The sequence below is a fragment of the Leptodactylus fuscus genome, chromosome 7, assembly GCF_031893055.1.
Source record: "Leptodactylus fuscus isolate aLepFus1 chromosome 7, aLepFus1.hap2, whole genome shotgun sequence".
In the NCBI taxonomy this organism is placed as follows: Eukaryota; Metazoa; Chordata; class Amphibia; order Anura; family Leptodactylidae; genus Leptodactylus; species Leptodactylus fuscus.
Window position 1 is genome coordinate 127,649,480 of NC_134271.1, and position 121,896 is coordinate 127,771,375.

Consider the following 121,896-nt stretch of genomic DNA (forward strand, 5'->3'; position numbering starts at 1 on the left):
CTCTTTGGTATCATTAATAAAGTATCCGATCCCACCCCACCCCTGGTCAAAAATATTAGATTATTTTTTCTTACAGCCTGGGCTTAAATTTGGGCAAAAACAACTGAAAATACAGAATTGCAATTTAATTTGGTGATTCCAGAATCAAATGTATGGATACAGTGTTGATAATCTAAGTCCATGGATTAGTGCAAGCTACAGAGATCATCTACCAGTCATTCAGATTCCATGTCATGTTTTCTGGTATAAATGTCCTTTGGTTTTTTTTGTGTTGTTTTTTTGTAATTTTTTTTGTTTTTTTGATTTTGTTTTAAAGTGTTAAATTTTTTTTTTTTCCACTAGCAAAAAATTCAACAGCCGGACATCCGATAAACAAAAGTGTATCTAGATTGTATACACATAAGGCAAATGGCAAATATATTGAGCAATCGGGTAGCAGTTTCATAGACTAGGACTTGGGAATTTTTAAAAAAAATTTTATTTTATTTTAGGGATAAATTAGTAAACTATTGGAACGCTACCTTGAAATTGTGGCTCTAATTTACTATGGAAATAGGCATAAGTATTAGCTGTCACCCAAATGCTGTTCAGTGAGGGTCTGCCGGGGTTGGACATGGACTGTAGGTGCCGATGGCACGTAGGCCAGAATAGTGTGTATGGTCCCATTCCCTACAATGGGTTTGTGTGCTTTCCAAGTTTAGTCCGTGCAGACTCAGACTGCACACGGGTGCGAAAAATGTGTTTGTAAAAGCCCTATAAGAAGAGGGCTTCTATAAAGAATCCTTCTGTATAACAACCAAAGGCAGATAAACCCTTCACAATGGATCTGTCATCACAATAGGCTGCCCTACTTACGGGTTTGCTGAAATATCAAAATATTATACAAAGTGGCACCCTAAAAACCATTATGTAAGACACAATACAGTGGACCCATAGTCATTAGCTATAAGGTGAACGGACCTGTCATAATAATCTGTTTTGTAGCAAACTAATAGGACTCATCGGAAGGACAGTAAGAGTCCTGACTACTTTGTACACACAGCATGATGGATAGCTCTCCCCTGCCCCCTGTATTATTGCGTCTACCTAAAAGACTGTCAATCACTGTGAGTAACCAGGACTCTCACTGTCATCCCTAGGAGTCCTGTCGTGGCTTTTTATTTGGACATCCTGCTCCACGTCATATATCCATATCTCTAGAATAGGACATCAATTCCTAATGTAATTAAATAACGTACTGACCGTTTCATTGTAAAGTTATGTGCTCCCCTGCAGAGCACGGATCACCTCTCAACTACTCTAATGATCAATGTAGACCTATGAGATTCAGCTCGTGTCTAATGGACTTGCCTTGAGTTTAATCTCCCGTTTATACAGGAAACTACGCAACTGAGCAGCAGGGAAAAAGTCAGTGCTCCAGATGGAAGCACATAACTTCACAATAAAACTGTCATTAAGACTCATTTTCAAATGGTGGGGATAATATTTAGGGCTGTGAAGTCAGAATCAGAGTTGATTTTGGAAAAAAAAAATAAAATCAATTATATTATACAATTAACCTTGTATAATTAATTAGATGCATAGCATACTGTATATACTTCATAGGAACTCAATTACTGCCTGTTATATGCTCCCCGCTGATCACCTCTCAACTACTCAAATGATCAATGTAGATCTATGAGAGTCAAATCAAGGGTTTAATAGACTTGTCTTGAGTTTAATCTCTAATTTTATAGGAAACACTGTGTTCATCTGAGCAGCAGGGGTCAGTGCTCAAGATGGAAGCACATAACTTCACAATAACTGTCATTAAGACTCATTTTCAAATGGTGGGGATAATATTTAGGGCTGTAAAGTCAGAATCAGAGTTGGTTTGGGAAAAAAAAAAATCAATTATATTATACAATTATTAAACTTGTATAATTAATTAGATGCATAGCATACTGTATATACTTCATAGGAACTCAATTACTGCCTTTTTTTTGTTATGTGCTCTCCTCCAGAGCGCTGGTCACCTCTCAACTACTCAAATGATCAATGTAGATCTATGAGAGTCAAATCAAGGGTCTAATAGACTTGTCTTGAGTTTAATCTCTAATTTTATAGGACACACTGTGTGCATCTGAGCAGCAGGGGTCAGTGCTCCAGATGGAAGCACATAACTTCACAATAAAACTGTCATTAAGACTCATTTTCAAATGCTGGGGATAGTATTTAGGGCTGTGGAGTCAGAATCAGAGTTGGTTTGAGGAAAAAAAAAAAAAAAATTAATTGTACAATTATTAATCTTTGTATAATTAATTAGATGCATAGCTTACTGTATATATACTTCAAAGGAATTCAATCACTGCCTTTTTTTGAGTTAGAGGAGCTTTACTACTTTTGTCTGACCTTGGCTGTCAGTCATATGGAGGAGTCGGAGTCTGTGCTTTGGCCTACTCACTCCACAGCCCCGGAGTGGTTCTTTAAGCAGAATACCTGCCGTGCGGTGTGCTTTCATACAGTCTATTGTATGTTGCAGCTCCTTTCACAGCAAGTGGGTAGGAATGCTGCTGTGCTAAAAACTACCGAAGGGATATCAGTCCCTTGTTTTTGGTGGGGGTCTCCAAGAATCAGAATGTTCTAGATTATCTTAGATGCCCCCAGCATATTGTGATGACAGACCTGCTTTATATAACTCTGCTGACGAGAACGTGACTGATCTATACGGTCTCTGACAAAGTATACAAGCCTCATCTTATATACCTGATCAGGTAAGAAATATCAAGTGATTGGACCCTCTAAGAGAATATAATGTAAGTTAATTACCCGCGGACACAATCTGGGGGGGGAAGGGGGCCCAACTTAAAAATGTATCACCGCTATACAGTCTCTGCAAGAAACTATTGTGTCTGGATTCAATTTTCTTTCTACTTCATCTCTTTCTCAACGCTCGACGAGAACTTCATTGGAAAATAAACTGGATAGAAAAAGCAGATATGTGGAATATCTACCGAAAACCTGAAACGACGGGCAGTTCTGATCACTTCATCGCTGGGCTACACAATAAGTTAATGGAAGAGGACGAGGTACTCTCTACAAAAAAAATAAAACGGGAAAAACAAAACCGGCCTGAACTTCCAGAAGTACTATGTGTGGGTATGAAAGGGACCTGTGTGACATTTTAAGGCATTCGAACCAATCGCGGTCCAATCATGCACTAACACATCCCTACACAACCTTACAACCATGGTTCCGGACCTGATGTACTGGCTTATGCTTCCCCAATATATATATATAATATATATATATACTTTATTATATTTATATATATATTTATATGTTATATTTTTTCTCATTTTCTTATTTTTTTTTTTTTCTTTTTAATTACTGCTCATCTCTATTGAAGTGCTGTGCTTTCGTCTGCTGAGTACTGTAAGCAGTGTCTGTTCCTGAATCCAGAGCCAAGAGGCTACTACAAGAAGTTCCCAACTCTCCTCTCTTCTTGGGGGGATGTGGCTGGGAAGATGTCTGAAGCAGTCTTAGGCTGCAAAGGCCTTGACACCGACTTTTCACGTGGATGTCTCCTTCAGAAACTTGTACTACTGAGGGTTCTTTAGGATTCGGCCATGTCTGAAATCGTACACGTGCCGGCACAAGAATACTAGTTCTGGGTCGGTGCTGTCTGGAACCCTGCGATGTATAGGGGTGCAATACTCTTCTGAGGGAGGGACGATCAAGGCTTTCCTATTTGGACAGCCCTCCTTCCGACGCTTTACCAAGGCACAGAATCTGTAAAAAAAGGAGCATCAAAAACAGTCATATACACCGGCAGTGCATACTATATACAGTATATAACAAGATATTTTATAGACAAATAAACATATATGGTAAAATCACAACAAACCATAATAACAATAGTGTAGTGAAAGAGAAGCAAAAACAGTGGCAGAATTGCTAGGATCGGAGGAAGGGGTGTACTGTATTACCCCCATCCAACCCAAGCAAGAGAATTTGTAAAAATGTAATAAATGACATGTACCCAAAAAATAGCAAAATTTAAACCCATCCTTTAAAAAACAAACCCTCATAAAATAATGGAAAAAAAATAAAAATAATAAATAATGAAAATATAATAAAAATAATAAATAATGAAAATATAATAAAAATAATAAATAATTAAAATATAATAAATAATTAAAATATAATAATAATAATAATAATAATAATAATAATTAAAATATTATTAAAAAAATTCCTTACTGTATGAGGGCTTGTTTTTTTAGGGATGGGTTGAAATTTTTATTTGTACTTGGAATTTAGCTACACAAAAATATTTCTGTGTGTAAAAGTACTAAAACACAAAGGATACTTGTGGCGTCCCTAATTCCTGTCTCGCAACTGCATTGAATCGAGAGTAAGCTGTCCGTGTTGGTGGCTCTCTCCATATACTTCTGTTGGAACCTACCAGAATAACTAAACCTCTGTTATTCCATGGCACACTCTATAGATATGCCATTAATATTCCAGATGGTTATACCCCTTTAATCTTCCTTTACTAGCAGGTTCCATGTGTCAGTGCGTGAGTTAGTGCTAGAGCATAATTTTTAATCTATCAAAATTGTCAATTTATTAAAATTTCATAGATTGTTTTGTTTCAACAGTTTTATTTCAAAATCTCATAGCAACACATGAATATCTATACGGTACAACACTGCCACCTACCTGCAGTACTCTGCAAATGTCAAGACATAGCACTTTTCCTCAATGCATGCAATACTGTTCTCGTCTTGATGACGGGATGCAAATATCTCATTCTGGAAGGAGTTGTAAAGGTATTAATATTGTAGCATGCACAAAAGACATTTGTAAGTGACATATGAAAAGAGCAAAAAAGTGTATTTATACCTCCAACTAGTTGTCAAAAGCCCCTATATCATCAGTATCAGCATATCTGCTAATATACAGGCTCATGGACATGCAGATATTGTTAAAGCGCTTAGTTCTCTCTGATTCTGGAACAGTTGGAATTGTTTTACTCTAGCCCCCTTCATTCCTGAGCAATCAATGCTGTTAGTTTCAGCACCCAATATGCTAATTAGGCTCTCTACTGTCAGGTGGGTGGTCTTTGATTCTGTTCCAACCTAGGAATGTCTGACAGTAGGGAGCCAAATTAGCATATTGGCATTTTGAAAAAAGCAGCCCATTCATTTCTATGGGGAGTGCACATATGCCGGCTCCCATAGAAAGCAATGGGATCTGTTTTAACACCGCTGATTCGGAACATTTACACGTGTGAAGGGACCCTAACAGCATTGATTTCCCAGGAATGGTGGGCACTAGAGAGAAAATTCGAACTGCTCAAGAACGAATGGAGCTTCAACTATTGCATGAAGTACAGAATTTGACTTGGTGAAAGTTCCTCTCTCTAAGGGTAAGTTCACACAGCAGAAAGTGAAGAGGAATTTGAATTCCTTCTCAAATTCTTTTCCACTTTCCATCCCTCCGGATTCCTACCCTATCTTTTGCTCTCTGATTAGGCTTACATATCTTCTTACCATTGAATATAATAGGAAGATTCAGGATGGAATTTGGTGCCGATTTTAAGGCCTCAAAATCGCCTTCAAATGACGCTGTGTGAACATACCATACTGTTACTAGTTTTTCACGGATCAGATTCTTGAGTCTGCTTTCATGGATCCAATTCACTCATTGAGATGAATGGGTTTGTGAAAACAACAGATCCTACATGGATCTATTAAAGGGATCCTATCATTGGATACCTTTTTTTTTTCTCGATCACATGTAGGAATAGCCTTAAGAAAGGCTATTCTTTTCCTATCTTTAGATGTCTTCTCCACTCCACAGTTTGCTAGAAATCCCGGTTTTCTTCAGTATGCAAATGAGTTCTCTCGCAGCACTGGGGGCGGTCCCCAGCACTCAAACAGCACTGGGGGCATCCCCAATGCTGCGAGAGAACTCTCCAGAGACGCCTCCATCTTCTTCTGGAACGCCCTCTCCCTGCGTCTTCTTCCGTCCTGGGTTTCAATCTTCTAGGCCTCGGGCAGAGCCGACTGCGCATGCCCGGGCCACAAGAAAATGGCCGCTTACGTCAGCTTACTTTGTAAATGGCCACAAGAAAATGGCGGCTTACACCAGCTTACAGTGTAAGCGGCCATTTTCATGTGGCCCTGGCATGCGCAGTCGGCATGGAAAGTTCTCTCGCAGCATTGGGGACCGCCCCCAGTGCTGCGAGAAAACTCATTTGCATACTGAAGAAAACCTGCACTTCTACTGAGAGAAGACATCTAAAAGGTAGGAGAAGAATAGCCTTTCTTAAGGCTATTCCTACGTGTGATCAAGAAAAAAAAGGGTATCCAATGATAGGATCCCCTTAAATGCATGTGAATAGAGTCTATGTACAAATGCCATATTGGCAACTGTTATGGAGTGAAATAGTTGCCAAACTGTACATTTCCATTCTTTACTGACCTGGTGCATACTGGGATTTCGTCCTCCCTGAGTGTGCTCTGGCCGGTAGTACCAGAAGAGACTCATCATCAGCTCACCTAGAAGAAATGAAGGGACATACTCATTGCACTACAGTAATAGTCAAGGCAATGACCTACAATCCCTACAGTCACTACCACAAATGTAAAGAAAATACAATAAAGTACCAGTTTTGGGCTCCTCCCAGAGAGCAGATATTTTGGCCACATATGGCATGGACTTTTTCCTGGGACCAGATTTAAGAAGGACAGTATCTCGGACTCGGATGATCTCTCCATTCCTCTCCACAGCTTGGTAACTTCTTCGGAGAGCAGGCTCAGGTTCATTCTGTGGGAAGAAATATAGCGCTCAGAAAAACGTGGTCAAACTTACTCATGTATTTTATCCTTAGCCCATGGAGGACATGACCGGTTTTATCCTTTTTTACTTCACATCCAGCAAGAGTCATAACTTTCTATGCTTTTGCTAAAATAACATAAGTCTGTAGGACTTGTTTTTTGCAGGGCAAGTTTTATTTTTGAATGACACCATTTAGTGTTCCATACAATGTCTTGGGAGACTGTATGGGAATAAAAAATGCAATTCCACTGCTGTTTTGGGATTAATATTTTTTTAATGTAGATTGTGAGCCCCATATAGGGATCACAATGTAATTTTGTTTTTTTCTCCTATCAGCATGTCTTTGTAGAATGGGAGGAAATCCATGCAAACACGGAGAGAACATACAAACTCCTTGCAGATGTTGTTCCTGGCACGATTCGAACCCTGGACTCCAGCGCTGCAAGGTTGCAGTGCTAACCACTGAGCCACCGTATTGCCCCCGGGATTCATTTTTTACATGGCTGTGCAGTCAGTAGGCCAAATCACCGACTCCAACTCCAGTAACTTTCCAAAGCCTGATGCCTGCTCTGACTCCTTCATAAATGGCTGACAGCCATGGCATACTGTATAATATAACTAATCGCTCAGACTCCACCCCAAATCGGTCTCAACTCTGACTCCACAGCCCTGCCTGTAATGTCTCATTCCCCCTGTAGAGGTGCTGCAGAGAAATTAAATACCTGGTTTCCTTGCAGATCGTAGCTGATCACTGGTGGTCCCAACAGCAGAACCTCCATTATCAGATACAGCATCGGAATGGAAAAGATGGAGCACACTTACCACAACATAAACTGCCTTCTCGCAGGCTGTTCCCAGAGGCATCCAGCCATTTGTAGCTCTTCTTCTACTGATTCTTTGTTGCTTGGGGTGACTGTGACCTTTGCTTGTTTTGCTGTCTGCTGCGTGGACACACCCCGACGTGTTTCGAACTCCTGACTTCGAGCCACTTGGAGGTTTCGAGCTCTGCGGGCATTCACGTGCAGTTTTCAGCATGGCCATTGTCTGAGGTTCTGAGTTGGGTGTCTGTAGGTAGGGGACAGGCTCAGCAGCAGGTGGGACACTTGGAACTGGGCATCCTGAGAGTGGGTGAGCAGGAGACACGGGGTGACCTGCCGTGGGGATTGTTAAACTCAGCTGGTCAAGTGATTTGTATCCATCTGAGAAGAGAGAAAGGAAATAGCAGCATTTAATAGCAAACGACATGTCTGGATGTAATACTAATATGGGGAGGACTGAAGGCATGATCTAAAGGGGCTGTAGGCCTTTTTATGACTCCTTTTCCACCCTTGTGCATACAGCAGAATACAATGGCCACTCATATTAAAACGACAGTACAGTTTGGCAGTGTCTGTCAGCCTCTATCCATAGACAATAGAGATGAGCGAACAGTATTCGACGAATAGTTTTGAATACCTCTGCTCCCATAAGAATGCATGTAAGTGGCCGAACACCAACGGGTTAAGCGCTGGCCGGCGGCACCGGCCGCTAACACGCATTCCTATGGGAGCGAAGTATTCAAATCTACTATTTGCTCAACACTAATAGACAATACACGCATGCTCAGCCAAGTCAACTGGAGGATGCAGGAGTAGCTGTTAGACTAACGCCATTCAAGAGGTTTGGGTACCTTAATATGCTAGTCGACAGACCAAGAGCCTGACAAGAAGCCTCATCACATTTAAGGGTTAATTATTGTGTGGACCGGTATTTGCCCACCTTGAAGTCCCTTTCAATGCAGAGTAGAAGTGTTGAGAGTGCTGTACATTGCACATGAATGTCAGCTGAAGTCACTGATCACCATAAATGTATAAAGGGGAGGGGGGTCCTGGATTTCACCCAATGGCAGGTGTCGGGGGTAAGAAAGATCAGGTTCCTTTTGTTCTCATGGGAGATAAACCATTGCAGTGTTTTCTCCTCTTTGCATTCAGAATGCACATGCACACTTGGCCAAAATGAACAGAGAAGTTGCCAGAAATAGTCGTTTCCCCATCTTCGCAAGGGAAAGGGAGAACTTTCAGATTAGTGGGGTCTGAAAGTCAAGAAAACTGGAGAAAGGAAGGGTTCAGTCCTCTGTTCGCGGGCGCACTGCGCCATTCATTTCAATGGGAGTGGCAGATATAATAGTGCTTTATTTCATGTAGTGGTAATGCTGGACAATAACGTGACGATAAAATGGAAGACCAGAGAGCGGAGTCTCTAGCACCGCCTCACTGAATGGAAGCCATCTTATAGGGGAGATTTATTTTGCCATGGGCTCCAGTTATCAGGTGTACAAAAAGTAAGAATTTTTGCACAAAATTTTGTGACCTCTTACTCTTTCACGCTACCCTTGCCACATTGCTGAACGAGAACACCGTGGGGGACATGACGATTTTATTTATGAGGAGGTGCCGGTCTACATAAATCTCCCCCATAAGCTAGATATCTGGCATAGAGAAGTAATGCAGCAATGAATGGTGTATAAGTGATGGAGGGCGGCTGGACTTGTCCCACTCCATATAACCTCAATGCCTGGGCTGTACCACAAGGAATACTATATGGTTGCCATATCAATACCCTGGCTGAAGCTGCGCCCATTACTAGGCCTCACGTCAGTGATATAAGCTGTCCCAGGTTACCTACATCCAGTCCTGGTCACCAGAAATTCAGAAAATAGATGAGCTTCACAGACTGAGTTACTCACGGTTTTCTATTCATTTACAGCCGCCATTTAAAAAAAAAAAAACTGACAGCGGGAAGTGCAGCCATATTGGTTTTCACCTATGAATGGGCTTTTATAAACTTACTACTAGCTGGTATTATTCCTCTTACAGTGTAGCACCTCACACAATGGTAGTTTTATCATCACTTCCTAAGGGTAAGTTGTCACAGCGTTTTTCGGTCAGGATTTTGAGGCCATATTTGCCTCAAAACCCTGACCAAAAAGACAGCTCCCATTGAAATCAATAGGAGCTGCTCAGGAGTATTTTCCGGGAGCCGGAAAAGAAGCGAGGTGCTCATTCTCCAGGCTGTTTCGCCTCGCGATTCGGCCTGAAGACACACCCTCCTCCGGACTAGGCCCATTCATTGGGCCTAATCCGGAGCGGAGTGCGCGGCTGGATGCCGAAGCAGTGCACTGGCTTTCAGTCGTGGCTACCCGGTTTTTGGACCGCCAGCTCAGGTTCCGGTCCAGAAAACCCCATCTGATCTTACCTTCAATGTCAAAAGTGACAACCAAAGAGCGTGCACCATAGGTCATAAGGGTAGGTAATAAAGGTTTGATGGGGGTCTTCCTAGTGACACAGGGGCCTGTGTCTTACATGGTCATGCATGGGCACTGCTACCACATTCATCTCTACGGGGCTGACACAGGACTCCTAATCTTGTGATCGGTGGGGGTCCCACCATAACACGCTTATCACTTATCCAGACAAAGTTGCATGAAGGTGGACAAGGCCGTCAGCAGCATGCCAAGTCACTTGCAAGGTGGTCTACTTTCATGGAAATTACTGTATATAGGGGGGTACAAAAGATGTAATACATGTTGAATTTCTATTTATAGAAAGTGTTATGTGTCTAATTTTCTGCTCAGGTCACACTTTTAGCCATAAATATTCATTTTTATGCATTTCTTATGAAAAATTATAATATGACGTAAAATGGCATGGAGGTGTTTATTAGAGGTATTCTGACAATGTGTCAAGATTTCCGGAAATATACATGTACGTCTATGGGGATTTAATATGATATTTTTTTTTATTTTACAATTCCAAGATTTACTTGTACATGCCATAAAAGCGAAAATTGTTCTGGCTACCAGAGGTGCAAAATGTCAAAAAAAAAAAAAAGAAAAAAAGAAAAAAAAAAAGAAAAGAAATTCCCGGGTAACAAAAAAGTTAAAACGCACACAAAAATATAAAAAATAAAAATTCACTGAGATGGCTCTCTGAAATTGCTAGGGCCTTCAGAGGGATAAGGGGCTAGGCATTCTTGACACTAAGAAGTTAATAGCATCGCCCCTTCCAATCCAGTTTTTGCACCAATTATTTTGGAGTAATATAATAAATATAACGGAAAAATAATACTGGGAGAAAAAAATGGGGAAAAAAAGGTGCCCTGACCCATCCCTTTACGCCAGGCAGAACAGAAAGTCATAGGCAGCATCTTACACTCTGTCAGTACTGAGAACACAAGGATGCTCGGCCAGTGCAAGAGTGCAGGTGCACGGACAAGTCAGGAGGAATAGCTATGGGATAAACAAGGCTCTGAAATATATGTTAAGGATTAAAGATGAGCGAGTAATACTCGTACTCGATCGAGTACCACTCGCTGTTCGAATGGAAAAGTTCGATGCAGAACCAGCATTGATTGGCCGAATGCTATACAGTCGGCCAATCAACGCTGGTTCTTCTCCTACCTTTAGAAGTCTTCTCCGTGCAGCTTCCTCGCGGCGTCTTCCGGCTCTACATTCACTCTGCCAGGCATCGGGCCTGGGCAGAGCTGACTGCGCATGTCTGCTTGTAGTGCGGGCATGCGCAGTCGGCTCTGCCCAGGCCCGATGCCTGGCAGAATGAATTCAGAGCCGGAAGACGCTGCGGGGACGCTGCAAGGAGAAGACTTCTTGGAGGATCCAACCCGACCCTCACTCGTGGACTTGGTAAGTATAATTTGATCGAACGTTGCCTACCCCTGAAACGAGCATTTTCCCCCCATAGACTATAATAGGGTTCGATATTCGATTTGAGTAGTCGAATATTGAGGAGCTACTCAAAACGAATATCGAATCTCGAACATTTTACTGTTCGCTCATCTCTATTAAGGATGTCTTTTTGTAGAATGGGAGGAAATCCACGCAAACACGGGGAGAACTTACAAACTCCTTGCAGATGTCCTTGGCAGGATTCAAACCCAGGACTCCAGCGCTGCAAGGCTGCACTGCTAACCACTTAGCCACCATGTTGCTCCCACGTTGCTTTCTTTTTTTGCATTTTTTTTTTTTTTAGCCAAAGCCAAGAATGGCTACAAAAGGAATGGGAAACATACAGGAGGTTCTTATACTTCTACCTCCTACTCAATCCACTTCTGGCTTTGGCTCAAATAAATGCAACAAAAACAGCTGCATTTCCGCAACGTGGAGCCTCAACCTAAAGGAGATTTCTGGGAGTTACTTACTGGTTATCTATCCTTAGTATAGGTTACTGCGAGGTCCAACAGTTGGGAAAAGATCGCAGTGTTCGAGTGAGCGCTGACGCCTCTTTACTGTTTTCCAAGTACAACGCCATCCACTTCATCGGGGCTGTGCTTGGTATTGCAGCTTCATTCATTTGAATGGGACTGAGCTGCAAACTGGTCTGTGACGTCATGCGATTAATACATGTGACGTCACTGACTTGTGAAGGGGAAGCCGGGGTATTGTGGGGTTGTGAATGTCAAAACTCTACTTATCAGAATCTGAAGACCCATCCTAAGGATAGGTCATCAATATATAACTCCCAGAAAACCCCTTTAAGATACAATATGCATTGATCTAAAAATGTTAGGAAATATCAATAATATATACCACTATTTTCGATACGCTCTGATCTCCAGAGCCCTGGCAATCGTGAGACTGAGGTCCCATTGGTTTATTCTTTGTGCAACGGCGCCCATGGTCATAACACACAACCACATTCAAGATTTCTCTTGATCAAATACAATATATAGATCTCTGCTTTTTCACGTGAACACGTTAGAAATGGAACTTACCTGTTGTTAAAGGCTTCTTATATGGATAAGTATTAGGTCCCATGTGTGTGCTGCCAACCCTGCCAAGTGGCAGCCGTATCAGTCCACAAAGACTATCTGTGTTTGTGCCAGTGTCTTCTCCGTAGGCATAGCGAGACGTGCACCAAGGAAGATGCTCACACAACGCGCTAGGATGTAAAGAGCCCTGCGACACTAAGAGTTCCTCACAGTGCACTGGCTGTGAAAACACTTCATCTTTCGGATAGACGGAGTAATCCGAATACCCATTACACGGTAATCCACTTTGGCCATAAGAAATGTAGCTTCCATCCAGAGTCGTCAGGTTCGCGGAGTCACAGTCACAGATACAATCCGAGTGGCTTCCTGGAACGGGCAAATGATGAAGCTGTTGTACTGGAAATGAAGGCTGTTGGAAGTCTTGCTTGGGAGTGGGAGACTTTTCACCTGGTCTTCCATACTCTGGCTTCATAGAAGCCTGCCCTCCCATTAACAAAGGCAGTCTGTGGTACAAAGGTTGGGAGCCATTGTGTCTCTTGGAAGACTGTTCCACGTGAACGCCCTCCACTTTCCCCAAAGACTTTGTTGGCTCTTGACGTTCCGGCTGTAGAAATCCAACGTCGGACCCTCCATGCCAGCCACGGTAGTCTTCGGTTTTCTGAAGAAGGAAGTCTTTTTTAGGTTTTATGCAGTTCTTTTTGTGTGATTTTGTTACCTTCAGTTTGGATTTCGAGCAAGTGTTGACGGAACGTCCGCTGTCGCTGTTGGACTTGCTCCTTTGTCTCAAAGCATGACCTTTTTCGTTGGTGAGCTTCAGAAACGCGACAGCGTTCAAGCTTGCCAGCCTCTTTGGAGCAGGAGGATAAGACACTTCATTAGCTTCCCTCTTGACGTTGTCGTCAAACACGTCGTCTGAAGTTGACCTATGTTGGGCTAGACATCTCTGCTTGCTCTTTTTGCTGGCCGGGTGGCTACCCAACTTTTTTAAAGAAGTCCAGTCCACTATTGATTTGCGGCTTTCGCCAGCTTTGCTTAAATCTTTAAGTTTTCTGGAAGAACAACCGTCATCCCTTTCGAAGAGTAAATTATTTACCGCTTCGGCATTGAGAGAAGCTAGTCTTCGCTTTCGGGGTTCCGGTAACTCCTTCATAGACCCGTCTCCGGTAGAAGCCTCTGGAAAAAGTTGTCCTTTTGAACGCACTCTTCTAGGTTCGGAAGGAAGCCCAGTATGAACTTTTAGAGTCCCAAATTCATCTACCCAACAAGAGATATTAGACGATTTCCTGCCCTGACCCTCGATAAGGCGGGACCCAGTGACGTCTTCCAGCCGAGTCAGAACAACGGTACACATCTTCTCGTTCATATTTGGTGAGAGGTGTCCGCGCATTTGGTAGGATTTCCTTATGTCCTGGTTTACTGTTCCTCGATTTTGAGCCCGTCCATGACAAGTTAAGTCTTTGAAAAAAATCTGACCTGTGTAGCTCGCTTGGGTAGTATCCATTATCAAGTCTGCCGCATGACACTTTGGTGGACAGAAACACAGTTATGGTTACTTGTTCAGCGGAGAAGATGATGATCCTCTTCAAGCATGGTCATCATTTTGAGTACCTGCGAAGACAAGAAACTGATAAGTACATGCCTCTAGAAAATACACGGAAATGATCAAAAAATTTCCAAAAAAACCAGCCAAATTCAACTGGAAATTTACTAAGCACTAAAAACCCCGGGAGGGATTCTCAATATCTACTACCTTGCTCATCCAGTACCAGACCACAAAGAGTTAAAGATATTTTCCTTTCTATGTATATTATATTTCACCCACTGTTCACTAATCCAGAAAATCAGATTACCCAGGACTGTTTTTTCTCAAAAAAAAAAAAAAATATATAATAATCATCATCATCATCATCATCATCATCATCATCATCATCATCTCAACCCTTAAAGGGGTTTCCCTGGCTAAAAATATTGGAGGACCTATCTTAAGAACAGGTCATCAATATCAGATTGGTAGGGGAGTCGGGTGTTGAACCCTCACCAATAAAATGTTTTTAGCAGCTGATATACAGAGAATGAAGCAGGAAGCAGACAGCGCTGTTCTTTGTGTAGTGGCCAGACAAGGGTATTGCACATCAAATCCCATTTACTTGAATGGGAGCTAAGTGGCAGTGCCTCAGTTCAGCCAATACATGGAGAACAGTGCTGTCTGCTTCTTGCTCCATTCTCTGTGTATCAGCTGCTGAGAACAGCTGATCAGTGGGGTTGTCAAGTGTCAGGCGCCCCACTGATGTTATAAGGATAACCTATCCTTTGGATAGATCATCCATAATTTTACCCTGAAAAACCTTTTTAAGGCTAAGCCCCCACGTTGCTGAAACACAGCTTTTTTTGTTGCGGTTTTTTGAGCCAAAGCCAGGAGTGGATTGAGCAGAAGGTAGAAGTATAAGAGCTTCCTATATATCCCCCATTCCTTTTGTAGCCACTTGGTTTTGGCTCAAAAAAACGCAACAAAACATGCAACAAAAAAAGCTGCGTTTCCGCAAGATGGGGCCTCAGCCTAAGGCCCCACCTTGCGGAAACGCAGCTTTTTTGTTGCGGTTTTTTGAGCCAAAGCCAAGAGTGGTTACAAATAGAATTGGAATTATATAGAAAGTTGTTATACTTCTCCCTTCTGCTCAATCCACTTCTGGCTTTGGCCCAAAAAAATGCAACAAAAAAGCTGCATTTTCACAAAGTGGGGGCCCAGCCTTAGGCTAAGACCCCAAGCTTTTTTTTGTTGCTTTTGTTGCAGATTTAGTTGCGTTTTTTTAAGCCAAAGCCAAGAATGGCTATAAAAGGAAAGGGAAATATATAGGAAGTTCTTAGACTTCTACCTTCTTCTCAATCCACTCCTGGCTTTGGCTCAGAAAACGCAACAAAAAAGCTGCGTTTACGCTACGTGGGGCCTTCGCCTAAAGAGTTTCTCCAAGATTATGATATTGATAATCTTTTCTTCGGGTAGGTCATCAACATCAGACTTGTAGGAATCTGAAAGCCGGCAACCCCATCACTCAGCAATATGAAGAGGCCATGCCACCACATGAGCATGGTGACCTCTTCATGGTATACGAAGCACACTGTACTGAAAAGCCAAGTCGCTCGTAAACGTGACATCACTGGTCTGAGAAGAGGAAATGGCGCTTACCCAAGTGCAGTGTTGATGGCGCGAAGATTGGCTGATAAGTGGTGGTGCTGAGTATCCAGATAACCTATCCTATCATATTCCTCCCAAAACCCCTTTGAAGACTCAAGTAAATAAAGGAATCTAAGTAAATTAATAATCCATATAACATAATAAACCTGATGATATCGCAGCACGTTTGCCTTGCTAGGTATATCAGGGCGCAGGGACATGTGGGCTCTAGCAGCTGTAATTCGCTACCAACAATGACTCAGTTCTACGATTTCTCCCGTCCTCTCCCCCTCCCCTCCTAGGTTGTGACTTCCCTGGAAATCCGCTGTGACTAATGAGAACCCTTCTGTACATACCCAGCTGGATTCATAGCCCCACATCTGTCTGCCAGTGCCTGTCCTGCCATTGCGTGCCCTTATTCTAGGAACTGGTGTATCTCTAGAGTGCACGCTGTAATTCTCTAATACCCGGAACGTCCTGCCTGTATACAGCCCCATGAATAAGACTTCTTCATAGTGACCTGGAGTATGTAACATTTATACAGTAGTAAATGCTGACATGGATCAACGAAAGCAAAAAATGTAATGGGAGGAATTCAGCCGAGCCGGAATTTGGAGATTTATTAGAATTAAAGGGGTTGTCCAGGATTAGAAAAACATGTCTGCTTTCTTCCAAACATGGTAGATTGGGACTCGGCCGCACCGAAGCCAAGTTGTAATATCAGACACGACCAAGAGACAGGCGAGGTGCTGTTTTGGAAGAAAGCAGCCATGTTTTTCAACTCTATTAAATCCCCTTCCGTTTCAGTGTTGATGCCAGAGGGTAAAGGTATGTTTGTGGATATCTGAAGCAGAAATCTTAGGCGGATTTATTTCCATAGACATCTGTTTAACCCAGGCAGGATTACCGTCTATTCACTTACTGAAGATTTGCCAACCAGATCTGCTGGAAGTTTGTTCCAGGTCTCAACTACTCTTTCAGTGATGAAATGTTGCCTGATATTGCTTCTGATCTCCCCCCAATTTCAGATTGTGCCCCTTGTTCTTCCCTACTGAACCCCATTTACACCCTTAACATATATAAAGGTTCCGATCGTGTCCCTCCTTTCCTTAAGGAGGTGTACCATGCATCGGAAGAAGCCTGTCCTTGGATTTGATCCATGTGAAATGTGACATATGTGAATGGGCCCTAAGGCTTCAACTATTTCCTTCCCATCTGTCAATTTTCTGTTGCTTTATACTGCAGCTCTGCTTGCTCACAATGACTGCTAGATGTAACCACTAGCGGACTTGAATGGAAGATCCAGTGACAGTAAATACTTTACAGATTTAGCACTGTAACTATATACATTACTATACTGACCTGATATTATCCTATCCTACTAATATTATATGGATGTTTGTTCCTCAATCACGCAAAAACGGCTGGACAGATTTGGATATGATTTGACACAGATAGATTGTAACCTCGATTAACACATAGGCTACTTTTTATCCCGGTAAATGACATGGCTTCACGACTGTTATGAATTTATGTTCACATACTATATTACACTGCTCTTGCAGCAGCTTATCTCAGCTAGGACTGTTATCTTGCTGTGTAAACACACAGATAACCCTGAGTCCATTGTGTACAAGCATCTGCATATTATCTGATCTGCTCCAGGCAGTGCTGACACACTGGATGGGAAAACACCTTTATTACAAATTGGCAGTTTGCTACTTTTAAACATGGCGGGAAAAAGAAAATCTATTTTGTTGCAAAATTCTAAAACAACCAGAGCTATGAAGGTAGCCAGAAGTCACAGAGTTCTGCTCAAGCGGAGCTGAGGGGGATCATCGGCGCCAACAACACGCTCATTATATGGCGTCCCAGCGAGCTGCTGAGATGCCAGAACAATTACGGGCACAGCCCGAGGAACGAGTTCAGCAGCAGGACAGCTTCTGAAACGTTGTGAACTTACCCCAATGGGGGCTGATACTTTATCTCCAGTTACAGCAGGAAACCTGCCCCCTAGTACTTCCAGTTCTTTGGTACCCTATAATCACATGACCATTACAATGGCGGCGGTCACTGAGCACTGTGTATATAGCAATTGGAAATGCAGGAATGGTCTCTGTCACTGACAGCCAACTCCCGACTTCTCCAATCTTGTGCAGCTACTAACTCTGCAAGGATGTACCTGCGTGTCCTTACAGGGTTATATGTCAATATGTATTCAGTCATCAATCTGTGTACAAAAAGAGAAACATGTCCCGCACATCCCAACCTTATACATTGATCTTGTGCTTCTCAGCAAAATTTTACAATACCGAACATGAGGTTCTTAGTATACATATTGATCAATGTGCATAAGCCCACTAGCCACTTCACGGCGACCTCTTTATAGTGGGTTCCTACTCTACTGGGCGCGGCGCTGCACAGCGACCACCACAAGTGCAACACAGCGCCCACAGGGCGAGTGATCCAGTGGTCCGGCAACACCCCTGCCACCAGACCAAGCCCCCAGGCTCTGGGCCGCGCCGCCCCACGGGCACAGTGCCACAGGAGCAGCAGACACCATGCAGCACCGCAACACCTGAACACTTCAAAAAGCGGACGGGTGGGGATGCTGGCTGTCACACCCCTACTGATCTGATACCAATGACCTATCATAACAATAGCTCATCAATATTACAATCCCCCTAAAAAAAAAACCTTTAATTAACGCTACAACTTTTTGTGCATGGTTGCTGTCTGGTTATAGTCATTTTTGGATTTCTGGACTGTTCCTCATCTCCGTGTGCTGCTGGCGTCCACTTCTCAGTGAAATCCTATAAAGACGCCTGCTAGGGATTTTCTCCAGTACGACATACAGTGTAGTAGCACCAGGGCTACTGTCTATATATAGTATACTGCTAGAGGTTTCGCTCTGAGCACAGTTGTGGGTTTTGTTAAAGAAGGTGTTCTAGGACTCTAGAAGTTTTACATGTAATTCGCAGCAGGGGAAAAAAAACAGCAAAATTCTGACAGGTGTAAAGAGAATTAAGAAGAGGGTCTGACAGGGGGGCTTCCTGACGAAACATGATTGGGGAGGGGTAGGATTTCCAATTCTGTATAAGGAAAGAGTCATACAGTAATATATCCTATAAATGAACAGAACCCGCGCGAGTGGTGCTGGAAGGTTACAAATGGCGGTGCGTGTCCTAATGATGTCTGCAGAGGACGCATTAGATGTAATGATGTGCGGCTCACAGTCAGGACCTGATAGTCCGCATGAAATATTTCAGGACATAAGACGTTGCCTTATCAGCATTTATTAGCCCTGTAGAGAACGCAGCCTGGGACGAACACTAGTCAAGGCTCATACGACCTGCTGGATATAATGGGTCTCATGTCTCACCTGACAGGCGTCACCTTTATAGAAGAGCATGCATAAAATTATATCCATCTAACTAAAATATACCGTAATAAGCATACAGTGCCCCATATATACCTACGCACATCAGCCTTAAAGGGAGTTTGCCATGAACATAACTAGGTTTAGATTTGTAGACCATTAAAAAAGTAAAACATTTTTGCAATAATTAAAAATTTTGTAGTCTTAAAGATTTCCCCTAACCATCTTAGTGGCGACAGCGCTTGTCTTGATCAATTGTCAATGGATACGACCATGAATGTAGGAACTTGTCAGATACCCAGCCATGATCTCCTTATTGTAGCCGGGTTATTTTCTCATACATGTAGTGTCCCTATCTGATAATCTGTCCACAACAAGGGTAAGTTCACAAAGGGATTTTTGGTCAGGATTTTGAGGTTGTATCCTGATCGCGACATCCGCCTGAAGACATTCCCTCCTCCCGACTAGGCTCATTCATTTGGGTCTAATCCGAAGCAACATTTTTTTCTAATTACGACATCGGAATAGCCTTAAGAAAGGCTATTCGTCTCTTACCTTTAGACGTGGTCTCCGTGGCACCGTTCCTTAGAAATACTGGTTTTAACCAATATGCAAATGAGTTTTCTTGCAGCAATGGGGGCGGGCCCCAGCGCTCAAACGGCGATGGGGGCGTCCCCACTGCTGCCAGAGACCTTTCTTCAGCAACGCCTTCATCTTCAACAGCAACCGCGTCTTCTTCCGGCTGGGGTCACACTCCGCTCTTGCGTGCATGCGCAGTACGCTCCTGTAGTTCTCCGTAGAACAACAGAAATTACAGGAGCGTACTGCGTACTGAGCGGAGTGGGACCCCAGCCAGAAGAAGACGGCGTCGTTGAAGAGAGGTCTCTGGCAGCAGTGGGGACGCCCCCATTGCCGTTTGAGCGCTGGGGCCCGCCCCCATTGCGGCAAGAGAACTCATTTGCATACCGGTTAAAACCGGTATTTCTAAGGAACGGCGCTGCAGAGACCACGTCTAAAGGTAAGAGACGAATAGCCTTTCTAAAGGCTATTCCGACGTCTAACACACACAAAAAAAAAAAACAATTTAGTGGTAGAATCCCTTTAATATCCGAGGGAGATTTTTCTTACTTAGTTCCTGTCCTGACATTGGGATTTCTAGGTTGGTTTTGAGATGAGAAGCAGCACCCTATGGCGGTATTACATGTATGGGGACGGTCAGGCTTCATCATTGTAATACACATAATACTATTGTGGTGCTAAGTGTCGGTTCTGATCCCATGACCTGGTGTCAGAACTAGCCTGGAAGATGGACATTCGACATATAAAGAACCTGCGCAGGAACCAATCCCTGGAAAGCCCCTGTAAGATTAAATTCCCCGTCTAATAAAATTTATATCGCCCTTGTCTCACCAAAACAGCTTTGACCTGAATTTGCAGCCATTTCAACCCCTTGAACTCTTCGTCATGTTCCTTAAACCGTTCCAGAACAATTCTTGTGAGAGCGTATTATTCTTCTAAGAGAGGTCACTGCCATTAGGGGGCACCGTTGCCATTAGGTATGTGCTACATGAGCCAAGAACGGGAGATCCTCACCCCCTCTGCACCCGCAGGTTATTTCATAGGAATCTATACGATGTGGAGTCCCTTTACCTGTCCTTGTGTAGGAATGTGACTTGGAGGAACTAAGATTACCCCTGGGAATTTTTGCTTTTGTCACTTCCTTGTTCCTTTAAAAAAAAAACACTAACAAAAAGGAAACTGAAAATATTGTACCAATAATAGATGCATGGGGCGTTCACACTTGCGCCCGTGTCTGTCCTATTCCCAGCGGAAACTGCATAGGGGACGGCTTCCTTGTGGTCATTTGAATGAAGTCATAAAGCAAACCTCTGGTGTCCGTATGCAGCCGCTCCGTGGGGCAACCATTTTTTTGGGGGGGTTTTGCACAGACACAATTCCTGACATGTCCGACTTTGTGTTTGGCCCCCCAAAAAAATGGTTTCCCCACAGAGAAACTACATACGGACACCAGAGGTTTGCTTTAAAAACCCATTCAAATGACCGCGGGGAAGCCGTCCCCTATGCAGGTTCCCAGGGGAATAGGATGGAGACCCGGCGGACGGACATGGGTGCAAGAGTGAATGCCCCCTTAGCGTACAAGGGCGCCACTTAGGGCACACCACTGTTCCACAAAGCCACTGCCCCACTTCATTAACTTGTATTGCCAAGTATGGGACAATGATCGCAGAATGAAGCCCCATGGAGGCAGTTAAAAAATTTTTTTAAAAAAAATAAATAAATCAAATTACACCCTAAGGGCTCGTTCATACGGGGCAAGAGGGGGCAGATTATGGAGCTGAATCCACGTCATAATCCACCCCATCACAATAGAGGACTATGTAGACCACTAGCGCTCATTTTTACGGAAAAAACAATCAACATGCCCTTTCTTCAAGCAGCAGTGTCCGCCTCGTGACAGCACCCTCCGGACTAGGCCCATGAGAGCCGCGAAGGGATGCCGTGCACTGCACCGTCATCCCGTTGCGGCAGCCACGACGGAATAGGACATGCGGAATCCCTGTGTGAACTAGGCGTAGATCACAAATAAAAATAGTCAAAAAACCAAACAAATTAGTATTCTTGCGTCCGCAAATGCACAAACTGCAAAAATATTAAAATGTTTATCCCATACGGCGAACACCATGACGGTAAAGGAGATCAGAATAGCCGAATTGGTATAAATAAAAGCTATATCTTGTGTTGCGAAAAAAAAAGTTCTGTCCAAGTTTTGGCTTTTCAGAACCGTATTAAAACATAATAAAAACTAAACCGAGCCAAAGAATTGAAGGAACATCTTTTTTAGCACAGTGAGGGCCGTACAAATGAATTGCTAAAATTGCTCTTTATACATGGACGGTTATAATAATAGTATTACTGCAAAGGTCGTACCCTGTGACCCCTCTGAATGTGCAGGTCGTTCTTCAATATCCAACAATTCACTAGGTATTCAAAAGATGTAATACTAAGTTAAAGGGACGTTCTATTGGGGGTTTTTTTTTATTTTTTTTATTGTCCCCGTCCATATAAATTGAGAAATGACGCCACTTTGTAACAGGTCAGAATTAAAAATTTCCTACCACTTTGTTTCTACAAGGCCTAGACAGACCTATGTGTCTCCATGGTAATAGACAACAAGCCATCTTTGTGTAGTCTGATCTGCAGTTATATTCTTCTCTGTCTATCATTTACTGCTTTCTAACCTACTAAATGTAAGTCAACATAAGGCAGGAGACAAAAGGAAGGAATTATGGCCGAATGGTTACTTTGTTTGTTGTCCGTTGCCATGTTGTCTGTTACTGCATCTGCATAGGAGAAGAACATACAATAGGAATTTCTAATGAGTAATAACTATTGTACTGTTACTTCATATATTTTCCATTTTAGAGCATTACTGTGTGTATTATCCCTGTACTGTGACATCACTGTGTGTATTATCCCTGTACTGTGACATCACTGTGTGTATTATCCCTGTACTGTGACATCACTGTGTGTATTATCTCTGTACTGTGACATCACTGTGTGCATTATCTCTGTACTGTGACATCACTGTGTGCATTATCCCTGTACTGTGACATCACTGTGTGTATTATCCCTGTACTGTGACATCACTGTGTGTATTATCTCTATACTGTGACATCACTGTGTGTATTATCTCTGTACTGTGACATCACTGTGTGTATTATCCCTGTACTGTGACATCACTGTGTGTATTATCCCTGTACTGTGACATCACTGTGTGTATTATCCCTGTACTGTGACATCACTGTGTGTATTATCCCTGTACTGTGACATCACTGTGTGTATTATCCCTGTACTGTGACATCACTGTGTGTATTATCCCTGTACTGTGACATCACTGTGTGTATTATCCCTGTACTGTGACATCACTGTGTATATTATCTCTATACTGTGACATCACTGTGTGTATTATCCCTGTACTGTGACATCACTGTGTATTATCCCTGTACTGTGACATCACTGTGTGTATTATCCCTGTACTGTGACATCACTGTGTATTATCCCTGTACTGTGACATCACTGTGTGTATTATCCCTGTACTGTGACATCACTGTGTGTATTATCCCTGTACTGTGACATCACTGTGTGTATTATCCTGTACTGTGACATCACTGTGTGTATTATCCTGTACTGTGACATCACTGTGTGTATTATCCCTGTACTGTGACATCACTGTGTGTATTATCCTGTACTGTGACATCACTGTGTGTATTATCCCTGTACTGTGACATCACTGTGTGTATTATCCCTGTACTGTGACATCACTGTGTGTATTATCCTGTACTGTGACATCACTGTGTGTATTATCCTGTACTGTGACATCACTGTGTGTATTATCCCTGTACTGTGACATCACTGTGTGTATTATCTCTGTACTGTGACATCACTGTGTGTATTATCTCTGTACTGTGACATCACTGTGTGTATTATCCCTGTACTGTGACATCACTGTGTGTATTATCCCTGTACTGTGACATCACTGTGTGTATTATGCCTGTACTGTGACATCACTGTGTGTATTATCCCTGTACTGTGACATCACTGTGTGTATTATCTCAGTACTGTGACATCACTGTGTGTATTATCCCTGTACTGTGACATCACTGTGTGTATTATCCCTGTACTGTGACATCACTGTGTGTATTATGCCTGTACTGTGACATCACTGTGTGTATTATCCCTGTACTGTGACATCACTGTGTGTATTATCCCTGTACTGTGACATCTCTGTGTGTATTATTCCTATTCTGTCACTTCAGTATGCCTATTATCCCTGCAATGTAGGAAACCTGATGGACCCTATCATAGTCTATGGGTAACCACTGTTTTAGAGGACCACTAGTGTGAACATAGCCTGTATTACAGTGTGCGTTACCTCTCTACATAGCCATATACTATACCATAGCCACACGATTACTTGTTACTACCCTGGTCTGACGCCACTCAATGCTTTAGGTGCACAGATAGCGCCACAATGATCCATCCAGTTGTGATCTTGCCGCATGCAGCTGTCACTCTCATCATTTTGCAAAAATGGAAAACTGTTTTAGTCTCTTCCACCCCAGTGATAAATCTGGGCCGAGCGGCCGGCAGACGTCTATGGCTCTCCAGGAGTTGAGTGCTCTGCAAATATTCTCATAAAAACAACAGTGACCTCCTGGCCTTTTGCAGGTTTTCTGTACAAACAAGATCAGAGCGTCTTGCCTGGACGGGACGTAAGCATCTATCATTTTCACAGGAGATATGAGGTCAGCGTGTCACCCGTGAGGAATAATGTGGAGCGGACTGATCCTGACTCAGTGGCGGTGTCTAGACCCAGTTAGACAAGTTCCATGACATGTTATTGTATGGTAACCAGAATCCAACCTGTAATTATATGGGCCTCTAAGCCACCCCGGCTAACACCTACCTGACTCCTTCAAAGCCCGTAGGATCAGGCTTGCCTATATTTAGATATAATGTTGCATAGATTTTCCTGATTTTGTAGGTTCTCCGTTCCTTTGTGTCCTGCCACATACGCTGCAGCTTTTCCTTATATTGGATTGTACTGTATTGCATTATAGGAGATGTAGTTTTGTCCCGTTATTGTATAGGGTCTCATATATATATATATATATATATATATATATATATATATATATATATATACACATACACTTGTAGTAGTAGCAACCTTTGTTCAAAGTCAGGTCACCGGACATACCCAGCAGGCTCTGCTCACACCATGTACAATGGGGACAAGATGGCGCCGCCATTGTGGTTTCTCAGTTTGCAGGAATGAAACCAACAAAGACCAAGCTTTCATCTCTGCATTTCCTTTCCTTTGACCGCTGAGACTGAATGACTGTGCTGTAGACAGAAACATTCAGGGTGAAGAAAACCTCACATACAGAGCGGTCATCACATGAACAATTCTAGGGCATCTCTGACTAGAAATGACCAATTTGTTATTCATCCTGGCAATGCACACATAATCTAGGTGTACCCATTCCTCCTGTCAAGAGGGTGTAGCCCTAACATAGTCTGGCGCCATGAAGTATCAGACCCACTTCATACCTGCATTTGGGCCATTCCGTTCCCCTCTCTGCAAAAAATGCAAGCATTCATGCGGAAACCACATGGACCCCATTACAGTCTATGAGGGCCATGGGTTTCCTATGGTAACTGCTTTTTTATGCGGATTAGGTTTCCATTCAGGGGGCGTCCAAGAACGTAAACCCATGTGTAGATGTTACGGAAAAAAGAAGTGAGCTGTCCTTTCTTCAGGCGGATTCTGTGGCCGAGTCAGCCCCGGCGTCCGCATCGCGACAACACCCTCCGGACTAGGCCCATTCATTTGAGCCTACTCCGGAGCTTCTCGCATTAAAATCATGACCAAAATACGCGGTCCGCCTGAGAACTCCCACTGAAGCAAATGGGAAGCGGAAAATACACCTTTTCCGTAGGCGCGGAATTGGACGCAGAATTTGTCAAAATCCACTAGTGAAATCTGGCCCTGCCCAACAAAGGCAAAACACAGTGGTACTCTTTTCCAAATTCCGCCTCAAATTCAGTGTCAAAATCAGCAACAAAATCTGTGTCTGTTTTTCACAAGCGGAAAAAATCTGCTTCAAATTCCTGAAGCTGAAATTTTCTGCTTCACAAATTTGGTGTAGAGTCCCTACGTGTGAAACCCCCTAAGGGTAAGCTAACACGTGAGATTTTTGTACCGGAATCTGATGCAGAGGACACCTTAGATTCCGGTCCAAAAAGCGGCTAGCCGCAACTGGATGTCGATGCACAGTCGCAGCATTCTGCTCTGGATTAGAGATGAGCGAGTACTGTTCGGATCAGCCGATCAGAACAGCATGCTCCATAGAAATGAATGGACGCACCTGGTACTTCCGCTTTGATGGCGGCTGGCCACTTAACCCCCCGCGTGCCGGCTACGTCCATTCATTTCTATGCGAGCGTGCTGTTCGGATCGGCTGATCCGAACAGTACTCGCTCATCTCTACTCTGGATTAAGCCTAAATGAATGGGCCTAGTCGGGAGGGAGGTGTCGTGAGGCGGACGTCCGCGGCTGAATCAGAACAAACCGCTCGTGGAAAAAGGAAATGACCGGCTCCCATTGATTTCAATGGGAGGAGGTTTTTTAAGCAGGATTCTGACGCGGATTCCATGTCAAAATCCGGCCCAAAAAACCCAGTCTTAACCTGGCCTAAGTATCCTGCTCAGATTCTGCCTGAAGCTCTCACTAAAATGAATGGAAGAAATCTTTCATCCGCCTGTAGAAAGATTTCTGCAGCAGATTTTGCCGTAAAATCCGCTGTGTGAACCTAGTCTAAAGTACCGTATATACTCGAGTATAAGCCGACCCGAATATAAGCCGAGGCCCCTAATTTTACCCCAAAAAACTGGGAAGACTTATTGACTCAAGTATAAGCCGAGGGGGGGAAATGCAGCAGCTACTGGAAAATTTCAAAAATTGAAATGGTCGGAATTTTTAGGTGCAGTAGATGCTGGGGAAGGGGAGGGGGTGTTTTGGTTGTCTGTCTGCCCCTTCCCTGAGCTTGAGGACTGGGGTTTTTCCCCCCACTTGGAATTTAGCCTGGCTGAATATAGGGGATCTGCAGTGCTCCTATTAACCCCTTCCTGACAGAACAGGAGCACTGCAGATCCCCTATATTCAGTAGACCGGGCAGTTTCTGTACGGTAATAATCAAGGCAAAAAAAAAAAAATCAACAAACATAAAAAATGTATAATAAGAATATATAGAATAAGTAATAAGCGAATACGATAAATGAATAAATATGTAAGATATTACAAAAATTCGAAAAATATTTTTAAAAAAATATAAATAAATATATATATATAATTAAGAAAATAGAATAAAAGGTTTGTACATGAGAACGCTAACGCAGCCAGAAGCCTACTAGCGTACAAGGAGAATAAGCAGTACTTCCCCTTTAAGATATATGGGGTTTCGATTGCTATCTGACAGTTTATAGGAGAACAAATCAATGATAGACAGACATGGAGATACAATTATGTAGAGAACATTCACGGAGACCATGATGCTGTCAGTGGTGATGTAGTGGAGCAGATACCCATGTGATTGCTTGTTGCTTCTGTGAACATTTCCCAGTTCGCAACGCTGCCTTATCTTCCCAGAAAAAGGAGCAGATACAAGCTTAATTTCTGAATGATTGCCAGGCTCAAGAGGCTTTGTGCAGCGGCCCCGTACTACACGACTTCACACAGATGTAGCCGCGCTCCTGTCTCTAAAGCCTTCCCATCAATGAAGCTGTAAAAGCAGGGAGACGCCGGACTGCTGAGCCCACAATGAGCAGAGCTTCACGGCAACGGATGACAAGTTATACTGAAGACTATATATCAATCTGCTCAGCAAATCCTGCGCTGTACGGGGACAGTCACACTACTGTTGTGAATGTCTGTTGCTCTCATCCATCGTCAGAGTGACGGACACAAGACGCCTCTGTCTGCGACTCTTCCCATTGACTGTAATGTAACTAACATGATGGACGCTTTCTTCTCTCTTCTAGTCAAGGTTGCTTACTTTTGTAACAGAAGAAAAAGACCTTCATGGACAACTTTATCTTCGATCAAAACATGATGGAGGAACGTTACCGCCATAAGAGTGAATGGCAGATAGAGGGGGCTCCGTCTGAACTCTACAAGGAATGTTATTATTGATAGGTTTTATTACTACTTAATAGAGGGGGTTTTTGGGGCTTACATACTGATAACTCCTCGAAGGTCGGGTTCACACAGGTTTTTTTGGTCCGGAACCTCCGCCTCAGGCTCCGGACCAAAATACAGGTAGCTGCGACTAGATGTCGGTGCAGTGCAGTCGCGCACTCCACTCCGGATTAGGCCCAAATGAATGGGCCTAGGCGGGAGGAGGGAGTGTCTTCATGCGAACGTCGTGAGGCAAATCCGCCTGAAGAATGAGCAGGTCCGTTCTTTTTTTTCCAGGAGCCGGAACAAACCGCTCCCGGAAAAAAGAACTGACCGGCTCCCATTGATTTCAATGGGAGCCGTCTTTTTGGTCAGGATTTTGAGGTGGATACGGCCTCAAAATCCTGACCAAAATACCCCGTGTGAACTTACCCTTAGATTGGTGATCGATGGGAATCTGACACCCAGGACCCCCACAGATCAGCTGGTTAAATACCTATGTATCACTGAATACCTATGTATCCTAGGGGTTGTAATTGGTATTGCAGCTCAGTTGCTTTCACTTGAATAGGACTAAGCTGCTGCTGCTGTACTATGTGACATAATCGGCACAACGTTCATGAAAGCCGCTGATCAGCAGGGGTCCAAGTGTCGGCCCCTCACCGATCACATACTGATAACCTATGTCCAGGATAGGTTATCATTATATACGCCCCCGAAAACCCCTCCAAGTAAAGGCTTACTGCAGTACATTTTAGTCTGTGCATATAAAGCATACAGACATCTTTTAGGACATATGTCAGACATTATGAAAGGAAGAGCAAACAAAGAGGGAAACACAAAAAGCATGGCTAACAATAATAACAATCTGCAGCACAAACAGCTTATAACTAAGTACACCCCGGCCTATAATAAATGGCTGCGCTCTCCACATCCACGGCTCATGAAAACAACATAAAGTACAAGTGAGAAGACACAAAAACAGACAAAGCTCCAGACTGACAAAGCAGACAAGACATAAAGGAGCGGGCTGACTGCAAGGAAGTCAAGACCAGCAAGCGTCTCACTGTCATGTCCATACAATGGCTGAACATGTCGCTACACATGATGAGGGTGGGCTTACATGCCAAGTACGTCACAATGGAACACCAATCTGATCCATATTAAAGAAGGACAAGGGGTCCCGAATAGGGGAACTCCTCTATGACCTCTATATGTGATCGGCCATACACATTACACACCGGGATGTAAAACAGCGAATACAAAGTTTATATCAAAGTGGATATATAAAGTCACTCCACCTGGACAGAACTGGTATGGCCACCGCACCTCACGTACCTGTGCTCGCCCAGGAGGGTGGAAAGGAAAGGAAGCATAAAAAAAGCAGTTACCGTATTTTTCGGACTATAAGACGCACCTAGGTTTTAGAGGAGGAAAATAGGGAAAAAAAAATTTTGAAGCAAAAACTGGTAAAATATTTAATATATGGGAGTTGTAGTTTTGCAACAGCTGCAAGGCCACATTGACAGGTGACTCTGCAGCTGTACGGGGATGCATAGAGTGTTTTTTTTTGCGGGGCCAGAAGTACTTTTTAGTTATACCATTTTGGGGAATATCTATTGCTTAGATCACCTTTTATTGAAAAAAAAAACCGGTGGTTTATGATATATGATTTTCTACTTTTATATATATATTCTAGGTACAGGAGGTGATTTAGAACTTTTATTTATTTCATATTTTTATTATATATTTTTAAAGCTTTTTTTTTTTTTTTTTTTACTATTTTATTCCCCCCCCCGGGGCTTGAGCCTGCGGTCACTTGATTGCAAGTCCCATAGACGGCAATACAACTGTATTGCCGTCTATGGGACATTCTGTGTATTAGTATTACGGCTGGTCATAGAGACCAGCCGCAATACTAATACAGCAGTGACAGGCCTGGGAGCCTCATTAGGCTCCCGGCTGTCACCCGAACAGGTCGGCTCCTGCGATATCGTCGCGCAGGAGCCGGCCTGCAACTTTACAGGTACGGGGCTGGTGGGGACCGGCCCTGGGGGAGAAGGGGCCACCGATACTGACCCCGGCATCCGCTGTACTAGAGAGGCGGATGCCGGGGAGGGATAGACGCCGGGGCCTGAGACATCGCTGCCCTGCCCTGCATGAAGCCAGCGGCGGGGGGACGGAGGAGCTGCTGCTGGCTTCATGCAGGGCAGAGGAGCGCAGCGATGTCGCAGGCCCCGGCACCTGTAATGGCGTCTATCACTTGCCGGCTTCTGCCTCTCTATTACAGCGGATGCCAGGCGCCACATTCGGACTATAAGACGCACCCTTCTTTTCCCCCCAAATTTGGGGCAAAAAAAGTGCGTCTTATAGTCCGAAAAATACGGTACTTAAGGAAACTCATAGAGCCCATAGACTATAATGTGGTTTCTGCTTGGTTTACCGCCCAAACGCAGATGTCAATTGGGCCTTAGTATATCCCTCTTTTCCTTTAGTAACCCTATCTTCCCCCCTACTCCTTCTATACTCTTCTGCCCCTCTCCCCAAATTTCATATCTAACCCTCTCCACTTATGTCCCCTTTAGTATAGGGATCGCTATTTGTGTGTGTGTATAGTGTGGCCATAGTATTGTGCATTTGTGCTTACCGTATATACTCAAGTATAAGCCGAATTTTTAAGCACAATTTTTGTGCTGAAAAAGCCCCCCCTCGGCTTATACTCGAGTCAAGCAAAAAAAAAAAAAGTTTTACCAGTTTTTTGTGGTAAAATTAGGGGGGATGTCGGCTTATACTCGAGTATATACGGTACTTTTTACTGCCTTATACTTTGTGTTTAGTGGATTAGCGTTCGCTAATAGGCATTAAACATATTTTATTATCCTGTACAGAGTATACCTTGTCATTTCATGGAAGGTAATGGAGATAATCACTAATACAAGGAGATATAAAAGGAGTCATTGACATTAGTCCATTGATCTCATGATTAGACCTTAATAAGCCATATTGATCCTCCTTCTGCATATGGGGCAGTATGGTGGCTCAGTACTTAGGCACTGATACCTTGCTGGAGTCCTGGGCTCAAATCTTGCCAAGGACAACAACATCTGCAAGGAGTTTATATGTTCTCCCCGTGTTTGTCTGGGTTTCCTGCCATACTCTAAAGACATAGGGAATGTAGATAGTGAGCCCTATAAGGGACAGTGTTGATGTATACACACCAGCTATGATATGTCATATGTAATATACACACATCTATTACATAATCACATTGTGTGTATACACAGAAGGGTTGGCATTGATCCAGCCATGATCTGTCTATATATAACGTACGCCTTGCTATCACATAATCACATTGCGTGTACACGAAGCAGGGAAGCGTTGCACAAATCGACCACAAATTTACATTCGCCATTCACATGGGTTTGTGACCGAAAACGAAACCAAGACTAAATGCTGGTTGTGTACCTTCCTGAGATAAGAACAGGGAGCGAGGAGACAGGATACGTCACAGCAACGCCGGATGAAAGGGAAAAATGGCTCCCGATTAAAGGGGAATTAAAGGGGAATCCCAGCCACAGTTTCATGTCTTATGGAACATCCTTTTATCCAACAGGCTCTTCTCTCTGCGCTCCACTTAATACACTCAGTGGTATAGTCTGAATTTTTCGACCAATTCAAAGTTTCATCACCGGGACCCCTACTATTACTAGAACTGGGGTCTTAAGCCCCCACTCCTCAGCAAAGTCTATGGGACTACTGGAAACAGCAGAGTACAGCGCTTGGTTATCGCCGCTCTTCGTCAGATTTTGAGGACTGTAGTCATGCCGAGGTGGTCAGGACCGCATTTCTAGTGATCAGGAGTGGTCCCAGCAGGTGGCGCAACTTAAAGGAGTTGTCCCATCACAAGGATCCTATCTATACCTCTTGTTAATGTGGATTTAAGACTTTTTCCTAAATACACTGCTTCAGCAGAACTGCTTTGTTTGTCCACTATCTTACTTTATTCAATTCATTGTGGACACATTCATTGTGGACACTTAGCTGCTCAAAAGTCAAGTGATGCATCTGCTGCTCTCAGGGGGGAGGGAGGAGGGGCTAAGTGTATGGGAGGTAGCCTGTGTTTCTAGCTATTCTTGTGTCTGCACCACGTGACCTAGCTTCCTGCACTCAGATAGGGGAGAGGAGCTGCTTTCATTTCTGAACTCGTCTTCTGTTCTCCCAGTTATCAGGCTAGCTAATTCAATAGTGTTCATTATGGCAGAGACAGGCAGTATTGTGCATATAGTGTTGTTTGAGGACCTTTGATGACATCACAGGCCCTTCAACCGCCCCATAGGATCACGCTATGTGGTGGGCGGAGCTGCATGCTAATTTGGGGGCGGAGCTAAATGGCAGGTTGCATGAAACCCCGCCCACCAAATGATGCAAGAAACCAGGAAGAAAGACGATTTTACAGCAGTGAAGACTGGTGAGTATGTGACGTGGGAATACCCCTTTAAAGCTTCTGGGCCCCAAAGCACAATTTGTCAAGAGGCTCCCAGTTACCATGTGCTAGGGGGCTGAGCAAGGTGCTTCAGTGGTGGGCACTGCTGGCGGGTCAGTGGCGGGACAGTTGGTTGTGTTCATGGGGCCTTACATTATTGCCTGCCAATCCACATCCTGATTTTAGAAGGACCACCTGACCATCTAATGTGTAGGGGGACTTGAAGAAAGGGTCACAACGGATTACAACCTGTTTAATCCCTTACGCTTAGGAGAGACAAGCCACCATCAGAAGAGTCTACCATTATTCCCCTCTCCCCTTTCAGAATACACGCATGCTTGGCTGAGCCAGGCGTAGATGGTTGGCCAAGCGGTGTAGTGTGTATGGCCAGCCTTATTCCCATACTGACAGGTCCTAGTATGTGAGATGGGGATATTAGGTTGGGGTAAAGGGCTGATGTAAGCGGTGTGTATCTCTGTGCAGAATATACCAGTGCTATATAAGCGACATGAATAAATAAAGACATACAGCTAACCATTACTACAGATTGTGCCGCCATTATTATATATGCACATACTGCTACTTGTGCATTCGCTGTTAATAATGCGCTCCGCTTCTTCACAGCTCAGACGATATAGGCATGCTCCTGAGATAAAACCAATATACTATAATGCTACTATAGAAAGGGTTAAGCAATACGATAAAGATACACAAAGTGTGCTAAGCCATGCCACACGCTGGAATAAAGCGTCCACAAGTGATAATATATTTATATGCCCTGTAACGTATGGTCGGCCGTTCAGCATTGTCAGGGGATCCTCAGTCATACTCAGGCGGAAGATGAGAAAACGTCCAGTGGAAAGTCCTGAATATTCTGCCTCATCGAAGGGTTAAGGACCCAGAAAGCTGAGAATTTTTCTCTTTCCCACCATGACCTGTGCAATGGCGACTACACTACATGAAACTACGTGAGCCCTTCCTGTCACCTTCGGTAGGCTTTGTTCACACTTACGCTTTATTTCTACCTTGACTACATCTACTTTTAACACATCAAAACAGAACGGAAAACATGTGATGGAGAATATGGCAGGATCTGTTCTGGTATGTGATGTGACGGAGCGAGTCATAGGAAGGGCTTCATGGCGTCTAAAGCAGGCGCCTGCAGTCCTCAGCCCTAAGGGGGCACTTACATTTTTACTTGGATGATAAATATCTGTAGATGTAGCTTCCCATTGACGGCTATTACATTTTGGCTAAAAGTCGAGTATTATTGTGACAAATGTGCAATAAAATAATATCTGCGAGGGGGCAAATATTTGTTCCCCTACACTTTACATAGTGGTCATGTGACTGTATACAGTCTATATGTACACGTCATCCTATATGCAGGTACCTGCAGTTCTATCATAGCCTGGAAGAATGCCTCACTTGTGTGTTCTCCTCCATCAGGCTCAGTAGATTTCTTGTACACAGTTGTACAGAGTAGAAATCCACAGATCAGGAGATAACAGAGACATGAAATCCTCCGAGACAAAATAAAGACTGTAAACAGTCCATAGGTGCACAGTGTGTGGACTATACATATGGCAGTGTTACTATATCCTACTATAATACTATAAATGTGAATGTTTGTGTGTTTGGAGGTTTGTTCCTCAATCACGCAAAAGCGGCTGAACGGATTTGGATGAAATTCGGCACATATAGATAGATTGCAACCTCGACTAACACATAGGCTACTTTTTATCTCAGTAAATGACATGGCTTCACGACTGTTATGAATTTATGTTCACATACTATATTACACTGCTCCTGCAGCAGCTCATCTCAGGTCCCAGACCTGTTATCTCTCTATGTAAACACTCAGTGGATTGTGTACAGTCATTTGCATATTATCTGATCTGCTCCAGGCAGTGCTGACACACTGACATGGGAAAACACCTTTAATCCAAATTGGCAGTTTGCTACTTTTAAACATGCCGGGAAAAAGAAAATCTAATTTGTTGCAAAATTCTAAAACAAAGAGAGCTATGAAGGAAGACAGAAGTCACAGAGTTCTCCTCAAGCGGAGCTGAGGACGATCATCGGCACCAACAACACGCTCATTATATGGCGTCCCAGCGAGTCGCTGAGATGCCGTAACAATCATGGGCACAGCACGAGGAAGTAGTTCAGCAGCAGGCCAGCTTGAGAGCTGCTGAAATGCTGGAGTAGGTGGATCATCAATGCCAATAACATGCTTATTATATGGCGTCCCAACGAGCTGCTGAGATCTCGGAACAATCCCGGACACAGCGCAAGGAACACGTTCAGCGGCAGGCCAGCTTCACAGCTGTCGAAACGCCTGAGCAGGTGAATCATCAATACCAACAACACACTCATTATATGACATCCTAGCGAGCTTCTGAGATGCCGGAACAATCACAGGAACGGTGCGAGGAACAAGTTCAGCAGCAGGACAGCTTGAGAGCTGCCAAAACGTCGCAGCAATTTGTTGAATACTGTATAGGCGGATCATTGATGCTAACAACACCCAGACGAAGTCGCAGGCAGAGGCTAGTATGTATATTTGTTAATACGGTTTCCGCTGGGATTGTCAAGTCAGTTGTGATGGCAGTGTGTATTAGGGAGGTGGGGACTGTGTTGGGGTGCAATTTAAGCTGAATTTGCAGCCTGAATAATGGGTGAGGGCAAGACTGAGTGCGTTGACCCCTGACAGCCGCACCCATATCACGTGCTAGGAGGGCCCCTTATGTGACAATGCAGTTTCCCTTTTCTTGGGAAATCTTCTTCATGGCTGATCCTAGATATGGGAACCAGTGACCTGTAATTTGGAAATCCACCTAATACAACACTGAGCTATTGGGGAATGTGAGAACAGGTTGCGATTTGTGGTATACAAGGAGAAAAAGATTGTTCTAGCAACAGGAGCAAAACAGTAACAATGCAGATACTTGACAAGATTCCGCAGAACTAATCATGTGTTAAATATTTGCAAGTCAGATTTATGTATGAGATAGCCAAGAGGATTGTCTATAAAGTGATGGTAGTCTCACATTGGAAGCCGTAGTGGATGGAGGGATATGGAGCCCGAAAGTCACAAGTTCAAAACATTGCTACCCTTTTGATAGTACAGTGTATATTCTCAGTACTATCGTATTGTTCCTCTACATTCCCAGTATTCTAGTATGGTTCCTATATATTCTCAGTAATATCATATTATTCCATTATATTCACAGTATTGTAGCACTGCTCCTATATATTCTTAGTATTATAGTATTGTTCCTATATATTCCCAGTACTCGTCCTTTACACTCCCAGTATTACACTATTGCTCCTAGATTTTCTCAGTATTACAGTATTGTTCCCCTACGTTCCCAGTACTATAGTATAGCTCCTATATATTCCCAGTATTATTCCTCTATAGTCCTAGTATTACTGTATTCTTCCTTTATATTTCCAGTATTATCCCATTGCCCCTATATATTCCCAGCATTATAGTATTGTTCCTCTTTATTCCATGTATTTTATTATTGTCCCCAGTATTACAGTATTGTTCCTCTACATACACAATATTACGGTATATTATTACTACTATACACTTCCTAGTATTATAGTATTGTTCCTCTATATCCCCAGTATTTCAGTATTATTCCTTTATATTCCCAGTATTACGCTAATATACTCCCTGTATTATTCCACTATATTCCCATTATAGCAGTATTCCTCTATATCCCCAGTATTATCATATTTTTCTTCTATATACTCCCAGTATTATAGCATTATTTCTATATATTCCAAGTACTATACTATCTTCTCTACAGTCTAAGTATTATTGTATTGTTCCTATATATCCCCAGTATTATTCTTATATATATTCCCAGTATTATAGTATTGTTCCTCTATATCCCCAGTATTATTCTTATATATCCCCAGTATTATTCTTATATATATTCCCAGTATTATAGTATTGTTCCTCTATATCCCCAGTATTATTCTTATATATATTCCCAGTATTATAGTATTGTTCCTCTATATCCCCAGTATTATTCCTATATATCCCCAGTATTATTCTTATATATATTCCCAGTATTATAGTATTGTTCCTCTATATCCCCAGTATTATTCCTATATATCCCCAGTATTATTCTTATATATATTCCCAGTATTATAGTATTGTTCCTCTATATCCCCAGTATTATTCTTATATATATTCCCAGTATTATAGTATTGTTCCTCTATATCCCCAGTATTATTCCTATATATCCCCAGTATTATTCTTATATATATTCCCAGTATTATAGTATTGTTCCTCTACATCCCCAGTATTATTCCTATATATCCCCAGTATTATTCTTATATATATTCCCAGTATTATAGTATTGTTCCTCTATATCCCCAGTATTATTCTTATATATATTCCCAGTATTATAGTATTGTTCCTCTATATCCCCAGTATTATTCTTATATATATTCCCAGTATTATAGTATTGTTCCTCTATATCCCCAGTATTATTCCTATATATCCCCAGTATTATTCTTATATATATTCCCAGTATTATAGTATTGTTCCTCTACATCCCCAGTATTATTCCTATATATCCCCAGTATTATTCTTATATATATTCCCAGTATTATAGTATTGTTCCTCTATATCCCCAGTATTATTCTTATATATATTCCCAGTATTATTGTTCCTCTATATCCCCAGTATTATTCTTATATATATTCCCAGTATTATAGTATTGTTCCTCTATATCCCCAGTATTATTGTTCCTCTATATCCCCAGTATTATTCTTATATATATTCCCAGTATTATTGTTCCTCTATATCCCCAGTATTATTCTTATATATATTCCCAGTATTATAGTATTGTTCCTCTATATCCCCAGTATTATTCTTATATATATTCCCAGTATTATTGTTCCTCTATATCCCCAGTATTATTCTTATATATATTCCCAGTATTATAGTATTGTTCCTCTATATCCCCAGTATTATTCTTATATATATTCCCAGTATTATTGTTCCTCTATATCCCCAGTATTATTCTTATATATATTCCCAGTATTATAGTATTGTTCCTCTATATCCCCAGTATTATTGTTCCTCTATATCCCCAGTATTATTCTTATATATATTCCCAGTATTATAGTATTGTTCCTCTATATCCCCAGTATTATTCCTATATATCCCCAGTATTATTCTTATATATATTCCCAGTATTATAGTATTGTTCCTCTATATCCCAGTATTATTCTTATATATATTCCCAGTATTATTGTTCCTATATATCCCCAGTATTATTCTTATATATATTCCCAGTATTATAGTATTGTTCCTATATATCCCCAGTATTACTCATATATATATATATATATATATATATATATATATATATATATATATATATATATTCCTAGCATTATTATTTCCAGTATTATTCCTACATATGTTCACCATTTATAGTACTGTTCCTCTATATCCCCAGTATTGTAGTATTGTTCCTGTATATTCCTAGTATTACAGTACTGTTCTTCTATATCCCCAGTACTATCTTATTATTCTTCTATAATCCCAGTATTGTAGTACTATAGTACTGTAATACTATTTTCTTAGTGCTATTCCTATATAGTCTCAGTATTATTCCTCTGTATCCACAGTATTATGGTATTGTTCCTCTAAATTCCCAGTATTATAATCTTATTCCTATATATTCCCTTTATTATAATATCGTCCCTCCATATTCCCAGTTTTCCAGCCTTGTCCCTACACCTTACATGCCAGTCGTCACAATCCAAGCATCCTTCCTTCCTATAGGGCCACACTGACGGCTGTGTATAGTACACGACACCTACAGACATAAGTGACACGCAGATTCATGTGACGCTGTAAGATTTCAGTAATTTTGCCCATGATCCATTATCTCTATCCCTGCTAGACTCCCGACATCTGTCTACTGAATGAGAAAGAAGACGCCATATGATGTGACATTATGTGTATATGTGGCTGTATACAGGCAGGTATATAATGTAATCCTTCCCCCAAACGCTAGTATAATAAACATGTCAGTTCAATAGTACCAGGAGGCTGGGAAGGTACAACACTAGACTATATAGAGAAAATACAGTAATATATATATATATATATATATATATATATATATATATATATATGCTTGTATCATCTCCATACACACAGTGGATCCCTCCCTCCCATGGCGCCTCGGCTATAATGGTTCTGTAGTTCCTAGACAGAGCATCATGCTTATTTATGATGACAGCACCACCGCTATGGCGGTTTTATCACACAACTACATGGCGGTGACTTTATTAGTCATCTTATAATAGCTTCTTTCTGCTTCTAGTTATTTTGCAGATCGTGGTAGAATCAGATATTAGATTTTAGCTTTCCCAGATTATCAAATGCCAGATGAAAGGTCTTTTTGGAAATGCACGCAATGTGAACATGGCGCTACGTGTAACAAGCAGAGTCCCGTGTCCGTAGACAGCAGATTGCTTGTTACGGTATTATTGAGCACTCTTTCACAGGAAGCACATATCATGTCCATACAGTCTGAACGCCTGCCAATGGGAAATGTGCTGCTGCTTTATAGCGAGCACTGGGAAGTGGAGTGGGATGCTCACCCACCCCTCGCCAAAGAAGATAGTGCTTAAAGGGATTTTCTGGGATATTTAGGATAGGTCATCAATTACAGATCCAATGCCCAACACCTGAGCGCCGCTTCTGCTTCACGTGACCATCGGTCCATGGCCTGAATATAGCTCCGTCCCATTCAAGTAAAGGGGCTGAGCTGTATATTGTATGGCACTGTGTATGGTAAGTCTTAAGGAGGCTGCAGTGCTCAACCAAATGCTGCAGCCTCTTCCAACCCAGCTGTCAGACCTCACCAAAGGATAGGGCATTAATTATGTAGCCTGGAAAAGCCTAATAATATTAGTACGCAGGAAAATAAGAGCCACTCCCTCTCCTTTCATCTCCTCTTCTGAGAAATTCAGAGCAACATTTCGGAGGAGTCATCCTTGTATGAGAGCAGGAGTGAATGAAGACTTGCATCCTCATATTCATCCACCAATACTATATATACACAATACACACTATATCAGGGGGAAAAAATAGCATAAAATAATCCCAAAAATTCAGGTGCCAAATGGTCTGGATTTCGGATTTGGTTTCAGGCAATATTCACACGATTGTGGAGAGTAACCATGGCCGGGGGGGGGAGGACAATACAGGCTGTTCATTCACGGATCATTCATAGACTTCTGTCAAAGACAGGACATATTCTAGATTTTGATGGTCATTAAAAACACTCGTGAATAGTCGCATTGACAAAAAAGGAAGTCACACGTCGTATTTGTCCAAGTTAAAGGGATTCTATTATTAAAAATCACATTTTTTTGTCAATCACACGTAGGAATAGCCTTCAGAAAGTCTATTCTTCTCCTACCTTTAGATGTCTTCTCTGCGCCACGGTTCGGTAGAAATCCCAGTTTTCGTCAGTATGCAAATGAGTTCTCTCGCAGCACTGGGGGCGTTCCTCAGTGCTCAAACAGCACTGGGGGTGTCCCCAATGCTGAGAGAGAACTCTCCAGTGCTTCCTCCATCTCCTTCTGGAACGGCCTCTCTGTGCATCTTCTTCCGGAGCTGGGTTCAAACTTCTAGGCTTCGGGCAGGGCAGACTGCGCATGACTGCGATCACAAGAAAAATGGCCTCTTACACAGTAAGCTGTGTAAGCGACCATTTTCTTGTGGCCTGTGGACATGCACAGTTTGCCCTGCCCGAGGCCTAGAAGTTTGAACCCAGCTCCGGAAGAAGATGCACAGAGAGGCCGTTCCTGAGGATGATTGAGGCGGCGCTGGAGATTTCTTTCACAGCATTGGACCGCCCCCAGTGCTGCGAGAGAACACATTTGCATATGGACAAAAACCGGGATTTCTACCCAACGGCGGCATGAAGAAGACATCTAAAGGTAGAAGAAGAATAGCCTTTCTTAAGGCTATTCCTATGTGTGAGCGAGAAAAAGTGTGATTTGAGTGATAGAATCCCTTTAATGGCTTGTGCATGGAATACCATTCAATGGGGCTAGACCCCGTACAGACACATGGCTGAGTCTCCTGTGAGAAACGCGCATTACAAATGGTTGTTGTTGTACATCTGAGGCTACAGCACCTGTATCTGCTATTAAAATACACACCGGTGTGCCATAGACAGTGTGAACTTGTCACAAATAAGGCTTTGCAGCGTTTTCACAAGGTAATCTGCCCGCCTGTCCACCTCTGCCCACTCCTCAGCAGGACATACGGGTACACTGGAGTCACGCTAGGAGATGAGAGCGCTTCGCTCCCGTTACGTCTTGCATGGTGTCGCTGGATCTCGTCAGCTTGTAGATTGTGGCAGCTTCACTAACACTATTAATGTGCTGTACTAAAGTGCGAATCCTGGGACCAGAGAATAGCACTCCACATATGTTCATAGGGAGATGTGGCAGCTCCGCTCCCCTCTATTCATCGCAGGGGGTCCTGCCTGCTCCAAAATAATGAGTCTAAACCTACGTCAATCTGCTGTATAGTAGTCATCTATTGTTCCCTGGAAGCAGCCACGTCACAGACCGAGAGCAGTGTTCTTTATAGAACAACTATAGGGGAGATACGGTCACTTATATGGACAGAGCCCTGCAAACCAAAAGACATAAAGCGCATGAAACCACCCAGAACAAGTCCTCCACAATCCCTATAATGCTCCCGGAGACACCAGCATGTGAAATCTACAATGATCTATTCTATGTGATGACACCATGGAAGCACAGCCTAAGGCAGTGCATGGATTTCAATGGGAGTCAGATGCTGAATTATTCTTACAATTTTTTTTTTCAGCAAATGGAAAACAAATAAGAATCATTCACACGGAGGAAAATGGTGAGGTATTTGGTGTGGAATTTCAGCGCTGAAAAAAAAGCCTCCCATTGACTTCAATGGGTTCCTCTTTCCAATAACGCAAAAATAAGCTAGCAGAACTCATTGAAGTCAATGGGAGGCGCTGAAATTCCACACCAAATTCCTCACTATTTTCCTCCGCATGAATGGACCCTAAAGGTATGTTCACACAGAGATTTTGGCAGGCGGATTTTGACGCTAGTGGATTCCGCCTTGAAAAATCCATTTGAAGTCAATGGGAGGTGGAAAAAAACGCGACGTGCGGTTTGTACAAAAATTTATAGCATTTTTAAAGAGAAGTTTCCAAGTTCATACTGAGAGCTGGAGCCAAAAAAAACAACAAAAAACAACAGGGCAAAAAACATGCCAAAAATCGCAACAAAAAATGCATCATGTAAAAAAAGTGTGAAAAAAGTCTCCTAATTCCTGAAGCAGATTTTATCAACTTGCAGAAAAACTCCATGTGAACAGACCATTAGAGTCTGTCCACATGAAGTAATCTGCCGCGGATTTGGGGGCGGATTTTGTCCCCAAATCTGGAGAAGATTCCACCACCAATTGTTTTCAATGGGAGGCAGAGATCGCAGCAAAATGTGGAAAAAACAAGCGTCCTGCTCAATCTTGCCATGGATTCTGCGGATGATACAGCTGCGGGGTCGGCGGCTTGAGAATCCCTGCAGATTAGGCCTAATCCGTAGTGGGATACTGCGACAGAATGCTTATTCACTGCATCGGCATCCTGTCATGGTTAGACCGCAACGGAAATGGCGGCGGCGGAAAATGAAGAGAAATTTCTCTTCATTTTCTACCTTGAGAACACACCCTAAGGGCTCGTTCACATCTGCGTTCATGGGTCCTTATTGCAGGTTTCCGTTTCCTGCATAAAACAGATGCAGGAGACGGAAGCCTGCAGGAGACTTTCTCACCCATTCATTTGAATGGGTGAGAAAGCTGTCCGGCAGTGAGCGTTTTGCGCTCTCCGCCGCGAAACCGGGTTTTATAATCCGGACACAGAGTCGGACATGCACTACTCTGTGTCCGGATAAAAAAAATCCGGTTTCGCGGCGGAGAGCCTAAAACGCTCACCGCCGCGCACGGCCGGACCCGGTCTATGGTTTCCGTCTTCTGCCATGCAGAAGACGGAAACCATAGTACGGACACATGAACGCAGGTGTGAACCCAGCGTCAGGGCTGAGGCTCCACGGGCCAGAAACGCTGTGAGAAAAATCGCGGCGTTTTACAGTACAGGCAAAGTGGATGGGATTCTAGCGAATCCCATGCCCACTTTGTGGTAAAAACTGCTGTGCGGAAACGCAGTGAGTTCTTAAACCGGCGCGGTTTTGGAGATCGCAGTATGTCAGTTATACCTACGGTAATGCCGGCAGTTTCCCCCATAGATATAATTGTAACAGAAAGTCTGCGGAGGAAAACTCAGGGAACTTTCTGTTTAAAGCGCTGCGGAAAGAACCGCGATGAGTTGCTGCCACGGTTTATTGCTTTGGGACGTCCCATAGGGCCTTAGCCTAGGGTGGATTCCTTCTGATAATTCCCATTGATGTGAGAAGAGGACGGGTCCGCCTGGCAGGTGCAGAATTTGACACGGAATTTGGTCAAGTGAAAAAATTCAGCATCAAATTCCTGAAGCTGAATTTTTCATCTAGGAAATATTCCGCAGTATGAACATATCCTTAGGGTATATTTGCAGGCAGATATTTGAGGCAGAATCTGCCTAAAAATTACTCCCAATTCTCACATTCATTCCAATGGGAGTCAGGGGCAGATTTTTTTCATCTAGCTGATTTTTTTTAGCGAGAGGAAAGAAGAAGCTTCAGGATTTGTCCTTACAAATCCCATTGATAAGAATGGGAGTCAGAAGGAAACCTACTGGAAGCCCCTTTAATATTGCATCCTTATCCTGCCCTTAGACGTATATTGGTATACTGTAATTTTCTGGGGTCAATAATCCAGATCTTCTGATAATCTAGTACGGTTAAAGCCAGGCTATGGGAGCGGTACTGTACGTGTATATATAATAGGGGCTTATATATGGTGAGCGCAGGCTGCATTTAATAACTGGGGAATCCTCTGACATTCCTGCCTTTTAGGAGACAACATGGCTCATTCATCTGCTTGTGTAATAACACCATAGATCCAAGGGAAAGGCTCACACTCTCTGATATGTCCCATTAAAGTGGTATTCCTACTGCACAGAATAAGATGTCTGATTGTTTGGGGTCCCCAGAGATCACATGAACAGGGGTCCATGAGTCTCCTATGTGAACAAAAGTGGTAGGTAGATGCCAGATCACCGCTCCAGTCACTTCAATAGGACTGACAGAGATCAACGATCACTGGGTTTAATCTGACTAACACCGACTTATCAAGTGATGACGCAATTTCACAAAAGGTACCATAAAAAGCTGAAAATATGAATGAATCTCACTTATCGCTAAAGTAGCTTCTGTGTAAGAGTAGATGCCATGTCACATGCAAGAGGATGGTTATTACTGCATACAGACACCGGCGCATTGCTTTAACAACCCAATGAAATGAATGGGTTTATACACTGACTGTATATAAGCCATCCCCAAGCAAGTTCTGCAGAATCACAGCAAGCGGACAGCAGGGGCAAGTGTGAACGCCCATAAATTATATAGATATATATATATATATATATATATATATATATTGCAGTATTTGATTAAAAATTGCCCCATATAGGGATCACAATGTACATTTTTTTTCCTATCAGTATGTCTTTGTAGTATGGGAGGAAATCCACACAAACACAGGGAGAACATACAAACTCCTTGCAGATTTTGTTCCTGGTGGGATTCGAACCCAGGACTCCAGCGCTGCAAGGCTACAGTGCTAACCACTGAGACACCGTGTTGCCCCATCATGCAGAACTTTTCTGTCTGGAAAAATGACAGACAGCAGAAGGGAAGCCTGACGGACGCCATTATAGACAATCGGTACTTGGTACATTCACCGATTGGAACTGAACAACAGGAAATAGCAGATGTGAAAGAAGCCTAATATACCGTATATTATATAATCAAGGCATCAAATATAGATAATATATATAATATATACTATTTAATCAAGTCAAGCAATATCTATCTATCTATTATAGATCATAATCAAGTAAGCCAATACATATATAATAATACAAGGAAATCAAGGAAAAATACATCATATAGACCATAAAAGAGTAAAAAATATATAATACATACATCAATAATCAAGTCAAATAATATATAGAATATAGACCCTAATGGAGTAAACCAACATATATATATATATATATATATATATATATATATATATATATATATATATTTTATACATACTCACACACACACTATATATAATCTCATGAGCAGTGCCACTGTTTACGTTGCCACTATATCAATAATGGAGCTCAAGTTCCCATATCCCATGTGACATATACAATGATGGATATTTATACAGCTGTTGCAGCACTACAACTCCCAGCATGTGAGGGCAGGAGACCGCTGACTTCTGCAGTGTCTGCTATACACAGTCAGACATGATGTTGTATGCAGAGTCTATTTTCCAGTGTCTCTCCACGGACTTGGTGCTGAATCCATTTTTGCAGCAGTTATATATGGATATAAATGACATGGAGAATAGTATATATAAAGTGCAGACCATTTATCCCAACCAGAAAGCAGCCAAGCAGAGAAAGCAACATAAAAAATATCTAATTGCACCCTATGGACGTCCATCCACACCCACCATTGATATAACTTCTCTATATATTGCTACACAAGAGGGGAGGGGGCGATCTGTCAGACACTGCCACCCCCGTGCAGCTTAGTCCTTGCATCAGCTATAATGTATCAATTAGAAGAATACAACATATCAGCATGGCTTGGATGATACATAGTTACTAAGATGGAACAGTGATGTGATGATCATACCACAATGGTCCCAATATTGTAAGAAAATAGAATAATACAGTAATATAATAAAAGGGATCCAGCCATCAATGTATACAGTATATACTGCCGGCAGATATGACATGATATGACTGACCTTTACTTCTAGTTATTCCGCCACAATATCCGTAAGATCAATAGAACACGTGACCTGCGCCATAAACCTCCATTCACCAGCTTGGATATAAACCTACCCAAGTGTTTCCTGAGACCATATATCTAAGATTGATACATAGTATACATAGTATATATTGAAATGTATTCCTTTATAGCATTCTGGGCTTAGGAGTCCAGTGGGCGGTCCTATGAGTGATGGGAAATAGCATGTGCCGCCTGTCACCAAACCCTTACAGAGGACCCATCGCCTCTCCTGTACTAAATACTTGAAATCCCCATCAAAAAAATCTATTCTGCAGCATCTTTTCTTATAACTCTGTGTTGTGCTGTTCCTCTGTTACTCTCCCTGGAAATTTATGAATAAAGTGACAACTGGGTGTCAAAGGGGTGTGTCCCTACATAATCTGCTGTAATTGGACAGTGTTACACTGCATAAGGACACGACCCCCTACTGGTAACACCTACTTGTCCATTGGTTCATAAATTACTAGGAGGAATAGATGTATATATATATATATATATATATATATATATATATATATATATATATATATATATATATATGTGGGGGCTCTCTATAGGGGTTTATGGGTGGCATCTGCCTATAAGTAAGCCCTTGCTATAGCCCCCAGCCACTGACAGGGCACAGATAGTAAGGGCTACATTCTGGGGGTCACTTAGGGGGTGCACATCCACCTTTACGAATAGTGAAACATCATAAGTCTTCTACTGGCATCAATGGGGGTCCATGCAATGTAAAGACCCCAGCTAGTTACCCACCAAGTGTACTACCGCCATATACCCTAACACAGGGATACACAAATCACTGAGAACTTTAGGGGTCAATCTCACAATTTGAGAAGAAATGTCACAGACATCAATAGAAAACAGCCGAAAAAGTTAGACATCAGCCATAAGCCATCATGACAATAGACAAAAGTAGACAATTCCTTTAAGGAGAACCTGTATCTATATAAAGTCACCAAATATCACATGACAGACCCTATGCAAGTGTCTTGTATCGACTACCCGACTCCAGGGATCTGTACTAATAGGGACGGGTTGTCAGAAGTAGACAATTCCTTTAAGAAGGAGACATTGTATCTATATAATACCCACTGAATATCTAATATATCCCCATGACAGACCCTATGTAAGTGTCCAGGGTCGACCACTTGACTCCAAGGATCTGTCCTGGAAGTCAGAAGTAGACAATTCCTTTAAGAAGGAAACATTGTATCTATATAATACCCACTAAATATCTAAAATATCACACGACAGACGCTATGTAAGTGTCCTGTGTCGACCACTTGACTACAGGAATCTGTCCTAATAGGCACAAGGTGTCAGAAGTAGACAATTCCTTTAAGAAGGAGATCTTGTAACTATATAAAACCCACTGAACAGCTAAAATATCACATGACAGACCCTATGTAAGTGTCCTGTGTCGACCACTTGACTCCAGGAATCTGTCCTAATAGGCACAAGGTGTCAGAAGTAGACAATTCCTTTAAGAAGGAGACATTGGATCTATATAAAACCCACTGAATACCTAAAATATCACCTGACAGACCCCATGTAAGTGTCCTGTGTCGACCACTTGACTCCAGGAAGGAATCTGTTCTAACAGGCACGGAGTGTCAGAAGTAGACATTTCCTTTAAGAAAGAGAATCTCCATCTACATAAAACCCACCGCATATCTAATACATCCCATCACAGACACTATGTAAGTGTCCGGTGTCGACCACTTGACTCCAGGAAGGAACCTGTCCTAATAGGCACAAGGTGTCAGACGTAGACAATTCCTTTAAGAAGGAGATCTTGTAACTACATAAAACTCTCCAAATATCTAAAATATCACCTGACAGACGCTATGTAAGTGTCCTGTATCGACTACTTGATTCAAAGGATTTTCCCTAATCGGCACGGGTTGTCAGAAGTAGACAATTCCTTTAAGGAGTCCTTATATCTATAGAAATCCCACCGAATATGTAATGTATCCCACGACAGACGCTATATATCCATGCTGTGTGATGACACGGCCATAGGGGCTATACACCAGCTGCTGTAGAACTACAACTCCCAGCATGCCCTCCTATTGTGGCTGTAGTATATGAGAATACTTTGATGTACATCACACATGACCACCGTGCCAGTGTGTGCAGATGTCACCGTATATGAAGCCTATAGGATGTCACCTATGGCAGCACTCCCATCATCTCCCGCACGACTACCACCCCCATTATGTCATGTCACAACTTTCCTGCAGATGTGTGCTGCAGGTACATGACGCACATCCCCAGCATCGCCCCCCAGGGGTGACACCTGCCCCTGTCACCCATCTGGAGCCCTCCACCCGCTCCGTGCCCCTCCCGTCTCCGGGTCCCTCGTGTTGTCACCGCATTCCCGCCCACGCCGCTGTCACACGCGTTACCTGTCACCCGGGGGTAGTCCGCACGGCTCGGCTCCGGAGGGGGCGGGTGTCCGCGGTGACGAGGTGAGCTGATGGGAGGAGGGGCTCCGGGTGACAGCGGAGGGAGGGTTCCAAGCCTCCGGGATCCGCTACGCCGCAGCTCGCACTGACTCTGTCTTCCTGCTACGCCCCCTGCGGCCAATGGTTGAGCTCCCAGAGGCGCTGACCAATCAAGTGCGAGCGCTCGTCTCACCCTGTTGTCCAATCGGCGAACAACGGGACTGGTTCAAGTGACCAATCAGAGAACAGAACGGTGCCCGGAGCCAATGACAGACTGACCGTCGTGAAGGGCCAATTGTGAGGGGAGCGGAGGGTGATAGCGCTCCAATAATACGCAGGGCTGGGGCTCAGCCTCACACACCCAAGAGATGGGGACGGGGGAGTTCACTAGTTCATACTGATGCCCACTCACCAGGGCGTCCTTCAGGGCATCACCTAGGGCACTGGCCCCTCAGGACAAGCAAGCCTGTGCTGCCTGCCCATCTGTCAACCTGGACAGCCATGTGCCACCTGGTGCCAGCGACCTCCAGTCAGTGCAGATGTCGCACGACATGAAAAGTCACACTTGTAGCAGCAGGGCATCCACCTGCACTGGATACACCACCATAAGGTGGCAGCCATCAGTGCCCATGTAGTGCCATACAGTGCACATGGACGGCTACATAGAGTGATCTTAGGTCACCTTGCCATGACCATGACACAAAAGTGCCATGTTACCACGTCCCCGGTAGACTTCCACAGCTTGTGACCACTTATCTTTTTATTTGCTACACCGCAATATATATACTGTATATATACCGCCCTAACGTCCTACAGTGCCAGGTGATACTTATACAACATCTATAATATCCCCCGCCCAAACAGCGTCCCTTATAACAGGGGACGATTCGGTGAGGTGCCCCCTCTAATACACACACTGATCTACAACTACATTTTCCATCCATACCATACACATGCACTGTACCGCTATACCACATCATATTCACTTCTGCTGGATGAGGCTCCTGGGCAAGCACTGCAGCCCCTTCAAAGAGCCAATCTATGGGTGTCTGGCCCATCCTGAGGATATGTCATCAATAAAAAGGAGTTGGACAATCCCTTTAACTTCATCCCACAACTTCATCTACATTGGAACAGGGACTAACTCCGCTCCTGACTGTTTAAAGGGGTTGTCCAGGGAGTTTTATTTCACTTGCTTCCTCCACCTTTATTTTTTTATGCTGGGCTGGTTCTGACCCTGGGTCACATGAATGGAGCTAGCGCCTTACCTCCTCTCCTCTTTTCACCACCACCACCTGTGCTATGGGGGCTGGCCTTACTATAGTAGAGCACACGCCGCTATCCCCCTTGGCCTGACCTAGTCATCTCTTAAGATTATCCATTAACCTGTGACCTACACCTTCTGGACTTCTATGCCTGATGATGGGCGGTCATGCCTTAGGTATCTATACATCTATAAGAGAATCCAGCGTTCTCTAATATAAAAACTGGCCATATTGAAATTTATAGATTTTGGTATTTGACTCAATGAAAAGCAAAATCATTTAGAGTGCTGTCCAATGTTTCTAATATACAGTTAATAGTGGGGAGTCCAGCCAGCCCCCCTTGTAATTGTGCACCCTGCTATCAATTAAGAGAGTGTTACCTAAACCCCTAAAATACTATAGAGCGTCCGTCCCCACCGAACAGCTGAAAACAGGAAAGGAAAGGGAGGTTGAGCCACACAGGGGCAAGGTGCTGGTTCTGGTCATGTGACCTGGATTCAGATTCTGCCCAGGTCCAGCATGAAAAAACCCTGAGGAAGGAAGTAAAATTAAAACTCCCCGGACAATTAACTTCTTCAATGCCAGAGGTTACCACTTAACTTAGAAATAAGATGCTCTAATATGGCTATGAAGGTAAAAAAAGAAAAGCTTTGGCTCTTAGAATATAGTGACTTAAAATCAATTGATTTTATTCAAAAATTGCCTATTGTACAAAACATAAAAGAATATAAAAAAAAAAATATGTTGATTCTATGAAATGTATAAATGTTCTAACGCTCAGAAGGTGGGGATGAAAAAACAGAAAAATCATCATGCCATATAGACCAAAATTGGTCATGGCAGTAAAGGCAATTTCCAGGTTAAAAATTATTAGATTGTTGAGGGTTTAGCAGCTGACAGCCCACAGGTTAGCTGTTAACAGACAGAGAATGGGGCAGGAAGCAGACAGCGCTGTTCTCTGTCTAATGGCTGGATTGAGTCACTGCAGCTTAGCTCCCATTCAAATGACCACTACACATTGAACAGAGTTGTTTGCTTCCTGCCCCATTCTCTGTGTATCAGGCCCAATTCACATCTTCATTTGGGTTTCTAATCGGGGAGTCTGCTTGGGGATCCCCCGAACAGAAACCTATCCGCATATGAAAGCGGTTGCTTAAGAAAACCTGTGGATCCCATCCTACTTCCTACTAATTCTTCTAATCTTCTAATATTATCTTCTAATCTATCTATCTAATCTAATATTATAAATGTGAAAGTTTGTGTGTTTGTTCCATAATCACGCAAAAACGGCTTTGGATCAAATCTGGCACATAGATTGTAACCTCGATTAAAATATAGGCTACTTTTTATCCCAGTAAATGACATGGCTTCACGACTGTTATGAATTAATGTTCACATACTATATTACACTGCTCTTATCTATGCTTCTGAGAAAGCCAGGGCTGTTAGCTCTCTGTGTAAACACACACTGACTCTCAGTGTACACACATTTGCATATTATCTGATCTGCTCCAGGCACTACTGAAAAACTGACACGGGCAAACACCTTTAATCCAAATTGGCAGTTTGGCAATTTTTAACATGCCTGGAAAAAGAAAATGTAATTTGTCGAGAGCTATGAAGGAGCAGAAGTCACAGAGGTCTCCTCAATCGGAGCTGACGGGGATCATCAGCGCCAACATGCTCATTATATGGTGTCCCAGCGAGCTGCTGAGATACCGGAACAATCAGGGGCACAGCTTGAGGAATGAGTTCAACTGCAGGCCAGCTTGACAGCTGGCGAAACACCGGAGCAGGCGGATCATCAACGCCAGCAACACACTCATTATATGACTTCCCAGCGAGCTGCTGAGATGCCGGAACAATCACAGGCACAGTGCAAGAAACAAGTTCAGCGGCAGACCAGCTTGAGAGCTGCCAAAACGTTGGAGCATGCAGATCATCAACGCCAACAACACGCTCATTATATGGCGTCCCAGCAAGCTGCTGAGATACCGCAACAATCACAGGCACAGCGCGAGGAACAATTTCAGCAGCAGGACAGCTGTCGAAATGCCGGAGCAGGTGGATCATCAACAGCACGGTCATTATGTGGCATCCCAGCGAGCTGCTGAGATGCTGGAACAATCACAGGCAAGGTGTGAGGAACAAGTTCAGCAGCAGGACAGCTTGAGAGTTGCAGAAATGCCGGAGCAGACAAACCATCGATGGCAGCAATTTGCTGAATATAGCCGGATCATCAATGCCAACAACCTGCAGACAAAGTCACGGGCAGAGGGTAGTAATGTGAAAGTTTGTGTGTTTGGATGTTTGTTCCTCAATTACGCAAAAACGGCTGAACAGATTTGAATGAAATTTTGCACATATATAGTTTGTAACCTCGATTAACACATAGGCTACTTTTTATCCCGGTAAATGACATGGCTTCACGACTGTTATGAATTTATGTTCACATACTATATTACACTGTTCTTGCCAGCAGCTTATCTCAGGTTCTGATAAAGTCAGGCCTGTTATCTCAATGTGTAAACACTCACTTAACCCTCAGTGGATTCTGTACATCCATTTGCATATTATCAGATCAGCTCCAGGCAACATGCTGACACACTGGATGGGAAAACACCTTTAATCCAAATTGGCAATTTGTTACTTTTAAACATGCCTGGAAAAAGAAAATTTAATTTGTTGCAAAATTGTAAAATAACGAGAGCTATGAAGGAAGCCAGAAGTCACAGAGTTCTGAAGTGGAGGAGCTGAAGGGGATCATCGAAGCCAACAACACACTCATTATATGGCATCCCAGCGAGCTGTTGAGATGCCGTAACAATCACAGGCACGGCATGAGGATCAAGTTCAGCAGCAGGACAGCTTAAGAGCTGCCGAAACGCCGGAGCAAACCATTGACGACAGAAATTTGCTCAATATAGGCGGATCATCAACGCCAACAACACGCAGCCAAAGTCGCAGGCAGAGGCTAGTAAACTATAACGGGATCCATGTGGTTTCAGTACAAAAAATACAGGGAGAAAAGTTCTGCTTGCAGGAATGCGTATATGTCATAAATGTCTGAGATGGGGGAAAAAGTTTATAAAAGAAGGTCAGAAGAAGCAGAAGCTGTTCCTACATAAAATCACACATCCAACGCAGTTCTGACTGCCGTTGCCTCTCACATGTTCACTGGGCTTTTATGTTATAGCGACCGTTTTCCTGCACAGACTTATATAGGGGAAATAAGTTGTGCAAAGACAATGTGTGGTTTTCCCTAGAAATGACAGTAGAATTGTTTCTCTGAAGACACAAAAAACACAAAGCAAAGCTGTGAGGGAACCGAGGCGTGAACAGCTTCTATAGAAAACCATATTCCCCTGCTCAAAATTCCAATGAAATCTGCCCTGCTCTTCACCGCTGTATGAAAAAGTCCAGTTCACACAATGTTACACAATGTGACATCTGACCACAGCAAAAACCACAAAATGAGACCGGTTAATGAGGCTTCTATTACACAGGTACTGGCTCTACGCCAGATGTGACCCGTGTGCTGTCCATCTCTGCGCCGACAATACGAAGAAGCAAAGGAAGCGGTGTAACCATATGTAGACCAAGAGACTGAGAGCTGCTGATTTTCAGTTTCACAGCAAAAGCTAAGATTGTCTAGAAATCCTCCAGCTTCCTACATGTAGAAACGCGTCGGAGAAGCTGATGCATCGTAAAATAAAACCATCAACATCCCAATAACTATCAGGATGCTTGTTCCGCTGGACAAACACCAAAGATACGTCAATAAGCGTCATGAAGGCAGCTCGCTAGAGAGGAGCACGTGCTACACAAACCTCTGACGTGTGCACAATTTCTCTTATCTGCTACAGCAATAAAATGTTCCATCTTAACCAACAATTACAGCCACAACAGTAATCTAAAGGCACGATCCATATTCACTCAACATTGTGCACACAACCATACAAGAACCGTTAGGTTCACACAGCGGACCAGCCATGCAAAATCTGTCATGGAAATCTCCTACACGCTTCCATAGGAGGTTCGGATGGAATCCATCCAAAAATGGAGCAGCAAGGTTAGTTTTTTTGCTGGATGAATTTTTTTGACTATCAGAAAGAGAAGATCTGTCTCCCATTTACACCTACACTTAGTGTTCTAGGGTCTTTACACATGGAAGCTTAAACACTTATTCATAGAATAGTACAACTCTAATTCCAAAAAAGTTGGGGCGCTGTGTAAAATATAACAAAAACAAGAATGAAACCATATGAAAATCTCATTTGAACATATTTTTTCACAATTGAAGACAGGCACATATCAGAAGGTGAAAGTTAAAGAGGACCTTTCATGGTTTGGGGCACAGGCAGTTCTATATACCGCTGGAAAGCCAACAGTGCGCTGAATTCAGGGCACCGTCTGCTTTCACGATTTGTGCCCCGGGTGAAGAGCTATCGGTGCCGGTACCGTAGCTCTTCACAGTCAGAATGGTGTTCCTGACAGTATCAGGAACGCCCTTCCTCACAGCAGCGTCTATAGCGCTGTACAGTGTGAGCGGGGAGGAACACCCCCTCCCTCTGCTCACAGTACTTGTCCATAGACAAGTGCTATCAGTAGGGGAGGGAGCGTTCCACCCCGCTCACACTGTACAGCTCTATAGACGCTGCTGTGAGGAAGGGTGTTCCTGATACAGCCAGGCACGCCCTTCTGACTGTGAAGAGCTACGGTACCGGCACCAATAGCTCTTCACCCGGGGCAGAGATCGTGAAAGCAGACAGTGCAATGAATTCAGTGCACTGTCGGCTTTCCAGCAGTATATAGAACTGCCTGTGCCCCGGACCATGAAAGGTCCTCTTTAAAGGGAGTCTATCATTAGAAAAACACCTTTTTAACTAATGGAATGTTGGAATAGTCTTTAAAAAGACTATTCTACTCCTAACTTCCATTCTTTTCTTCTTCCCGCTATTTCTGATAAAATCCGTTTCCTCTGTTATGCAGATTATGGTCACGGAGCACTGGGTGTGTACCCCCGATGCTCTGAGTAGCCTCATGTCATAATCATCTGCCGCCTCTTAGCTGATTGTATTCACTCTTCTCCGGATCTTATGCCTTTCGCTGACATCAGTATGCTCGGTTCTCCAGAACTGCGCAGTACGCTCATGTAGCAGACTACCCAAAATGGCGGCCTGGGCATGTGCAGTCGACTCTGTCCGAATCCAAAGTGGCAGAGCTGATTGCGCATGCGCGAGATTTGATATCCACACTGTGCTGCGTCCGGTGCCTGCAAAAAGGACGGCGGAAGGTTATGACGCGGGGTTGCTCGGAGCACAGGGGGAATGCCACCCATGCTCCTTGATCGTAATTTGCATAAAAGAAGAAACAGATTTTATCAGAAACAGTAACGAGAAGAAAAGAAGGTAGGAGTAGAATAGCCTTTTTAAAGGCTATTCCAACATGCCATTAGTTAAAAAGGAGTTTTTTCAAATGATAGACTCCCTTTAATCATAGGAACAAGGAACATACAACCAGATGAGATGGTGAACATTACACAATAGAGTGTAGAACACATATTAGATGGTGAAAGTTACACAATACAATGCATATTAGAAGATGATTTTATACATTTTTCCATTTGATTTTAAAAGTTGGGACATGGATATGTCTACCATTGATTAACATCGTCTTCTTCTTTTTGCAACAGTCCTTAAAGGGATCCTATCACCTTTTTTTTGACTAACACATATTTAGTTTAGCATTATCTTTCTGGAAAATACAAGGACTTTCCTGAAAGAGACCTTGTCTGGATGGTTAAATAGGTTCTTCTAAAACCTTTATATACTGTTCAGCATTGATGGTGCCTTTCCAGATGTGCAAGCTGCCCATGCCATAGGCACTAATATAATCCCATGCCATCAAAGATGTAGGCTTTTAGACTGTGTGCTGATAACAAGCTACAGTAGACGGTTCCTCTCCTCTTAAATCCACAGGATACGGAGTCTGCGGTTTCCACAAATAATTTGATATTTTGATTCTTCTGACCACAGAACATTTTTCCATTTGGCCTCAGAGAAGATGGCAGCAATTCGGGATTGTGTTGATATATGGCTTCTGTGCATGATCCAGCTTTAATTTGCATTTGTGGATTATGCAGAGAACTGTGTTCACAGACAGCGCTTTCTGGAAGTATTACTGAGCCCATGCAATGACTTACATTACTGATTCATGTCTGTTTTACCTGATGGCTTACAGATCATCCAATAATAACCAATGGACTTATCCCTTGTGCACAAGGATTGCTCCAGATTCTGTTATGTACTGTAGATGGTGGGATATTGAAAGTCATTTTATTGTGAGTAAAATCTAGTTAATATGAAATTTCCGAATCATTGCATTCTTGTTTTCTTGACATTTTACAGTGTCCCACCTTTTTTGGAATTAGGGTTATAGTTAAGAGGCTTTTTTTGGAGGTCCTACCACTGGGATCCTCAGAGGTCACAAGGATATGAGTCCCTGAATCCAGTATATACATGTAGTGTTCTCTTATATAAGTGCTACTTCCCTGGGACCCAAAAAAGTAAACAAAATGGTTGTTGTGTATGTATTGTACGTGCACGATAGATAAGATTAACATATTTTTTTTTAGGGTTTTATTGTAAAACGGGGGGGGGGGGGGGGGGTAATATAACTTTAGTGGTGCCTGAATAGCCTTTTTAAAGGCTATTCACACATATGTGGGGCTCTATCAGCATGATTTTGCTGATAGAGCCCCTTTAACAGAAAGAAACACTTGAAAAAGTTCCTTATGTTTGTAATGACTCAATATAGTAGATGGGGTTCACTTTTTCAATTAAATTACTAAAAAAAATTACTTTTTGATGATATTCTAATTTATTGAAATGCTCTAGTATTTCCCAATCCTTTTGTAGCCATTGATGGTTTTGGCTAAAAAAAACGCAACAGAATCTGCAACAAAAAAAAGCTGCGTTTCCGCAATGTGGGACCTCAGCCTTAAGGGTTATTCTTTTTTCGGCAGATGTAGGTAATGGAAAGTCAGAATATTTTCCAGTGTCCTTTCTATATCTTACAGTCATTCAATGGAAACTGCCATCTTTTGCTTCCGATGACTAAGGTATTCACACCTGCGCCCGGTCTCCGTTTTGCAGGTTTCCGTCTTCTGCCCAAGAAACTGGACAGGAGACGGAAACCGGCAGTCAGTTTTCAAACCCATTCATTTGAATGGGTTTGCAAAGTGTCCGCCCATGTCTGCCGTTTCTATGGTCTACGCAGCAAAACCGTTTTTTTTTTTAACCGGACACAAAGTCGGACATGCAGGACCTCTACCATTTCATGGATTTTGTGTTTCTCCTGATACAAATCTGGCACATTCTTGTGTAGACATATGTACCATAAACATCTCCCACTGAATATTGGGAAATCATGGATTTTGTAAAAGACGGAGACCTCTGTATGTACTTTTTCTAAAGGGGTTAATGCAGACGTGTTATGTATCCCATAGACACAGTTCCCAGGAATAGTCTCCAGGATCACTTCTGATTTTTCCTTACTAATCAACACCTTAGAACGTGTGAGATCTTTGTCAGTATTTGACCTGTTTATTGAGTTGCTGCCATTATATTTCTATCATAATCGCCACTTATAGTGAGATCAGACATTATAGGATATACTGAGCCAAGAAGTGACAGTTCTTGACTTTTTTTATACTAAAATATTGTGATCAAAATATCACTAAAATATCATAAAATCAGTTAAAAGGATTCCACCATTAAAATCATATTTTTTTTTCTCGTACACACGTAGGAATAGCCTTAAGAAAGGCTATTCTTCTACTTTTAGATGTCTTCTCCACGCCGCCGTTTAGTAGAAATCCCGTTTTTTTTATCTTTTTTGCAAATGAGTTCTCTCGCAGGAGGAGGCGGTCCTCAGCACTCAAACAGGACTGGGGGCGTCCCCAATGCTGTGAGAGAACTCTCCAGCGCCGCCTCCATCTTCTTCAGGGACGGCCTCTCTGCGCGTCTTCTTCCGGAGCTGGGTTCAAACTTCTAGGTCTCGGGCAGAGCCGACTGCGCGTGTTCACAGGCCACAATAAAATGGCCACTTACACCAGCTTACTGTGTAAGTGGCCACAAGAAAATGGCCACTTACACAGCTTACTGTGTAAGTGGCCATTTTTCTTGTGGCCGCGGGCATGCACAGAGAGGCCATTCCTGAAGAAGATGGGCAGCGCAGGAGATTTCTCTCGCAACATTGGGGACACCCCCAGTGCTGCAAGAGAACTCATTTGCATACAGACGAAAATCGGGATTTCTACTGAACGGCGGTGCGGAGAAGATATCTAAAGGTAGGAGAACAATAGCCTTTCTTAAGGCTATTCCTACATGTGAAAGAGAAAAAATGTGATTTTAATGGTAGAATCCCTTTAAAGGGATTGTCTTGAAACTCCGTTGTCATTTAGTATACCCTGTAAGGGAATTCAGGGTTAAAAGGGGTTCAATATTCGCTTCCCTTGAGTTCTATCATAGATGAACCATGGGATTCTGGGCTGGTTCTGAACCTGGGTCACGTGATCAGAACCACCACCAACATCCACATTACAGACCCCCTCTTAAAATGTGACCAAGGTGTCTGGAGAGCACCAGCGTGAGGGAACCACCATGCTGCCTCGATTCACCATTCCTTACATTGAGATACCAAGGTGGTGATCCATTACCATGACAGCTGGAAGACTATTGAAGGCGTCCAAGCCTGTCATTACTGAGCTTCTAATACATACTGCCATAGGCAGCCTACAATAGAAGTCAATGGATTTTACAATACTCTATTCTATGGATGATTTTTTTTCATGTTCCTTAGGGATTCTATAAATTATACATCTGATGTAGCAGTGCTGAGTGTGCACTGAACCATGCTGCACACTCAGCTCAGCTGCATCTGATGTAGCAGTACTGAGTGTGCATTGAACCATGCTGCACACTCAGCTCAGCTGCATCTAATGTAGCAGTGCTGAGTGTGCGCTGAACCATGCTGCAAACTCAGCTCAACTGCAACTGCATCTGATGTAGCAGTGCTGAGTGTGCGTTGAACCATGCTGCACACTCAGCTCAGCTGCATCTGATGTAGCAGTGCTGAGTGTGTGCTGAACCATGCTGCACACTCAGCTCAACTGCATCTAATGTAGCAGTGCTGAGTGTGTGCTGAACCATGCTGCACACTCAGCTCAGCTGCATCTGATGTAGCAGTGCTGAGTGTGTGCTGAACTCTGCTGCACACTCAGCTATGCTTTATCTCTGTGTGTGCTGAGCTCTGCCGCTTCTCTGTGTAGCAGTGCTGTGTCAGCACTGCTACATCTGAGATCGGATCACAATGGAAACGGCTGTGGACGGATCTTAGACTCCGCCTCCTCCGGCAGAACCAGCATTGATTGGCCACAAGCTGTACACTGGCCAATCAATGCTGGTCAATGCATTCCTATGACGAGATATAGCAGAGCTGGCCGCGCGCTCAGCTCGACTACTCCGAAGATGCTACATCGGAGATGAAGCAGTGCTGGCCGTGTGCTCAGCTCGGCCACTCCGAAGATGCAGACGAGCTGAGTGTACGGCCAGCACTACTACATCTCCGCAGTGCTGAGTGTTTGTTGAACCATGCTGCTCACTCAGCTCAGCTGCATTTGATGTAGCAGTGCTGAGTGTGCGCTGAACTATGCTGCACACTCAGCTCAGCTGCATCTGATGTAGTAGTGCTGAGTGTGCGTTGAACCATACCATAGTTACGGCACTGGGCCTTAGCCTTCTACTCACCTTCTTGTGGGCCTACTCACAGCATTCGGCGCACTTCTCGTGATGTTACAAGGCCTGGGTCACGACGCTTCGCGTGCTCATGTCAAGACTGAGGCCTATTTACAGGCCTGAGTGGTCACTCCAGACCCGTGACATCACTAAGGAGACTGAGAGAAAGTGCCGGACACTACGAGGAGGCCCAAAAGAGGTAACAGGAGGTGAGTATAAATGTTTTTTAAAATATTTACACCTCCCCTGGGCCTCCACCTATTATACTATACTATTAGAACTAGTTCCATTTTATTTCTAGTTCCATCCCACAAGAATCTAACAAATCGAAGCTGAAGGTCTGAAATTAAACGAATCTTCAGAGCGTCACCCATCTCTAGTTATGATATTTTTAATTCGATTACCTCATTGAACATTCGATTTCGATCACTTTTACTGAAAAGAACCCCCCATGACATACTAAATTCCCTCCGCCAGACTCAGTCCACCACAGGAGCACATTAGGGATAGTCCTACATATCCCGAGCACATTGTGAGCGCTAATGAAGCCGGCTGCTCATTGCCTCTGCACACTTCATTGACTCTCTAAGTACCTTCTCAGTGTCATTATTCCTCCTCCGTTACAATCACGTACATCGGATTCTTCATATTTGTTCTTCATGGATTGATGGTTCATATTGTGTTATCAATTCAGCTATCAGAAATAATCTCTCAGTGTCTGCTTCCTCTCAGCTTGTAATTTCGGAGGTCTATTAGTAACATACTAAAGTGAATTGAAGAGTGACGCTGACAGTCTTCAGAGCGCAGGGTTCCTCGCCTTACACTGGGATGTCAGCACCGATCCGGTCATTATTGCAGCTTGTGCTAAGTATCCCAATTATCTAAAGATGTACTGTAAAACAGGTTCTCCTCGACACCATATTACATCAGTATTCACACTTATCCTAGGTGACACATAGTAGAACTCTGTAAATAGCGCCTGGTTCCTCTTACCATTACTATTGCATTGCTTCCCCGCCACAATTCTTTTTGCACAGTTACTTTTGAAGAAAACATCAGACGTGTCATAGCAATGACTAATATATTTCATCAGGACTACTCCAATAAATACACAGGAATAAAATACAGGAGGTTCCCCAACTTGGAATAGGAAATTTTGCAAGAGTGAGTCCCTCATTAACATTATCACCCCAGTTTTCTCACCAACTCCAACTCTTTGCATCTTTCAATGACTGCTGCCCCACTGATTCTGGAGCAGTTGGAATTTTTTCTCTAGCCCACACCATTCCTGAGCAATCATTGCTGATAGTTTCAGTACAATAATGCTCTGTGTTGTCAGGTGGGCGGTCCCTGTCTTCCTACTCCAGTTCTGACCCACTTACTTGACAGTAAAGAGCATGATTGTATTGAAATCATTATTGCTCAGGAAAGGAGGGGGCTAGAGAATAAATTACAACTGTTCTGGGATCACATTGAAAGCATTAAAAAAGCCTCCCATTGAACTCAATGGGATTCTGTTTTACTGCGCTCACTCTGTCACGTGTTTATGTGTCAGAATGAGCGGAGTGAAAGCAGCCTAAGGCCTCAAAATCCTGTCCAAAAATCCCTATCCTAAAAATCCTATCAAAAAGGGCATATTCAGCCTACCTTTATCCTATGTATTTGGCCAGCTTAACACTTCGCAAGAGCGCACCTTTGGAAACATCTTAACATAACAATCCACCCAGATAGCCTTCATTTAACCCTTAATTAACACTTGATTTAAAAAGCCACATGTCAACCCCACCCAGAGCATTATGGATGTGGGTCAAACAGGTTCTTCAAACCACTTTAAGGATGCCTACTACCTGCTGTGACAATACTACTTAAAGGGAAGGTGTCATTAGAAAAAAGACGGGCACCCCTCAGGTGTAAAATGGGCGTGAAAAATGGATGTTTTTCACAGCTGTTTTGCACCACAGTTGTGAGACTTTAGGCTATTACACAACCTCATATATGGAAATATAGAAAAGTTCTGGATGGTACAAAATGGCGATACAAAGAAATTTTGGCTTCATGGTTATTTGCTTTTTTAAATGTATTAAAGCATGAACACACTATTAAATATTGGTATTGCCATGATCATACTGATCTGCAAAGTATAGGTAATGTGTAGTTTTACTGTCACTTTGATACAAAATTTGTAAGAAAATGGTGCAACTGTGTTTTTTTCCAATTGTACCCCATTCAGATTTGTTTTTCCCAGCTTCCCAATCTTTTCCACAGAATATTAAATGGTGCCATTATGAAGTACAATTTTCCCCACAAAAAATAAGCCCTAAAACTAAGGCCCCATGTTGCGGAAACACAACTTTTTTGTTGTTGCAGATTTTGCTTGTTTTTTTGTTTTTTTTTGTTAGTCAAAGCCAGGAGTGGATTTAGCAGAAGGTAGAAGTATAAGGCCGGGGCCCCACGGGCCGTAAACGCAGTGCTAAAGAGCTGCGGGAAGAACCGCAGCGTGAATGCACTGCGGTTCTTTCCTCAGCACTTTGAAGAAAAAGTTCACAGAGTTTTCCTCCGCAGACTTTCTCTTACCGGCGGCTTTCCCGTAGATATAACTGGTATGCTGCGATTTCCAAAACTGCAATGGGTTTGGAAATCACAGCGTGTCTGCGCTGCGATTTCTTCCGCAAAGTGGGGTTGTGATTCGCATGAATCCCATCCACTTTGCAAGTAATATATAACGCCATGGTTTTCGTGGCGTTTACGGCCCATGGGGCCCCAGCCTAAAGCCAGGTTCACACAGGGTTTTTTGGTCAGGATTTTGACACAGAATCCGTGTCAAAATCTGGCTCAAAAAACCACTTCCTATTTAATTCAATGGGTTCCTTTCTTGAGACGGATTCCGCGGTGGAATCCACTGAAGAGTCCGCGGTGCGACACCTCCCTCCCGACTAGGCCCATTCATTTGGGCCTAATCCGGAGCGGAATACCACGACTGGATGCTGATGCACTGTATGGCAGAGGCGGCCTCCGCGCCAATATCCGATCCAAAAAAAAGCCATGTGAATCCCATTCGACGACGGGCTATCCTAGTGTGTCCTACCTGACTAAGGCCAGTTGCAGATGCGACTGACTCATGCTTTTCTATGGGCCCATACACACGACCATGATTTTCACGGTGCCGTGTGCGGCTGACAGCCTGGGCCCATCAGATGGGACTGATCCTATTCCTGTCCTATTTTGTGGCCCTCATGGCTCCTATTCATTGAACGAAAGGAATAGCAGGACCATGGCCTGTGCATAGACAACACATGGGGACCTCCCCGTGTCCGTCGTGTGGAGCCCGTGCTTTTAACTCTGGGCAGGCCGGTTGCAGACGACAGGAATATGAATCCGAATCATCCAGATTTAAGCTCCAGCTTGTAGACCTACAATAACCCCTTAAACGCTGCTATCCAGGCAAATGGTACATACATTATTAATTGTATATGCGCAGCTTCTCTGGCCTGTACTAGACCAAGATGTTCCCTCGCTTGTCAGATAGACAACTGTTAAAGAACCATCTGCCCTAAAACATGTTAAAGCAAAATATCCCAAAAGTGTAAAAAATGATATCCCTGCATAGATCTTACAAGGAAATGGCCGTGCCACCGTAATAAGGAAAAATAAAAATCTATATGAAATCACAGCTGGAGAAGGGGAAAAAAAAGGAAAAGTTTATAACAGGACATGTGAAATGCTGAATTTTAATGTTAGCTGTTGCTTAGTGAAAGTTAGGGGTGTAGATTGTGGGCAGATACAAAAATAGTGAAAAAATTATAACCTGGTGTAGTAACATTGCCAAAAAATACTACGATATTGAGAGCAACTAACTAAAGTCATAATATAAAAGTACAGTCATGGGAGTAATCTGAGACTCCTGGGCCCCAATGCAGGATCTAGAAGAGGGCCCCTACCTTGTGTCATTTAGGGGACAGCAGGATTTTTTAGGGCTCGATTCACATGGGGTTTTTTGGGCCCGATTTTGACGCGGAATCCGTGTCCTAATCTGGCTCAAAAAAACGCATCCCATTGAAATCAATGGGTGCTGGTCATTTTCTTTGTGATGCCCTTTCTTCAGGCAGATTCCACGGTTGACGTCCGCCACGCAACACTCCCTCCCAACTAGGCCCATTCATTTGGGCCTAATCCGGAGTGGAATGCCGCAACTGGATGCCGATGCACTTTATACAATGCAACGGCACCCAGTCGCGGCTAGCTGTTTTTTGGACCAGATTATGAGGCGGCCTCTGCCTCAAAGTCTGGTCCAAAAAACTCCGTCTGAACCCAGCCTCAGGGTCCAGAGCCCCTTAGGTTAAGTTCACACAGGGTTTTGTGGTCAGGATTTTGAGGCCGTATCCGCCTCAAAATCCTGACCAAAAAGACGGCTCCAATTGAAATCAATGGGAGCCGGTCAGGTGTTTTTTCCGGGAGTCGGTTTGTTCCGGCTCCCAGAAAAAGAAGCGACATGCTCATTCTTCAGGCCATTTCGCCTCACGATTCAGCCTGAAGACACTCCCACCTCCCGACTAGGCCCATTCATTGGGACTAATCCGGAGTGGAGTGCACGACTGGATGCCGGTGCAGTGCACCGGAATTCAGTCGCAGCTACCTGTCTTTTGGTCCGGAACCTGAGGCAGCCTCCATCTCAGGTTCCGGTCCAAAAACCCCGTCTGAACTTACCCATAGTACAAAGATCTTTTGACATGGGTCACCCAAGGGGCAATGATTGGGAATGGTCATTCCTAGAATAGTTTGTTCCCTATCATTACTACTGTAATGGGTAATTTTACAATTTTCACTCAGGCCATTGAGGCTTATAATAATGTGACACTTCCTGTTCTGTAGAGATCACTTCACAGCTATCATCTCACTATCAGCACAGATAGAATGACAATGTTAGGTAACACCTATATATAGATAAGACAGCATCTACCATTGACAATAGGTGATGGTTACAGTTCCCCTTGTCCCCCTCCCTACACAATGTCCTCCGCACAGGTCACATTGCACTTCTCCCAAGACACATTGCCCAATGGATCAGATACTTTGGGATAGACATTTGTGGTGACATTTTCTGTCTCTTATCGTTATACTATCTTGCTTTACAGATTGCAGAGTATCTCTTCCATTGGGACCACTTTTAATGAAAATATAAGAAAACTTCATTATCAGCTATTTCCTTGAATAATTCTATTACCGAACCATTTCATTCAGGCGCAGGAGATATCTGGTTAATAGGTCATAGCGATGATTCACCCTGGTTGTGTTTGCACATAAAGAGAACAGCTTAAGATAGCCTGTATTCTGTGAATGGAACAGGCAAAGACACTGCTGTAGCGCCCATTGAAACACAGGCACAGCCACCATAGCAACTTATCTATTGCCTAGTGCCAGAATGACTCAGTTCAGCTCATATCAAATCAACTCAGTATTTTCCAATGAAGAAAATGCACCAACACAATGGAGGACGTCAAGGCGCATGGGAGCAGTAATTGGTTATGGGTAGGATATGGTGGGTGTAGTCTGAACCACTAGTCCTCCAGTACTGGGGGCTCACTGTATATTGAAGTAAAGCAGGTAACCACTACACTTCTACAAGATGGAGTCACAAGCTTGGTACCATTGGAATGGAGGTGAGGCTTGGCGATGGGGCTCTATGGAGGTCCGGCAGTGTCTTTCTGGTTCTGAGCAGTCTTAAAAAGTGTGCTCTTATAAAAACTAGATTCTAAAACTAGATTCTGGATTGCAACTGGAACCTGGATTGCAGGTTTCAGCCTGGTCCAATGCTCACAGGCTTGGTTGCAGCTATATCTGTCCAAAAATTGCCCCTGTACTTTTTCTCCCACACAACTGTCCCAAAAAGTGAGCAAAGAAAAAATTCTCACTTCCTGACTGCAATATTCACTCTATCCTGACTTAGGGTGCATTCACACGGAGTAACGTGCCACGTGACCTGGCACGTATACACCATGTGAGATTTTGAGCGCCGTATACGCTCCCATTGATTTCAATGGGAGTTAGTCTCGTATACGCTTCGTTATTTTGCAGCCGTGATTTTGCGGCCGCAAAGTCATGGCTGCAAAATAATGCGGCGTATACGATCCAGGCTCCCATTGAAATCAATGGGAGCGTATACGGCGCTCAAAATCTCACATGGTGTATACGTGCCAGGTCACGCGGCACGTTACTCCGTGTGAGTGCACCCTAAAAGTTAGGGCTTATACACACGTCTAATGTCCATTTTTACCACGTCCGTCACATGACCATTTTCAATGTGTCTGTTCACATCACCTATGGCCATGGTACCAGCACCCACCAAAACCAGGGAGTGGTCCGGAAGGTGCTGTGCGAGGCAGACGCTGAGGCAGAATCAGCCGCGGAGTCCGCTTGAAGAAAGGGCAGCTTGCTTCTTTTTAACATATGCCGGAACATATTTTGCAGCCGTGATTTTGTGGCAGCAAAATAACGCGGCGTGTACGATCCAGGCTCCCATTGAAATCTACAAAATCTCACACGGCGTATACGTGCCAGGTCACGCGGCACGTTACTCCGTGTGAATACACCCTTATACTGTCAATTGACTGACGGTGGGTTCACACAAGTGTTTGAGTCTCCATACGAGACTCCATCCTATGGTCCACATAAAATCGGAAGACTTTTCTCTCCGCCATTTTCAGTGGAAACCCGGCGGACCCATTATAGTCTCTTGTCTCTACATGTAACCACTTTTTAAGCGGACTGGGTATCATTCTTTCGGAAAAGGACCCAAAGGACGGAAATCTGAATGCTGGTATGAACCTAACGTAGATCACTCGAGCTAATGCTCCTCTCTCCTCTTCTGGGGAGAGGGGCAACCAACCCAGAATGAGGAATGTCCCATCTACCTGGCTTCAGCCACATTGGTTTGGTCCACTTACAGTTACATCAAGTCACATTACAGCAAACAGCAATAAAATACACTGGAAAAGAGCAAATTCCCACCAGACTGTTCTACACAATTGTAATGAAGTCAGTAGGGTTACCCTGGGGGACTACAAACGTACCCACTTCCAGTAGATAGCTGCCATCCAAGTAATGGGTAGTATTTGGGACATGGGTTTTCCTAGTGACTTTGGCTTGGTACGTAGCCTAAAAAAGTACCCAGCACTAAGTACTACGGTATGTGGTACTTTTTTCGCAAGGGAAAAATGACATATGAGATCTCCTTTCACAGATTTTACATCTCCATAAAGGGAACCGTTCTTGTGCCAAGTGTGTCACAGAGAAGTGGCAGTGAATCTGATTTCCCATCTGCAGCCCTGCTCTATTAAAGGGGCATCCCACCTTTCAATGTCATTGCTTGTGACAGGAATTATTTGCCATTAAATTGCGTTACCCCAATGGTGTTGGTGCCCCATCTGACTGTTGCCTGAGGAATCTAGGAAGTAGCTGCATCTTGGAAGGGGCTGCATTGCTTAAAGGGGTTATCCAGGGTATATTTATAAATCGATGGCCGCCCCTTGCATGACGTAGCTGTAGTTTTGTTTGGGCTGCTTCTGATACACGTACAATGACAGAAGCAATTGGCCGAGTGCCCTGTATAGTGAATTGGGTAGTGACAGTGCCTGACCACTATACAGGGCACTCAGCCAACTCCTTCCGGCTCTGTGCTGTGTATAGTACGAGCGTAAGAATTGGTCGCGTACAGCTGATCAGTACAGGGTACAGCTATTGACCCCCCTCCCTTCCCGATCAGATATTTATGGCATATCCTAGGGATAACTTTGTCTGGTCTGAACAGATCCCTACCGCTCAGAGAGTAAATTTCCTGTAAAGATGAATGCACTGTATCAGATGTAGTAAATGAATTACTAACAGGAAGTGCAGGAAGTATCTGACCCCGGGATCGCTAAATTCTATTCTATTTCTTTTTATGGCTTACTTGTGTAAGCTGATGGCTTTAGGTTTTACAGCAAGGGTGAATAATATCTGTTGTGGATTAAAACTCCATTGTGTTTGCATTACAAACAGCTCGAGACAACTGGATAACCTTCCAGGTCCATTGTGATGGTAAAAGGAGCAAACCTGGGCTTCATTACGAGCAGATATAGGGACATGTTTGAGATCGCCCCCTGTAATGTTTCATTCATTTTTTATGCAGCACCAACACATTCTGTAGCGCTGTACCATGAGGGACACAAAAGAAGCAGAAACACAAAGAAGGTACAAAGATGCAAAAAAAATACTAAATTCCTGGTGACACAAAAGTTAAGGCTAAGGACCCACAGGACCTAAAAGTGTATTCCGGCCCCAAACTGAGTTTTCATTCTGATAACCTATATGGATAAGAGCAGAACTGCTTCCGACCATATACTTGGTATGTGGCTTCTGGCAGTCCTATTAGCTGATCGGTGCAGGGTCTGAGTGTCAAACCCTCACGGATCAGATACCAATGACCGATCTTGTTGATAGGTAATCAGTATCCATTACATTTCGTCTTGGAGAACTCCTTCAATGACCTATCACTGGGATAGATCATTAATATCAGATTAGTGGGTGCCCCTGCCACTCACTTTACCACAATGTAGGAAAACTAGCACAGCTCTGTACACCGTGAAGTGGCTGGGAAAGTTATTGCAAGATCAGTCACTTTCAAAGGACGGCGCTTACAGTACCTTTCCTGTCTGCTACACGGTACGCGGCAGCAAACTGCTGATCAGCAGGGGTGCCAGGAATCAGCCCCCACCAATCTGATATTGTTGATCAATCCTAACTCAAAGATCATAGGTCTGGTCATCAATATCTACATGACACCCAAATTCCACACAGATTAACTCTTTCAGCAGCCTCTGAGTTCCAGATGCTGCTGCATTTGCAGTTCCGTTCCTATCTGAGTAACAGTAGCAGAGCTGTAGTTTCCCCACCACTATATGGCGGTCAGGGTTGCAACTTTGCTCCTATTACTTGAATAGTAACATGGTACGGTTGGACCAAAACAGCTGATCTGTGCTGGACCCAGGTGTCAGACCCTTACAGATGGGTCATCAATATGAGATATGCATTAGGTCCCGGTAAACCCTTTTAAAGTACTAGAATACCCCTTTAACTACTCATTATGGAGTAATCCTATACTATAGCTATGACTGATCGTATTGGGGTACTTATCAGAACATATTAGGACAGCCTGGGGAATATACATTTCAGCAGACTATAGGCTGTCGTATAGGTAGCCTGCACCCTGCGGTATCCCTGCGTGTAATGGTGCGATTCTCTAGATAATATATCAGCTAATAACTAGATGAAATTCCTACGACATACTGAGAAACACTGAATACAATTGAGTTCATGCAAATTTCTAACAGTGCCAGTAAAAGCCACATTTACTTTCTCAAAGTTTCCACTGGAAATTATGTGAAGTCTATTATTACAGATTTGCATGATTTCTATAGGGGGACTTGTCATTGTAACCGCGGCTCAAGATGCATTAAAAAGCAAACACAAGTTATACGTTATTTCGGGATTCTGTATCAATTCCTCCTGGTTTTCAGGATCTCCGCTTGTCATTGTTTACTCCTAGGGGATAAAATCTCAAGTGCATGGCTCCTTACAAGACACAGCCCAGGTACTGTATATATACGATACAGGGCTGTCAGTAGATAAGATGGCCTATCCTTAGGACAGATCGTCCTTATTAGATGTATAGCGGAGCTACCGCTGTGGCAGCCATATTGACTACTATGGGGCCCATGACATACATGTAGGATTTTGCTGTTTGCTTGAAAAATCGGACATCTTTGTAAACAGACACTTAAGGACAACCACGGACACTAAAGGACACTACATGGTGTCCCATTTAAGATCATGCAAATTGCAAATGTACACAGCTAGTGTCTGATGCCAAAATCTTGCACGGACATTAGCATCGGACACTAGCTGTCGGACACCGACGCTAGTGTGAACACCCCCTTGCTATAGTAGGTAATGGCCGATATTCACTCACCCATCCCCACTTCTGGTCGGGGCCTCCATTACTTTGGCCAACAGGGGACAACACACCAGTAAAATGGGCAGTATAATGTAAGATAAGATAAGATAATCCTTTAATAGTCCCACATTGGGGAAATTTCAGCATGTTACAGCAGCATAGTAATACAGATACAGGATAATACACAGTAATATAATACAGATGTAGACACAGATAAGCTGAGAAGAGAAGATATACTAGGAGTCCATGGCAGCTAAGGAAAAACAGAAGAGAAGGAGGAAGACCTCATGGTCATCGTCATAATCATTAGTTCTCTGTGCGGAGTGATCTTCGTTTGGTCTGATGTAGATTATATAGCCTGGTCGCGGTTGGAAGGAAGGACCTGCGATAGCGCTCCTTCTCACACTTGGGGTGAAGCAGACGGTCACTTACAGTGCTGCCAAGTCCCATCAAGGTCCCATACATGGGGTGGGATTTGTTCTCCCGCATGGAGGTCACCACAGACAGTATCCTTCTGTCACCCACCACCTGTACTGGGTCCAAGGGGCTCCCCAGGACAGAGCTGGCCCTCCTGATCAGCCTGTCAAGTCTATTTCTGTCCCTGGTTGATATACTGCTTCCCCAGCAGGCCACACCGAAAAAGATGGCTGAAGCAACCACAGAGTTGAAGAAGGCCCTAAGAAGTGTCCCCCGGACTCCGAAGGCCCTCAGCCTCCTGAGCAGGTAGAGTCTGCTGTGGCCCTTTCTGTGCAGCGCCTCCAGGTGATCAGCCCAGTCTAGTTTATTGTTGAGGAGCAATAAATGTGCGGGTGTCAATTAAGGAGGCAATATACTATGTGGGTGTCAATAAAGGAGGAAATATCCTATATAGGTGTCAATATAGGAGGCAATATACTGTGTCAGGCCAAGGTGCAATATATTGCGTGGTAGCCCATAATGGGCGCATTATAATGTGTGGGAGCCAGCCCGCAGGATTGTCGCAACGGGATCCTGATGAAATGCATCGGCAATCCATTGAGGGTGGAATAGGCCTAATGGGCAGGGACTCCTGAGTCTCAGAATCCGTGGCAAGAATGAGTAGGACGCTCTTTTTTTTCCATGTCCTGCTGCGTTGTCTGCTCTTTTAGGCCCTTAAGCCACCTCCATGACTTATTACATGACCTGGTAATGTATCTAAATATGTGATATGATAAATCCAACCTAACCAAATTATAGACAGTACTTAATAAAACCTTGCATGCTCTTAGTAAGGCTAAGTTCAGACGGGCTTTTTGGTCCGGAACCCGAGGCAGAGGCCGCCCCAGGATCCAGACCGAAAACTGGGTAGCCGCGACTGAAAGCCGGTGCACTGCATCGGCATCCAGCCGTGTACTCCGCTCTGGATTAGGCCCAATGAATGGGCCTAGTCCGGAGAAGGGGAGTGTCTTCAGGCCGAATCGCGAGGCGACTCAGCCTGAAGAATGAGCATCTCACTTCTTTTTTTTGGGGGAGCCGGAAATCGCCTCAAAATCCTGACCAAAAAACTCTGTGTGAACTTAGCCTTAATTACCATGGACTAGTCATCTCATCAGGGCGGTGTCCAGGTCAGGAACAGTCACACAGTCCCTACTCCAACTTCTCCCTGCCCGGCTTCATCTCCCTGGCCACCCCTGACTACAAGACTGTTTCAGATTTTGACAACGCCCAAATGACTGTTCAGACATCTGCTGCATCAATAAAGGTAACCGCTTTTTAATACGCATAGGTTTCCATTCAGGAGGTCCCCAAGCGGACTCCCCGAATGGAAACCAGAACGCAAATGTGAATAGGGCCTAAAGCAAAGCAGCAGTTGGTTTCTACCAAAAATGCCAAATATCAAGTTGACAATGGAGTAAATGCACCATTTGGTACATTCAGAACACAAAGTACACACCTTCCAAATCCCAGATGAGTGGCCGAGTCTCTCATCCACTATCGAAATGTACTGGAAGGGAGTTCTTTATAATAACTCTGTCTGCCCTGGCACCAATGCTACGTCCTGCGTCACGTTTTGGGGTGTGCTAAAAGGGGACTTGTGAACTATTTGTGATACCGCATGACATTGACATCAAGACAACCCTGTATATCCCAATGGTGTCATTGTGCCGGATGTAGCTTTGCATTGGAGAGTCAGCAGGCTAGGAGATATCCTGCACTTGCCAAGTAACAAGGGACTCATTACACAACGTTCCTGCAGAAGATGTTGGCTGTGTTCAGACTGATAGACGGTGCATTCCTGACAACATTCCTGGACTGAGATTGTAAACACATAGGACAACCATTGCTCCTCTGTAACTGTGCATAGATATACCTCCATCCAGTGGCGTAACTAGGAATGGCGGGGCCCCGTGGCGAACTTTTGACATGGGGCCCCCCCGACACCGAAGATCTCGACCGAGTCCCTCCTACGCATTTCTGCGTGCTCTATTATGTCCCATAGTGGCCCCTGCACACAGTATTATGTCCCTTAGTGGCCCCTGCACACAGTATTATACCCAATAGTGGCCCCTGCACACAGTATTATACCCAATAGTGGCCCCCTGCACACAGTATTATGTCCCTTAGTGGCTCCTACAGGACTAAATACTGTCACCGCTGACCGCTATACCAGGACAAATTGTGGATAAAAAAAAATCTGGTCCTGTGCATTACAATTTAGTAACTCCATGTGCCTCATATTAATAGCAGTTAACCCTATCATGTCCCTCACATTAAGCCTTGTGTACCTCACATAAGAGTTACTGATATGTGAGAGACATGGAGGTAATAATAAAGTATCTTCATTACTATTACCCCCAAATGTCTCACATATCAGTAACTCTTATGGTGAGGCAAACAGGGGTTAATGTGAGGGAGATGATGGGGTTAACTGCTATTACTATGAGGCACATGGAGTTACTAAAACACAAGTAATCCCCCCAAATGCCTGATAGTAATAAGTAACCCCAGTACGTACCTGTGTAGCTTCAGTTTCATTTTCCTAGAGCAGCTTCTTCCTCTTCTCTTCTGTGCTGGACGGAAGGGATAAGCCCCGCCTCCTCCTCTCATTGGTGGGCAGAGGACAGCAGAGAAAGGGAGGGGGGAGAGAGGGAGAGCGTCCTGCAGCGCTGACAGGAGCCAGACCTTCATGCAGCTCCTGTGTCTCAGCCGTTGCTGCAGCTTCGGGGCCCCCTGTTGGTGGAAAGTATTCCACCAACAGGGGGCCCCGATCATTATACTCGGGGGTCCGAAAAGACCTCCGAGCATAATGATAGCAGCTGTCACCGGGCCCCTAATGTCCCGGGCCCTGTGGCAGCTGCTACCGCTGCTATGGTGGTAGTTACGCCACTGCCTCCATCTATAAATACCCATGCTAACTATCTATGCCGAGGCCCCACCTGTTCAGTAGAGATGTGAATTGTGGTTAAAGGTGCTGCTCCTGTACACTGGATGATGTAGATCAGATGTCATTGCTGTAATATTCCGCAGACAATAAAGGCCATGTATACTACATGTCCTGCAAACATTGATCTGGGCTAGGTTAAAGAAACATGACGTATAGAAAATGGAAAATCCATTAAGAATGAAACCACACATTGCAGAAAAGCTGCGTTTTTTTTCGTTGCATATTTTATTGTGGGGTTTTTTGTTTGTTTTTTTTAGCTAGGAGTGTATTAACCCAGTAAATGACATGGCTTCACGACTGTTATGAATTTATGTTCACATACCATATTAAACTTCTCTTCCTGCCAGGAGAATCAGCTAATCTGCAACTTGCTGATATCGCCTGGTCTGTTATCTCTCTATGTAAACACACAGATAACATTGAGTCCATTCTGTACAAGCCTCTGCATAAGTAAGGCAGGGTTCACACTAGTGTCGGTGTCTGACAGCTAGTGTCCGATGCTACATGTAGGATTTAGCTGTCCGCTTGAAAAATTGGACATCTTTGTGAACGGACACTTAAGGACAGACACAGACTTTAAAGAACGCACATGATGTCCCATTTAAATGAATGAAAAATGTAACGGACACAGCTAGTGTCCAATGCTAATGTCTGGGCAAGATTTTGCGCGGACATTAGCATCAGACACTAGCTGTCGGACATGCTAGTGTGAACGCCCCCCCCCTAAGTCTTCTGTGTCCTGTTGAGCCAGAGGGCGGAGGGGAGACACAAATACAGAAAGTCAGAAGCAGACTCTGGAGGCAGCGTATTCAGACACTGACTTGTGAAAACACCTTTAATACATATTGGCAGTTTCCCAATTTTAAACATGCCGAGGAAACGAAAATTGAATTTGTTGCAAATTTCCAAAAAATGAGCGTCAACAGACTTCTTCTCAATTGGAGGTGAGGAGGATTCAGCAACGTAGGTGTCAAGCGGCTCATAGAGCAACCGAAACACTGGAGCAGACGGATCATCAATGCCAACAACACACTCATTATATGGCATCCCAGCGAGCTGCTGAGATGCCGGAACAATCACAGGCACGGCGCAAGGAACAAATTGAGCGGCAGGGCAGCTTCAGAGCTGCCGAAACACTGGAGCAGACGGATCATCGACGCCAACAACACGCTCATTATATGGTGTCCCAGCAAGTTGCTGAGATGCCGGAACAATCACAGACACAGTGCCAGGAACAAGTTGAGCGGCAGGCTAGCTTGAGAGCTGCCAAAACACCAGAGCAGGCGAATCAGACGGCAGCAATTTGCTGAATATAGGCAGATCATCGACGCCAACAGCACGCAGACAAAGTCGCGGGCAGAGGCTAGTATGTTCACATGTTTCAGATTTGTCATATGGATATGCTCATGTGTCATATTTACCTTAGGGGTAAGCTCACATATGTCACATTTGCCTTTCGGGATATGTTCTAAAGTGTCAGATTTGTCATATGCAATTCCAATTCTAGCTTGATGTACCGCAGATCCACATAAGGGGTTAATTTATGTGGCGCTACTCTACCATCTTTTCCATACAGAATCCGCAGGAAGGAATTGCATGCTACTTATTCTTGTGGTTTTCTTTTTCCGTGGTGCAGAGAAAACTTTGCATGGATTTTTTTTTTCTGGTGCATTTGAACAGAGTTATAAAAACTCTGCACTGAAATCTATGTCAAATCCTGCACATGTGAACATCCCTTATAACTCGATATTTGGAAACTGAAAATCTGTTCCAATGTCTGCCCACCCACACCCACTCTACCTTGCTGTCAGGGTCAGACTGGCCCACCAAAGTACCGCAGGATCTTCCAGTACAACATAATAATGGCCCCCAAGGGTCTATCTCCCTGGGTGGACCAAGGAACCTGAGTCTGACACTGATTGCAGCCCTGAACCTTAGGCCCAAGGGAATCATGATGTCACTAGGCAGAGATTGATGACATCATTCATTAGTATCCGCTCTCCTACTTAAAGCTGTAACCCTGGGGAGAAGACGACCACAGGGCTATAAATTAGGATGAAGACATTTTCTAATCGATATAATATCATGTTTCACCGTACAGAAATTCATTCAAGCATATCTGTATAATAAGAGGAACTGACAATGGGGGAGGAGGAGAATTGGGACGGGAAAGAGGGCTCTGGGGGACAAAAGCAATGTACCCCCAAAAGCCAATGAGGCAGATAAACTAATCAAAATGTGACAGAATTCTGATATATATTGCACCAAAAACTAGTGTACGAGATTTCTACCTCATTGGCTAAGCGTTTTATACACTTAAATGAATGGTTTCTGAAAACTGGGCGGTAGTTATCCAAGTGGGCTGTACTTAACAAAAAGGGGCAGGACATTTTTTGGGGAAACAAAGTCAACTAATATGTGGTGTAAAGTTAGAGACTAGACAGTCTAAGGGCTAGTTCACATGGGGAAAGAGGGGGTGGATTTTGACACCGAATCCACCTTAGAAACCGCCCCCTCACAATAGAGGTCTATGTAGACCGCTAGCTTCCTTTTTTCCGTGAGTGGTATGTTCCGGCTCACGTTAAAAAGAAGCAAGCTGCCCTTTCTTCAGGCGGACTCCGCGGATAATTCTGCCCCGCGTCCGCCTAGCGATGGCACCTTCCGGACTAGGGCCATTCATTTGGGAGCTGGAAGGTGCAACAGTCAGAAGTCGCGGAAGCGCATTTTGGTCCAATTCTGATGTGGCTTCCCGCATCAGAATTAGGACCAAAATACACGGTCTCGTGCCTCGTGTGAACGAGGCCTAAAAGTACGGCAGAATTTCAAACAGCATTAGAGACCGTGATAAATCTGGAGTAGTATAAGGCTAGGTTCACACCTGTGTCTGAGCTTCCTTTGGGCTTTCTGTCCCCAAAACCGCTTAAAAAATGCAAGCACTCTCTGCACAAATAAGCAAGCGTCCCTCCATTCTTCACCTTCTGACAGTGGTCCGGTTCCTATTGCCGTATCCTACCATCTCTGCACGAGTCTGCAGGGCGTCCCACTGAGGACGGTCTGCAGATCACTGGTTATCTATTTTTATTCACAAGTTTGAGTAATTATTGGTTTATATTTGGTTGTCTATCCTGGTTTTGGTGGGCGCTGGTAGCATGGCCATAGCTGACGTGAATAGACACATTGAAAACGGTCATGTGACGGACGTGGTAAAAATGGACATTAGTCGTGTGTATAAGCCCTAACTTTTACACAGTTCAGACTTAGACTAGACAGTCTTAAAGGGGTAATGCAGGACTTTACATCTTATCCATTGCTCGTATGGCCATGTTGCTATGTAGTAGGCATGTAGTTGTCAAGCTCAGATATCTAGGTCTGTAGGTGAGAAGATGTCGAAAACTTAGATAATATTAGTTTATCTGCCCCAACAGGTGGAATTTGTATTTGTGTACATAGTTGTGTCCATACTTGTGGCTGCGTACAGAGATTACACACGTGTACAAACACTGCTGCATTGTTAGTCTCCATCCGTCCAGTTTCTACTTCTCATGCATGACAATGATGGAGTACACAATGAAAGTTTAAAGAAGACCTCCAGCCACTCCTCGCATAGCTATGATAGTCAGTACTTGGATTTCATATGAAGTAACAATGCTGGATAATCTTTTTTGTGTTGTGCTATTGCTCTGTTATACTTTCTGGAAATGTATAGATGACGCTAGGTTCACACCTGCGTTCGGGTCTCCGTTCTCAGCTGTCCGTCTTCTGCATGCAGAAGACGGAAAGCTGTCAGAGCGGGTCCGACCATGAGCGTTTTATGCTCTCCGCCACGAAACCGTTTTTTTAAAAACCGGAGACAGAGTACTGCATGTCTGACTTTGTGTCCGGTTTTAAAAACCGGTTTCGCGGCGGAGAGCATAAAACGCTCACCGCCGGACAGCTTTCAAACCCATTCAAATGAATGAGTATGAAAGTGTCCTGCAGGTTTCCATCTCTTGCCTCTGTTTTGTGCAGGAAACGGAAACCTGCAGAACGGAGACCGGGCGCAGATGTGAACGAGCCCTGAACTGACAACTGAATGCTACCAGTTGCTCGATACCCAGTTATCTAGTTATGGTCCAGCCAATGTAATAACAGGATATTATTGTTGTTTCGCACTCAGATATACAATCAGGGGCGTCACTAGCAAGCTTGTGAATGGGCCCCAAACCCTCACATGGCATAAACAACCCCTATTCTGGTCCCTCACATGGTATAACGCCCCCTTTTACTAATTCCACATATGGTATATTGACCTTTATTGGCCCCCATATAGTATACTGCTCCATAACTGGCCCCCAAACAGTAAATACCAATACTGGTCCTAATACAATAAGTCCCCCCAATACTGGCCCCCACACAATATACTGCCTCCATACTGGCCCTCATAGAGTGACTTTAGGCCAGTAATGACTGGAATACTCCAGCAGGTATATCTAGTGTTGTCTAAATGCTGATCTGGTATCCACCATTACTACTTCTTGTTGTAGGACAGTCCACTACTCGATCTGTAAAGAACCCTTTCCTATCACCATTCCTCCACTTGTAAAGTCTCTGAATCCTTTGAAAAGTCCTTGTAAAGAATAAACCAAGTGCCAGTCCCTCATACTGACCACATATGTTTTTATCATACCTCCCAACCATCTCACATCCAGGAATTCGAGGTCCTGTCTCAGTCGGCGGGAGGTACAGTATGTCCGAGCTTCAACTCATCTGTGTCCGGATCGGAAATCGAATGATAATCGGAAGTCAGATTTCGAAATCTCAAGATCGGCTCAACCCTAAAAGTGACTTTTCCCATAGAGAAGCATTGACTAGGGTTGAGCGATCGGGATTGGGAAAGATCGGACCCCGATCGGTGATCGCCCAAATTTTACGATGGGGATCGGCTGGAAAATGATCGGAAATCGGATTTTAGAATTGATCCTGAAATCTCAAGATCGGCTCAACCGTAATCACCTGCTAAGTGAATGGAGTTCTGGCTAATTCTATCCACACATTGCAGCAAAAAATCCATAGCGGAAAAGCTGCGACTTCAAAAAGCGTTGCGATTTTGTAAATCGCAGCATGTGAATTATACCTATGGAAATGTTGGCGGTTTCCGTATAGGTATAATAGGGACAGAGAGTCTGCAGAGAAAACTTTTGCTGACTTTCTGTGAAAAAAACCAATTTGCTGTCTTTTCCGCATCACTTTTTGGCTGCGGCCCGTTACGTGGGGCCTTAGCCCAAAGGATTTTTTCTTGCTGTAGCTGATTTCTGTAGTCACCCGCCTTTCAACCCTTTCAGGATCTCGGATATCCTTTATACAATGTGGAGCCCAGAACTTAATCCCGTATTCGAGATGCGGTTTTGCTAGGGATTTATAGAGGGGTAATATTACATTGGGATGACAGGATTTTATATCTCTTTTTACGCACCCTATTATCTTATTTGCTTTTGCAGCTGCCACTTGACACTGACTACCGCTGCTTAGCTTACTTGTAACCAGAATACCCAAGTCCGTCTCTTGTTCTATGATCCCCAGTTAGATTTCATTTCATGTATATACAGTAATAAAATGAAACCTTAAAGGAGACATCCAACTTTACTGTGTTAAAGTCCCATTGGCAGGTTGCTCTTGTGTCAGTGTACACTGTTACTGAAATACACGTGACTGCCATAGATAGCATCAGATTACTAGTATACACTACCGCGGCAAGACTGGAAAGATTTTACCACCCACAGGATTTTTGTTTTTTATATATATATCTTCCGCTTCATCACATTCTAACATTTATGAGCATGCCAGATACGAGTGCTTAACCCTTCCCTTACTGCATTCCTCTTCTTAGGAATGGAACCGCTTCCTGCTGCTACTATTTTCCGGGTTTTTTTTTGCATTTCCTCTTGCAAAAACCAAGACCTTTATATACAGTCCTATGAAAAAGTTTGGGCACCCCTATTAATCTTAATCATTTTTAGTTCTAAAAATTTTGGTGTTTGCAACAGCCATTTCAGTTTGATATATCTAATAACTGATGGACACAGTAATATTTCAGGATTGAAATGAGGTTTATTGTACTAACAGAAAATGCGCAATATGCATTAAACCAAAATTTGACCAGTGCAAAAGTATGGGCACCCTTCTCATTTTATTGATTTGAATACTCCTAACTACTTTTTACTGACTTACTGAAGCACAAAATTGGTTTTGTAAGCTCACTGAGCTTTGAACTTCATAGCCAGGAGTATCCAATCTTGAGAAAAGGTATTTAAGGTGGCCAATTGCAAGTTGTTCTACTATTTGAATCTCCTCTGAAGAGTGGCATCATGGGCTACACAAAACAACTCTCAAATGATCTGAAAACAAAGATTGTTCAACATAGTTGTTCAGGGGAAGGATACAAAAAGTTGTCTCAGAGATTTAACCTGTCAGTTTCCACTGTGAGGAACATAGTAAGGAAATGGAAGACCACAGGGACAGTTCTTGTTAAGCCCAGAAGTGGCAGGCCAAGAAAAATATCAGAAAGGCAGAGAAGAAGAATGGTGAAAACAGTCAAGGACAATCCACAGACCACCTCCAAAGAGCTGCAGCATCATCTTGCTGCAGATGGTGTCACTGTGCATCGGTCAACTATACAGCGCACTTTGCACAAATAGAAGCTGTATGGGAGAGTGATGAGAAAGAAGCCGTTTCTGCACGTACGCCACAAATAGAGTTGCCTGAGGTATGAAAAAGCACATTTGGAGAAGCCAACTTCATTTTGGAAACAAAGATTGAGTTGTTTGGTTATAAAAAAAGGCGTTATGCATGGCGTCCAAAAAGAAACAGCATTCCAAGAAAAACACTTGCTACCCACTGTAAAATTTGGTGGAGGTTCCATCATGCTTTGGGGCTGTGTGGCCAATGCCGGCACCGGGAATCTTGTTAAAGTTGAGGGTCGCATGGATTCCACTCAGTATCAGCAGATTCTTGAGAATAATGTTCAAGAATCAGTGACGAAGTTGAAGTTACGCCGGGGATGGAGATTTCAGCAAGACAATGATCCAAAACACCGCTCCAAATCCTCAGGCATTCATGCAGAGGAACAATTACAATGTTCTGGAATGGCCATCCCAGTCCCCAGACCTGAATATCATTGAACATCTGTGGGATGATTTGAAGCGGGCTGTCCATGCTCGGCGACCATCTAACTTAACTGAACTTGAATTGTTTGTCCAAAATACCTTTATCCAGGATCCAGGAACTGATTAAAAGCTACAGGAAGCGACTAGAGGCTGTTATCTTTGCAAAAGGAGGATCTACTAAATATTAATGTCACTTTTCTGTTGAGGTGCCCATATTTTTGCACCGGTCAAATTTTGGTTTAATGCATATTGCACATTTTCTGTTAGTACAATACACCTCATTTCAATCCTGAAATATTACTGTGTCCATCAGTTATTAGATATATCAAAATGAAATGGCTGCTGCAAACACCAAAATATTTAGAACTAAAAATGATTAAGATTAAGAGGGGTGCCCAAACTTTTTCATAGGACTGTATCTTTGCATTACAAGATTGTCTGAGGGCTTATTTTTTGCAGGACAAAATGTATTTCATAATCCCAGGATTAAATAGTCTATATGATGTACTGGAAAGGTAGGGGAAAAAATTCTGAATGCAGTGGAAGTTTATGGGTTTTGTGTGTTTATCATGTTGTATAAGACCAGGGTCACACGGGACGGAAATAACACGTAAATCGCGGCGTTTTACAGTAAGGGCAAAGTGGATGGGATTCTAGTGAATTCCATGCCCACTTTGCGGTAAAAACCCCTGTGCGGAAACCCTGCGATTTTCAAAGTCAATGTTAGCCAGTCAGTTCTTTTATCTGGGATCCGTTTATTCCAGCTTCCGGAAAAAAGAAGCGACAGGCTCAATCTTTCAGGCGGAGGAAGACACTCCCTCCCGACTATGCCCATTCATTTGGGCCTAATCTGGAGCGCAGTGCGTGACTGGCGCAGGCGCAGCTACCCGTAATTTGGTCCGGAACCTGAGGCGGCCTCTGCTCAGGTTCCGGACCAAAAAACCCCATATGAACTTACCCTGAGCCTCAAGGTAGATTCACACACACTACAGATTATGCAGAAATTCCGGTAACTGTTCTATTCACCTATTTTCTATAGAGTTTAGAAAAATCCATCTTCTTGCCATCAAGATCAAGTGAATGGAACTGACTTTCAATTGCTGAAATATCTGCCACATATGAATTCACCCTAAGGGTTAAAACAAGGTATGATTTCATTTCCACACCTAATCCTCCATCTCGGTGTGCCGAATCCCTCTCATTTCTTTCCTACTTCCTGGTAAATCCAGATTGAACTACTCCAGTGGGCGGCCAGCAATGAGGCAGGTCAAAGTACAGACCTCACTGACATCCTCAATCTGACGGGATCTGCTGCGGGAAAGAGATTACATGCATCTTGTATCACATACCTGCATAGCACTTCTATCTAGGCGGAAGATAAACACTTGCTACTGACTACACAAGTGTGCGTGACACAGAAATTGTATCATTCCTTTAAGGGCTTGTTCACTCAGCTATACAATTTTTGTAAAACCATGTAGGAAATAACCTGACAACAGATCCTATTACTTGATCATTGATCGGTTTTGACTGGAGACAGTCCAGGCGCTGAGACTCCCACAGATCTCTGAAACAAAGAGGCAGAAGTGCGAGGAGCTGGCGGAAATCTGAGTTATAAATGACGGCAGTTTCTGGAGCGTCTCCCTTATGCTAAACCCCACTTCTGATATGCTGACTTTTTGGGAAAGTGGACCTTGCATTTGTCAATGCATCTATCTATCTCATATCTATCTATTATCTATCTTTCTATGCATCTCATATCTCTATCTATCTATCTATCTATCTATCTATCTCCTATCTATCTATTTATCCATTCATTTATCTACCAATCTGTCTGTCTGCATATTTATATGTCTATCTATCTCATATCTATGAATATATTATCTATTTATTTATCATCTATCCATACATCTCTTTATTTATCCATCTGTCTGTATGCATGTCCTTCTGTCTGTCTACCTATCTACTATCTATCTATCTATCTATCTATCTATCTATCTATCTATCTATCTATCTCCTATCTAACTATCTAACTATCTATCTATCTCCTATCTATCTATCTATCTATCTATCTATCTCCTATCTATCTATCTATCTATCTATCTATCTATCTATCTATCTATCTATCTATCTATCTCCTATCTATCTATCTATCTATCTATCTATCTCTCTATCTCCTATCTATCTATCTATCTATCTCCTATCTATCTATCTATCTATCTATCTATCTCCTATCTATCTATCTATCTATCTATATCTATCTATCTATCTCCTATCTATCTATCTATCTATCTATCTATCTATCTATCTATCTATCTATCTCCTATCTATCTATCTATCTATCTATCTATCCCTTATCTATTTATCTATCTGTATATATCATATCTACTAGCACATTCATAGACAGCCCCTGAAGTTAATGTGGCCTCAGTAGGGCACATGACTTTGTACACAGTACGCATCTACACCGATGACTTATAATGGGGTTTGTTGGGTTTTTCGATATCTGACAGTAAGAATAATGCTGCAGATGTTATTCTGCTGACAAAATACCATAAACCTGACAAACTCCATTTGAAGCCGCTGACTCCATGAGGAGCGATCAAGGTCAGTTTGGAAGTGGATACATTATAGTCCGCATGGCTAGTTTATGGGAAAAAGCTGTGACACTTGTGTGAACAGAACCTTATATGAAACATTCCCTGCTATTTAGGCAACATCAGGATTGAATCTAAATAGGAGAAAAGGTACAAAAGGGGGGCTTGTGCTAGATTCACACCTGCATTATTTCCATTCTTTGGGCCCGCTAGGGGACCTGAAAACTTTTTGCAATGAACTGTTGCTTAAGGCTTAGTTCACACAGGGAGCAGAAGCACAGATTTTGGCACCGAGAGTGACGCGGGGAGCTACATCACTCTTGGGTCAAAACCCGCCTGCCATGACTGTCGCGGCATCCGACAGTCGCGGCTTCCCCCTCCGGAGCAGGCTCAAATGAATGGGCCGACTCTGGAGGGTGCTGCCACCAGGTGGACGCCTGAAGAAAGGGCAGCTCGCTTCTTTTTTCCGTGAGCTTGTGAAGAGTTCTCCTAGATTGACAGCTCTGCATTTCTGTCTGAGGTTGGGAGAAGACAATACAGAGCAGTCTGCCCTTCATCCATCATTTCATTTAGTTTCTTTACATGTAATTCTGCAGAAGTAACCATGAAATAGCAAAAAAATAGCTGAGAAAAGCCCAAGTGAACATAATATTGAAGATCCAGGAACACTGGACTGCAAATCCAGGATATGATGCAGCTAAAAAGTTCCCTGACACAGAAAAGAGAAATATGAGCAAAGTAAAGAAAGCTACTTGTTGTCTATGACTAATATCCCACCAGCCATAACACAAGCAGCTAGTCAGAAGTAGATGGACTCTCCTCACACTTAGTGTGAGCTGTTAGGGTAAGTTCACACTAAGAGTTTTTTGGTCAGGGTTTTGAGATCGTATCTGCCTCAAAACCCTGACCAAAAATACAGCTCCCATTGAAATCAATAGGAGCCGCTCAGGTCGAGATGCTCCTTCTTCAGGCCTCGCAATTTGGTCTGAAGACTCCCTCCTCCTCCAGACTAGGCCCATTCATTGGACCTAATCCGGAGCAGAGTGCACGGCTGGATGCCGGTGCAGTGCACCAGCTTTCAGTCGCGGATACCCGGTTTTTGGATCGGAACCTGAAGCGGCCTCCGCTCAGGTTCTGATCCAAAAAAACCAGTGTGAACTTACCCTTAGAAGCTGCAAACTCTTCTCTTAGTAGTGTACAGGCAAGGAATGTGAAGAGAGACCTCCACATTCCCTCTTCACTTAATGTGTTCCCTTGAGTCTGTTGGTTTCTAAATACGGAATTTCCCTAGTAACAGGGAATGAACTGCAAATTAGGAAGGAGGGAGACACCTAGTGTAAGGAGTTTTTTTAGGCAGAAAACAGCAACATTTTTAAATAAAGAACATCTGGTCCAAAATCACACACTCCATTAAAGGAGACCAAGTTGTCGGAAAAGATAGTGACTCTTTAATTGTATCTCAACTGCACTGTCTGAATACAGCCTAAAGCGATTTCATTACTGTAAGTGCTGTTAGTCACAGCGAGTTCTGTCTCATACTTATAAACAGGACCTGTGGCAGAGCTTAAGGATTGAGGTTGAGGATGACCCTGTGCCATGACCTCTGCCATGAATGGGTGAAAGGGAAAAATTCATCTATGTCGGCCATAAGTGAATATACTGGAATGCATCCCGTAAAATGCAGAATTTGTGAATGTTAAAGAAATAAAAGTTGATATTTTTGTAAAAGCAAATTTTGGGTCCCATTTATGTCCTTTATCTTCTGGACAGCAGCTCGTAAGATGGCTATACCTGAGCGAATAGGAAAGCCAATTTACGCCCTCTTATAATGGATTAACCTGAACGTATAGATCAATATATTAGCATGGCTAACAAGCAGAGGAAGACGAAGTGTCCTGCGAGGAGGTCGCCGTGAACGCCCCTGACGTGTGTTGATCCCGCTGAGTGCCTCATTATATGGTGTTTATGTGACCTTTGTTCTTAGCGCAATGTCTTGGTCACATTAGGGTTATAATGGTTATTGAGCAGATCTCCCATAGGGCCAAACATCACTTACCCTCTGCACTAGCATATAAATAGACAACAGGAACAGCCACGCGGTAAATTCATTAGTTTATGAGAAATTTTAGAGATTGTATCGTGGAGATAGGGACCTAGAATTACAGCGTATACCACGTACACTGAGGCGGTAGACATGGCTGAACCCCCTGACTTCGGCATGGCTGGGTGACTGTCTTATGTATACGGTGGTGAGCGGGGAATAAGGGATTGGAGATGATGAATCTTATAAGCCCAATCCTTTGTTCTCAAGCTAGATAAATTTAGGAATTTAGCCTAAGGGGGAGTTCACATGGAGTAATGTGCCGTGTGATGTGGCATGTATACGCCGTGTGAGCTTTTGCGGGCTGTATACGCTCCCGCTATTGAATACGTAAAATCCGAAATGGGAAACAGATGAAGTGACCTATACAATTGCATTCTCTGATCACTGGCTTATTCATGAATTAGGGGATCTTTGCTACTTCTATCTGACCATGGCGGTCAGCCATTTATCAAGTAGTCAGAGTCAATATTGGTGGTTTGGCCTAGAGACTCTATAGGAATGAGTGTGAGCCCTGCTGTAGGACTGACCCTCCGTGCCCCTCCTTGGGCTCCTGTGAGAAGATGGAGAGGCGCTCATATAACTCGTCCAGGACTAGAAAGTAGACGGCAGTGATCTGCAGGCGGCCATAATTGTTACTGAGTCACTACATAAATGACCATTACCAGTCACTGGCCGTAATTTGCAATTTCCTCAGTTTCTGAAGTAGGACATTTGTGTGGGCTCTGCGGTATACTGTATACACCCAAACACCAGGCTGCAGGATATACTGGATGAAACCACAGGGATAAAATAATTTAGTGTATAGAAAAATGTAAGCGCTATAACCAGTATAGTCTCTCCACCTTCTAGCTATCTAGCCAAAAAACATAGGCAGCACTCCAAAAACAGATAAAAAAGGAGATGGAATTATTCCAAAGAGCACCATTACTGTCCTTATAAAATAATATCCAACTCCAGAACATCTACAGTATCTATCTATCTTCTATCTATCTATCTATCTATCTATCTATCTATCTATCTCCTATCTATCTATCTATCTATCTATCTATCTATCTATCTATCTCCTATCTATCTATCTATCTATCTATCTCCTATCTATCTATCTATCTATCTATCGATCTATCTATCTATCTATCTATCTTCTATCTATCTATCTATCTATCTATCTATCTATCTATCTATCTATCTCCTATCTATCTATCTCCTATCTATCTATCTATCTATCTATCTATCTATCTATCTATCTATCTATCTATCTATCCATCTATCTACCAATCTGTCTGTATATTTATATGTCTATCTATCTCATATCTATGAATATATTATCTATTTATCATCTATCCATATATCTCTTTATCCATCTGTCTGTATGCATGTCCTTCAGTCTGTCTGTCTGCCTATCTACTATCAATTTATTATCTATCTATCTATCTATTTATCTCATATCTATGAATATATTATCTATCTATTAATCTTTCTATCATCTATTCATCCATCTTTTTACCTATCCATCTCTATACATGTTCTTCTGTCTACCTATCTCATATCTAACTAATGTCTATCTAATATCTCTATCTATTCATCTATCATCTCTTTATCTGTTGATCTGTCTGCATGTCTATATCTATTCATCCATTATCTATCTATCTATCTATCTATCTATCTATCTATCTATCTATCTATCTATCCTCTCCTATCTATCTATCTATCTATCTATCTCCTATCTATCTATTTATCCATCTATCTCTCTATCTATCCATCCATCCAAGTAAGGAAATAAACCAGCAATATTCCAATAACCAGGTGAAACAAAGCTTATTTATTCCCCCATTCGTTCACCTACATCATCTATAAGAACAGATCTGCCATATAATACAGTGATATTGTTGCAGGGCATTTACCGCTGTATATTTAGGTTCTAGTCTTGCAGGTGCTGTATTGGCAGGCACATTGGTTGTCACCCAGCTTTCCCAGATACAAGTGAGAATCAGCTGAATGGAGTTGTTCCCAGTAGCAGATATTCTACATAATAGACCCAGAATTTGCCAGTAATCACTTGACATGATAACACAATCCTGATAATGACACCACACAAGGCCCCGCCATGGCACGGATGTGATTATCTTATCCTGCTGGCAGCGATGCGTGGCTGGCGCCCTGGTGTCATGATATATAATAGGGCAATTACTAAATCATAATGTATACTTAAATATTTCTACAAAGTTACATGAAATGTTGTCCGAAAAGGAATTCCCCGAGAAGTCTGTTGTATATCCTGCTCCACGACGCTGACAAACACTAGGATAAAGATCTCCGGACCTGTGGCTACAAATCATCCTGTATTTGGTTACAGACACCATGTCCATAGTCAATGAATGCAAATACCGAAGGGTCTAAGAGACCAAATCATATCCTAAGATCATAGAGTAAAGTCTTGTCACTGTCACAAGCTCTACTGGCCATACATAGGGCATAAATAATACACTGACACCGGTCAATATCGCCTGATACTATGGCAAATGAATCACTTCTATGAGTAGCTGTAATCTGACACGTCAGTGAGCTGATAGTCCGTCTTGGTAAACCAAGACAGATTTAGTAAAGTTGGTTGAAAGATGAGCGGATATCATTGGACTTTGCAGACATGCTAACAGGTTCTCTTTAAAGGAGGTTCAAACTAAGGACGCTCCAAATCTATGTGAAGCATCCCTTAAAGGGATTGTTCAGCCAGTTTGCACAGATCATTGCAAGTCTGTGTTTTAGGAACTAAATTGCAACCCCCCCCCCCCCCCAAGCAGTTCAGTTAGTGGCGGGATCACCCATTTATATCATATTATATATATCTATTTTATATGCCACAATGCAGCCATCAAAAACCAAAAAAAACCTAATAAACAGTGAATAAACATTGGGCCAGGACACATGACATATGTATACATGACATATTCCTAACATATAAGCATATGCGTCCCTGTGCCCAGCTGGCATCTGCCATGTCGAGCAGATGGTGGTAACACTGAAGGGTCACGCAACCCAAACTGCAAATTTATTCTCAAACACCAGCAAACACAATGCAACTTTTTAATTATTTTTTATTAAACACCCATGATAGAGGTCAAGGCAGGGGAACCATCTGTATGGACAATGATATGTGTCGTATGTCCGTCTCACAGCGGGGCGAGGTAGGACATAGTGTATATGAGTTCTTGGATATTAGAGAGCTTAGATGAAGGGACAATCCCAGACAGCAGTTATTGTTAAGGTTTTACTTCTCTTCTCTTCACACAGTCTCCACGGCTATCACATACAGTACATGAGTCTTTCATAACAGATATCACTGTATACTGGCAGTTGTACTTATCACTGGGAAAAGATGGATGTCTCAATCAGTTCTGGCCTTCAGCTGCTCAGCTAAACTCCCTTCTGTTATCACTGTTCTGTTCTACAGTCCAGAGTTTCTAGCTTTGCTTCAGGACCAACATGGTGTCTCTTCCCTTTTTCTATTTACTCTCCTGGATCACTGTCTCCCTCCCAGCACACCCTGCTGTGTCAGTGACCACTTCCTGTGTCTCTTGTTAGAGCTTTAACTCCACAGGTGCTGGATGATTTTACATCATGGCTGCAGTCTGTCTCTACCTGTCACACTCTCCCCCGCTAATTTCATGTCGTCCCTGACATTGGCCCAAAAATATGGCCTACGTATGGTTAATTTGGACCCAATTGGAACTGTCCTTACTCAAAGGTCAACACCCCTTTTTCCCTATTGTAGGACGTCTCCCACATCCAGAATCCCAGTATCTAACTGGTGGATGTCTCCATTGTCCCTTCTACTGTCCTTAGTGAAGAGGTGTGAGACAGTGTCCATAGTACTTCCTTTAACATTAACACACATCAATGATAACCATAACCTGACTAAACATAACATTAACAATAACCTTTTTTCTTCAGCTGGAGCTCTTCCTCCATCTTCAACCAGCTCTGAATAACTATAACCAAACCAGTCTATTCATCACAGTTAAAGTCCTCAGTAAAGTAGATTGTGGGTAGATACCACTCTGGTTGGTTTACCTGATCCTTAGGTGTCCACACCTGTCTGAACTGGACAGTTCTTGGTACTTCTCTTGGTTCTCCTAGAGTGTCATACGTCAGGATCACCGGTTTTCTTACTTCTCTACTTGATACTTTCCTGCTGGGTAGTTCTCTTGATGATTCAGTCCTAGCAGCTTCAATGGTCTCTGCTTCCATGTCGCTTGTTAGTTCATTCTCTGATGTGTTCGGAACTGCATCTGTAGGTCCTCGCTCTTCCATTGGACAACCTATTTCTGCATCCTCTAGGGGTTCCTCTGTTCTTACCTCTTCAACTGTTTCTTCAGTAACTGGTGACTGATCATCTGAGACCATACAATTATTGGGTGCATTTCGAGGTACAAACTCAGGAGCCTCAGTACATAACTCACCTTGTTGAGGAATGTTGGTTCCGCGTCTGTTCGGTATACGGAATACAAGGGTTTGATTTTCCTCATCTGAACTCTCACTGTCATCACTTCCATCAATAACTTCCTTCCTACGTCGTTGTCTGAGAGGTTTTGATCGACGTTTATCAACTTCCTGAATAGCTTGCTGTGGTGGCAGGTAATCACATGGTAGGAGTAGATTTCGGTGCAATATTCTTGTTTTATTATCTCCTATTTCTGTTCTTACTTCATAAACAGGGCTGTCATCAGGTTTTCTCCTCACAACCACATAAACCTTTTCTTCCCAATATGATCGAAGTTTTCCTGGACCCCCTTTCTCTCGTAGGTTTCTGACTAACACACGACTTCCCGGTGTCAATTCTGCTCCATGACATCTTCTGTCATAGTATTCTTTGCTCTTTTTCTGCTCTTCCGCATTCACTTTTGATGCTATGTTGTATGCTTCATTCATACGTTCCCTCCATACCCGGACATACTCAGGATACGTCTTGTATGTTTCTGAAACTGGGGTATCGAACATAATATCAATGGGTAGCCTTGGGGATCGACCAAACAAAAGGAAGAATGGCGAGTAACCTGTTGCTCCACTCTTGGTGCAGTTATAGGCATGTACCATTTTTGTTAAGGAATTCTTCCAATCTCTTTTCTCAGCAGTTGTCAGAGTCCTCAACATTGACAGTAATGTCATATTGAAGCGTTCTACTTGTCCGTTTCCTTCTGGGTGATAGGGCGTAGTGTGCGATCTTTGGATTCTACAGTATTTCCCTAACTTGGCAAAGAGTTGGTTCTCAAACTCTCTTCCTTGGTCATGATGTAGCTTGGTAGGAAATCCAAACTTCAGAGCAAAATCATTGAAGATCTTTTCTGCTGCTGTCCTGCCTGATTTATTAGTAGTGGCATACGCTTGAGCAAATCGAGTAAAATGGTCCATTACCACTAGGATGTATTCATATCCGCCCTTGCACTGCTCCAGGTGTAGGAAGTCTATTGAAACCATTTCAAACGGGTAAGTAGTTTGGATGTGGCCCATGGGCGCTCTGGTTGCCTTGTTAGGATGTTTGTCTTTCAAACACCCACATTTTCTGGTCACAAAACTTTCGATATCTCTTTGCATATAGGGCCAGAAGAACCGTTCACGAATTAGGTTCACTGTTCTTTCTACCCCCAGGTGTCCCATCTCTTCATGGAGTTCTTTGAAAACCAATCTGTGGTATACCCTGGGTAACACTAACTGTTGATTCGGTCCTCTCTGACGGTATAAGATATCGTCTGAGCTGAAGTATAACTTTGACCATTCTCTGAGTAAAGTAGTTACTTCTGGTGATTCTGACTCCCTCTCTCGTCTTCCTGGAACCCTGTTCTGGTCCATATACTGGAGGACTCTTCCAATTGTTTCATCTTCTTGTTGCGCTTTCCTGATAGATTCTTTTGACAGTTGTTGGATGGACATGGGGGTATAATCTTGTTCCCTCACTTCCATAACGCTTGCTACTGTCAATGGACACCACAGTGGTGTATATTCCTGCTTCTGAATTTCTATCGCCTGAGTGGTGCTCCTAATGGTTCCCAGGCAGATTTCCTCTGAGCAAGCTTGCATAAATTCTTCAGGCTCTAACGGCATCCTAGACAATCCATCTGCGTCAGCATTGCATCTTCCTGGCCTGTACTTAATACTGAAGTTGAAGTCAGCCAGTTCTGCTACCCACCTCTGACCAGTCGCGTTCAGTTTTGCTGTCGTGAGGACATAGGTCAAAGGATTATTAACAGTGTAGACCTCAAACTCTTGACTGTAATACAGATAATCCCTAAATCGTTCGCAGATAGCCCACTTCATTGCAAGGAACTCGAGTTTCCCAGAATGTAGATGATAGTTTTTCTCAGCGGCTGTCAGTGTTCTGGAACCATAGCCGATGACTCTTAGCTTGCCATTCTGTCGTTGATACAGGGCAGCTCCCAGCCCCACCTGAGAAGCATCACAGTGAAGGACAAAAGGGAGGTTAAAATCTGGATATCCCATGATGGGCGGTTTCACAAGATAATTCACTAGTTCTTCTAGTACTTCCTGGTGTCCTGCAGTCCAATTGATTGGTTGCTGCGCAGAAACAGTGTTTCTTTCCTTTGACTGTGATCCGCCTCTGGTCTTTTTCCTATTTACTAATGTGGGTGAGCTGATTGGCGTGCCCAAGAGGGTATATAGTGGAGCTGCAATCCGGGAAAAGTTCTTGATATATGTTCTGTAGTAGGAGAGGAATCCCAAGATCTTCCTCAACTCCCCCACTGTAGATGGAGGCTTGTCTTTCAATGACATTACTGGAGCGATCTCTGCTGGGTCCATGGTATAACCATCTCCAGACACGATTTTTCCCAGAAATCGAACCTGTCTCTTGAACAGTTCACACTTCTTTGGTGTCAACTTTACTCCATGTTGCTGGTAACGTTGGAGTACTGATCTCACATGTTCGACATGTTCAGCAAAGGTCTTGCTGTGTACCACCGTATCGTCTAAGTAAGGCTGGCAAATGTCATCTCTTAATCCTTCTAAACATGTTTCCATACTTCTCTGGAATTCTGCAGGAGCAGAACTAAGTCCAAATGGTATACGGATCCACTCGTACAGTCCCCATGGTGTTATGAAGGCTGTTAAATGTCGGCTGGATTCTTCCATAAAACCTTGGTGATAGGCCTTCCCTTGGTCAAGAACAGAGAACCAGGTACTTCCTGACAAATTATCCAGCATGTCTTGAATTTTAGGGATTGGGTGCCGGTCAGGAATTGACTTCCTATTCAGTTCCCTGTAGTCACAACAGAGTCTCAATGTACCATCTTTCTTCCTGACACATACGATCGGGGAGGAATAGGATGATTTAGACTTTTGGATCCATCCCCTGTTGATTAGATCCTGCAGGTATTCTTTCACTTCTTGGTGTAATGGTTTAGGTACAGACATATAACTTTTAGTTACTGGGGTAGTGTCTCTCAAATTGATCTTCAGGTTCAATGATGGTATACAGCCTATGTCAGAGTCATCTTTAGAGAATGCATGGCATTCTTCCCTCAGCATCTGTTTCACTACCGGCAGTTCTTCAGCACTCAGCTGTTCCAGAGGTACTGGGGGATCCCACAGTTCTGGTGTAGTTTGTACAGGTCTTTCGACTAGACAACCATTGTTACTGGGTTGTACCACCGAATTCATGGAAGAGAACTGCGCTGGTCTCACATTGGCAGGATACACAGTCTTAATGGTTTCTAGATGGCCTAACACAGTTTTGGGGTTCAGCCTCACTTCATGCTTTGTCGCATTTCTCACCAACACAGCCACTCGAGCAAAACCACCAGTAGGTATAGTCAATATGGTCTCACCTTGGATAATGCCCTCAGGAAGATCTGAAGAGTCTTTCGGTACAAACAGTCTCTCTTGTGGTTTTCTTCCTGGTTCCATTCGTACACCACACTTCACTCTCACCGTTCTATTTGCAGGAATGATGGTTGGACGCGAGCCGAGTTTGACTTCCTTCAACCTCACTGTGTTCTGTGCTTCCTTTATCCTGCTGACCACCTTCTCCGCTTCCCTGCCAGATATGGTAAACGAGGTGGCTAGAGCATCTATTAACGGTGTCAAGGAATTAGTTCGCTGAATGACCTCATGGATCACATTGTACCCAAGGATCGGTTCTTCAGCCACCTTTGGATCACTTGTGACTAGAAAGGGTACGAGTAACTCAATAGCGTTGTTCTTCTTAGCTTTCAGCTGAAACATCACTTCCACCCAACCTAGAAAAGGAATTTCAGTTTGGTTCACGGCTCGACCACAGAGTTCTACCGGACCCATGAGTTCTGCAACTGGATGAAGACAAGTTTGCGGCAAATGACTTCTTCTCCAATCTTCATTTATAATGCTGGCTTGAGCTCCTGTGTCCCACAATGCTTTCACTAGGAGTCCATTTAGCTTACATTGAATCAAGCACTTCTCACCAATTAGGCTAATGAGTCTGTCTTCACTACCTGAGAACTGTCCTTGGTTCTGGGGATGCCTGATCAGACTATCACACTGATCACCGAGTGGTTGATGCCCCTGTCCGCCTTGCTGTAACTGTTGAAGGCGATCACACACCTGGGGATAAGACTGATACAACTTCTGTATATCTGAAGCTGTTCTGGTGAGGGGTGGTGTTTGTTTTTGGGACTTCATCTGCTTAGAAGATCGTGACTTTGGACATCCACTGGCATAATGCCCTTCTTCACCACACCCCCAACAATGGACACAGGCGGCACTTTGATTTGACACTCGACATGCTTCACAAGCAGGTCGTCTTCTGTTCTGAAAAACCCCTCCAGATCTGACTGGTCTTGGCTCTGGTTTAGCGCGAATCAACTTTTTCACTTCCGCTAATTCAGCTCGGAGTTCCCCAAATGCTTTCTCCCAATTAGTGTCGGCTGTTCTCTCTATCAAAGATGATTTGGTGTGCACCGCATGTGTAGGAAAATCTTCTCGCCTACCTTCCGGCTGATCATTAGACATATTCATTTTCAGCTGGCCCAGCTTGGTCATTTTAGTTATAGAGCCCTTCTTTAATTTTTGTTCACTCTCAGACTCCAAGCTAGCTGCCTCGTTCATCTTCTCAATTAGGGTTTCATCTGGAATGTTAGGATCTTCCAGGTACTGCTTCATTTGCAACTTTATGTCTTTACTTATTAACCCGGTTCCTAAAGATCTCAAAAACTTCTTCTGTACTAGTCCTGCATCAAACCTTTCCTCTGCATCTACTTCACTGGATGCAAACAACAGCTTGTCTTTGAGTTCTATGGCTCTGAACAAGAAGCTTTGAGGAGATTCCTTGGTATCTTGAGAGATGTTGATGAGTCTATGGAACAGCTCTGAGGTGTTTTCTTCTTTGTAGTGCCCTTTTAAGATCATTTTCAGTTGTGGTAAGGTCAAGTGACTTTTCATTTCTAGCATGTTCCGCAAATTCAGTCCTGGGCTGATAGCTTTTACCACTGCCTCGATAATTTCTTCCAGCAGATAGCCTTTCTGCAATCCTGCCTCTATCTGGTGCATCAGGTTTGTGTAAGACAGTTTCTCTTTTTGTTCACGTTCTCCAATCTGTCCCAGGATCTTGAAATCTTTCCTGATGGTGATTTGTGATGCTAGAGAGGTCTGTTGTCTTGACTTCCCTAACCTGGGTGGGCTAAGAGTTCTACTGGGTTCTGCTGCTTGTTCAGGGGTTTTGGTCGATTCTTGCACAGCTCTCTTTAATGCTACCAATTGCTCTTTCAATTCCTGCAGCTCAGTCTGTGGGAGGGATTTCTCCCTCTCAGTGTCCTGCACTGCCTCTTTATACCCCGGTCTCAAGCTGGTGATGAACTTCATTAAATCATTAAGGAATGTGCACAAGACATCCTCCTCCTCACTATCCCCTAGCTCATCCATCTGCTTGTTGATGGCTGTTAAGAGCTGTCTGTGGTTGCATGTCTTAGAGACCTGTTCTTCTGACACCTTCACATGTGCAGCTACAGCACCCAGTTCCTCATAAGTCAATTGAAGGAGCAACTTACTGATGCTGTTAAGCCGTGTCTCAACATCCATAGCTGTCTGTTTGATACTGAGTCTTTAATTGTTGTGGCAGTCTTTACCCAGAATCCCACCGCTGGCAGTCTGATCTTGTCTCTAAATATCCCCGTACGGGCCACCAATGTCGTATGTCCGTCTCACAGCGGGGCGAGGTAGGACATAGTGTATATGAGTTCTTGGATATTAGAGAGCTTAGATGAAGGGACAATCCCAGACAGCAGTTATTGTTAAGGTTTTACTTCTCTTCTCTTCACACAGTCTCCACGGCTATCACATACAGTACATGAGTCTTTCATAACAGATATCACTGTATACTGGCAGTTGTACTTATCACTGGGAAAAGATGGATGTCTCAATCAGTTCTGGCCTTCAGCTGCTCAGCTAAACTCCCTTCTGTTATCACTGTTCTGTTCTACAGTCCAGAGTTTCTAGCTTTGCTTCAGGACCAACATGGTGTCTCTTCCCTTTTTCTATTTACTCTCCTGGATCACTGTCTCCCTCCCAGCACACCCTGCTGTGTCAGTGACCACTTCCTGTGTCTCTTGTTAGAGCTTTAACTCCACAGGTGCTGGATGATTTTACATCATGGCTGCAGTCTGTCTCTACCTGTCACACTCTCCCCCGCTAATTTCATGTCGTCCCTGACATTGGCCCAAAAATATGGCCTACGTATGGTTAATTTGGACCCAATTGGAACTGTCCTTACTCAAAGGTCAACACCCCTTTTTCCCTATTGTAGGACGTCTCCCACATCCAGAATCCCAGTATCTAACTGGTGGATGTCTCCATTGTCCCTTCTACTGTCCTTAGTGAAGAGGTGTGAGACAGTGTCCATAGTACTTCCTTTAACATTAACACACATCAATGATAACCATAACCTGACTAAACATAACATTAACAATAACCTTTTTTCTTCAGCTGGAGCTCTTCCTCCATCTTCAACCAGCTCTGAATAACTATAACCAAACCAGTCTATTCATCACAGTTAAAGTCCTCAGTAAAGTAGATTGTGGGTAGATACCACTCTGGTTGGTTTACCTGATCCTTAGGTGTCCACACCTGTCTGAACTGGACAGTTCTTGGTACTTCTCTTGGTTCTCCTAGAGTGTCATACGTCAGGATCACCGGTTTTCTTACTTCTCTACTTGATACTTTCCTGCTGGGTAGTTCTCTTGATGATTCAGTCCTAGCAGCTTCAATGGTCTCTGCTTCCATGTCGCTTGTTAGTTCATTCTCTGATGTGTTCGGAACTGCATCTGTAGGTCCTTGCTCTTCCATTGGACAACCTATTTCTGCATCCTCTAGGGGTTCCTCTGTTCTTACCTCTTCAACTGTTTCTTCAGTAACTGGTGACTGATCATCTGAGACCATACAATTATTGGGTGCATTTCGAGGTACAAACTCAGGAGCCTCAGTACATAACTCACCTTGTTGAGGAATGTTGGTTCCGCGTCTGTTCGGTATACGGAATACAAGGGTTTGATTTTCCTCATCTGAACTCTCACTGTCATCACTTCCATCAATAACTTCCTTCCTACGTCGTTGTCTGAGAGGTTTTGATCGACGTTTATCAACTTCCTGAATAGCTTGCTGTGGTGGCAGGTAATCACATGGTAGGAGTAGATTTCGGTGCAATATTCTTGTTTTATTATCTCCTATTTCTGTTCTTACTTCATAAACAGGGCTGTCATCAGGTTTTCTCCTCACAACCACATAAACCTTTTCTTCCCAATATGATCGAAGTTTTCCTGGACCCCCTTTCTCTCGTAGGTTTCTGACTAACACACGACTTCCCGGTGTCAATTCTGCTCCATGACATCTTCTGTCATAGTATTCTTTGCTCTTTTTCTGCTCTTCCGCATTCACTTTTGATGCTATGTTGTATGCTTCATTCATACGTTCCCTCCATACCCGGACATACTCAGGATACGTCTTGTATGTTTCTGAAACTGGGGTATCGAACATAATATCAATGGGTAGCCTTGGGGATCGACCAAACAAAAGGAAGAATGGCGAGTAACCTGTTGCTCCACTCTTGGTGCAGTTATAGGCATGTACCATTTTTGTTAAGGAATTCTTCCAATCTCTTTTCTCAGCAGTTGTCAGAGTCCTCAACATTGACAGTAATGTCATATTGAAGCGTTCTACTTGTCCGTTTCCTTCTGGGTGATAGGGCGTAGTGTGCGATCTTTGGATTCTACAGTATTTCCCTAACTTGGCAAAGAGTTGGTTCTCAAACTCTCTTCCTTGGTCATGATGTAGCTTGGTAGGAAATCCAAACTTCAGAGCAAAATCATTGAAGATCTTTTCTGCTGCTGTCCTGCCTGATTTATTAGTAGTGGCATACGCTTGAGCAAATCGAGTAAAATGGTCCATTACCACTAGGATGTATTCATATCCGCCCTTGCACTGCTCCAGGTGTAGGAAGTCTATTGAAACCATTTCAAACGGGTAAGTAGTTTGGATGTGGCCCATGGGCGCTCTGGTTGCCTTGTTAGGATGTTTGTCTTTCAAACACCCACATTTTCTGGTCACAAAACTTTCGATATCTCTTTGCATATAGGGCCAGAAGAACCGTTCACGAATTAGGTTCACTGTTCTTTCTACCCCCAGGTGTCCCATCTCTTCATGGAGTTCTTTGAAAACCAATCTGTGGTATACCCTGGGTAACACTAACTGTTGATTCGGTCCTCTCTGACGGTATAAGATATCGTCTGAGCTGAAGTATAACTTTGACCATTCTCTGAGTAAAGTAGTTACTTCTGGTGATTCTGACTCCCTCTCTCGTCTTCCTGGAACCCTGTTCTGGTCCATATACTGGAGGACTCTTCCAATTGTTTCATCTTCTTGTTGCGCTTTCCTGATAGATTCTTTTGACAGTTGTTGGATGGACATGGGGGTATAATCTTGTTCCCTCACTTCCATAACGCTTGCTACTGTCAATGGACACCACAGTGGTGTATATTCCTGCTTCTGAATTTCTATCGCCTGAGTGGTGCTCCTAATGGTTCCCAGGCAGATTTCCTCTGAGCAAGCTTGCATAAATTCTTCAGGCTCTAACGGCATCCTAGACAATCCATCTGCATCAGCATTGCATCTTCCTGGCCTGTACTTAATACTGAAGTTGAAGTCAGCCAGTTCTGCTACCCACCTCTGACCAGTCGCGTTCAGTTTTGCTGTCGTGAGGACATAGGTCAAAGGATTATTAACAGTGTAGACCTCAAACTCTTGACTGTAATACAGATAATCCCTAAATCGTTCGCAGATAGCCCACTTCATTGCAAGGAACTCGAGTTTCCCAGAATGTAGATGATAGTTTTTCTCAGCGGCTGTCAGTGTTCTGGAACCATAGCCGATGACTCTTAGCTTGCCATTCTGTCGTTGATACAGGGCAGCTCCCAGCCCCACCTGAGAAGCATCACAGTGAAGGACAAAAGGGAGGTTAAAATCTGGATATCCCATGATGGGCGGTTTCACAAGATAATTCACTAGTTCTTCTAGTACTTCCTGGTGTCCTGCAGTCCAATTGATTGGTTGCTGCGCAGAAACAGTGTTTCTTTCCTTTGACTGTGATCCGCCTCTGGTCTTTTTCCTATTTACTAATGTGGGTGAGCTGATTGGCGTGCCCAAGAGGGTATATAGTGGAGCTGCAATCCGGGAAAAGTTCTTGATATATGTTCTGTAGTAGGAGAGGAATCCCAAGATCTTCCTCAACTCCCCCACTGTAGATGGAGGCTTGTCTTTCAATGACATTACTGGAGCGATCTCTGCTGGGTCCATGGTATAACCATCTCCAGACACGATTTTTCCCAGAAATCGAACCTGTCTCTTGAACAGTTCACACTTCTTTGGTGTCAACTTTACTCCATGTTGCTGGTAACGTTGGAGTACTGATCTCACATGTTCGACATGTTCAGCAAAGGTCTTGCTGTGTACCACCGTATCGTCTAAGTAAGGCTGGCAAATGTCATCTCTTAATCCTTCTAAACATGTTTCCATACTTTTCTGGAATTCTGCAGGAGCAGAACTAAGTCCAAATGGTATACGGATCCACTCGTACAGTCCCCATGGTGTTATGAAGGCTGTTAAATGTCGGCTGGATTCTTCCATAAAACCTTGGTGATAGGCCTTCCCTTGGTCAAGAACAGAGAACCAGGTACTTCCTGACAAATTATCCAGCATGTCTTGAATTTTAGGGATTGGGTGCCGGTCAGGAATTGACTTCCTATTCAGTTCCCTGTAGTCACAACAGAGTCTCAATGTACCATCTTTCTTCCTGACACATACGATCGGGGAGGAATAGGATGATTTAGACTTTTGGATCCATCCCCTGTTGATTAGATCCTGCAGGTATTCTTTCACTTCTTGGTGTAATGGTTTAGGTACAGACATATAACTTTTAGTTACTGGGGTAGTGTCTCTCAAATTGATCTTCAGGTTCAATGATGGTATACAGCCTATGTCAGAGTCATCTTTAGAGAATGCATGGCATTCTTCCCTCAGCATCTGTTTCACTACCGGCAGTTCTTCAGCACTCAGCTGTTCCAGAGGTACTGGGGGATCCCACAGTTCTGGTGTAGTTTGTACAGGTCTTTCGACTAGACAACCATTGTTACTGGGTTGTACCACCGAATTCATGGAAGAGAACTGCGCTGGTCTCACATTGGCAGGATACACAGTCTTAATGGTTTCTAGATGGCCTAACACAGTTTTGGGGTTCAGCCTCACTTCATGCTTTGTCGCATTTCTCACCAACACAGCCACTCGAGCAAAACCACCAGTAGGTATAGTCAATATGGTCTCACCTTGGATAATGCCCTCAGGAAGATCTGAAGAGTCTTTCGGTACAAACAGTCTCTCTTGTGGTTTTCTTCCTGGTTCCATTCGTACACCACACTTCACTCTCACCGTTCTATTTGCAGGAATGATGGTTGGACGCGAGCCGAGTTTGACTTCCTTCAACCTCACTGTGTTCTGTGCTTCCTTTATCCTGCTGACCACCTTCTCCGCTTCCCTGCCAGATATGGTAAACGAGGTGGCTATAGCATCTATTAACGGTGTCAAGGAATTAGTTCGCTGAATGACCTCATGGATCACATTGTACCCAAGGATCGGTTCTTCAGCCACCTTTGGATCACTTGTGACTAGAAAGGGTACGAGTAACTCAATAGCGTTGTTCTTCTTAGCTTTCAGCTGAAACATCACTTCCACCCAACCTAGAAAAGGAATTTCAGTTTGGTTCACGGCTCGACCACAGAGTTCTACCGGACCCATGAGTTCTGCAACTGGATGAAGACAAGTTTGCGGCAAATGACTTCTTCTCCAATCTTCATTTATAATGCTGGCTTGAGCTCCTGTGTCCCACAATGCTTTCACTAGGAGTCCATTTAGCTTACATTGAATCAAGCACTTCTCACCAATTAGGCTAATGAGTCTGTCTTCACTACCTGAGAACTGTCCTTGGTTCTGGGGATGCCTGATCAGACTATCACACTGATCACCGAGTGGTTGATGCCCCTGTCCGCCTTGCTGTAACTGTTGAAGGCGATCACACACCTGGGGATAAGACTGATACAACTTCTGTATATCTGAAGCTGTTCTGGTGAGGGGTGGTGTTTGTTTTTGGGACTTCATCTGCTTAGAAGATCGTGACTTTGGACATCCACTGGCATAATGCCCTTCTTCACCACACCCCCAACAATGGACACAGGCGGCACTTTGATTTGACACTCGACATGCTTCACAAGCAGGTCGTCTTCTGTTCTGAAAAACCCCTCCAGATCTGACTGGTCTTGGCTCTGGTTTAGCGCGAATCAACTTTTTCACTTCCGCTAATTCAGCTCGGAGTTCCCCAAATGCTTTCTCCCAATTAGTGTCGGCTGTTCTCTCTATCAAAGATGATTTGGTGTGCACCGCATGTGTAGGAAAATCTTCTCGCCTACCTTCCGGCTGATCATTAGACATATTCATTTTCAGCTGGCCCAGCTTGGTCATTTTAGTTATAGAGCCCTTCTTTAATTTTTGTTCACTCTCAGACTCCAAGCTAGCTGCCTCGTTCATCTTCTCAATTAGGGTTTCATCTGGAATGTTAGGATCTTCCAGGTACTGCTTCATTTGCAACTTTATGTCTTTACTTATTAACCCGGTTCCTAAAGATCTCAAAAACTTCTTCTGTACTAGTCCTGCATCAAACCTTTCCTCTGCATCTACTTCACTGGATGCAAACAACAGCTTGTCTTTGAGTTCTATGGCTCTGAACAAGAAGCTTTGAGGAGATTCCTTGGTATCTTGAGAGATGTTGATGAGTCTATGGAACAGCTCTGAGGTGTTTTCTTCTTTGTAGTGCCCTTTTAAGATCATTTTCAGTTGTGGTAAGGTCAAGTGACTTTTCATTTCTAGCATGTTCCGCAAATTCAGTCCTGGGCTGATAGCTTTTACCACTGCCTCGATAATTTCTTCCAGCAGATAGCCTTTCTGCAATCCTGCCTCTATCTGGTGCATCAGGTTTGTGTAAGACAGTTTCTCTTTTTGTTCACGTTCTCCAATCTGTCCCAGGATCTTGAAATCTTTCCTGATGGTGATTTGTGATGCTAGAGAGGTCTGTTGTCTTGACTTCCCTAACCTGGGTGGGCTAAGAGTTCTACTGGGTTCTGCTGCTTGTTCAGGGGTTTTGGTCGATTCTTGCACAGCTCTCTTTAATGCTACCAATTGCTCTTTCAATTCCTGCAGCTCAGTCTGTGGGAGGGATTTCTCCCTCTCAGTGTCCTGCACTGCCTCTTTATACCCCGGTCTCAAGCTGGTGATGAACTTCATTAAATCATTAAGGAATGTGCACAAGACATCCTCCTCCTCACTATCCCCTAGCTCATCCATCTGCTTGTTGATGGCTGTTAAGAGCTGTCTGTGGTTGCATGTCTTAGAGACCTGTTCTTCTGACACCTTCACATGTGCAGCTACAGCACCCAGTTCCTCATAAGTCAATTGAAGGAGCAACTTACTGATGCTGTTAAGCCGTGTCTCAACATCCATAGCTGTCTGTTTGATACTGAGTCTTTAATTGTTGTGGCAGTCTTTACCCAGAATCCCACCGCTGGCAGTCTGATCTTGTCTCTAAATATCCCCGTACGGGCCACCAATGTCGTATGTCCGTCTCACAGCGGGGCGAGGTAGGACATAGTGTATATGAGTTCTTGGATATTAGAGAGCTTAGATGAAGGGACAATCCCAGACAGCAGTTATTGTTAAGGTTTTACTTCTCTTCTCTTCACACAGTCTCCACGGCTATCACATACAGTACATGAGTCTTTCATAACAGATATCACTGTATACTGGCAGTTGTACTTATCACTGGGAAAAGATGGATGTCTCAATCAGTTCTGGCCTTCAGCTGCTCAGCTAAACTCCCTTCTGTTATCACTGTTCTGTTCTACAGTCCAGAGTTTCTAGCTTTGCTTCAGGACCAACATGGTGTCTCTTCCCTTTTTCTATTTACTCTCCTGGATCACTGTCTCCCTCCCAGCACACCCTGCTGTGTCAGTGACCACTTCCTGTGTCTCTTGTTAGAGCTTTAACTCCACAGGTGCTGGATGATTTTACATCATGGCTGCAGTCTGTCTCTACCTGTCACATATGGACCTATATGGGAGCAAACCATGGCGGCGATAACTCAGTATAGGACAGTATTTATCTTCATTGGGTACCGATATGTATGTAAGTCCATAGATGATGTATTGTGTACCAGGGGACTACAGTCTTGGTCTACGGTCATGCTTTGGCAATAATCTGTTGGTATTTTGGGTCGTTTCACATGTGGGTGTCACTTCAACATGTCATAAAAGGTTGACCCTGTTTTTTAACCAGCATTCCTAAAGCCAGGAACATTGTGGGAATAGCACACAAGACGCTTACAAGTGGCCTTCTACATCAGTGCTCTCCAGCTGGAAGACTACAACTCCCAGCATGTCCTGACACTTCAGAAAACTGAACAGATAGAAGTAATTAGGAACTTTCTTTGATTAAAGAGGTTGTCTCAATATGGACACCGATTCCCTTTCCACAGGACAGGGGATAAGCGTCCGATTGCTTGGAGCCCCATTGCTGGGTCCCCAGTGATCAGGAGTACGAAAGTCCCCCTAAGGCCTCCTTGTGAATGGAGCACCAGTGTACCTGCATAACCAGCACCATAACCATACCTCCCAACTGTCCCGATTTCCGCGGGACAGTCACGATTTGGGTGACATGTCCCGCGGTCCCGGTTGGAGGGAGGTATGTCCCGATTTCAACTCAGATCTGCGTCCAGAGGACGCAGATCTGAGTTGAACACATATGCGGCTGAAGCAAGGAGCTGACACAGGTCAGCTCCTCGTTTCGCCGCTGCCCGCCTCTCTCCCTGACACATGCGGCTGAAGCTGCTTGCGTGCTCGCTTCGCCGCTGCGTCTCTCTCTCGCTGACACATGCGGCTGAAGCGAGGAGCTGACCTGTGTCAGCTCCTCGCTTCGCTGCTGCCGCCGGCTCCTGGCTTGTAGACGCGATGTACAAGCCAGGAGCCGGTGGCAGCGGCGAAGCGAGGAGCTGACACAGGTCAGCTCCTCGCTTCAGCCGCATGTGTCAGCGAGAGAGAGACGCAGCGGCGAAGCGAGAACGCGAGCAGCTTCAGCTGCATATTTCAGGGAGAGAGGCGGGCAGCGGCGAAGCGAGGAGCTGACCTGTGTCAGCTCCTTCCTTCAGCCGCATGTGTCAGTGAGAGAGGCGGGCAGAGAGCGGCGAGGGAGCGGAGGAGAAGGTAAGTTTAATGTGGAGGTGGAACGTGAATCTGGGGGCAGATGAAGGAGAGGACGGCATGACACTGGGGGCAGAGATGGAGAGGACATGAATCTGGGGGCAGAGATGTGGGACATGAATCTGGGGGCAGAGATGTGGGGACATGAATCTGGGGGCAGATATGGAGGGACATGAATCTGGGGGCAGAGATGGAGTGGACATGAAACTGGGGGCAGAGATGGGGGACATGAATCTGGGGGCAGAGATGGAGAGGACATGAATCTGAGGGCAGAGATGGGGGACATGAATCTGGGGGCAGAGATGGGGGACATGAATCTGGGGGCAGATATGGAGGGACATGAATCTGGGGGCAGAGATGGAGTGGACATGAAACTGGGGGCAGAGATGGGGGACATGAATCTGGGGGCAGAGATGGAGAGGACATGAATCTGAGGGCAGAGATGGGGGACATGAATCTGGGGGCAGAGATGGGGGACATGAATCTGGGGGCAGAGATGGAGAGGACATGAATTTGGGGGCAGAGATGGAGAGGACATGAATCTGAGGGCAGAGATGGGGGACATGAATCTGGGGGCAGAGATGGGGGACATGAAACTGGGGGCAGAGATGGGGGACATGAATCTGGGGGCAGAGATGGAGAGGACATGAATCTGAGGGCAGCGATGGGGGACATGAATCTGGGGGCAGAGATGGGGACATGAATCTGGGGGCAGAGATGGAGGGACATGAATCTGAGGGCAGAGATGTGGGACATGAATCTGGGGGCAGAGATGGAGGGGACATGAATCTGGGGGCAGAGATGGAGGGACATGAATCTGGGGGCAGAGATGGAAGAGGGACATGAAACTGGGGGCAGATGAAGGGTGTATATGAAACTGGGGGAGAGATAGAGGGGGGACATATAATTTACGGGTGACTGTAGGAGGATTATACTGTGTGCGGGCACATGAAAAATTAACGAGTGGGCGGAGTCAACACAAAAGTGGGTGGGGCTAAATTTGCCGCAGCGCCCTACGCGCGCCGCACATTTTGTCCCTCTTTCAGTTCTTCAAAAGTTGGGAGGTATGCCATAACCATAACCAGCCGTTCACTTCTATTGGGCTTTTGGGAGTGTAATGCGCCCTCAGCCCCATAGAAATGAATGGAGAGCTGGTCATGCAAGCACACAAGGAGGCCTTTGGGTGAATTTCGGACTCCTGTCCTCCAGATCAATGGGTGACCCAGCAATTGGGCCTCCAGCAATTGGACACTTATCCCCTAGTGGTCATCCAGGAATTATTACTGGTCCCAGGGACAGGGTGGCAATATGGTGCTCACACAGCCGACTCTGCGCTTCTTTTCCACCATAATTGATGTGCCACTCCTCCATCCAACTTGGATGGAGCCATCGCCTGACCCTCTGCCCCCTGCAGGTCACCTGGAGTTGCTCCAGTGAAGAATAGACCCTCACCAGACCCCTGGATTTGCACTGCAAATTCCTCTTTACTGCAGATGATTTGGCACAAGATCTTACAAGGACAACTGTCACAATGGTGTAGTAAAGTAACTTGTGCAGGTATCCAGTCTCCTGTGGTGCAACTCATGGATGCAACTTATTTCCACATGTAAGGAATCATCATGCGATACATTTCCAGAACATGGAGTGCGAAGACCTGCACCAACTAAAACAACATGGGTGTGTATAAGGTGCATCACCCAACACAGTCCAAAAAAACATGGTGGCAACGCATCGAAGTTCTTCCCGCAGCGTTTTAAACAGAAAGTTTACAGAGTTTTCCTCCTTGGACTTTCTGTTACAATTATACCTATGGGGAAACCGTCGGTGTTTCCGTAGATCTAACCAACATGCTGCGATTTCCAAAACCGTGCCGATTTTGGCAATCACGACATGTACGCACTGTGGATTTTACCGCAAAGTGGGCATCGAATTTGCAAGAATCCTATCCACTTTGCCTATACTGTAAAACGCGATTTTTCCTACGGGGCAAATCGCGGCATTGACGTCCCGTGGGGCACCAGCCATATACACACCAGGGAATTTATTGCACTATCCTAATAGATGAGGCAATGTTTCGCCAAATCGGAGGTCCTCTTTATAGAGCTAGCAGCCATTCTTTAGATGTGTGCATGCTGCCCTTTATCCTACAGGTTTCCTTTTGAAGGGTGGAAAGCGGAAATGTTATGTAGAGAACGTATTGATCGCGAGTCACTCATATCATCCGTATTAATGCTGCCGCTGCATATTTCGCAGCGACGTAGCAGACGGTTTACAGCGTCCACACCGAGCTTAGAAGAAGCCGTCACAACTACACATTTTACACTTCCAGTGATCTCATGTGTCTGTGTGCTGGGGGAGGGGGGCGACGGCTTTGTGTATTATTACTTCAAAGCAGTTCATAACGTTGCGCTGTGTGTGAGCGACTACCACCCCGCCATGACTCCCCGGTGCCATAATGACTGGATGCACGTTCTGCTATCTGTGCTTCCCCCCCGCTATAGTCATCGCTTCCTCCTTCTGCTTCTGACAGCGTAAAACACAGTCATTAATGGAACAATACCTAGATACATAATAGTTGTTCTTCTACGCAAGGCCCGTGCCTAAAGGAGAACAGCTGCCGGTTTAGGTGGCATGGTGGCACGAATCACTGAGTCACCAGAACAAGGAATGGAAGGAGACGGCGCTCGATTTCTAGATTGGCTTTTTCAGAGCTGTAAACTATTCTTTGGTAAAAAATAAGAAAGTTATTACATTTCACAACCTAATGTATTTCTTTTGTACTTCTGCAAGGAAGGTGATACAACAATGACACCTTCTATTCACAGCCTGGTAAAGTGTCTCCGCACCAACTAAAAAGAGATAAGGGGGGATTCCTACTAAGTGTATCTTCTAGGATCAGGAGCGCAACACGTAACCATGGAGCCCCATAGTACAACTGGTAATGGGGCTCCGAACCACTATGACCACCCTCAGGAGCAAGTTCTAAACATAAAATGAGTATGACTAATTCAGCCTCCCTAACGCACAGGATAATACACACTGTATAATAACAGTACACGGATAATACACACAGTGATGTCACAGTACAGGGATAATATACACAGTGATGTCACAGTACAGGGATAATACACACAGTGATGTCACAGTACAGGAATAATACACACAGTGATGTCACAGTACAGGCATAATACACACAGTGATGTCACAGTACAGAGATAATACACACAGTGATGTCACAGTACAGGGATAATACACACAGTGATGTCACAGTACAGAGATAATACACACAGTGATGTCACAGTACAGGGATAATACACACAGTGATGTCACAGTACAGGCATAATACACACAGTGATGTCACAGTACAGGCATAATACACACAGTGATGTCACAGTACAGGAATAATACACACAGTGATGTCACAGTACAGGCATAATACACACAGTGATGTCACAGTACAGAGATAATACACACAGTGATGTCACAGTACAGGGATAATACACACAGCGATGTCACAGTACAGGGATAATACACACAGCGATGTCACAGTACAGTGATAATACACACAGTGATGTCACAGTACAGAGATAATACACACAGTGATGTCACAGTACACGGATAATACACACAGTGATGTCACAGTACAGGGATAATATACACAGTGATGTCACAGTACAGAGATAATACACACAGTGATGTCACAGTACAGAGATAATACACACAGTGATGTCACAGTACAGGGATAATACACACAGTGATGTCACAGTACAGGGATAATATACACAGTGATGTCACAGTACAGGGATAATACACACAGTGATGTCACAGTACAGGAATAATACACACAGTGATGTCACAGTACAGGCATAATACACACAGTGATGTCACAGTACAGAGATAATACACACAGTGATGTCACAGTACAGGGATAATACACACAGTGATGTCACAGTACAGAGATAATACACACAGTGATGTCACAGTACAGGGATAATACACACAGTGATGTCACAGTACAGGCATAATACACACAGTGATGTCACAGTACAGGCATAATACACACAGTGATGTCACAGTACAGGAATAATACACACAGTGATGTCACAGTACAGGCATAATACACACAGTGATGTCACAGTACAGAGATAATACACACAGTGATGTCACAGTACAGGGATAATACACACAGCGATGTCACAGTACAGGGATAATACACACAGCGATGTCACAGTACAGGGATAATACACACAGTGATGTCACAGTACAGTGATAATACACACAGTGATGTCACAGTACAGAGATAATACACACAGTGATGTCACAGTACACGGATAATACACACAGTGATGTCACAGTACAGGGATAATATACACAGTGATGTCACAGTACAGAGATAATACACACAGTGATGTCACAGTACAGGGATAATACACACAGTGATGTCACAGTACAGGGATAATATACACAGTGATGTCACAGTACAGGGATAATACACACAGTGATGTCACAGTACAGAGATAATACACACAGTGATGTCACAGTACAGGGATAATACACACAGAGATGTCACAGTACAGGGATAATACTCACAGTGATGTCACAGTACAGGGATAATACACACAGTGATGTCACAGTACAGGGATAATACACACAGTGATGTCACAGTACAGGATAATACACACAGTGATGTCACAGTACAGGGATAATACACAGTGATGTCACAGTACAGAGATAATACACACCGTGATGTCACAGTACAGGGATAATACACACAGTGATGTCACAGTACAGGGATAATACACACAGTGATGTCACAGTACAGGATAATACACACAGTGATGTCACAGTACAGGGATAATACACACAGTGATGTCACAGTACAGAGATAATACACACAGTGATGTCACAGTACAGGATAATACACACAGTGATGTCACAGTACAGGGATAATACACACAGTGATGTCACAGTACAGGGATAATACACACAGTGATGTCACAGTACAGGGATAATACACACAGTGATGTCACAGTACAGAGATAATACACACAGTGATGTCACAGTACAGGGATAATACACACAGTGATGTCACAGTACAGGATAATACACACAGTGATGTCACAGTACAGGATAATACACACAGTGATGTCACAGTACAGGGATAATACACACAGTGATGTCACAGTACAGGGATAATACACACAGTGATGTCACAGTACAGGGATAATACACACAGTGATGTCACAGTACAGGGATAATACACACAGTGATGTCACAGTACAGGGATAATACACACAGTGATGTCACAGTACAGAGATAATACACACAGTGATGTCACAGTACAGGGATAATACACACAGTGATGTCACAGTACAGGATAATACACACAGTGATGTCACAGTACAGAGATAATACACACAGTGATGTCACAGTACAGGGATAATACACACAGTGATGTCACAGTACAGGGATAATACACACAGTGATGTCACAGTACAGGGATAATACACACAGTGATGTCACAGTACAGAGATAATACACACAGTGATGTCACAGTACAGGATAATACACACAGTGATGTCACAGTACAGGATAATACACACAGTGATGTCACAGTACAGGGATAATACACACAGTGATGTCACAGTACAGGGATAATACACACAGTGATGTCACAGTACAGGATAATACACACAGTGATGTCACAGTACAGGGATAATACACACAGTGATGTCACAGTACAGGGATAATACACACAGTGATGTCACAGTACAGGAATAATACACACAGTGATGTCACAGTACAGGGATAATACACACAGTGATGTCACAGTACAGGATAATACACACAGTGATGTCACAGTACAGGGATAATACACACAGTGATGTCATAGTACAGAGATAATACACACAGTGATGTCACAGTACAGAGATAATACACACAGTGATGTCACAGTACAGGATAATACACACAGTGATGTCACAGTACAGGGATAATACACACAGTGATGTCACAGTACAGGATAATACACACAGTGATGTCACAGTACAGGGATAATACACACAGTGATGTCATAGTACAGAGATAATACACACAGTGATGTCACAGTACAGGATCTGTAATTTAGCAATGATTCAACGATGAAAAGACACATCATAATAACATACCACGGATATAATGCACACAGTAATGTGACACAAACAAAATGTAATAGCACAGACATGGTATGATGCACACAGCAGGGGTAACTACGGGACTTCATGTGCTGTGAAATGTAAAATCATGATAGTAACAATCACAATGACCTCCTCCAGCTTCAGAAAAAAATCCCCATTTTTTCATGGTCTGTTAGTGTATGTACAGGATGACAACCCTGCTGTTTGGTCAAATTGCCCCATGGTCTCCCAGTCTTCAGATGCACACTTTAATAGATTGTAAGCCCTCGTGGGCAGGGCCCTCTACCCCACTGTGCCAGTCAGTCACTGTTAGTATTATATCTACCTATATATTCTGTGTACTGTATGTGACCCCCAAATTTAAAGCACCATGGAATTAATGGTACTATATAAATAAACAATAATAATAATACAAGGTAATGAAAAGGCTGTAGAGCCATGAAATAGTCTGCCCACCAGCTCCTACTAACCCCACACACTAAAAGACATAGCAAAATCTTTGCAATTCTGGTGACTCTACATTCTGGTGCCTTTAGTAAACTGGATTTTCCAGATTTGCCTACGAACAGCCCCGAGTGCTCCAATTTTCCCCTGGAATCTGCCCAGTGTCATCCTTAGACTTAGATTCTCATTGTCTGTGTCACAGCTGTCTAGTCTGGCAAATAAGGCCCCGCCCCTGGAGCACTTGCAGGCTGATTTGCATATTCCATAAAAGGATTATTAGCTCTGCAATGCTTCAATAGTTTTTTTTTTTTTAATGTAGATTGTGAGCCCCACACAGAGCTCACAATGTACATTTTTCCCTATCAGTATGTCTTTTTTGGAATATGGGATGGAAATCCATGCAAACACGGGGAGAACATACAAACTCCTTGCAGATGGTTTTTTTGCCCTTGGCGGGATTTGAACACCAGGACTCCAGCGCTGCAAGGCTGCAGTGCTAACCACTGAGCCACCGTGTGGCCCCCATGCTTCAATAGTTTGTGACCATAAAGGAACGTTTGCTATTAAAGTCCTATACTCTGCACTATTATAGGTTTGGGTAGAATTTTCGACCCAGCAGACTGATAAATTTAATATCCAGTGAACAGTTATGACATCAACATCAAGTATAGCACCACCTGGTGTTCAAAGTTGATATCAATGTGCACATCCACCTATGGTGTTAAGTGCTAGTGGACACTCATACTCAGTCACTCCCCCCATAGCCAGGTCTCAGCATAGTGACAATAGCTCTGCTTTTTAGGAATGGAGCAGAGCCTGTGCAGTAGGTGGCAGTATAACTGAGAAGACTGCTTCTCCAGGGAAAGCAAGATCAGATGCCAGAGGGGTATGAAGACTGATTCTGTGCAGACCGGCCCCCAGCTGCAAAACATAGCATAGAAGAAGGGCATCTAAACTATTCCAGCATGGGTCCTCACCAATTCCAGCTGATCATTTGGGGTCTCAGTAGGGGGGCACTTTGTGATCTTCTTATTTTTAAAGGACCTTTCTGGTACAGAGGTAATTGCCCAAAGCGGAGGACCCCTTTAACTTTATGGCAAGTGCTCTGTATTAGAAAAAGAGTCTCCAAGAACAGCATTTGTGTGTTGCCGCATTGTCATTAAATACCAAGCGCAGGATACCGTAAGGACTGTGCTTGCTATTGAAGCTCTGATCAATTTACTTGAATGAGACTGAGCTGCTGCTGTATATGTGACTGATGAAGTTGATGTCATCGGCACAGGCAAGAAGCCACAGTGCTCGTGACCACTGCAACTCTTCAAACAGCTGATCTGTGAGGGTGCCAGGATATCAGACCCCCGTAAATCACATTCTAAGAATTGGTCATCAATGTGTGAGTCCCGGATAACCCCTATTATTAACCACTATGTTGCCATCACCTGACACTACCATGGTCACACCTAGCTGATTCATCCTATGTAAATTGATGTTTGCAACAGGTGTCACTGCCAGAGGGGACCATGCTGGATCGAAACACTGTAGTAAAGAGCAGTGAGGTCACTGCCTACGTATTACTGACACACCTTCCCCATTCAGGGAGTTACTGTGGAGACCTGTGATGTCACCGGATCTCCTGTAGTGAAAAGGGAGTATGGGAACGAGATCGGCGTCACCCTCAATTGTATGGTGCCTATAGGTGAACATGTAGGACCCCTACTATATGGTGATATTTAGCTGTCAGCAGCCAATTCTCCATTCTCAGGAATAGGTCCCACATATGGGAAGTGAGTATATTGCACATTTATGGCATATACTGTGGATATACAAATTTCACCCCACTGTATTCTCATTGTAATGTATATGGGGGCAGCCTAAGTCTCAATTTCTCCTATTACGGGAAACAATGATAGGCCAGGCTGACTTGTACTTTTTCTTTACTTTTAGCTCAGCCTTGGAGATGGGGAACATAATGCTTGGCCATAGAAGTGTATTTTGAAGCTCATAGGCCTCCATGTAGTACCTGAAATTAGTACAAAATCCGGGTACTCAATTTCTGGAGAAAGGACATTAATCCAGGAATTTATTAAGGTTTCCACATTTGGAATCGAAATATGGAACAATTTGCATTCGCCATATGTTTGTCCTTCTTCAGGACCAACCTGGTAGCTGTATAGGTTACATTTAGGCTGAGCCCCCACGTTGCGGAAACGCAGCCTTTTTTGTTGCAGATTTTGCTGTGGATTTTTGAGCTAAAGCCAAAAATAACTACAAAATGAATGGGAAATATATAGTAAGTTCTTATACTTCTACCTTCTTCTCAATCCACTCCTGGTTTTGGCTCAATAAAACACAACAAAATCTGCAACGAAAAAAAGCTGTGTTTCCGCAACTATGGGGGATAATACTGTGTGCAGGGGCCAATATGGGACATAATACTGTGTGCAGGGGCCACTATGGGGGATAATACTGTGTGCAGGGGCCACTATGGGGGATAATACTGTGTGCAGGGGCCACTATGGGGGATAATACTGTGTGCAGGGGTGACTATGGGGGATAATACTGTGTGGAGGGGCCACTATGGGGGATAATACTGTGTGCAGGGGCCACTATAGGGGATAATACTGTGTGCAGGGGTGACTATGGGGGATAATACTCTGTGGAGGGGCCACTATGGGGGATAATACTGTGTACAGGGGCCACTATGGGGGATAATACTGTGTGCAGGGGCCACTATGGGGGATAATACTGTGTGCAGGGGCCGATATGGGACATAATACTGTGTGCAGGGGCCACTATGGGGAATAATACTGTGTGCAGGGGCCACTATGGGGGATAATACTGTGTGCAGGGGCCAATATGGGACATAATACTGTGTGCAGGGGCCAATATGGGACATAATACTGTGTGCAGGGGCCACTATGGGGAATAATACTGTGTGCAGGGGCCACTATGGGACATAATACTGTGTGCAGGGGCCACTATGGGGGATAATACTGTGTGCAGGGGCACTATGGGGGATAATACTGTGTGCAGGGGCCACTATGGGGGATAATACTGTGTGCAGGGGCCACTATGGGGGATAATACTGTGTGCAGGGGCCACTATGGGGGATAATACTGTGTGCAGGGGCCACTATGGGGGATAATACTGTGTGCAGGGGCCACTATGGGGGATAATACTGTGTGCAGGGGCCACTATGGGGGATAATACTGTGTGGAGGGGCCACTATGGGGCATAATACTGTGTGCAGGGGCCACTATGGGACATAATACTGTGTGCAGGGGCCACTATGGGGGATAATACTGTGTGCAGGGGCCACTATGGGGCATAATACTGTGTGCAGGAGCCACTATGGGGGGATAATACTGTGTGCAGGGGCCAATATGGGACATAATACTGTGTGCAGGGGCCACTATGGGACATAATACTGTGTGCAGGGGCCACTATGGGGAATAATACTGTGTGCAGGGGCCACTATGGGACATAATACTGTGTGCAGGGGCCACTATGGGACATAATACTGTGTGCAGGGGCCACTATTGGGGATAATACTGTGTGGAGGGGTCACTGAGGGACATAATACTGTGTGCAGGGGTCACTATGGGGTATAATACTGTGTGCAGGGGCCACTATGGGGCATAATAGTGTGTGCAGGAGCCACTAAGGGACATAATACTGTGTGCAGGGGTCACTATGGGGTATAATACTGTGTGCAGGGGCCACTATGGGGTATAATACTGTGTGCAGGGTCCACTATGGGGCATAATAGAGCGCGCAGGAATGCGTAGGAGGGGGTCAGTCAAGGTCTTCGATGTCGTTCGGGGGGGGGGGGGCATGCCAAAAGTTCGCCTTGGGGCCCCACCATTGACTATGTTGTTAGGTTTTATCCATGGTACAGATGGAGCTTTTGACCGCTCAGGTGTCAGGGCCCAGATGCAGCCATATTGACTATATGGACTTTTCAGGCGACTACCCAGGATCCAAGGATTCTGGCGGGATCATGGCTGCCCAAATCTCTCACCTAGATATGGTTTGCAGTGTCAGTAGAATTTTATGTGTACCTGTAAATACACACAGGGTTGCAGCTAGTCATCCCATAAGGGGGCAGCCCTATAGTGTGGGTAGTGCGTGCCCACTTCCCCTTCACATTGAAGTCCCCCTCCTGTACCCCTGAACATTAACAATAAAAGTACCTTCAGCTCCATCCATGTGATCCCTGGGATTGGCAGCATCCAGGGTGCACGTTGTACACATTGCATGCACCCTGTATAGACCCAACCTAACCCATGGTGGTCTTATTCCACCCGTCGGCCAGCCATACTACAGGAAAGCTACATACAGAGGATTGCTACCTACATCTCATCAATGATGGACAGTATAACATGGTACATGTACAATTTATATGCATTCCACACCTATCAATAAAATGAAAACTAGATAAGCATATCCCCTGCGGCTGGTAACGGAGATGAGCTCTCAGGGACTACACTGTAACCGAGTGTATTAGGAAAATTGGAGCATGTCTAAGTGATCTGCATTCAGCAACTCCAGAGAGCCCCTTTAATGCAAGCTGTCATAGAAACAGGCGGTCAGAGATGTAGGATAGAAATGGTTAACGTAGACTTTACAGCATCGCTACGTCTCGTGTTATCGGGGCCACCTGCTATATACTGTACACGATATGATGAGTCTTACGACCCCCTAGTAACAGGGTAATTATTCCATCAATACACCATGTAGTCTGTGCACCACATTACTCCATTATCATCACCGCGCTCCCTCTCTGCACCTGAGCCCGCAGCTACCATCAAGTCTTTGCCGTTTCTAGAGGGGGTCATGTTATATTGCCGTAAGACTTCTCTTGCCGGTTTAAATGACACCATTATCTTGATACGTATCTGTGTCGTAACCGGTATATTCCACCTTGTATGGCAACGCTTTGGTAAGATTCCCTGAATAAAGTGGACCTAGAGTGACCAATATGTCGCAATCCTTTAGGGTACATGAACACAAGTGTAATATACCATGAAAAAATCGTAGATGTAACCGCAGTGGAATCCATAGCAGAATCGGATTTGTGTGCGGATTTGTAGTGACTCTAATCTACATGTGGGATCCTCCAATGAAGTAGAAAATTCGACGGCTGATGAATAGCGATGATGAATCCCATAGATGGCAATGGGAGGCAGATTTCAGGCAGTTTCTATGCAGACTATGGCATGTAATATATATCTGTCACAATTCACGTAAAAAATTCCCCCTTCTAAACATAACCTTATGGAATTTCCACTTTCGATACCGCATTTGGTTTCGGTTTTATTTTTATCCTGTCCCTCAGGTGACATATATATATATATATATATATATATATATATATATATATACACACACACACACACACACACACCACTTATATTTAGCTTTTTGTATACCACTTCTGACAAACGGCAGAAAGGGGTTGTGACGGTGCGAAAATGAAGGCCGCAAACACAGACCGGTGTAGGAATCATACAAGATCCGTGATTGAGGATGACATACTGATGCAATGCGGGCGCGGGCTTTTTTGCAGAATGCGGGTCAGTATTTGCGGACACTAGATCTACTACAGTCATATACAGGAGGCCGAAAACTGTCCTCATCGCCCATAGCAAAAAATCCACTACAGTCATATACAGGAGGCCTAGACCTGTCCCCATTGCTGATAGCAACCAATCAGAACTCATCTTACAATATTCCAGAGCAGTTTAAAGGGATTCTACCATTAAAACCTTTTTTTTTTGTGAATAAGACGTCGGAGTAGCCTTTAGAAAGGCTATTCGTCTCTTACCTTTAGACGTGGTCTTCGCTGCGCCGTTCCTTAGAAATACCGGTTTTAACCAGTATGCAAATGGATAGCGATGGGGGTGGGCCCCAGCGCTCAAACAGCGATGAGGGCGTCCCCACCGCTGCCAGAGAATTGTCTCCAGCGCCACCTCCTTCTTCGTCTGCAGCGTCATCTCCAATGTCGCTGCGAGAGAACTCATTTGCATACCGGTAAAAATCGGTATTTCTAAGGAACAGCGCGGCGGAGACCACGTCTAAAGGTAAGAGACGAATAGCCTGACTGGTTGCTATGAACAACAAAGGCAACCATATTGTTAGGGCTCGTTCACAAAGGCACTAAGGGGGAGGATTATGGCACGTAATCCTCGTCATAATCCGCCCCCTAAAAATGGTGGTCTATGTAGATCGCCAGGCTACTTTTTTCCGTGAGCAGCATACTGCCACTCAAATAGAAAAAAGAAGCGGGCTGCCCTTTCTGCAAGCGGCTTCCTCGGCTTGTTGAGCTGCGGCGTCCGCCTTGCGGCAGCAACGTCTGGAGTCAGCCCATTCATTTGAGTCAACTCCAGAACGGGAAGCCGCGACTGTCGGAAGTTGCGACAGTTGTGGCAGGCGGGTCACTCCGCGCCACTCTCGGTGCCAAAATCCGCCATACCGCCCCCTGTGTGAACTTAGCCTAAGACAGTTTTGATAAATGCGGGGTGATACTCAGTGTCTAGCTTAGGCGCGGTGACGTCTATATACTGTAAATTTTCTTATCTTCCCTCTTTGGTGACTTTTTATTAGGTTCCCATCAGTCCTTAATGTCGCTACTAGGGAACAAAGGTTGATATGAGGGTCCTAAATGGTCGGGGATACCCTTCTCCAAATACGTAGGGTGCTTTAGTGTACGCAAAGTAATTTTGGCTATCGTTTATGGCACTAACGGAGTACGCTAACCATTTGCTTGATCAATATTGTTTTTTCCTAATTCTTACTGAAATATTAATAAAAGTTATGTTTTATTCTGATCTAATTATAAGGACTTGCTGAGAATCTCGTCTTACAAGTGTCTTCCAGAAACAACAGGTGATCCCGTCTGATACCTTATTAACCCCTTGTACATCTACTCAAGGTCAGAAATGACTAAGTAAGGGAGAACCCACAGCTCTTGGGGCCCACAATGGGGGGAGATGAAGCCCAATCGAGGTACAAGAAGACAAGAGCTGCCGAGGTCCTGAGCAGATGCGGTCGCCGTCTCAAGGCGGTCGTACTGATTAATCTATCTGGGAGCATGTGGTGGACGATGATGAGATGGTGAGGAGGGTGCACCAGAAAAACACAAGTGCTCTATTCCCTAGCTGTGCCATATACAGTGCTGCCGATGTAGCAGAGCTGAATCCGTCATTTAACTATTTAAGAGCTTTTGTAAAAAATAGCAGATCAGGGGTTAACAAGCAACAAACTCTGGCGTACAACGCGACTTGTCATGCCCATATATCCGCCGTGTGTGAATGATGCCTTCCCCCCACCGTGATTCTGTTTTGACATCATTCAATTCTAGGATAGACATCAAGGAGTGCAGAACAATTTGATGACTAAGCCCTAAGTACGGCAGCAACGCGGCTCCTGTCAAACCGTAATGACAGGTGACATCACCTCAGCTGAAGACTAGTGATGTATGAATGGACCTCATGAGTCGTGCTAACCGACTACATCATCGGTTTCTCTTTCCAACAAATGTGACTCCGAGGGCTTGCGGGTCATCCGTGAAGAGGTTTGTGGTCAGTATAATGGAGTCCAGAACATGACCTGGGGGATACTTTCCACAGAAATGGTTTCTGTAGCCTCAGGCCTGAAAACCTTCCTAGTAAAAGCTCTGCTTGACCTGTTCCTTAATATGGGCGGCTTCATACCACCCATAACTATGGTGGTGTCACCCACACAGGCACCACAACTAGTATATACACTTCACTAATAGCTTTGTAATTAGAGGTCCCTGTTGTCTGTATCCGAACTGCTCTTCTAATGTACTTAGACTGGTATGCACTCCGCCAGGCAGCCAAAGCCCAAACCATCCTGCATGCCATCTCGTGGGCAGAGGGCAGGTGACCAGTCATAGTGTAACGTAGAAGAAGACACTCACATATCACGTCAAACAGGTGTGTAGCACCCAAGGAGGGCACATCCATCATGTGGAAGGCACTTTGGTCATGCAGAGTGTCAGGAAGCCACCCATAAGGAACCTCGCTAATAATAGGCACCCAGCAAAGATACAAAGATACACTTTCTAACAACAAACCAGCTTAGCAATACATTCCACATATTACATAGCTGCCATCGACGTGCCAGGGTGAGGGGGGGTCTACAGACATGAGCACAGCAGAAAATACTAGGCTCTTACCTGGCACCTAGGCTGAGGCAGGAGCCATATCCCAGGGGGCAGCCTCCTTGCGCCATATTTCCAGGGATCCTGGATTTTCCCGAGCCTTAATTTGCATTAAAAGAAAACACACGAAGAGCAGAAGAGGAGGAGAAGAGCAGCAGCAGCAGCAGCCATCTGTGGGGAGGAGGAGTGAGAGACGGTGGCTACAGGGGAGGGGAGGGGACATACTAACAGCAATGACAGCTCCAGTCTGCTGAAAGCGAAGGACAGCGGAGAATTGGGTAGAATCCGAAAAATACTTGTGCACAAAATAGATGTGGAATGGCGAGGAATACCGCTGCAAATATGTACAGGGAAATGTGCAGGGGTTGCATAAAAATACTCCTCTGTGTACCAGATCCCCTAAATTCAGCATATGGGCTGCCTTAACACTCAGCCGTACAGAGGAAGTATACTTAGAGAGTACCAAGCCTGCCAGAGATAGATGACGGCACAACCTAAGTGCCCAGTGACACTGAAACAAGGGCCAACTATGGGGAATGAGGCTAGGCTTCAAGGCAGCTTTATAGAGTAACGTCATTGTGACCTGTCAAAAGTTGTGACCAGTGGACGGGTGTTGGATGTTGAGTCTTCCACCAATATATGAAAAAAGAGGCAATAGCATTAAGCTAAGAGTTATGCCCCTTCGGATGTGATGACCTCTCCCCAGATAGTGAAGATGGGCTTGGAGAAGCAACATCAACAGCTACACAAATCTCTAGTAGTTTGCGACAATGTATCAGTCTGTAAGGCCCGGGTCACATCTGCATTAGGATCTACGATCCGGGAGTCCTCTTGGGGACCCTTGGAATGGAAACCCATACACATTAAAAAGCAGTTACCTAAGGAAAGCCTGTGGACCCCATAGACTATAATCGGGCTCGTGTGGTTTCCACATGAAACATGCGTAGAGAAAAGTGTTGCTTGCATGTTTCGTGTTAAACCCGATAAGCAACCAAGACAAAGCCAAATTAGTCTAAAACGCTACAGTTAGGTCAATAACCAAGAACCCGACAATGCTCCTACAACACCCATCCTCCACCCACTGCCCTGGCAGAATGCCTTTTACAATTTGCTTTCCAACCTTTAAAGCCATAAACAACTTAGGTCCCAGCTACTGAAAGAACTACTAAATCCTTTCCTTTCTGGCCGCCTACTAAGATAAATAGGCATGAATAACCCGTGCATACCCACACTCTACAACTCATTGCCTGGATCAGGCAACCTAGGAACCTATCTATAAAACATAGTGTAGAACACTGTCAGGGCTCCTAGGAACCTATCTATAAAACATAGTGTAGAACACTGTCAGGGCTCCTAGGAACCTATCTATAAAACATAGTGTAGAATACTGTCAGGGCTCCTAGGAACCTATCTATAAAACATAGTGTATAATACTCTTAGGACTCCTAGAAACCTATCTATAAAACATAGTGTAGAACACTGTCAGGGCTCCTAGGAACCTATCTATAAAACATAGTGTATGACACTGTCAGGGCTCCTAGGAACCTATCTATAAGACATAGTGTAGAATACTGTCAGGACTCTTAGGAACCTATCTATAAAACATAGTGTAGAATACTGTCAGGGCTCCTAGGAACCTATCTATAAAACATAGTGTATAACACTGTCAGGGCTCCTAGGAACCTATCTATAAAACATAGTGTAGAATACTGTCAGGGCTCCTAGGAACCTACCTATAAAACATAGTGTAGAACTGTCAGGGCTCCTAGGAACCTACCTATAAAACATAGTGTAGAACTGTCAGGGCTCCTAGGAACCTATCTATAAAACATAGTGTATAACACTGTCAGGGCTCCTAGGAACCTATCTATAAAACATAGTGTAGAATACTGTCAGGGCTCCTAGGAACCTATCTATAAAACATAGTGTAGAATACTGTCAGGGCTCCTAGGAACCTATCTATAATACATAGTGTAGAATACTGTCAGGACTCTTAGGAACCTATCTGTAAAACTATAGGCGTTTATTACAGACCACCAGGACAGACAGAAGACATGGATGAGATTTTTTCACAGCAAATGACCACGCTCTCAAAGAAACATGAAATAGTGATCATGGGAGACTTCAATTACCCTGACATTCATTGGGAAACCCACACAGCCAAGAGTAAAGGCTCCATCAAATTTTTATCCTCTCTAGCAGACAACTTCATTGCCCAGCTGGTAGAAGAAAACACGAGAGGAACATCCATTTTGGACCTAGTCCTAACCAACAAAGAGTACATGGTTGAGGGACTACGGGTAGCAGGGACACTGGGATTCAGCGATCATGCTATACTTGAGTTTGGGGTTGCAAGAAGAAGAAGACCTGAGAAGACACAGACTTCAATGCTCGACTTTAGCAGGGTAGACTTCAAGAGCCTGAAGGCAAGGGTTAGCAGAATTCCATGGTGCAAAATTCTTAAGCACAAAAATGCACATGAAGGGTGGGAAATCTTCTGTAGGGAAATCATTAAAGCACAGGAACTAACAATACCTAGAAGGAAGAAAAATGGGAAGCACCTAAAAATATCAAGATGGATGACCAAAAAATTACATAACCTGCTAAAAAGGAAAAAGGAAACATACAAAAAGTGGAAGATGGGAACTATACCTAAGGAAGAGTACACAGCAGTCTGCAGACTCTGCAAGACAAGCATCAAAGGAGCTAAGGCTGAACACGAATTGAAGCTTGCAAAAGAGGCAAAGAGTAAGGTAAAAGGATTTTGGGGATATGGTAAAAGCAAAAGAAAAGTGAAGGAGACCATTGGAGTCCTGAAGAATGACAAAGGAGAAACAGTTAACATGGTGGAACAGCAGGTGGAGCTACTAAATTCATATTTTGTATCCGTCTTCTCCCAAGAAACTAATGGAAATATCGACATTAATGGTGATGGAGATGAGGGGAAGGAGGACTCCAAGCTGACTATAAGCAAAGGTCTGGTAAGAGAGCACTTAGCCAAGTTACAGGAAACCAAGTCCCCAGGACCAGATGATTTACACCCTAGAGTCCTGAAAGAGATAGCAGAGGAAATAACAGAACCCCTTGCTATAATCTTCGGTAAGTCATGGGAAACAGGAGTGGTCCCTTTAGATTGGAAAAGGGCAAATGTTGTCCCCATCTACAAAAAGGGGAAAAGGGACGATCCAGGAAATTACAGGCCGGTAAGTCTGACCTCGATAGCAGGAAAAATCTTTGAGCAAATTGTCAAGGAACATTTACTTCGGTACCTGGATGGGAAGGCATTAATTAACCAGAGCCAGCACGGCTTTATGACCAATAAATCTTGTCAGACTAACCTGATTTCCTTCTACAACAAAATCACTGAATGGTTGGACCAAGGGAATGCCGTGGACATAGTATATCTTGACTTCAGTAAGGCATTTGATAAAGTATCACATAACCTTCTTATTGAAAAAACGATTAAGTATGGCTTTGACAAAAAATCAGTTAGGTGGATTCAAAACTGGCTTAATGATCGGGCACAACGAGTAATACTAAATGGCTACACATCGAACTGGAAGAAAGTCAAAAGCGGGGTGCCGCAGGGCTCTGTTCTGGGCCCAGTACTTTTTAATATCTTTATAAATGATCTGGACGATGGAATTATTGGGGAACTCATAAAATTTGCAGATGATACGAAGATAGGAGGAATAGCCAACACTAGAGAGGAGAGAGAGTGTATTCAAAAGGACTTAGACACACTGGAACAATGGGCTGAGGCCAACAAAATGGTATTTAACAGGGACAAATGCAAAGTTCTACATCTGGGTAACAGAAATGTAAAAAACATATATAGTATGGGAGGAATAGAACTAAGTGATAGCATAGGGGAAAAGGACTTGGGCATAATAGTAGATCACAAATTCAACATGAGCCAACAGTGCGGTGCTGCTGCAAAAAAGGCTAATAAAATTCTGGGATGTATTAAGACAAGCATTGAATCTAGATCAAGAGAGGTCATTATTCCGCTGTACTCTTCCCTGGTCAGACCACACCTGGAATACTGTGTACAGTCCTGGGCGCCT

The 121,896-nt window shown here is 43.8% G+C and overlaps 1 protein-coding gene across 2 annotated transcripts; it reads right to left on the reverse strand.

The window, feature by feature from the left end:
- Nucleotides 1-2,295: 2,295 nt before the first annotated feature.
- Nucleotides 2,296-117,999, reverse strand: BAHD1 (bromo adjacent homology domain containing 1). Of its 2 annotated transcripts, none has more exons than XM_075283051.1 (7): nt 117,845-117,999; nt 12,595-14,199; nt 7,651-8,027; nt 6,657-6,816; nt 6,472-6,548; nt 4,705-4,796; nt 2,296-3,771 (listed from the first exon to the last, which is right to left on the reverse strand). In XM_075283051.1, the coding sequence occupies exons 2-7, from the start codon at nt 14,090-14,092 to the stop codon at nt 3,582-3,584; spliced, it is 2,394 nt and encodes a 797-aa protein (XP_075139152.1). In that variant the 5' UTR covers nt 14,093-14,199; nt 117,845-117,999; the 3' UTR covers nt 2,296-3,581. The 2 variants fall into 2 exon arrangements, with proteins under 2 accessions (XP_075139152.1, XP_075139151.1); XM_075283050.1 differs by lacking the exon at nt 117,845-117,999 and adding an exon at nt 47,860-48,011.
- Between the last annotated feature and the right edge of the window lie 3,897 nt (nt 118,000-121,896).

Bases quoted from the DNA above. Each gene is read 5' to 3' on its own strand.
- BAHD1 (XM_075283051.1), bottom strand. From the start codon at position 14,092: ATGGATACTACCCAAGCGAGCTACACAGGTCAGATTTTTTTCAAAGAC. The intron at 4,797-6,471 runs GTCAGTAAAGAA...AACTCCTTCCAG, and splicing joins GAAATCCCAGTATGCACCAG to AATGAGATATTTGCATCCCG. The intron at 3,772-4,704 runs GTAGGTGGCAGT...CTTTTTTTACAG, and splicing joins ACATTTGCAGAGTACTGCAG to ATTCTGTGCCTTGGTAAAGC.